Consider the following 144,179-nt stretch of genomic DNA (forward strand, 5'->3'; position numbering starts at 1 on the left):
TTCCACTGAGATTTTAGGATTCTCCGTGAAAATTTCTGGAGCTCATGGCGTGATTCTGGAGGCACTTTAAAAACAATTATTGCAAGTGATTCCAATGCTTATTTTCCTTGTCTATTCACATACATGAGTTTTCTTTGGGAAGATTAAGGTTTAGCTACCATATCCAAGCATGTAGATCTAACTCTGCTCTGATCATCCTCTCCTGCTGTCTGTGAACCACCATCGACAGCAACGATTAGAGAGGCTCTTTTTTTCTGAACCTCACAGACACTTTTGGATGTTACTGCTTTACACCTTTTCACCTTTAATTTTATAAGGCTAGGGCAGCCGATGGCAATCGTCACAAGACCTTCATCAGATATTGGGCTATTTTTAATGCATGGCTTCCTCAATGCTATGAACTTACCTTATTTAGCTGTGACATTAATAAGATACTTTGTCCTTTTAATATCATGATAATATATAATTTTCAAAAGGACATGTCATCTCCCACAAACCAAACTGGTTATGACATTAATAGGATACTTTATCCTTTTAATATCATGATAATAATTCTCTTTTGTGTTAGATTTTATTTTCCAGATGTTGATATGTTTCTGCAAAGGCCCTCTATCTTGGGCTCACAAAGGCATATTGTGTTTTGATTTTATTTTTCCCTATCTTGATATGTTTCTGCAAAGGGCCTTTATCTCCTATCTTGTGCTCTCAGAAAGTATCCTATTAATGTCAAGATAATAATTTTCTTTTTTGTGTTAGATTTTATTTTTCCTGATCTTGATGTGTTTCTGCAAAGGGCCTTTATCTCGAGCTCTCAGAGGCATATTGTATTTTGATTTGATTTTTCCTGATCTTGATATTTTTCTGCAAAAGGCCTTTATCTTGATCATTGATCTACTTTTATGCTTTTGTAAAAGACTAGTGTTCGGACTCTCCTCAATGGTGAATCCAATTGGTGATCGAAGGGTTATATCATATATGAATGATGTCCAGGACGATTTTGTTTACATTTATTCTGATCTATGTGCCGTAATGTTAGAAGCTCTTGCATAAAACCCTTCAATAACACCATCTGTGGATTTGAACATTTTGGAAACCCGGAGCAGTATCAAGTTTCAATTATCACTCTCATTAACAAGATTGTATTTTCTTCTCTGCTTCCTATTTTTCTAATTTATATGGTCTTATGTTTCAGGCACCTGCAGGAAGTAATGAAATTGTTGGAGTCTTTTATAAAGCCAATGAATATGCTTCGCTGAATCCAAACTTTCTTGGGTGTGTTGAGAATGCTTTGGGCATACGAGAATGGCTGGAATCTAATGGTCACCAGTACATTGTGACAAATGACAAGGAAGGTCCTGACTGTGGTAAGTTGGGTCATGCAATGATTTCCTTTGTTATGTAGTTAGTAATCCTGCAAAATAAAATTATTGTGTCTTTTTGAAGTTCTTAATTTAACATGATCATATGCATAGAAGTTGCGCAGGGGATAACTTAAAATTATCTGTAGTTTCAGAACATAGAAGGGAAAGTTTCCAGTGTTGCCAGGATTGTGGCTTGAACCCGCCATTAGCCAAGTTTGAAATGAGTTGTCAGGCAAATGTGTTTTTCCAACTTGTCCGAGTCAAACTTGGTTGTTGACAGAGTTTGATTTTTCAACTTGTCCAAGTCAAACTTGTTTGTTGACAGAGTTTGACAGAGTTTGTTGTGAGTTTGACCTCTGAGTATGAGTATGACTTAGTTGACTGAATCAAACTTGTCTAATAAGGCCTATAAAAACCCTCATGCAACCCAATTTAGGTTATTTTTACCTCTGCTAGGTTCATTGCTTCTATCACCTAAATGCATGTTTTGAATTTGCAATTCCATCAGCTGTTGCAAGTTTCTAGTGCTACCCGTTATAAAGATCTTTAAGGCACAATCACTGTAGGTTACTTTGCCCCGGCCCTATAATCTTCTTCCACATAGTCATTTGTTTGTAGGTGGTAACCTTAATCATATTAATTTCATAAAACCTGAAAGGATGAGCCAGACCAAACAGTTCCTTCTTTTATATGCATTATGGATATTAGATCCCCTGCCCAACTAAGAAGTTCTTGCATTTCCTTCTTTTCTATGCATTATTTGTTGTCTTAGTAGTAGCCTTTCCAATCTCAATAGGTTTTAAATAGGCATTAAATGGGACAAGAAAAAAAAATTCTTAACAGTTGTAGGGTGTACAGAAATTCCCACATATCCTAGAATGTATTCATGGATTCCCTTGGACGGAATAAGGATTGTTTATTCATCAATTCCATGAAAATACAACCTACTGACAAGACATCAATGGCTATAGTATGATCTGATAAATTGAGCAGCAATTATGGAGCTCTAAACCATATGGTAACCACATATTCGGTCATGAAATTGGTTTCAACGATTTTCTTCAGGGCTATAGGGTGTACAAAAATTTTATTTTTCACTGGAATTTCCATCAGAAAAAATATTCCAAACTTTATTTAAATTTCCTTGCTCTCTTGAACTCTACGTTGCATCATGCTGATTGTATTTACTCTGTACTCTGTATTTTTTAATACTTTTTGGGTCATGAAATCGGTTTCAGCAATAATCTGAGCCAGACCAAACAGTTCCTTCTTTTATATGCATTATGGATATTAGATCCCCTGCCCAACTAAGAAGTTCTTGCATTTCCTTCTTTTCTATGCATTATTTGTTGTCTTAGTAGTAGCCTTTCCAATCTCAATAGGTATTAAATAGGCATTAAATGGGACAAGAAAAAAAATTCTTAACAGTTGTAGGGTGTACAGAAATTCCCACATATCCTAGAATGTATCCATGGATTCCCTTGGACGGAATAAGGATTGTTTGTTCATCAATTCCATGAAAATACAACCTACTGACAACACATCAATGGCTACAGTATGATCTGATAAATTGAGCAGCAATTATGGAGCTCTATACCATATGGTAACCACATGCCATTTCCAAGCCAATTATCCCACCACCCAAACTTTTGTGTGTGAGAATTTGTGCCAGATTTGGGATTCCTCTTTTCTCATTTTATTAAGTTATTAGTCTTGCGAACCTAATATGGTAAATTCCTCTCTGATTTTATACAGCAATTTTAGCATTTTAATGTGATATTTGGGACTGCTTGACACCGATGCATTGTATTTGTAGTTTTTTCATATTGTTCATGATTTTATTTTACAAACTTATTATGAAGAGCCCAATCGACTTTTGTATGTATTGTTGATTGAGAAACAATGCCTTACCAGACCTCCAATACTCAGAATTACAAAGACAACAAAAACACCCAAACATTAATAAAATAGTATTGTATGCTTTGATGATAATTTCTCTCATTCATCACTGGATGAGTTTCTGAATTTCTCATTTGTATCCATTGAGTATGCAATGCCACCATTTAAGGAATCATCCAAGCCGCTTTCCAAGTCTTTCAAGAGCATCTTGAAATTTAATAATCAATTTTTTGCAACTCGATAGGGCATAACTTTTTGTCAGTAGTTGCAATTTATATTCCTCCAAATGCTTCTAGGAATTCCAATTGAATATTGAATAAAAAACCAACAGAAAGGATTATATTAGGTTTTTTTCCCGCAGAGACTATTAATTTCCATAGCACTGTACAGATTATGTTGGTTACTCACACAACAATGTTAAATACAGATACTTTGCATCACTTCCTAAAAAAAGCCTTGGCCTACTCTGTTTTGTCTCTGGGTGATTCAACTTTCAGGGACATTTCTGGACGTTTCTGAACTACTTCATCTCCGGTAACAGCCTTAATCTCCTTTCTGAGTTTTTGTTTAATTTCTATTTCATCCATGGACCATGATAGAAAATGCTCTGCCATCAATTGTACATTAGCCACAGAGCAGATACAAAGTCTTATAAATTTGATTCAAAATTATTTCCCAATTGAATTAATTCAGTTATGTATATGCTTTCTTGATAATTTAAACTTTATTCCTATGTGTTAAACTAATGCAGAGTGGTGCCATCGTGACTGTCTTGTTTCTAGTGAACAGACTCTAGAATCTGACTTGTAGTTGTTATATATGTGATGGCAAGCTATCTTATTATAGTGGAATACCTGATATGATTGATATGATCTAAGTCAAACAGTTGACTTTGCTCATGTCCATCAAAAATCAGTTGATAGTTTTCATTTAAAAATATTTCTGCATTGTTCACTCTTTGTATACCTTTATTTGGAAATAGTCAACTATGCACATCATATAAACATTCACTCCATTACCTTGAGATTAACAAAATCCATTATAAGAAACACTTAACTATAATAAATTGAGCAACAATTATGGAGCTCTATACCATATGGTAACCACATGCCATTTCCAAGCCAATTATCCCACCACCCAAACTTTTGTGTGTGAGAATGAGAATGAAAAAACATAGCAATAGACTCCATAGAGTATTTGTCTTTGTTGTAGCGGTACTAACTATGATGACTATAGCAGGCACTGTATGAAAGAAGACAATTTCTTATCGACTGTTGATTTGGGATAATCTTCCTCATTTTGAGCAGTTATCAATGTTTGCTGGAATTCGATGAAACTCCTAAAATGATTTTACTTTAAATATATTGTGCTTTTAGATAGGGAATTTGTGCCAGATTGGGGATTCCTCTTTTCTCATTTTATTAAGTTATTAGTCTTGCGAACCTAATATGGTAAATTCCTCTCGGATTTTATACAGCAATTTTAGCATTTTAATGTGAGATTTGGGACTGCTTGACACCGATGCATTGTATTTGTAGTTTTTTCATATTGTTCATGATTTTATTTTACAAACCTATTATGAAGAGCCCAATCAACTTTTGTATGTATTGTTGATTGAGAAACAATGCCTTATGAGACCTCCAATACTCAGAATTACAAAGACAACAAAAACACCCAAACATTAATAAAATAGTATTGTATGCTTTGATGATAATTGCTCTCATTCATCACTGGATGAGTTTCTGAATTTCTCATTTGTACCCATTGAGTATGCAATGCCACCATTTAAGGAATCATCCAAGCCGCTTTCCAAGTCTTTCAAGAGCATCTTGAAATTTAATAATCAATTGTTTGCAACTCGATAGGGCATAACTTTTTGTCAGTAGTTGAAATTTGTATTCCTCCAAATGCTTCTAGGAATTCCAATTGAATATTGAATTAAAAACCAGCAGAAAAGTACTCGTAGCAAGACCAAAAGTATTGGAGTATGCCATTTCCAAGCCAATTATCCCACCACCCAAACTTTGTGTGTGAGAATGAGAATGAAAAAAAAAAGCAATAGCCTCCATAGAGTATTTGTCTTTGTTGTAGCAGTACTAACTATGATGACTATAACAGGCACTGTATGAAAGAAGACAATTTATTATCGACTGTTGATTTGGGATAATCTTCCTCATTTTGAGCAGTTATCAATGTTTGCTGGAGATCAGGACAATCAGACCTCTATCACCTAAATGCATGTTTTCAATTTGCAATTCCATCAGCTGTTGCAAGTTTCTAGTGCTGCCCGTTATAAAGATCTTTAAGGCACAATCTCTGTAGGTTACCTTGCCCTGGCCCTATAATCTTCTTCCACATAGTCATTTGTTTGTAGGTGGTAACCTTAATCATATTAATTTCATAAAACCTGAAAGGATGAGCCAGACCAAACAATTCCTTCTTTTATATGCATTATGGATATTAGATCCCCTGCCCAACTAAGTAGTTCTTGCATTTCCTTCTTTTCTATGCATTATTTGTTGTCTTAGTAGTAGCCTTTCCAATATCAATAGGTTTTAAATAGGCATTAAATGGGGCAGAAAAAAATTTCTTAATAGTTGTAGGGTGTACAGAAATTCCCACATATCCTAGAATGTATTCATGGATTCCCTTGGATGGAATAAGGATTGTTTATTCATCAATTCCATGAAAATACAACCTACTGACACGACATCAATGGCTACAGTATGATCTGATAAATTGAGCAGCAATTATGGAGCTCTAAACCATATGGTAACCACATATTCGATCATGAAATTGGTTTCAACGGTTTTCTTCAGGACTATAGGGTGTACAAAAAAATTATTTTTCACTAGAATTTCCATCAGAAAAAATATTCCAAACTTTATTTAAATTTCCTTGCTCTCTTGAACTCTACGTTGCATCATGTTGATTGTATTTACTCTGTACTCTGTATTTTTTAATACTTTTTGGGTCATGAAATCGGTTTCAGCAATAATCTGAGCCAGACCAAACAGTTCCTTATTTTATATGCATTATGGATATTAGATCCCCTGCCCAACTAAGAAGTTCTTGCATTTCCTTCTTTTCTATGCATTATTTGTTGTCTTAGTACCAGCCTTTCCAATCTCAATAGGTATTAAATAGGCATTAAATGGGACAAGAAAAAAAAATTCTTAACAGTTGTAGGGTGTACAAAAATTCCCACATATCCTAGAATGTATCCATGGATTCCCTTGGATGGAATAAGGACTGTTTGTTCATCAATTCCATGAAAATACAACCTACTGACAACACATAAATGGCTACAGTATGATCTGATAAATTGAGCAGCAACTATGGAGCTCTATACCATATGGTAACCCTCAAGCCAATTATCCCACCACCCAAACTTTTGTGTGTGAGAATTTGTGCCAGATTTGGGATTCCTCTTTTCTCATTTTATTAAGTTATTAGTCTTGCGAACCTAATATGGTAAATTCCTCTCGGTTTTTATACAGCAATTCTAGCATTTTAATGTGAGATTTGGGACTGCTTGACACCGATGCATTATATTTGTAGTTTTTCCATATTGTTCATGATTTTATTTTACAAACTTATTATGAAGAGCCCAATTGACTTTTGTATGTATTGTTGATTGAGAAACAATGCCTTACTAGACCTCCAATACTAAGAATTACAAATACAACAAAAACACCCAAACATTAATAAAATAGTATTGTATGCTTTGATGATAATTGCTCTCATTCATCACTGGATGAGTTTCTAAATTTCTCATTTGTATCCATTGAGTATGCAATGCCACCATTTAAGGAATCATCCAAGCCGCTTTCCAAGTCTTTCAAGAGCATCTTGAAATTTAATAATCAATTTTTTGCAACTCGATAGGGCATAAATTTTTGTCAGTAGTTGCAATTTGTATTCCTCCAAATGCTTCTAGGAATTCCAATTGAATATTGAATAAAAAACCAACATAAAGGATTATATTAGGTTTTTTTTCTTGCAGAGACCATTAATTTCCATAGCACTGTACAGATTATGTTGGTTACTCACACAACAATGTTAAATACAGATACTTTGCATCACTTCCTAAAAAAAGCCTTGGCCTACTCTGTTTTGTCTCTGGGCGATTCAATTTTCACGGACATTTCTAGACGTTTCTGGACTACTTCATCTCTAGTAACAGCCTTAATCTCCTTTCTGAGTTTTTGTTTAATTTCTATTTCATCCATGGACCATGATAGAAAATGCTCTACCATCAATTGTACATTAGCCACAGAGCAGATATAGAGTCTTATAAATTTGATTCAAAATTATTTCCCAATTGAATTAATTCAGTTATGTATATGCTTTCTTGATAATTTAAACTTTATTCCTGTGTGTTAAACTAATGCAGAGTGGTGCCATCGTGACTGTCTTGTTTCTGGTGAAGAGACTCTATAATCTGACTTGTAGTTGTTATATATGTGATGGCAAGATATCTTATTATAGTGGAATACCTGATATGATTGATATGATCAAAGTCAAACAATTAACTTTTCTCATGTCCATCAAAAATCAGTTGATAGTTTTCATTTAAAAATATTTCTGCATTGTTCACTCTTTGTATACCTTTATTTGGAAATAGTCAACTATGCACATCATATAAACATTCACTCCATTACCTTGAGATTAACAAAATCCATTACAAGAAACACTTAACTATAACAAGCTATACATTTTTATTTGCTAGGACACCCACATTAGCTTACTTTATTCCAACCATTGGGAGCTTTAAAGCCTGACAGATACTGATATCTGAACTCTTCCATAAGAACTACTCTTTTACATTACCCCATAAAGAAAGGAGAACCCTTACCAGATTACAATGCTTTCTGCTATAGTAAGCATTCTTACTCACAAGATTATGTTTCTCATTAGTTGATATCCGTACCCACTTCTAGAGCTAGCTTCGGATTACCTAGCTATACCGGGTGCATTTACGTCATTTTTCTCTTGCTCTGATACAAACAACATCAGCTAGCTTCGGATTACCTAGCTATACCGGGTGCTAGAGCTAGCTTCGGATTACCTAGCTATACCGGGTGCATTTACGTCATTTTTCTCTTGCTCTAATACAAACAACATCAGCTAGCTTCGGATTACCTAGCTATACCAGGTGCATTTACGTCATTTTTCTCTTGCTCTGATACAAACAACATCAGTGGTTTCAGTGTCCTGCCTTGTGTACCAGATCTGACTTGTAGTTGTTATATATGTGATGGCAAGCTATCTTATTATAGTGGAATACCTGATATGATTGATATGATCAAAGTCAAATAGTTGACTTTGCATGCACAAATTGATTTAGGATAGTGCATCTTAGTGTGTGCTCTCTGCTCTATGTTGAAACAATTTCACTTCTCTTTCCTTAGTAGCTAGGATTTTCATTGCAAAAAGAAAGTAAACGACTGTTTATCATATTAGATTGCATATTTAGGAATTGTATATCTACATCACGTGATCAACCTTAAAGGCAAACTTCTCAAGAAAGATCAACTGTAAAATAAATTTCAATAAACATAAAAACGCATTGGAACCCAACACACAACATTTAGAAGTCTAGGCTAGAGACGTATTCCGGCGTCGTAAAGCCTGGTAACTATCGCTTTCATCGTAGGTTGGGTGATTCCTCCTCTTTGAGACGAAAAGTGCCAGTACGGACTTGTGCTCCCACGTACCGTCGAGTATATATTGGGAGACCACAGTAAGCTATATCCTTTATCCTTAGGAAGACGTGTCTGCCACCCTATCGATCATAATGCACTGAACACAGCATTTGGGAAGATTGATTGTCGTACCATAAAAAGTATTCTGTAGTTTTGCGATTGGTTTGGTAATCCCCCTGTCTGGATTTGCAGAGTAGTCACTTTCGTTCCTTTTCAGACTCCTTAAAAGAAAAGGTCCATCTAAGCACTTGTCACTTCAGGCTCATTAAAAATTGAAGGCGACTAGAGTCATCTTTAGCTTTTTCTCGACTCTTAAAAATTGAAAAAGCAAGTTGTGTCAAAGCGTCATAAAATTTATTTAAATCGGAATAACATCGTTGTTCCCTCATTGGTCTTAGGTTGAGAAAATGGAGTCCACCAATCAAGGATTTCCCCTTGGGGGAATCCTACTCCCTTTTCCTCTAGGGGAGATGTTGGTGCACCTCATATGGCTACATTGTCCCTTCCAGGGCTTGCAATTGGCCCGCCAGTATGGCTTTTCTCGACCTCTGTCGTTCAAAACACCGTGATTCTTGAGCAATCAAATCAGCAACCAGATGATACTAGAGTTACCCAAATCGAAGGCGACTAGAGTCATCTTTAGCTTTTTCTCGACTCTTAAAAATTGAAAAAGCAAGTTGTGTCAAAGCGTCATAAAATTTATTTAAATCGGAATAACATCACTGTTCCCTCATTGGTCTTAGGTTGAGAAAATGGAGTCCACCAATCAAGGATTTCCCCTTGGGGGAATCCTACTCCCTTTTCCTCTAGGGGAGATGTTGGTGCACCTCATATGGCTACATTGTCCCTACCAGGGCTTGCAATTGGCCCGCCAGTATGGCTTTTCTCAACCTCTGTTGTTCAAAACACCATGATTCTTGAGAAATCGCAACCAGATGATACTAGAGATACCCCCAACCTTCTACTTCGTTTGTTTCTCCCTCTCCTTCTTCCTGTTTGCTTGGTGAAACTAGTCAAACTAAAAACCAAGTAATTGAGAAGAAGAAGAAAAGGAAGGAGAAGAAGAAGAAGAAGCCAACGACGAAAGGGGGCAACCATGCATCATCTGACAAAAATCCACACACTGCACCATCCAAACCTAAATCTCCATGTGTCATTTGCAAAGGAAATCACAATCTTCGAGATTGTCCTTGCATCCCACGGATCTTAAGGGACTGGTCTCCCCGCTTGTCGTTCCTTTCTAGCACTACTTTTGGCTATTGCATATTCCTTTACTCTTTTGAATGACATACTTCATTTTATCCTCTCATCTAGCTTTCACAAGAGCTGTCCTTTCTTTGTTTGTGAATATGTCAACTAAACAAATGCCAACTGATCCTGAGGATTAAAAACATCTAATTCCAGGCCCGTACAACATACTAAGTACCAAGCAGGTAAGCTGTTCAGAGCTTTTAGATGTTCTAGAATGGTGCCAAAGGTGAAGTTGTTTGGCTTAAAAACACTCTCCTCATTTGACCTAAAACATTTCGGGCCTCATGGCATTACCCAACGCAGGCCTTGACAATGGTGCCAAAGCTGAAGTTGTTTGGCTTAGAAACAATCTGCTTAATTGAGCAAAAACATTTAGGGCCTCATGGCATTACCCGTTCTGTGCATATCATCAAATTACAAATCCTGGAATTACATAATTTTATGTAACCTCATCTAGCATAGGCATTGCATTAAATAGTTTCAGTGCTTGGTCATTGGACCTATGTTGAGCTTAGCCACCTATCATTGCATTCTATGTAATTGCACAACTTCTCTCCACCATTATGTACAACATTCGTTTTCTCTGGAAACAAAAATACTCATGCAAAACCCAAATTCCACAATACAAATTTGCCCAATACAAAACCCACAACATAGCTCCAACGTAGCTCTGGTGTTACTACTGCCAAATTCCCTAAAAAATGTATACATTATTTGGCACGGGAAACTCAATCATCATGCCCTATCTGATTGTTTCTATCTGATTGTTTCTAACATGTGTAGGTTTTTGAAATTGTTAATTTGCAATTTTAACTATGTTTCAAAAAAAATGATCATATAAAAGTTGTTGTAATAAATATCTTTCTTCATTATGTTTACAAGCTTAGATACCCACTCATTTAGAAACAAATTGAACATGCTTCTTTCCCTTTGCCCTTTAATTCATATATTTTCAAGTAATGTTATAGGAATGTAATGAATATTAAACATCTTACACGAAGAAAACAACATTTTTGTGTTTTGTTTTGTACCAGAAAATGACAACAAACCTTACTCAAAATGCAATTTCCTCAATGTTATCTAGATCAACTCATATTCAACCATACCTACAAATTGTTGAACTTGAACCAATACAATCAATGCAAAATTCAACTCCATGATATCGTACTGCAATTTCAGACGGAACACATAAGAAACACATCATGCTTCCAAAAGATTTCAATGATCTCGTAGCAACAGGCTTGCTACAAAAGGGTTCTATTATAAATGTTAAAAGTTGGACTACCTCAGCTATCGGTCCATCAACATAAGTTTGTTATAAATTTCTTATTTCAAATTTAACATTTTTATTTATAACACATCCACTTCTAACAGTTATTCCTATGACTCTCATTTGTCGTGTAGGTCTATAAAGCTAATAGACTTTGAAATATCTACTTCATTTGCACCCTTAATTGGCAATCCAAAAACTATGAGTATCCCGATCACATCTGATGAAAACACTCCATCCTCATCGAACCCAAATCCTTTATCAAAAAGACACTGCCCTCTTCCAACTACTCCAACTCCATCCGTTCTTCCAGTTCAAATTCCCATCAAATCGTTAAACCCTTACCACTCAAATTGGTGCATAAAAGGATACGTCCAAAGGAAAATAGCTCTTCGACAATTTCAGAATCAATACGGGCCCGGTAAAGTGTTTGGTTTTGACCTGTTCGATAGATAGGGTGGAGAAATACATATTACATGTTTCAACAATGTCGCAGATTACTTTTTCGACAAAATCCAAAATGGAAATGTCTACATTGTCTCTAAAGGGAATGTAAAAATGGCTAACAAGCAATACAACCACTTGAACAATGACTGGGAAATTTTGTTGAATGCAACATCTACCATAGAACATGTTGCCAGTGAAAAAAAACATAATCCAACAGTGCAATTCAATATAAAATCAATTAATGATATCAGAACAACAAACGTCAACTCCATTGTTGATATTCTTGGTATTGTCACAGACATTTCCAGTGTATGCACTATACGTAGAAAAGACGGCTCTGAAGTTAATAAAAAAACAGTACAACTTCAAGACATGTCAGGGTATAACATAGATGCAATCTTTTGGGGAGATAATTTTAATGCCGTGTCACAAGAAATCTCCTCCCTATGTGCTACAGGAAATAACCCCATCATTGCAATCAAATCTGCGCATGTTGGAGAATTTAATGGAAAAAATATCGGCACTACAACGAGATCCATTATTCTTGTAGATCCTAACATTAAAGAGGCCCTGTTGTGGCCACCAACAACCCCCCTCTTTGTTTGGTATTAGCAATAACACCAAGCAAATGGGGACCCTTAATAAAAAATCCAAAAAACTTTTATCAAAATTTTTGTATTTTAACTCCCTAAAACTGTATCGCATCGCGAGAAGAGAGTGAAACGTTTTCCTATGCGCATAACAAGCTGCGAAGAAGCGACGCGAAATTCATCGCATCGCATATATTATGAAGCACTCTTAAATGAAAAAACTTAAGGAATCTTCGACGGCCGATATGCGATGTCGCATATCGCAACATCGCATAAGCAGCACACAATGATTGGATGACTAAGCACGATCTGCGATGTTGCGATCTGCGATAAATGCGATCATCAATTTCTGTGATGACACATCTTGATGACGCGATCCTCGATGCTGCGATGCAAGTCGCAAAAATCACCCATCGCAAAATTTCCTCGGCACAGTATTCAAGGAAAGCTGTCTGTAGACCAAAATTGGGCGCGCGCCTTAAAAGAAATTAATGATTGTATGCCAAAGTATCCAAGAAAGATTGTGTTGTGTTTTTCGAAGAGTCATTTCGTTATGGGTGTCATGATTATGCATTCATTAGAACTTAAAGCTTTCATGTCAATCTTTATCATCATTACTCTTTTCCTTTGCATAAATTGTAAGACAGAAAATAACATAAAGCAATGTGCAGGAAACATCTAAGGAAAAGGGGAAAGCGTCAATACTCGGAGAACAGAGAAGAGATGCCTTCACAAATGGATGCCGCATGCAATAGGACCACAGATTCCAGAGTATCAGTCAACAGATATTGATGTCAATAGGCCATCCAAAACTCAGAATCAAAGGCGCACAAAAGCAGCATGTTTGCAAAAGATCCTGAAGCTTATGCCCGGTAAAGCAAAAAGAAAAAAGGCGCTAAAGAAGGAAAACGCACCAGAAAAGCCCGGAACAAAGAACGGAGGCAATTTTCAATATAGAAAATTGTTCAGAGAGAAAAGTCCCTAACTTATTCAGTCATTCGCGAGGCCGGAAACCGAAATAGCAAAAGCAGAATCAGTTTGAGAGGAATTTGGGTTATTACCAAGTATACACACAGTGAATACACCCAGCCAGAGGAAGATTCTCGAAAATATCTTCTAGTTTACCAGAAAGTGGTGCCAGCGCTTGTTATTTCTATTTTCGTAGCTCAAACGAAAGGAGAAGACGACCAGCCGACTCTTCCCAGGCGAATGTTACATGCTTGCAGCACTAAGGAGCAAATACAGAAATGGTTAGGAATTAGATTTAATTTTTAGAAATAATTTTGCTTTAGTAGAAGGGCGGTCATTTAAAACCGTATCCTAAATTTATGTAATTAAGTTAATTAGTTAGCAGTATTTAAACCCTTCTCAGGAATTTGGAGAAGGGTCCAGAAATTTGTCAAAAAACTTGTCCTTAGAACATGCACTTTTGCACCCTCGGAGGGGGTTTTTGATGAATGGTTGGATCGAGATTTATCAATGTTTGCATTTGATATCTGCTACTGATGTTGCACTTTTGTACTCTTAGTAGATGTTAGAGCAAGTAGAGATAAATCGTTTTTGCTTGAAGCTTATGAGTAGGATTAGTCATAAATGGTACTTTTATCTCTTGACCATTTCTGCTTATATTCTTAAAGAGATATACAGTTTTCAGTTGTTTATATGTTACTGCATGAATGTATGAGTTACCATTTGGCACTTCTGTATGGTGGAGTCATTTATTTGTGTTTGATATATGAATAACTTATTATGCGATATGTTGTTCACAACTATTTTGCTTAACTTTTTATGCAAAGTGGTTTATCTTAATTGATTTCTATTCTTATGATAGCTAAATGATCTTTATTACCAGTTATTGTTTGAAATCTCTTTAGATCGCATAATAGAAGAAATGCATCCCGGGTTAGCATAGATTAGATGTGTTGTTTCTCATTAGATTACAATAGCATAGATATAGTTCAGAAGTTTGAATTAAATTAGCTCTAAGTACTCTTAGATCAGCATCATCCAACTCTACACACACACACACCCCTTAGATTGGGAAACTGGTCCCATTATCCCCAGTCGGACCCGCTATACCAAACGGATAAGGAGCTGCCAACCAAGGTCCGGACCGGGCGGGTATCCCCCTTGTTGTCGACCCGATTTTCGAGGCTTCAACATATTTGGCGCTAGAAGGAGGGCCCGAACTATGAATGGCACCTAAATCAAAATCTAAATACCATTCTGAGAGTAAATCGCCCTCATCAACTCCCCCGACTTCCCCAGTACGTTTAAATCCAGAGTCAGAAGTCGCTCGAGTATTAACCGCTGCTACATACCCTAATATTTCAGACCAATCTACCATTGAACCCCCTGAAGTTCAAACTCTAATTCGCAAACTCCAGGGATTTTCTATTTTTACACAGAAGTCTGATAAATCTCAAAGCAGCGTGACTTCGCAGTACAATCCTGCTCACCCCCTGACCAGATTAAAGAGTGAAAAATTTGGCATCCAGCCAACTGAATTCCCTCTCCCCACCAGGAAAAGAGCAAGGAAAACACCACCAGAGTCTGACAGTGAGACTCTTTCATCTACATCGTCCATTTCAACTCCCTCACCGTGAAGTCAGTCACCCACATCTTCATTCCAAACCACTCATCCATCTTCCACAACCCCTCCTCTTCAATCATCTAAGATCATAATATCTTCATCTTCCCAGCCTCAGGGATCATCCTCTGCACTTTCATTTACTAGCAGTTCAACGATGGCCCAGTCTCCATGGAACAATCCTGGGGCAGTTTTAATGCCTCCACCCCTGAGCCAAATACCGGCCCATCCTGAGAAATGGCTACCCAAATTCAATCCAGAAGCAGGCATGCTAGCCGAAGAGCACATTAATAATTTCATGCTTTCTGTCAATCTCAACAGAGTTACCAACGAGGATGCTGTTGTCCGGCTTTTTCCCTATAGAATGCAAGGAATAGCCGGGTCATGGTACTTTTCATTACCTTCCAGGTCTATCACAAGTTGGGACATTTTTCAAAGTCAATTCCTTACCAAGTTTGGTGATGACAGATCAACGGCAACGTTAATCAATGACCTATCCAATCTTAAAGCCGAGGCTAGAGAACCCATCAAAGATTTCAATTTACGGTTCAATAAAATCCTCAACAAAATTCCCACTGCTTCCCAACCCAGCGAAGAAGTCCGATGTGAATGGTACATTACGGCCTTACCATCAAACTTAGCAATCTTCGTGGATAGGGCAAATAAGACAACCTTAGTTGAAAACCTGACAGAGGCGATAGCAGTAGAGAAACACGTAGTAGCCTTGGAAAAAAGATCTACGATAGAGGAACGCAAATCTAAGAAAGTCTCCTTCAAGGAAGACCCCAAGAAGAAACAAAGGAAAGACCCTTTCGATTTAGAAGGATTACAAAAAGTATTAAAAACCATGTCCAATGAGACGATTGACATAAAAAAACAAGTAGCAGAAACTTCTTCAAAAAAGCCCTACAGAGCTTTTAAAAGAGGCCCTTCAATGGATGTGAAACCACCCAACGCTATCTCAAACGTCGAATCCGAAGAAGAGGAAGAAGAAGAGAGTACCACTGAAGGGCAGACCGATGACGAAGAAGTTGTGGAACTACAAGGAATGTGGGATTTCATTCTCCCGCAAGAAGAAGATCAAGAAGCATTTCCGGTTAGCACACGAAGCAAAAATCAACTTGATCCTCCCCAAACTACCCCTAAGCAGAAGGGTGCAAGCCCTGCAGCAAAAGATAAAGTCACAACAAAGAAAACGACCGCTAAAGCGACTCAATCTAGCCCAGTCCAATCAGATCAAACACCTCCATCAAGAACACTGATTGTGTCGGATGAAATGGAGTACAATATTATTGATGACATGAAAAAGACTAGGGCTAATATCACTCTTTATGAATTGAGCAAATTGAAACATCAACAGAAGATAATGATGAAAGAATTACATGCCGTGCCTACTACATCTTTGCCTACAGCTGTAGCTTCCCACAACATGGGAAAACCTCCAACCAACACGATCAATAAGGTTGATCCAAATGACATCGCCTTGATTGGAGGAAGATCAAGGTCTCACACTCCCCCTTTTCTTCTCACTTATGAAATATTCAATAAAAATGTGCACAATTGTTTGGTAGATTCTGGTGCTTCAACGAATATTTTGTCCAGATCAATATGTGCCAAGTTGAATGTTCAACCACAAAAATCCACAGTGCGCATAGTTCAGCTTGATCGATCTCAAGTCGAAGTGATTGGTGAACTTAATCAAGTGACCATAAGATTGTCATCTAACCCGAAGGTATGTCAGGTTATCGACATTCTAGTAGCTGATATCCCAGAATTCTATGGCTTGATTCTTAGCAGGGATTGGTCCGAAAAACTCCATGGATACTTCTCAACCGACTCGTCGCACATGTGGTTACCCTACAATGGTAAACCGAATCAAATAAAGGTTGAACAAGAGTTACACCAGAAGTACATAGTAACGGAATTGGAGGGAGAAAATGAAGCAATAGCATACAACAGCAGTATCATAGGCAATTACTCGGTAGATTCTTTCCTCGGCAATTTCAATGCTCATACATCACCTTACTTAGAAAATTCAGTTTTGTCCCAAGTCGAAAATTTTTCCCAAACTGATAATTCAAAGTGTGTTAATTTTTTAGATAAACCTGTAAATACATCTTTGTTTTGGAAATTATATTTTGATGGCTCTAAATCTAACGAAGGAGCAGGAGCAGGATGTGTTCTGATTAGCCCAGAAGGAAATAAGACCATGCTTACGTGCAGACTTGAATTCGATTGCACAAACAATACAGCGGAATATGAGGCCTTGGTGCAAGGCCTATACAAAGAAATCGGGTTGAACGTCAAGTACCTTCAAGTCTTCGGAGACTCTGAGATTGTCGTCAAACAGGTACGTAACACCATACATTGCCTATCAGGTCATTTGAAACACTATCAATCTTTAGTACAAGATCTGACTGAGCATTTCATAGCATTCAATATTTCGTCAATCCCAAGACTCCAAAATGCGAGCGCAGACCTTTTAGCTAACGTAGCCTCTAGACTGATTCCCTCCGAAGATTTTAGTCCAGATAGATTCTCAATAGAATTAATCTTTAGACCATCCATCCCTGACAACATTACAAATTGGAGAGTATTCAATGACGATCCTAATATTGTAAATTTCCTTACTTCTGAAGGATCCTACTCCAATCAAATAATTGACGAAGACCATCATGATCGACAAATACAACAAGATAGCACTGATAATGCTATACCTAAATCGGTGGTTAAGTTAGAAGACTTATATGATTTGAAAAGTCGGTTTAAAAGGTCTACCAATTCTAAGCTCTACAGTTCAACTCTGAACTACGAATTAGTAAACCTGGGAACTGATGATAAACCACAGAACGTTAATCTAGGCCACGGCCTAGCCCCTGAAGAAAAACTAGCGTATATCCGTCTTTTGAGACAATACAAAAATGTTTTTGCCTGGAATTACGATGAGCTGAAGACATACGACACTTCTATCATTCAACATACTATCCCTATGATTGACAATGAAAAACCTGTCCAACAGAAACTCAGAAAAATCCACCCCAATTTAGAAAATCAGATAAAAACTGAGCTAAATAAGTTATTAAGAGCCAGAATAATTTTCCCCGTCAGACATTCCAAATGGGTCTCCAATATGGTACCCGTTAGAAAGAAAAACGGAGATATTAGAATCTGTATCAATTTTCGGAATCTCAACAAAGCCTGTCAAAAAGACAATTTTCCCCTCCCACCTATGGAACAAATATTACAGGCAGTAGCAGGCTCAGAATTAATGTCTTTTTTGGATGGATTTTCAGGATACAATCAAGTGCTAGTACATCCCGATGATCAGTTAAAAACCACATTCCGAACTAAATGGGGCACATACGCATATCGAAAGATGCCATTTGGTTTGATCAATGCCGGCGCTACATTTCAGAGAGCCATGGACATCGCATTCAAGGGTTTAGTCAATAAATCTGTAGTGATTTATCTGGATGATATAACAGTGTACTCCAAGAAGCGAAGCGATCATCTCAAAGACTTGAAACAGATCTTTCAATGATGTTTAAGGTATGGGATTTCACTTAACCCAAAGAAATCTTTTTTCGCATTAAGTGAAGGAAAACTTCTAGGATTCATAGTGTCAAAATCTGGTATTCACATTGAGCCTGACAGAATCAAAGAAATTTCTGAAATATCCCTACCTCATAACAAAAAAGCCATGCAATCTTTCCTTGGTCAAATCAATTTTGTGAAGAGATTTGTCCCAGATTTTTCAAGGATTGTTTCTCCTTTGCAAACCATGATTAAAAAGAATTCAAATTTTAAATGGGGTCAAGATGAGCATGAAGCATTCAACCTGATCAAACAAGCTATCATTAACGCTCCATCTTTAGCAACCCCGAATTTTTCAGAATCTTTTATCTTATACACATTTGCCTCAGAGAAATCATATGTTGCGATTCTAACTCAAGCAAATCAAGAGAAAGCGGAAGCTCCAATCACATTTTTTAGCTCGAATTTACAAGGTGCTAAACTCAACTATTCAGATGTGGAGAAACAGGCATATGCTGTTTTCAAAGCGATCAAATATTTCAGACCTTTCTTACTTAAAGCCCATACTAAGGTCATAGTACCGTTTCCAGCGGTAAGAAATCTTTTAATACAGAAGGATGTGGGTGAAAAAAGAGCAAATTGGATCACCGCTTGACAAGAATACGACCTTGAGATCAAACCAGCAAGCATTGTAAGAGGTCAAGGCTTCTGCAAAATGTTGGCTGGAGCATCGCAAATTCCTGAGAATTCATCTGAAGAGGTACAAACGTATGAGGTAAGCCTAAACGATGCAAAATCATTATATGCTGACACCATTTATTATCTTAAGAACGGGTATGCTCCATCACACCTGGATCACACCAAGAAAAGAGCTCTGAGATTGAAAGCTAAACAATATCAGCTCATAAATGATGTTCTGTTTAAAAGGAATTATGATTCTGTGCTTCTTAGGTGTCTTGAGAAAACTGAAGCCGAAAAGGTTTTGCAGGAACTCCACGATGGACCAGCAGGCGGACACTATGCTGGAGATGCTACTGCACATAAAATCTTACGTGCAGGATATTATTGGCCCACGCTGTTCAAAGACTCACACAGTTACGTGAGGAAATGCCAAGTCTGCCAAACTGCTGCAGGGAGACAAAAGAAACCTTCCATGCCACTACAGTCGGTAAACATCGAGCAACCATTCGGTCAGTGGGGCTTGGACATAATAGGTGAGATCGTTCCTCACTCTTCTAAGCAGCATAGATACATCCTCACGGCAACAGATTATTTTACTAAATGGGTAGAAGCAGTTCCTCTCAAGACAGCTAATTCTGAAAACATCATTGAATTCATAGATCAATTTATAATCACTAGGTTTGGATTGCCAACAGCTTTAATGTTTGATAATGCCTCATACTTTTCTGGGAATGCAATGACCGAGTTTGCACTTAAAAGAGGGTTCAAACTGAAATATTCGGCCAACTACTATCCGCAAGGTAATGGATTGGCTGAATCGACTAATAAAAACCTGATCAGGATTATTAAAAGAACAGTTGACCAGAACCAAAAGAATTGGCACAAAGCTTTGGTAAATGCTTTATGGGCAGATAGAATAACGAAGAAAGCTTCAATTGGCACTTCTCCCTTTAATTTAGTTTATGGGAAAGAAGTGGTTCTTCCAACTCACTTAGTCATCCCCTCTTTGTCTTTAGTACAATACATCGATGAGGTATCTACTTCCTCCATACAACTAAGACAAATGGAAATAATTAAATTAGAAGAACGACGAGAACAAGCTAAGAAAACCCATGCTCATCACCAAGCGCTAATAAAATCCTCTTTTGACTCGAACATAATGACCAGAAAAAATTTTCAGATGGGAGATTTAGTTTTGAAATGGGATAAGGCTCATGAAGAAAAGGGCAAACATACAAAATTTCAGAAGATGTGGCTTGGTCCTTTTCAGATTGTAGAAGTCATAGGCCCATCAACGTTTGTGTTGCAGGACTTAGCAGGTAGAAGGGATTCTTTGCCTGTTAATGGACAAATCCTTAAAATATATTTTCCATAGAAGATCACTCTTCTATTTTGTAGGATAGTTTTAGTTTTTCTTAGTTTTTTTTTTTTTCTCTTTCTTATAAATAAAACCAGTTGTAGATGGTTACTAAAGGGGTTCACGAAAAAGACACCAATTCTCTATCAGATTTTGAGCTTTTTCGCTTGTACAAGTAGCAAAATTTTTCGAGAAATCTGATCTTTATTATTGACAGGAAGAGTTAACTTTAGCCTAGATATGATACTAGTTTCAACTTCAAAAAATTTGAGGAAAGCAACCTTTGGTAAAAAATTGTTTTATATCAGCACGATGAAAGGTATCAATAATAAAATAAATATTCTCTGTAAAACTACTGTTTTCAAACTCTATTATTATCGTCCAGAGCTTTCTTAAGGAAAAACAATGACTTCCTCCCTGCTAAAGGAAATCGCAGCATTCAGAGGAACAATCCGAGAAAACACTATATCTCAAAGAATAAGAGGTCTCATCACGAGCCGGCTTATCATGATCACAGATATTATAACTTGCTGACTTTGCCAATATTGTCCACCAAAACAGGGCAACGACTCAAGATTGTTGCAATCAAAAGACGAGGGGTCTCATCACGAGCCAGCTTGTTCAGCAAAAGTGTAAATCAAGTGAATGACTGTGTCATAATTTGGCCACCAAACCAAGACATTGTTCTTTAGAGAATAAAAAAGGAAAAAGTGTCAAAAGGGGTTTTTCTCTGAAAAGTTGTAAATAGCCTTAAGCAGGATAAAGGATCATTGCTGGGTAACAGGTAACCCTGTCGAGGCTATGGACGCCTGCTGGCAGCAGAGGCTCTACCTACGATAAATGAGCATATTTTAAAAGCCAGCACGCAGAGAAGACCTTATTTTATCTTTAAAAGACCAAGTAATGTCTGATGTAAATACAAGGACTAAGCCTGAGGAAGCAAACAATTGGAATAGGAAAAGGTTGAGACAAAATATCATTGATAGGATAAGGCATAATGTACTCTATCTGTCCATAACAAAATTTAGACGTATGAGATTTTTTCTGCTTCGGAAGTTAAATTTCAATAGAAAAGCAGAGATAACTGGTTCTTCACAGTGAATCGCCACTGTTGTGGCCACCAACAACCCCCCTCTTTGTTTGGTATTAGAAATAACACCAAGCAAATGGGGACCCTTAATAAAAAATCCAAAAAACTTTTATCAAAATTTTTGTATTTTAACTCCCTAAAACTGTATCGCATCGCGAGAACAGAGTGAAATGTTTTCCTATGTGCATAACAAGCTGCGAAGAAGCGACGCGAAATTCATCGCATCGCATATATTATGAAGCACTCTTAAATGAAAAAACTTAAGGAATCTCCGACGGCCGATATGCGACGTCGCATATCGCAACATCGCATAAGCAGCACACAATGATTGGATGACTAAGCGCGATCTGCGATGAATGCGATCATCAATTTCTGCGATGACACATCTTGACGACGCGATCCTCGATACTGCGATGCGAGTCGCAGAAATCACCCATCGCAAAATTTCCTCGGCACAGTATTCAAGGAAAGTTGTCTGTAGACCAAAATTGGGCGTGCGCCTTAAAAGAAATTAATGATTGTACGCCAAAGTATCCAAGAAAGATTGTGTTGTGTTTTTCGAAGAGTCAGTTCGTTATGGGTGTCATGATTATGCATTCATTAGAACTTAAAGCTTTCATGTCAATCTTTATCATCATTACTCTTTTCCTTTGCGTAAACTGTAAGACAGAAAATAACATAAAGCAATGTGCAGGAAACATCTAAGGAAAAGGGGAAAGCGTCAATACTCGGAGAACAGAGAAGAGATGCCTTCACAAACGGATGTCGCATGCAACAGGACCACAGATTCCAGAGTATCACTCAACAGATACTGATATCAATAGGTCATCCAAAACTCAGAATCAAAGGCGCACAAAAGCAGCATGTTTGCAAAAGATCCTGAAGCTTATGCCCGGTAAAGAAAAAACAAAAAAGGCGCTAAAGAAGGAAAACGCACCAGAAAAGCCCGGAACAAAGAACGGAGGTAGTTTTCAATACAGAAAATTGTTCAGAGAGCAAAGTCCCTAACTTATTCAGTCATTCGTGAGGCTGGAAACCGAAATAGCAAAAGCAGAATCAGTTTGAGAGGAATTTGGTTTATTACCAAGTATACACACAGTGAATACACCCAGCCAGAGGAAGATTCTCGAAAATATCTTCTAGTTTACCAGAAAGTGGTGCCAGCGCTTGTTATTTCTATTTTCGTAGCTCAAACGAAAGGAGAAGACGACCAGCCAACTCTTCCCAGGCGAATGTTACATGCTTGTAGCACTAAGGAGCAAATACAGAAACGGTTAGGAATTAGATTTAATTTTTAGAAATAATTTTGCTTTAGTAGAAGGGCGGTCATTTAAAACCATATCCTAAATTTATGTAATTAAGTTAATTAGTTAGCAGTATTTAAACCCTTCTCAGGCATTTGGAGAAGGGTCCAGAAATTTGTCAAAAAACTTGTCCTCAGAACATGCACTTTTGCACCCTCGGAGGGGGTTTTTGATGAATGGTTGGATCGAGATTTATCAATGTTTGCATTTGATATCTGCTACTGATGTTGCACTTTTGTACTCTTAGTAGATGTTAGAACAAGTAGAGATAAATCGTTTTTGCTTGAAGCTTATGAGTAGGATTAGTCATAAATGGTACTTTTATCTCTTGACCATTTCTGCTTATATTCTTAAAGTGATATACAGTTTTCAGTTGTTTATATGTTACTACATGAATGTATGAGTTACCATTTGGCACTTCTGTACGGTGGAGTCATTTATTTGTGTTTGATATATGAATAACTTATTATGCGATATGCTGTTCACAACTATTTTGCTTAACTTTTTATGCAAAGTGGTTTATCTTAATTGATTTATATTCTTATGATAGCTGAATGATCTTTATTACCAGTTATTGTTTGAAATCTCTTTAGATCGCATAATAGAAGAAATGCATCCCGGGTTAGCGTAGATTAGATGTGTTGTTTCTCATTAGATTACAATAGCATAGAGATAGTTCAGAAGTTTGAATTAAATTAGCTCTAAGTACTCTTAGATCAACATCATCCAACTCTGTACACACACACACCCCTTAGATTGGGAAACTGGTCCCATTATCCCCAGTCGGACCCGCTATACCAAACGGATAAGGAGCTACCAACCAAGGTCCGGACCGGGCGGGTATCCCCCTTGTTGTCGAACCGATTTTCGGGGCTTCAACAGGCCCATACGCTAAAGTCATGGTTTAAAAAAGAAGGTTCAACTACAGCTTCTACATCTTTGACAACAAGATCTCCTTTTGGCCATCAACAAAAAAAAATAACAATTGCTGATATTTACAATATGGATTCCTTAGAGAAACCAACATTTTTCCAATTAAAGGGCACAATAACAAAAATTGGGATGGATAGTTTTTACTACATTTCTTGCCCATCGATCATTGGTGGGAAAAAATGCATGAAAAAACTTATTCCACAAAATAAAGGGATGTGGTTCTGCCCAAAATGCAACGCTGAAGTAAGTGACTGTGATTATAGATACTTATTGAAAATCGACATACAAGATCACACTGGTGAATTAGCTTCAACTGTTGCTTTCGAAGACACGGGATCTACAATTCTTGGAAATAATGCCAAAGACTTCTATTTATTATCTTCAGATCCAGAACTGATCAAGGAAATTGTCTCTAAAGCTCTATGGACAGATCATATCTTCACACTATCAGTGAAGACAGAAACTTTTAAAGGAGTGCCACGATTGAAATGCGTTATCATAAAAGAAGAAAAGTTGCATTTCATGACAGAATGCAACAACATCCTTCGAGAAATTCAGAACATCTCGATATTGTAGATAAATATCGCAAAATGTATTCCTTGCTTTTTGACAATTCCTATTGTCCAATTTTATAAATACAACTTTACACGATATACTGTTGCATGCCTTCTTACGAAATTTTCTTATATACCATTGAAATAAGTATTTGTCCTCCATTGTATCTAGCATTATGTGAGTAGACAAATTCACATTCTTTTTTTCTTTTATCATCTTCTTCCTTTTAAAAAATGACGTAACTTGCTACATTACACATGAAACTATCTACATGTATAAAGAAAAAATACTAATATGTTCTTTCAAACACATTATTCAAATAAAAAAATTCACATAAAACTATTCAAAACTTAAATTTTTTTCCCTTCTTTCACTTTCACTTAAATTTTTTTCCCTTCTTTCGCTTTCATACAATAACATGGTTGTTGTCTCCAAATAACATTCTTCTTTTCCCCTCTCTTGCTTGTAGGTACCATAAATTTTGCGAATGGCTTCTTCGTCTAATGATGAACGTGCTCGAAGATACTATGCAACAAATAAAGAACGAATAAATGCACGTCACCATGAGCTTTATCAAGCAAAAAAAGACATCAGAGAATGTCAAAAACACAAAAAACAAAAGGAAAACCAACATTCCTCATCTGAAATGGCCCACCCCGAAAACAATCCTCCCTTGCAATTATCAAACTCTTTATCTTCTCAGCAAACCTCTCAAACAAATACATCCATACCTCATTGCCCTAACCCCTCCTTCGCACATGCTTTCAGCAACGTTTATACTAATCAAGCACATCGAGATTTCCGTGCAAAGATTGATAAACTTCCACCTAAATGCCCATGCTCCATTTGTCTTGAATCATATCCTGGAATACATATCCGCAATTCCAACCACATGTATTGCTGCTCTAGATGCGTCTTTGAAACAAAGGGTCATCACTTCTCATTATCAAACAACATGGACCCTGGTCCTCAACCAGCTATCCTTACATCTCTTTCACAAATAGAAGAAATGCTCATTGCTAGGGTTAACCCTATACTGCAAGTAACACATGCACGTGGTGGCCAATATAAATACAGTGGCCACACAATTTGTTTTCCTCAAGACATTACAAAAATCGCAAACATGTTGCCACGACGTGTTGAAAACTTGGACATCCTAATTGTCACTCGTCATAGTAATGACCATAAGGCTTATGATTTCGTTGTCAGTAGACATCGCATTCTCGCTACATTAGAATACAAATTGGCAAATGACCCATACTATAAGAATGTTCGTATTGATAACAACGCACTGGCATCCTTACCAGCAATCCCCACCGATGTCTCCTCCTCCCTTCACCATTCCAATACTACAGAAACCACTGTCCACCTTTCACTTGAACCACCACATGAGCTCACCGAAGATTCCGCAGACCCATCCGTAAACCAAACATCATCATTTGTACCCATCATACCTAATACAAATACAGAAATCCAAGAAATCCGCCATTATTTACATGCTTACAACCACCAATCTGATACTACAATTGAGTGGCCAACAATTGGTTTATCGCCAATCAATGAATACAACACAAAAGGTCTACTCTCTATGGCTTTCCCCACCCTTTTTCCGACAGGAGCTGCAATGCCAAATCAGCCAAGAATGAAAGCAGTGCAGTTACATGAATATGCACTTCACCTCATACGTTACTACAATAACAGATTTGGAAAGCACCCACGCTTTCATTATTACATATATAATCTCATGATGCGACATCGCAGTCAAGCAACAATGTCGATTTTTGTGAAAAAGAACATCACAGATAACTTCCCAATATCTATTCATGATCTGAACATCCAATCAAAACAATTTCCAGATGAGCAATTGGCAGAGCAAGTCATGCAATTCGGTAGCTCTTTACGTGGAACAAGATCATTTTGGCACAAAGCTAAAAATGAACTAATGGACATGATATCTCAACTCGGTTGCCCAATGTTCTTCTTCACATTAAGTGCAGCTGATACAAAATGGCCTGATCTTCATGCAATCATGCCCGGATGTCTACCTTCTGATATTGCAAAAGAACAAAAGTGGAGAAATGATAACATTATCTCTAACCCACATTTAACATCACTATATATGCACCATAGATTCACAGCATTTCATGAGATTATCTTAGAGAAACACTTGAAGACAAAATATTACTGGTACAGGTACGCATTCTACCGTATTTTTTTTCCAAAAACTCGAAACAACATTCCTCACCTATTACAAAATTATCTTACAAAAACGCATACTTGACAGGTATGAATGGAAACATTGGGGATCTGCACACATCCATGGTTTCCTTTGGATAGAAAATGCACCTGATATGGAAAACCTCAACTGGGAAGACACAGAAGCAGTTGATATTACAAGGTAGTTCTTCGACAAATATATTTCCGCTTGGAACCCTCATACTCCTTCGACTTCAAACCAACCAATTGCTTGGACAAATCCCGAAGACCCTTGTATATTGTCCACACCGCAAATCTTTAGAACCAATCCTTTCAATGACTATGAACAACTCATCAATTGTGTTGAACATCACACAAAATGCTCAGAAAGCACATGCCTGCGAAAAAATGGATCCTCATTCCAATGTCGTTATAAAGCACCATGGGAATTACATCCAAAATCGGCCTTATTCATTGATTCCAATGGCCAAAAAACATACACCCCTGCTCACAATGACAATCGACTCAATAGCCATAACCCTACCATCCTATCTATTTGGCGTGCAAATGTTGACTGCCAACCAGTACTCTCCAAACACGTTGTACAAAAATATATCACCAAATATGCATCCAAAGCAGAAAAAAATCTAAAAGCTTCCACCACATGCTACGTAGAATTGTCCTATCTTTACCCATTGCTGACCCAGCAACAACCTCATTTCGAAAATTTCTTGCAAAAACCCTTGTTGATCGTGACATTGGAGCACAAGAAACCTACCATATGCTGCAAAAATTACCATTAACATTATGTAGTCGACCATTCATTTCTTTAAATGTAAACCAAAAAATTCTTATGCGCCTTCCGCAAACGAACACCGCCTCCACTACATCCCCACACATCATAGATACATATATCCAGCGCCCTTCTACCCTAGAATCCACATCACTTATAGAATTAGCAAGATCCTGGTCATATGATCCTCGTCGCAAAACAAACAAATGGAAACAAAGACCTACAAAAGCAATTGTTCAAGTCATACCACGTTACTCCTCCATACCATCCACAACTGAACCTTGCTACGCTGACTTTTTCAGAGTTGAACTTATGCTATACAAACCTTTTTTCCATATCGTACAAGATATAGGAGATTCTGCTGCAGAATTCATCACAAATTGGCAAACATTTTGTCCATTCTACAAACCTTGGCATCAACACCGCACACTATCTAATATTGAATATGTCGCAAATGATACCTCAACTATTCATGAAACCAATCCTCCAGACACCATGGAAATAAATGAATGGGAATTACTTTCCCAATTACACCCTACAAATGAGCTTCTCATAAATGACCTTGACATGCTTGGTCTTCATGGCTTTGATGAAACCTATAACTGGAATCATACCACTATCCCATTAGATCTACAAAATAATGCCATACAATTCATTGAGAATAGCCGCTCCATCCACCGCATTCTTCAAACACATCAACATATCCTGGCAACCCTTACTACATTATCTCCAATGCAAAGAAAAGCTCTAAATATTATTTCCAATCATTTTGCTAAGAAGGATTATTTAACCGCTCTCATAATGATAATACAAGGCACTGCTGGTACAGGAAAATCCCTCCTTATAAATTGCATCAAAGATATGCTCATAAGCCTTGCAAGCCCAGAACCTTCACCGATCATGCTCCTCGCCCCTACAGGGGTTGCTGCCTTCAACATACAAGCATCGACAATCCATTCTGCTCTGCACCTTCCTATAAAGGATCTTATGCCCTTAGAAGGTAATGCTCTTGCAAAATTCCAAGAAGAACTCAGGCATATAAGATACATACTAATCGATGAAATGAGCTTCATTGGGCCAAAGCTTCTCAGCCATATTGATGAACGTCTTCGAGAGGCATTTCCACAGCAAAGAAACACTCCTTTTGGTGGCTGTTCCATTATATTGGTTGGTGATCTCGGTCAGCTACCACCCGTCAAAGACATACCTCTATATGCAGGGATGAGCCACGGAAGCGCACTGTGGAACACCTTCAACACAGTCATCACATTAGACACAATATTTTGTCAACAAGGTGACAACATCGCACAGGTTACTTTCAGGAACATTCTCCAGAACATTAGAGATGCAAATCCAACAATTGACGACTACAACGTACTCATGTCGCGCACAAATTCCTTTTTATCAGAAGAAGAAATATGTTCATTCCATGATTCCATGCATCTATTTCCAACAAATGCTCAAACAATGGTCCATAATAAGCAAATGATGAAATCTCTAAACACTCCAATCGCAAGATCCATTACTGAAGATGGCAACACATATTCCAACATTTCCTTAGAAGACGAGCAACTTGAGCGAATTGTATTACTATGCAATGGCAAAAAAGCTATGTTGACTTCCAACCTTTGGGTTTCAGCCGGACTTGTTAATGGTTCCCTCGGAGAAATTGTAACCATATTTTACAAAGAATCAACTGCACCACCACAAATTCCAACATTTGTTGTTGTAGATTTTCCCAAATACATCGGGCCTCCTTGGGATGAAAGAAACCCCACTCACTTGCCTATTCCAGCAGTAAAAAGAAATGGACGTGCACAAATTCCACTGAATATGGCTTGGGCTTAACCATACATAAATCTCAAGGTATGACACTTCCAAAAGCAACAATTGACATTGGAAAAACAGAACGTCAAGGTCTCACATTCACAGCAATTTCAAGAGTACCTTCTCTACAAGATCTCCGGATTAGCCCCACATTCAATTTCAATCGTTACAGTAAAATGAAGGACAACAAAAACATTGCTCGCAGAAAACACAAAGAAGAAATTCTCCGTTCAATGCCGCCTCCAGATAATCTGCTCCAACCCATACTTTAACATCACCAAAAGGTTTCCTCCATTTATTTACCCCATTCTATTTCATAACATACTTTTCATATCTTTCAACAACAACCAACTTTAATCAATATTAATAATTAAGCAAATATTAGAATGTCTTTATCATCTATACATCTCATTCTAACATTTTCTTTCTTTTGCAACAGGACACATGGACTCAGAAATAGCATACCTAAGCAACTACAAGTAGAATGGCAAGCAAAAAATATGCATCTCCAACTACGCATAAACCTCCAATGGTGTTCAATATGCCATTATTCACCATGCATCTTCCACTAACAATATATAAATCCCCATGGCAAAGGTAACTTCATTTCCATTTATTCCAAATTCATTTTAACACAACTCACCTGCAAAGTATTACTAATAAATTTCCACAACTTATTTACATATTACTAATTCTAACAAAATATACATTTTGCAAGTCCATTACTGCTTCTTCAGGTCTTCGATGCCTCCAACATGTTTTGATACAACTTCAAATATGGAATGACAAGCACAATGTTCTTTAGAATATTATATTCCTTCTCGAACCTCTTTTGTTACAATTCACTATTTGTATTTTCCATTTCAAACTTAAAAAATGATGTTTCAAGATCAAATACCATTTTGATGGTTTATGTCCTCACAACTATTTGTATTTTCCATTTCAAACTTAAAAAAAGGATGTTACAATTCACTATTTGTATTTTCCATTTCAAACTTAAAAAAGGATGTTTCAAGATCAAATACCATTTTGATGGTTTATGTCCTCACAACTATTTGTATTTTCCATTTCAAACTTAAAAAAGGATGTTTCAAGATCAAATACCATTTTGATAGTTTATGTCCTCACAACCAATTCATTGTCAATGGGTTTTAACATATTTTGTTAACAAAATCAATTGATTTTAATGAATATAATACATGTTTTCAATATATCTTCGTATTAATTTAATTTCCCGTTTGAATAATGATTTCTTAAATAACCCTATCCAAATCAATATGGATACCCGGTTGTTTTTCTCGTGGATTCATTCGTTTACCTTCACCTTTAACTACACAATTTTTATCAACTGCAAACAAAGGTATCTAAACAAGTTCAATGAATATTTATGGCTACTTGCATTCCATTTCAACGGTTTTCGGCATGGCTTCCTCAAATTAAAACTCGGAATCATCGACCCTTGCTTTCAAAAAAGCCCACAAAATCCCATTCACATTTCAATATTCTTCCACACACTATGCCTTACGGCGTTTCCTTTGCAACATTAGGTGCAAATGCTAGTTTATGGTTTTAATTCTCAGGGTTCAAATTTTATGAGGGATTGAGAGTGGAGTCATGTTATATTAAAAAATTATTCTACAGGGTATTTATAAGTAAATTCTTTTCAATCAATTTGATTATTTATAAAATGTTTTAGTTGATCTATAAAGGAGAAATAGTGAAAACTGCAGGCATATTATAACCTTTCTCTATTTCATTAATTATCTGGAGATATATATTATGGAATTAATAGTTGGATTACCCAAATTTGATTGTCATCGTAATAGTGGTTAATAGACTTTCCAAATATGCTCATTTATGTGACATTCAACAAACTATTAAATTAAATTCTCCATAGTAACTCAAGTTTTTATGGAAAATATATTCAAACTACATTGTATGCCTTAATTCTTTGTCTCTCACCATGATCCAACTTTCACTAGTAACTTCTAGCAAGACTTTTTAGGATCCAAGGCACTCAATTGCACCTTAGCACTTCCTATCATCCCCAAAATGATGGTCAAATAGAAATTGTTAATAAGTGACTAGAAGCATATTTGAGGTACTTTGCATTTGAACTATTGTCTCAATGGGTTTAGTGGTTACCTATAACAAAACGTTGGTCCAATACAACTTATCATGGTGTTATTTGCATGACTCAATTTGAGGTCATCTATAATCAAAAGCCTCCATTAGTATTATCTTACTTGCAAGGTGTCTCTAAGATATAGGACGTTGACAAAACCTTTACAATTGAAGTTCACATTTATGCACTCTCAAAGGTAATTTGATCATGGCTTAGAATCGAATGAAGCCACAAGTTGATCAACATCAAGTGCTTATTTATCTACAACCATATAAGAAAACTTCTCTCAAAGTATACCACTACTAGAAATGTGCTACAAAGTTTTATGTCCCCTCCAAGATCAATCTAGTTTTTCATGTCTCCTACTTAAAGAAAGTGATTGGATCCAAGTGACAGGTTCAAACTAGTCTACTTGAATTGGATGAAGAAGGTTCAATTTGATTGCAACCACAAGATTTCCTTGATCAAGGTGAACATCATCTCCACTAGTGCATAATTAAAAATTTTCTAATATAGTGGAAGGATACACAACTTGAGAATGTCACACAAAAGCCAACTGCCATTTTGCAACAATTTCCACATTTGAAGCCTTGAGGAAAAGGTTGTTCTTTAAGGGGAAGCACGTTAAGATCCTATCATGAGCACCAATCCCTAAGGTATATAGAAAACTATTTATTGTTATGTAATAAAGACCATCATTAGTAAATAATTCTTATGTTGTAAGGTGAACACAACTATTGTATGAAGGCTTACTAGAAGGTTCCACCTACTAGAAAGTTTCTTCTATCAAATGTTATTAAGCGATATGAGTAGTATATATAGAGGTAGAAGCATTGTAAAATATGCCTTGTGGAATCATTTTCAATCAAGCTCTACTTTGTTGGGGGTTTCCACTTCAAAGAGGCAAATGAATAGTGCTTCCATATTAATAAAGTTATTTCATTTTGGCTCACATTGTTATTGTGTTCAGCTTTCTCTTTCATTGACATTGTTATTGTGTTCAATTTTCTCTTTCATTGACATTGTTATTGTGTTCACTTTCCTCTTTCTTTCTACAATATATTTGGATAATAATTATGCTCTTACTATGAATAATTATATTTGGTATCTTACAACTTCCAATTAGTACACCATATGAAACCAAATTGGAGAATGCACAATTAGATGTGACAATATTGGAAATATTCTCAAGATTAACCTTTTTGATTTCAACCCCAAGACTAATGGTTTGATGCTACACCATATTGGAGGTCTCAAGGAAAATAACAATAAGCTTTGTTGCCACCTCTTGTGCCTCTTATGTCTCATATGTAAGGTACTATTCAATGAGCTCCTAAGCAACCCCAAATACCTACTCAACATGCACCAAACTTGACTAATAGATAGGTCCAAAAGACTTACAATAATGATGTCTAAATTATCAAGCTATCTCATTGAACTTGATGGAGTTGAATGAGCTAAACTACATTTAGCAAGAGTGCTCAACTCCTTCACCTTCACTTATTGCTAAATATATAAAACATATGAACTATGAAGAATAAGAAAATAAAGAAAACAAGCAATCAATATCTTAATTGGACCCACCTTATCTTGAGAGGATGAGTAAGATAAAGCCTACATTAATTAAAAAATTTAAATTTTGGGAGAATTCAATAATCAATGCAAAACTACCTCTCCATCAAACTATTAATGATGCCCCCATCTACAATGAGTTCATATAAGAAGTCTGCATTAAGGGACAATTAATATTATAAGGTAACTTGCTAATCCCATGTTAGAAAAGGTTTTTCCACCCAAGTATATTGATCTATGATGTCCTATAGAAAATGTCTACATTAATAAGAGCTTGATCCATGTTATCTTAATAAACATGGAAGCAATAATTATTCTACTATCTCTCTTGGAAACGCATCGAAAAATAAGGAGCACCAATATAAAGTATGTTTATATCTGATTAAGCAATCTAATTTTAAATCCATGGCACTCTCAGAACCCCATGCCTCACTAATAAAACTTACGAACAAATCAAATGTTCCTTTTTTTAAGGCATGAAGAATTATATATGTACTTTTTTGGCTAAATGTGATATTTTCCAAGGTCGTAATGGAGAAATAGTCAAAAAACTCTAGGAACAATACAAACTCCCCCTATTCCACTGACTATCTTGATAGATATATCTATGGAATTTATAGTTAGATTACCCAAATCTAGAAATAAATATGTCATCATGGTGTTGGTTAATAGACTTTCCAAATGTGCTCATGTAGGTACCCTCCAAAACTCCTTTAAATCTTCCATAATAAGTCAAGTTTTTTATGGACAATATCTTGAAACTACATTCTATGCTATAATTTATTGTCTCTAACCATGATCCAACTTTCACTGGTAACCTTTGGAAATACGTGTTTAGGCTTCTAACAACCCTAGTGAAAATTTCATGTAATAAGAGTTAATAAAGGAAAAATAAAACCACAATTAAGGGAAACTTTTTCCAAGATGAATCTTGGGTAAGGATATCCTAGTGGGCATCACTGGATGTGTGTTTTGGCTAAGGAAAATTGGCAAAGGCTATTGCAAAAAGGAATTTTTTTTCATTTATTTATGAAAATAAAGGAAATTAGGAGAAAAGTAAGGTGAAATGTCACAGGTTGCATGTGAGGAGGAAATTGAAGGAAAATAATGGAAAATGAATACAATAGAGGCCTCATTAATAGAAAGGCTTCTTAGCATCAGCGAGAAAGATTTTCTAACCTTTTTTCAATTCAAGTTTGGAGCTCTCTTGTTATTCTCTCTCTCTCTCGCTCTTGGTCACTTAGAGTTTTCTTGGAGCACTCTAGCTTTGGATCAAGGAAAGAAAAGAAAGCAGAGCAAGGATCAAGGAAGAAGAGAAAGATTAGGCAGCTTCAATAGGAATACTTGCAAGTAACCTTTTGCATGTGCGATTTCCTAGCTGATTTGGATGCATAGCTTTGCATGTTGGTGTATGGTTCTCTTGTTGTCGGTGGCATGGTTTTTCCTAGTTATGACAGTGGTTTTCAGACTAGCCTTGCCTTTTTACAGATGCCATGGTATGTTGGGATGTTCATCTCAATTTTGAGCTTTGGTTTTCCAGATGGATTTCAGAATCCAGGGCAGAGGTGGTCTCAAGGTTCATTCCCAAAGGCCTAGGAATCCCTAGACCAATTTTGGCGGGATACACAGTAAAGCCCGAGGAAGAAGTCTCAGTTTAGGGCCTAGTGATATAGGTTTGGATTGTGGTAAAGCCTAAGAGACTGGTCTTGGTTTAGGGCTTAGTGATCTAGGATTGGATTGCTATAAAGCATGAGAGACAAGGAGATGGAAAATTCCTCAATTATAGTGATAGATTTTAGATGGCATTCCAAGTTCGGTTCGTGTGTGATCGAAGCACCAGTTTTGGTGTGATCACGGTTTGTTGAGGGTGGAGGTGGTTTAACCTTTGGATTCCCTTGGTTGTTCTTGGATTGGTTGTTCTATGAGATCCCACATTCATGCTTGGAATATGGCATGGGGGTGACTGGCTAAAAGATAGATTTGGTTCAGCCATGTCTATGGTCCGATGGTACATGGAAGTCTTGAACCTGGTCGGATTTGCCTACAATTAATAAAATCCAAGTTCTCTTACTTTTGCACTAGTTTATATGTGGATTTAATGGTTGTCATGTCTCTAATATTTATATTGTTTTATGTTGGTTATAAGCATAGTTAAATGATTGGTTCATGTCATGGTCATTTCATGCATTTACTTGTAATTGTTAATGGATGGATGCAAGACCTAATTGATGATATAATAGTTCAATGGAGAAGGAGGTGATCCTTCTGGTTATGTTTCATAAGTTCTTTAAGTCATTTATACTCTATCTTGAATCCTAGACCTGTAGATTGCATTGATGCCAAGTATTTGACAAAATGTCAGTCCCAGTTAGGGATGCTCAAGGCTAGTCCTGAGGTTGAATTTTGATTTATCAACATTTTTATCATGTCTTTAATGGATTCTTAAGGTTGTAGCAGTTTTTGGGCATAGGTAAAGATTCTGGGCTAGAAAAGTGACTTAAATCTCGAGGTCGTTGGCACAAGTCTGCTGAGAAAAGTCCACAGTTGCTGGCACATAGGCCTATGAGAGCGACTTTGGGTTGCTAGATGCTTCCATGCCTATAGCATGAGAGTGACCAGGGTTAAAAGGATTAAATCATTAGCGGAACTCAAGGACAGGATGCCTGACTAGCTGACATGTATCTCGAGGTTGTTTTTGCTGATGTGGATAAGTTTGGTTGATATGTTCCCTCGGTTTTATTTCCTTAAGGTCATGAAGGAAGTTGAATCCCTAATAGTAGCCTCTCTCGTCACGTGTTTACCCCGGCTAGCAGGTTTCTTAGGTGGACCTGGGAGGAGGGGGTGTTACAAGGCTCCAAGGCATCCAATTTCACCTTAACATGACCTACTCTTCATAAAATGATGATCTAATAGAAGTTTTCAATAAGTGAATGGAATAATATTTGTACTTTTTATTTGGACTATTGTCTTAATTTGTTTGGTGGTTACCTCTCACTAAATGTTGGCACAATACAACTTATGATGGTGTAATTCACATGACTTCTTTTGCAATCAGTATTGTATGTTGATTACAAGAATTTATCGCTTATGCTCGACTACATGCATTCATATGTATGTGTAGTTGATTAGGCATTGTTTATGCGTGTTGATAGTTGCATGTGGCAATGTGTGCAATGGAGTAATGGTTGTTTTCATGCATGAGGTCATAGAATGCATTGTTGATATGGCCTTGCACTGATGACTGGACCCTAGCTAGAATGATGTTTATGCGTGTTGATAGTTGCATGTGGCAATGTGTGCAATGGAGTAATGGTTGTTTTCATGCATGAGGTCATAGAATGCATTGTTGATATGGCCTTGCACTGATGATTGGACCCTAGCTAGAATGATGTTTATGCGTTGATACACTTATTTGATATGATTATGTTATACATGTATCACGTTGATTTGATGATCTTGCAGACAATCTATCCTCCTCGAATTATGCTAAGGTATGTTGGTTATTGTGATTTGGTTTCGTTGACATAGTATGCCTTGCAGGAAAGAGATCAGATGGCTAGCAAGATGGTAGACTACATAGAATCTCCCTATGCATCAGATGGGCAACATGGTGTGGGGCACTCTTATGAATTGGAAGACACATTGAGAAGCCTGAAGGAAGAAATAAGGAGTTGCAAAGTAGACAATGACAAAATCATGCAGGCACAAGAGAAACAAGCAGGGTTGAATGCGATACTACTTTAGAGTTTGTCATATTTGCAGCGACATGGACCGCTTCGGATTAGCCATGGACACCAGGACAGAAGTAATGGGGCATATAACAGTAGGTCTCCAAGTAGACACTGGTCGGATAGATCTGACATGATCATAGATGGAAGATTGTTGGACACTCCGGATAGGAGAGGTGATCGACACAGGTGCTATTCTAGTTCTGGTTCTGATAAGCATCATGATTGTCATCATTATCATCCTTACAGGAGGAGTGACAGGGGTTGCTTTCCAGATGATTTTAAAAAAGAGAAGCCACCTAACTTTGATGGAGGGATGAAGAAATCATAAGATGCAGAAGCATGGTTGTTGGGTATGAAGAAATTCTTCTGATTGCATGATTATTCAAAAAACATGAAAGCAAAGATAGTCACTTTCAGTCTCAAAGGTAAAGCGGATATTTGGTGGGAAGACGTGAAGAATTTCAAAGGTATACATGAGGAGGATTTGACTTGGCATGCATTTGAAAGACTCTTCAGGGAGAAGTACTTGTCTGAGAGGTACTATGATGACAGGGCTAAGTAGTTTTATGAGTTGTGGATGGGTTCTATGACAGATAACGAGTATACCAGCAGATTTTTGGAGTTGTTGAGATATGTGCCTTACCTCAGGGAGGAGAAGACCAAGGTTTAGAGATTCATTAGTAGACTACCAGTTACATACAGAGACCAGATTGAGTTCGATGAGCTTAGATCATTGGAGGAGGCCATCCGAAATTTGAAGCATTGTTATGATCAATCGAAGCACAAAGTTGAGCCTATGCATGACTCAAAAAGAAATGAGAAATATAAAGGAAAATCTCCACCAAAGAGAGTAAGACCTCAAGATGCAAGTGAGAAAGAAAATGCAGTTCCTTATAAGAGATTCAATACAGTTGAGAAGGGACGTGGAGAGAAGCAAGCTAGAGGTTGTGGTAGGGAACCATTGCAGTGTTGGATATGTGGTAAGGATCGCCATAAGAGGTATTGTCCGCAGTATCAGAGTGGTGGTAGACCCCATATCTACAGTGCTCAGGAGGTGCATACAGTTGGTGATGTTGGTCATACCATTCCTTGGATCTATGCAACTATGGCCAACAAGCAGGCAGATAATCAGGCATCGATCATTGAGATGGATGGTAAGATTTGTGATCAAGTTATTTCTATTTTTTTGATCATGGATCTACCTATAGTTATATTAATCCTAACCTGGTGGATAAGTGTGGTTTGAGAAAAGAAGTGCATGCAGAATCTTGGTTGGTACAGTTGGATATAGGTAGGAAGAAGAGAGTTCACCATTGGGTGAGAGCTTGTGTATTTGAGTTAAATGGTATGCCTACAACAACACATTTGAATGTATTGCCATTGGGATCGTATAATATGATTTTGGGTATGGATTGGCTATACCTGCACAAAACAAAATTGGATTTCTTCAACAAGGCCATTGAGTGTGTGGATGACAGTGGGGAAAAGAGGACTTTGTAGGGGAAGAAGAAGCCTACATTAGTGAGGATGGTTACCACTATGCAAGCTAAGCGTAGTTGAAGAAAGGGTTGTGTGATGTTTGCAGTACACATTTCTAGTGACAAGGTTAAGGAGGTTGAGGATGTCGATGTGCTAAGCAGGTACCCAGTTTTGCAATAGTTTCAGGATGTATTTCCTGAGGACATTACAGAGTTTCCACCTCACAGGGAGGTATAATTTTCTATTGAGTTGGTGCCAGGGGAAGCTTCAACATCAAAATCACCTTACAGGATGAGCACGCATGAGTTGGTTGAGTTAAAGTTGCAACTAAAGGAAATGTTGGACAACGGGTACATTAAGCCAAGTGTATCGCCTTGGGGTGCGCCAGAGTTGTTCATGAAGAAGAAATATGGTACTCTTAGACTGTGCATTGACTATAGGAAGTTGAACAAGGTAACGATAAGGAACATGTACCCTTTGTCGATGATTGATGATTTGTTTGATCAGTTGAAGGTAGCAGTAGTGTTCTGTAAGATCGACTTCAGATCGGGATACCATCAGGTACGCATCAAGGAAGAGGATATATTCAAGACTGTGTTTAGGACTAGGTGTGGGAATTACAATTTTGTTGTTGTTCCATTTGGTTTGACTAATGCTCAAGCTACATTTATGTGTTTGATGAATAATGTGTTGTGCCCTTATCTGGACAAGTTTGTTATTGTATTCATTAATGACATACTGGTATATTTTAAGAATGAGGAAGAACATGCTGAGCATAGAATCAGTTGTATTCTAAACTTAACAAATGTAACTTCTTTAAAACTGAGGTACATTACTTGGGGCATGTTGTCTCCAAGGATGGCATAGTAGTCGATCCAGAAAAGATAAAGGCCATCATGGAGTGGATAGCTCCTAAGAATGTGGATGAGGTGAGATCATTTATGGGATTGGAAGGTTACTACAGGAGGTTCATCAAGAACTTCTCACACATTGCATACCCTATAACATCATTGCAGTGGGAAGGTAAGAAGTTCGAGTGGACAGAGGAGTGAGAGGCTAGTTTTGAGCAGCTTAAGCATTTTTTGACACATGCACCAGTGCTAAAGATTGTCAATCCAAACCAGGATTTTGTAGTGTGTACAGATGCTTGCAAGGTAGGACTTGGAGGATTTATCATGCAAGAAGGACATGTATTGTGCTATGAGTCACGAAAACTGAATGAGCACAAGAAGAACTACCCGACGCATGATCTTGAGCTAGCAGCGATTATACATGCTGAAGATGTGGAGACACTATCTTCTTGGCAAGAGATTCACATTGATGAGCGATCACAGTGGGTTGAGGTATTTGTTTGATCAACCAAATCTAAATTCCAAGCAAGCTAGATGGTTGGATACCCTTAGTGAATTTGACTTCAAGATCAGATACATCAAAGGGAAGGAGAATCGGGTTGCAGTTGTTCATAGCAGGAAGGTACTGGTAAATCATATAACAAATTTGAGCTCTTATAAGACAGAGTTATAGGATAGGATCTTTTAGGCAGGATATCAGGATGACAAATACATAGAGATTATGCACAGGTTACAACAGAGCATAGGTACAGGTGATCAGGATGCAAACTATCGACTCATGAAAAATGGTTTGGTGAGGTTTAGAAACAAGATATATGTGTTGAATTGCAGTGGGCTCAAGAAACTTATCTTGAGGAAGTTTCACGCCAAGCCATACTCGGGTCATCCAAGATATTAGAAGACGTTGATGACGGTAAATAAGTTCTATTATTGGTTGAATCTAAAGAAGGAAGTGGCAGAGTTCATGGCTAGATGTTTAGATTTTCAATGTGCCAAGGCAGAATGTAAGCATCCAGGTGGTTTACTATAGCCTATAGAAATTCTAGAATGGAAATGGGAGGTCGTTTCCATGTATTTCATCATAGGTCTTCTAAGGACAATAAAGCAACACAATTCTATTATGGTTGTGGTTGATAGGTTGAGAAAGGTAGCTCACTTCATTCTAGTAAATACTACATATTCATCCAATGAGGTATCACATGTGTTCATCAGAGAGATAATGAGACTGCATGGTATTCTAAACAAGATTGTGTCAGACAGGGATGCGAAGTTCACTTCAAAATTTTGGAAGGCAATATTTGCAGGTTTGAGTAAAAAGTTGGCCTTCAGAATAGCTTATCATCCGTAGATAGATGGACAAACAGAGAGAGTCAACATGATCTTGGAGGATATGTTAAGGATGTATGTGACACACCAATAGAAGAAATGGGAGGAGTATATTCCATTGGTTGAATTCACATACAACAATGATTATCAAGAGTCATTGAGGATGAGTCCTTTTGAGGCATTGTATGGGCGAAGTTGTAACAATCCCATCAACTAGAGTGATCCAATGAACAAGGTACTTATTGGACTGGATATGTTGGCAGACATGAAGCAGGAAATGCAGGTTATAAAGAAGAATCTAAAGGCAGTACAAGATAGACAGAAACGTTATGCAGCTCAGCACAAGGTATTCAAGGAGTTTCAGGTTGGGGAGCATGTGTTTTTGCACATCAAGTACAAGAAAATCTCCTTGAGGATTTAATGTGCCAAGTTGGCACCACGATATTGTGGGCCTTTTGAGATCCTTGAGAGGATTGGACCAGTGGCATATCGACTTGCACTACCTCCAACAATGAAATTCCATGATGTTTTCCATATTTCATTGCTTAAGAAGTATATAAAGGATGTTGATCATGTTATTGATTGGTTTGTATTGCAAGTGGATCAAGAAGGAGAGTTCCAATCGAAGCCTTAGTACATATTGTAGTGAAAAAATCTCATGCTCAGGAAAAGATCCATAGAGAAAGTTAAAGTGCAATGGAAGCACTTTGGGCTTGAAGAAGCCACATGGGAGATGGCGAATCAGATGCGGGCCCTATATCCTTCATTGTTTTTCGGTTGAGGAAAAGAAGTTTTGATTTGATGTTGGTATATGTTTGGCATATGTTTTGCTGATTTTTTGGTATATGTATGTATATGGATGTAAATACCGCCATAAGATAAGTTATACAACTCTAATAAGCAATACAGGTGTCATGTTATTATGGTTGTTATATTGTCATGTTGTCATGATGTTTTGCTTTTGAGCAGGCCTTTCATTGTAAATACTGCAATTAGCTAAGTTATAAAGCTACATGGGCAGTATGTTTTCTTTTCAACAGTTTTTCTGAGGTATTTGTGTGGTTTAACACCGAGGATGGTGTTCCCCAAGGGGGAGGGTTCTGTAACAACCTTGGTGAAAATTTCATGTAATAAAAGTTAATAAAGGAAAAATAAGACCACAGTTAAGGGACACTTATTCCAAGCTGAATGTTGGGCAAAGATATCCTAGTGGGCATCACTGGATGTGTGTTTTGGCCAAGGAAAATTGGAAAAGGCTAAGGCAAAGGCATTGAAAGGAAAAAGGGCATTTTTGGCACATTTATTTATGAAAATAAAGGAAATTAGGAGAAACGTAAGGTGAAAGGTCACAAGTTGCATGTGAGGAGGAAATTGAAGGAAAATAATGGAAAATGAAGAAAATAGAGGCCTTATTAATAAAAAGGTTTTTGAGGATCAGTGGGCAAGATTTTTGCTAACCTTTTGTCAGTTCAACTTTGGAGCTCTCTCATTATTCTCTCTCTTTCTCACTCTTGGTCACTTGGATTTTTCTTGGAGCACTCTAGCTTGGGATCAAGGAAGGAAAATAAAGCAAATGGAAAAGAAGGAAAGCAAGGATCAAGGAAGAAAAGCAGGATCAGGTAGCTTCAGTAGGAATACTTGCAGGTAACCTTTTACATGTGCGATTTTCTAGCTGGTTTGGACATGCATGGCTTTGCATGTTGGTGTATGGTTCTCTTGCAGGTAACCTTTTACATGTGCGATTTGCTAGCGGCAATGTATTCTGCCTCGGCGGTGCTTAGAACCACTGACTTCTGCTTCCTTCTCATCCAGGATATCGAGGCAGATCCCAAAGAGAAACAACACCTAGATGTGCTCTTCTGATCCTCCACATTGCCTACCCAATCAGCATCAGTATACCCAAGTAGTCTCACATTTCCAGCAATGTATCTTAATCCATGAGTGATTGTGCCACGAAGATATCTCAACAGATTCTTGGCACCAAACCAATGTGAGTGACGAGGCTCAATCATATGTTGGCTCAAAGTGTTGACTGCAAAGCATATATCCAGACGGGAGTTCACCAAGAACATCAATGCTCCGACAAGCTGTCGATACTCGGTAGCATTTTGTAAAACGGGTCCGGCAACACTACCGCTTAACTTCTTAAAGTCAAGCTCCATTGGGGTAGTTACAGTCTTGCAGTCCACCATGCCGAATCTTTCCAGTATCTTCACCACATACTTTCCATGAGATAGGAAATCTCCCCTGGTTTCTGCCAGACTTTGAGTCCTAGGAAATATTGCATGAGTCCTAGATCTTTCATCTCGAATTCAAAAGCCAGCTCCCTCTTACATTTGTGAATGAGAGGGTCTACACCTGTTAAGAAGAGGTTGTCAACATAAAGCACCAGTATGAGAGGCTTGTCATCTATAACCTTAAAGTAAAGGTTAGGGTCGGCTTCACTCCTAGTGAATCCCAGCTTCATCAAGTAGCTATCGATCCTCTCATACCATGCTCGGGGTGCTTGCTTTAGCCCATAGAGGGCCTTCTTCAACCTGCACACATGAGATTCTCGATCATAAATCTCAAATCCTTCAGGTTGCTCCACATAGACCTCCTCTTTGATCGAACCATGTAAGAATGCAGTCTTGACATCCATCTGATGTAGGTTCCATCCTTGCGAAGCAGCAAGGGCTATGATCGAGCGGATAGTGGTATATCAGGCAATAGGTGCAAATATCTCATCATAGTCTATACCTTCCTTTTGGGAGAAGCCTCGAGCGACAAAACGAGCCTTATAATTTTCCGTACTTCCATCAGCTGCATGCTTTATCTTATAAAGCCATTTAGAAGTGACAATTGTCTTGTCCTGGGGTCTGGGGACCACATCCCAGACATCGTTTTTCATAATAGACTCATATTCTTCGATCATAGCATCCTTCCATACTTGATGCTTAACGGCATCTGTGAATGATGAAGGCTCATTTTGGATGATCGTGCTCATGATAGTCAGGTATCCCTAATACCTATTTGGCTTCTTACTTTCACGGAAGGTTCCATGGGGAGTTGTGTGTCCTTCAGCATCATCAAGTGTCCCCCTAAGCCATGAAGAGGAAGGCTAAGGTGGTGGAGGATCAATAGGATCCATAGGTTCTTCCACATCGAGCATTGTCTCATCTTCCTTTTCCTTCGGTTCCCTGGTGTCAACTTCTTTAGATCCCCTTAAAGTAGGAAGATTGTCTACTTTGATAAGAGCCATATCTTCGTCAAAGGTGACATCATGACTAATCTCGACTTCCCTTTGACTAGCTACATAGATTGTATTGCCTTAGTATTTTCGCTATAGCCCACAAAGATTCCTTTCTTTCCAGATGCACCCAATTTATTCCTTTTCTCTTTCGGCACATGAAAATATACAGGGCTTCCAAAAATTCTAAAATGAGATACATTAGGTTTCTTACTGGTGAACATTTCTTCAAGAGTTTTGGAACCCAATGCTTGATGAGGGCATTGGTTTTGTACATATACAGTGGTGTTTGCAGCTTTAGCCCGTAGAAACTTCGGAAGTCTTTGATCATGGAGCATAGCATGGACAGCTTCCACAATCGTATGGTTCTTCCTTTCCGCCACACCATTCTGCTCAGGAGTATAGGGCGTAGTGGTCTCCCTCTTGATGCCAGCCTCTTTGCAAAAGTCATGAAACTCATTGGATTCATATTCAGTCCCATTGTCAGTGCTTAGGATCTTGATCTTCTTTTCAGTTTGATTCTCGATCAAGGCTTTGAAGTGTCGAAACAAGGAGAACACTTCATCCTTCTTTTTCAAGAAATATATCCAAGTCTTGCGAGAATAATCATCTGTAAAAGTGAGGTAATACAAATATCCTCCCAAGGAGTTCACAGGCATCATACCAGATATGTCTGAGTGAACTAACTGCAATATATTGGAGGTCTTGCTTTGGCTTGAGGGGAACGGTCCCCTTTTTAGCTTTCCTTTAGCACATCCTGGACATACACCTTCTTGCTTTACTCTGAACTCGGGCATCCCGGTCACCATTTTTCTTACATCAGGTAGAGCTTTATAATGAAGGTGAGCAAACCTACGATGCCATAGTTCGGACTGAAGAGATGTGTCACAAGTCATGACACCCAGTGGACTTCCTCCGACCTGATATAATGAATCAACTCCAAAACCCAAGAGTACAAGCATATTTATAGTCCTTTTTCCATACACGTACCTTGCCATCGCTGAAAGCCACCTTGAAGCCTTTGTCTTCCATTGCCGAAATGGACACCAGGTTCTTTTTGAGATCAGGTACATATAATAAATCTTGTAAGTGGTTGGTATTACCCTGATTCAATTGAAGAGTGACATTTCCTATGCCTTTCATGGGATACTTTGAATTGTCTCCAAGAATAATTTCTAGGTTGGTTTCTTTATCTACCAGATTATAGAGAGCTTCTCTGTAACCAGTGAAGTGCCTTGAGGCACCACTATCAATAAGCCAATTTCCAAGCGAGTCCGGGGAGCAGTGGTAGATAGAGCAGCTGGTAGATAATACTCATCTTGCTTATTGTCAATAGTGTTAGATTCATACCTGGAATTTCTTGCCTTTTTCAAATGGTTGTCCTCTTCCTTGATTTCCAGCACTCCTTTTACCTCGGCCATTTGGCCTGCCATTTCTTTGATTACCTTGAGAGGGATTTTGATCATCATCCCGGTGTGAGTTCCTTTTATCAGGACACTCCCTTGCATAATGACTTGGTTTATTGCAATGGTAACATCGTCCTTTTCCACCCTTTGGTCCAGCCTTCCTTTTGGATTTAGCCTCGAAATTGTTTCTTCTTTTAGCATGAGAAGAAAAGGCAACGGGATGACCTTTAAGTGTGGGCATTTCCTGTTCTTCCATTCTTGCTTCTTCTTGAATGCATCTAGCCATTAATTCCTCAAATCCAGGAATTACATTATTGTTGAGGAGAGTAGTCCTGAATATATACCATTCAGATGGTAGTCCTCCAAGAGTTGTGAGTGCCATTTCCCTATCAGGAATTACTTCCCCAATAGATAGGAGATCGTTCTTGATCTCGGTGATCCTTAAGAAATATGCTTGCATATTTTCATCTTTGCCCTTCTTAATTTCCTTCAACTTATTTCTAAGAAACAGAACTTGATTTGCATCATTAACTTTAAATAAACTCACCAGTCTATCGTAGATTTCCTTGGAGGTGTTCAGCTCAGAACATAGGCCAGCAAGCGCTTGTCGATAGAGTCCCGGATGATCTTCATTGCTTTGACTTCTCCCTTGGTCCATTTGTTCCTGGCAGCAACGAATGCATTTGATGGAGGCTCGACAACTCCACCTCTCACATGGTCCAGCACTTCTTGTTCTTCTAATGTTAGATCGAGAGACATCTTCCATCCGTGGTAGTCAGACTTCTCACGGAGTTTGTCTTCAGCAGGGAAGTGTGTTGAGGACCCCATAGTTCTTTTTAGATAGCCTTGTCTTCGGTGATTGCTCTTGCTCTTGCTTGGGCTTTGTCTTCACCTCAGCTCTGATACCATGTTAAATTATGGTATGTTCTATGCTTAGAGCAGTTTACTTATCTTTCTTTTTATTATCCACAGATTAGCAATCACATGTACATTAAGTAAAGTGTAGATAGAACATTTAAACGATCAACAAAAAACAAGCCAAGACAAGAGACACAAGATGTGGTGGCTAGCCAGGGACAAACCATAATATGGGGAAACCCTTTGATCAAATCTCCTTTTATCTTCAATAACTCAACAGAGAGAAATAGTACAAAAGTATGATTTATATCAGCAACATCAGCCCTAAACTAGGGTAGTCAATATCTGTCAAACCAGAGGTCGGATCACCTTGATTCCTGTGCCAAAAAATGCGGCCTTCCAAGGAGAGTTAGCTTCACCTACTGCATAGTCAGAGAGAGAGAGAATGCTGGTCAACACTAGTCAAAGTTTCAATCTGTAGCTTGTAAACCCTAGAAAACTGTGTCCTTCCTTCCCACGTGTGAGAGAGATACCTTTCTACGCAGGAGAGAGAAGGGACTATTTTTCTGCGCAAGAGAGAGAGATGTGTGATGAGAAGTGAAGTGTCCAAATGAGGAGAATGCTCCTTGTATTTATATGCAAAACTTTGACGATGAATAGATGCATCTATTGGGCTTCTGAACCTACATAAGTTGATGGCCGACTTTGAGAATTAGTCCATAATCTAAAGAAATTCATATCTCCATAAATACTTATCAGAATCAGATGATCTTTAGATCAATCCTACACCTCTTGATGAGAGGAATCCAAGAAAAATATAATCAGCCATGAATAAGGTGACCCACATGAAGTTTGGCCCTAGTTTCCAATTTTAACAGTGTGCTAACTAAAGGGATCTTTTGTGACTTCACCATGAAATCCACATTGTTGTACAATAGTGCATAAGATGATTGAATGTTGGTGTGAAAGTGTCGAGCTTATTATTGCTTTGGATGAGCATCCAAATTTCTGTCTTCTCCAACTCGGATTGCTGCCTTGTCTTCTTTAGAAACTCAAGAGGTGTGCCTCTATACTGCATTCCCCACTCATGCACAACAATGATGGTTGCGTGGACAACCTTGAGAGATTTAGCACTTTCTACATTTATACTGCATGTCGTGTAGGCAGAAAAATTCTTTTTGCATGATGACTAGCTCCCCATAGAGTCTCCTCATAGTGTCTCCTAATGCTGATACTTCACCAAGTATGACTACCTTGAGTTCTTCTAAGTACACCTGTGTGGGAGATGCTTTCTGAACCTCTGCCTGAAGTTGTTCAATTTGTTGCTTTGCAACCTGTAAGTTTTTTTCCATCTATTTGTTCTTGGCCATCAAATGCTCTATGTTTGACTTGGAGGCTCCTGCAAAGGCCAAGTTGGTTGCGGAAATAGCTTCTAGATTCTTCCTAGTATCCATCACCATCACCTTTTCTTTGATAAAAGCAGGATGTGTGAGGTCATCTAGGAAGTGCTTCTTCCTTGCTTGTACAATCTTCTTTTGCATATCATCATAAGTTAAATTGTTGATATCCGTCATCAGACCTTCATCAAGAGGATAAATTTCCTCTTCCTCACCTAGGGCTTTCCCTTCCATAGGAGGAGATGGAGGTTGAATGGTGATATGTTGCGTGGAAGGCATGAGATCAACATATTATTTTTGTTGCTCCGGCTCTACCTCCATGTCTTGGATCAATATTAAGTATTTGATTTCATGGGAAAGTTCTTTGTCCTGTAGCTTCTTTCTTTCTTCTTCAAGTAGTTGACTTTATTCTTCTTCTTTAGCTTATGTCAGTGTTGTTTCTTCCTCCTCTTTCTTCTGCCTTTCTTCTACCTTTCTTCTTCTTGTCTCTGCCTCTCTTCTTGTTGTTTTTTTCTTGCTCTTCCTTCTGCCTTAATTCTTCCTCCATATTCTTTTGCTTCCTCTTTCTTTTTGCTACTATGGTTGCTTTCAAGATGATTGGGTCTGCTTTCCATTTGCAGCTATGATCTTCTGTTGGATTGTGCATAACCTTCCACTTCCCCTTTCTACGCACTATGTTTTTCCTCTCTGATGCTTCTGCTTCCGGAGTTGCTTCTTGCCAAGGAGTGATTTATGAAGTACCTACAAAGATGAATGGTGCGCGGGGCTTAGATGCATTATAACTGTTCTTTATGTTTTCCTCCTCAGGCTTGGAATGAGTCTCGCTCAGCCAAGTGAAATGTATATTTGCATGGTGTTTCTTGCAAACACTCATGGGATTGTACGCATGGTATTCCATGCAACCAAATGTGAATTTCTCTATCTCTTTTCCCTTGGTCTCATCAGCCTTTAGATTCTTGATCTCGTACAATCCAATTTGCATAGGAAGAGTGGGCCAAGGTGCTTTCTTTTTCCTATGAAACTAATAAACCCATGGAAATATGATAAGCTACTTCTTGCATGATCAATTTTTCGGTTCCATACCTCGGTAATAGATGTGAAGACTTTTGACCACCAAACACCCTAAGGTAAGTGCCATCTAGTGAGGCAAACTAGTCAGTGAGTTCTGATACTGCTTCCATCGCCTTAGGGGACATTGTTATAGACATATTTGGGAACTGCAACCCCAATCACATATGTCCATAAACCGAGGGCTTCTAAACCCCTAAAAGTTTTGTTTCATACCCTAAAGGAACAAGGTCAGCTTATTACATCATTTCCCAGAAGTTCTCCCTGAAAAACTACTCAGAACTGGTCAAAACTGGACCATCTCACCTACTCCATGGTCAGGGTGTGATGCATCTCACCTATTGCACATGGGGGGTGCGATGCATACTGAAAATCCCTTCTGTAGGGTGTGATGGGCGAGAGTAGACAAATGGCAGAGGCAGTTTGCTAGGTGGAAACCCAGGGAATCTTCTAGAAACTGCTCATATGACACTTGCCTCTCTGAATTCGCCCAGGGATGAGTAAGAGATCATGAAATCTCCAAGTGGAACCAAGAACTATCAGAGAAATGACACTAATCAAAATCCCAGAAGCTAACTCACCCACCTGCAAATATCTATATATGGATCCCTCATCCCAGAGATCCAGAGGCTGGAATTTTGTAATTTGTAAGGAAGTGTTGTTGGTTTTCTCTTTGAAGACATTGTATTGTTGGGTGATCTTGCTTTGTATGAGGTGAAGAGGGCTTTCATGCTGGGAGGATGATGTTGGATCAGACAGTTTGGTTGTAATCCTCTCTTCTACTACTTCTATCAATAAAGCTATTTGAGTTTTCCTCCATATGTTTGTATATATCTGAATCTTGTATTTATATATGCATTTATATGGTTAATGTACATATGATCCTACATATTTTGCTGCTTTGACTCTACAGGTTTTCTTTGAAGCGGGACAAGTGAGAAAGGAGTGGCAAAATCTCTATCAAGGGAGAGAGGAAATAAGCAAGGAGACTAGCGAAAGACTGAGGTTGGTACTCTCTACTTCTCTCTCATCTATCTCTCATAAAGGAAAACACAAGTAACTTTAGTTTGATTGTTTCTAAGATAGCTACCCGTCTTAATGGGACTAGCAGCTCTGAATGGACACTAGTTTTCCCGATAACAAAATGGCGACTCCGCTGGGGAGCGAATAGTTTGTTTGTTTTGTTACTGTTGTTTGCTTTATAAACCATAGATGGAGCCTGAAGTTAAGCCAGCTAGCCTTCGAACTACTTTTGCTATGCAACTGCAAAGTAGATCAACGCTGCTTCAGTCAATCTCTGGGTTGGTTTATGAACTGAACATCTGACTTGCAAACATCCTAATTGCCCTGGTGGTAGCTCAAATAACCTCATTAGACCAGCCCCTATACTTTGTGTTTACTGACTATCATTAGCTCAGTCTAAATCCCTGAACTTAGCTGCAAACTGTGAGTGAAAACCAAGCTCAGTCTCGTCCCTGGAACATTGCACTATCTCTCATTGGAAATCTGGATGCATCACACCTCCCATGTGTTGCAAGTGAGATGCATCCCTGTTTCCCTGTGTTACAGGTGTGATGATTGAGTAAGACTGTTTCTGCCTCCAGATTTTGGTTTTTTCTTCATTGTCTTCAGCTTTATTCAGTAGTTTTGTTGTCTATGATCAGTATATCACTGTTGAAACCTTCTTCCTTTGCATTATTCAGCCTCCATTGATAAAGAATTGTGAATGTTTTTTATGTATTTTTCATCATTCACAGTTCTCCTTTGCAAATAGTACCTTAATCGAACTATTGTCTTTTGATTTGAAAGTGTCGCAAGTGTCATTTTCAGTCAAGAAAAAGAGTGTCGTAAAGTCTTCCTCTTTTAGATAGTCGGTTACACTTTTGCCATTGTATTTGATTTGAATTAATAGTATTTCAAGTGTCGAAAGCAATTTTGAATTCGAAATCGCAAAGTGTCGTCTTAGCCTTCCTTTCGTTTTTTGAAGAGAAAATTGTTGGTACTGTTGCTTTGAAAGAAGATAGTTCAGATCTATACTTAGTTTTCTTTTGTCATTTTTACATTAAGGAAACTGAAAAACAATGCATGCATGTGCATTTGCATTTAGACTGCATGCTGAAATTGATTTAGGAAAAGTGCATCTAGTGTGTGCTCTCTGCTCTATGTTGAAAGAATTTCATTTCTCTTTCCTTAGTAGCTAGGATTTTCATTGCAAAAAGAGAGTAAACGACTGTTTATCATCTTAGATTGCATATTTAGGAATTGTATATCTACATCACGCGGTGAAACTTAAAGGCAAACTTCTTAAGAAAGATCAACTGTAAAATAAACCTCAATGAACATAAAAACGCTTTGGAACCTAATGCACAACATTTAGAAGTCTAGGCTAGAGACGTATTCCGGTGTCGTAAAGCCTGGTAACTATCGCTTTCATCGTAGGTTGGGTGATTCCTCCTCTTTGAGACGACAAGTGCCCGTACAGACTTGTGCTCCCATGTACCGTCAAGTATATATTGGGAGACCACAATAGGCTACATCCTTTATCCTTAGGAAGCCGTGTCTGCCACCCTATCGATCACAATGCACTGAACACATCATTCGGGAAGATTGACTGTTGTACCGTAAAAATTATTCTGCAGTTTTGCGATTGGTTTGGTAATCCCTCTGTCTAGATTTCCATAGTAGTCACTTTCGTTCCTTTTCAGACTCCTTAAAAGTAAAGGTCCATCTGAGCACTTTTCACTTCAGGCTCATTAAAAATCGAAGGCGACTAGAGTCATCTTTAGCTTTTTCTCGACTCTTTAAAATTGAAAAAGCAAGTTGTGTCAAAGCGTCATAAAATTTATTTTAATCGGAATAACATCACTGTTCCCTCGTTGGTCTTAGGTTGAGAAAATGGAGTCCACCAATCAAGGATTTCCCCTTGGGGGAATCCTAGTCCTTTCTCTTCTTGGGGAGATGTTGGTGCTCCACATATGGCTACATTGTCCCTTCCAGGACTCACAATTGGCCTACCAGTATGGCTTTTCTTGACCTCTGTCATTCAAAACACTGTAATTCCTCAGCAATAAAATCAGAAACTAGATGATACTGAAGTCGCTCCCCCACCTTCTACTTTTTTGTTTCTCCCTCTCCTTCTTCCTCTTCACTTGGTGAAGCTAGTAATGCTAAAAACCAAGTAACTGAGAAGAAGAAGAAAGGGAAGGAGAAGAAGAAGAAGAAGCCAACAACAAAAGGGGGCAACCATGCATCGTCTGGCAAAAATCCACACACTGCACCATACAAACCTAAATCTCCATGTGTCATTTGCAAAGGAGACCACTATCATCGAGATTGTCCTTGCATCCCGCAGATCTTAAGGGACTGGTCTCCCCACTTGCACAATCCGGTGTCTTCAACCTCTGACGATCATGTTGAGAGCACACAATCAACTAGTGAAAATGAAATCAATGGACAGAAAGGAAGATCTAAATTTCCTTATAGACTGTGTGAAGGCGATCATGCCCTCCATCATTGTCCTTTCCTAGATGAAGCTAAAAGAGTCTTGGATAACTGTCCTACTTCACCGCAGCAACTTCCTCCTAGATACAAGAAACTCTTGCCGATTCCATCGCTAGTTGAAAATCCAACTGACACACCTTTGTTGTCGGTCGAAGCAACTATCATTGAAGATAAACCCTCTGAGTCCACACCGGACCAAAGTCAACAGGTCGAGATGGTAGTCGACCCAATCTTGTCTTCAGAAGGTCCACCTTTAGATGATATAGTCATCAAAGAGAATGAGAACGACACTGTTCAAATTATTTTTGTTAACAAAGAATCCGATGAACATGGGGGCAATCTACCCGTTCCTTTACCACAGGAAGGAAGTTCGTCAGGGATTCATCCGGCCATTTATTCGGTCCCTCCTCCAAGAAATCTAGTCGTTTCCTTTGATTGGAATCTACTAGGGGGCCCCGTCTACCATCTAATGTACCATTCTGAATCATAGTACAAGCTTACAGAATGATCATGGATGGTACTATCATAGATGAAGGGGCTTCCTTGAGTATCCTTTCCTCAACTGCTTGGAAAGCGCTTGGTTTGCCATCGCTTCTGCGTGAGATTCGAAATATGTCAGGCTTCAACAAAGGAACCAGTCGACCGTTAGGGATCCTTCCAAATTTTCCTATAACTTTGAGAAGGAAAACCGTTTATCTGAACGTGATGGTAGTCCAAGGGCCATTAGATTACAATCTACTCCTTGGACGTGACTACATTTATAGGATGGGAGCTATTGTTTCCTCACTCTTTAGGGTGATGTGTTTCCCATATGAAGGCAGAATGGTCTAGCTCATAGACCAGCTTTCATTCCCTGGTTCAAACATGGCTACTAGTCAAATACCATCCCTAACTGGTCTTTTTTAACAAGGAATGTCTCATTAACCTCCAGTCCGTCCACCTAATGAGCGTGAGTGATTCGGTGAATGTGACTAAACCGAGGGGGCATGCGCCCTGGTCTACTTCGGCAGGAAAACCCCAGATATAAGGTAGGTTTCCGCGTAGGATATATGACTAGTCTGACACACCCGTCCGTTTAGGAAAATGGGATTAGACTGGAAAAGGATTCCCTCGTCAAAGGTTATGTGAGTAGAAGCTCATACCATTCACCTTTGTCCATTTCGATGGATAGAGCCAAGGAAGTGTTTTGTCTGCAGATGCAGATGGAACAACCTTGCTTTAATGCAAGAACTTCCATATGGTAACCTAGAAACTCTACTTCTCTTTATACTTGGGGGCATGCAAACCTTTTGCATGCGAGTGAAAAATGACCTTTTATTTTCTTAGTTTGTAGGCTCTCAACCCTTTAACCTTGTAGGTTGGTCGTTCCTAGCTTGCATACAAAAGGTTTCGAAGAAAAGTTGCGCATGGGGCAAGCTCCCTAAAAAATGAACCTACTAATGAGAGACATCCTTATTATACGACTGGCATGAGCAATGTTTCCGCAAAGTTCAAGCTCGTTAAAAAATAAACCTAGTTATGAGCATATGTTCCCCCAGAGTTCAAGCTCATTAAAAAATGAACCCACTTTCGGTAAATAACCCTTGTGATCGCATTACTATCAGCTTTTGAGCCTTGGTCATGTTCTTACCATCACCTCCACTTTTTAGCCAATCATCCGCCTCCACTTGATTGTTTACCCTTTTGAGGAACAGCTGGGAAGAGTGATTCTGTTAGCCACCTTCTTTACACTTCCGTGATTGAAATGTTCCAAACCTTAGCTGGAACCAGTTGCTACCTGAAAATATGACTCCTTCCTCAAAGACGAGTCTCTTTTAAGCTCTTTTTAGACTCGTAAAATATAAAAATATTGCCAAGCAATTGGCCTCTCCAGCTCATTAAAGTGATTAGAAGTGCCATCCCTCCTCTATATTTTAATATTTTTGGACCTGAGGGATCATTACACAGAAAGATCTAGCGCTTGTCTTTTTCGGCTCGTTAAAGTGATCGGAAAAGTCATCCCTTTCTTATTATTTTATACTTTTTCGTACTTAAGGGATTATACCACGAAAAAGGATTACTGGAGTTTCCTTTTCTTCTCTTTTTAGGCTCTCTAAAACTGAAAAGGACTGAGTTATCTTTGTCATTAAACTCGTTAAAACAATAGCGACAAACTTGTCCATTACAAACAAGAGCGAGTTTCACTGTCTCTAGGCTCACTAAAACATAGCGACAGGTTTGCCCGAAGGGCAAATTATAGAACAAGCATATGTTATCCTCCTCAAGCTTGACAAAATAGAGAGGTATTGGTTAGAAATGACTGGGAAAAATTGGGAAGAAAACTTGAAGAACTTAATTGGTGGCAAGTCACTCTTGAACATGACACTTTCACTCCATCACCATGATTAAGTCGAGTTGGGTTATTCCGTTCACCGATCATATCACCATTGGTCCTCCGTACCATCCATTTTTTGGGTTAATGCTACCAATCCATTTCAGTGTCGCCGATATGTTCAAGAGAAGTTGCTCAGAGAATTCACCAACCCAGCTTACGCCTCACTGCAATACCTTCACACTCCATTCTTTCATGATCGTCACCCTGAACCTTGTATCATCAGATCGTTTTCACCTCCACAAAATCATTTGCTCCATTCCATGTCATAGATGTGGGATTCATTAAGGCTCTCCTATGATGGGTCACTTCTTGTCGACATCAGCTCATTACCCAAGAAGTCGACTTAGGAACAACCCTTTCAGTACTTTGAAGCTTGCATGCCTCAATGGCAAGTTTCTCACTTCTGGCAACAGGTTTACATCAATGACCTTCGACCGAAAGATTTTACGTGGACTAATGTATTCACACCACGTGAAATTGTACTGTAGTACCTTGAGGGTCATTATCATTATCAGTGATTCCTCTCGCGCCTGTTAACAGCTTACACCATTCGCTGGTAATCAGGCGATGTCTTTCCATGTTCAACATCAGAACATCTTTCACATGGATTGACTTGTACTTCGAGTGAAGATTGAACGAGTTTGAAGACCCCAGATCTAGTTTCATCCATCCGGGCTGCGATATATTCAGGAAAAATAAAGACATCAAATGTACACCATAGCTGCACAGATAATCATCCAAGCCAAGGGATGATGGCTCTACCAGAATCATCAATCTGCCACGCAGATGATTGTCTGTCCTATGTACATGAAAATGAGTTTATAAAGTTGAGCATGGGAATGCCCGCCTCAGCTAGATCGTGAAAATATTATGAAGATAATGTATTGTATTGTATCTTATTACAGGTCACCTTCTAGTTTCGAAAAACCTCGGATCCTCATGATAAAGCATTTCACCTGACATCAGAAGATTTACGATCTCATGCTTTAGGGGGCAACCGTTATAGACATATTTTGGCACTGCAACCCCAATCACATATGTCCATAAACCAAGGGCTTCTAAAACCCTAAAAGTTTTGTTTCATACCCTAAAGAAACAAGGTCAGCTGATTACATCATTTCCTAGAAGTTCTACCTAAAAAACTACTTAGAACTAGTCAAAATTGGACCATCTCACCTGCTCCATGGTCAGGGTGCGATGCATCTCACCTATTGCACATGAGGGGTGCAATGCATACTGAAAAGCCCTTCTGTAGGGTGCGATTTGCGAGAGTAGACAAATGGCAGGGGAATTTTGCTAGGTGGAAACCCAGGGAATCTTCTAGAAACTGCTCATATGACACTTTACTCTCTGAATTCGCCCAGGGATGACTAAGAGATCATGAAATCTCCCAGTGGAACTAAGAACTATCATAGAAATGACACTAATCAAAATCCCAGAAGCTAACTCACCCACCTGCAAATATCTATATATGGATCCCTCATCCCAGAGATCCAGAGGCTGGAATTTTGTAATTTGTAAGGAAGTGTTGTTTGTTTTCTCTTTGAAGATATTGTATTGTTGGGTGATCTTGCTTTGTATGAGGTGAAAAGGGATTTCATGTTGGGAGGATGATGCTGGATCAGACAGTTTGGTTGTAATCCTCTCTTCTACTACTTCTATCAATAAAGCTATTTGAGTTTTCCTCCATATGTTTTTATATCTCTGAATCTTGTATTTGTATATGCATTTATATGGTTAATGTACATCTAATCCTACATTGTTTATGGTTATAGATCTCTATGCTTTGATGGTATTTTTCTGCTTTGACTCTACATGTGTTCTTTGAAGCAAGACAAGTGAGAAAGGAGTGGCGAAAGCTCTATCAAGGGAGAGAGGAAACAAGCAAGGAGGCTAGCAAAAGACTGAGGTTGGTACTCTTTGCTTCTCTCTCATCTATCTCTTATAAAGGAAAACGCAAGTAACTTTAGTTTGCTTGTTTCTAAGATAGCTACCCGTCTTAGTGGGACTAGCAGCTCTGAATGGACACTAGTTTTCCTGATAACAAACATGAAAGGTGGATCTTCCTCAAAGATCATCTTGTACAGTGGTATGAGGAAGTGATCATTCAACTTCTCCATGAATCCTTTGTAGCTGCACTTCGAAAGCAACTTGCAATAAATGTGTACATCGGGCTCCTTTGGTGACCAATTCCAACTCATGCCAGGAAAAGAATACTGAGCACATATTGTATCTAGCAATTAAGAAGACATGTAGAACTTGGATTTCTTACCCTTGGAAGGGTTCTTGGAATTGATTACATGGATATTTAATTGTTGAGCCAACAAGTCCGACCAATTGAATGCTTTCCCTTCATTCACCACCTGATGCAGTTTGAATGCTCAGCCTTCGAGAAAAGTCTCGATACTCTTTTGATTGTAGATTCGACAACATAGAACTATCAAGTACTGGAATGCTATTCTGAGAGACTTAGTGTTGTAAGTGTTGTTGGGTGTCTATCGGAATTTGGATGGCTCTTTCACCCAACTTTTGATGACATGTTTAGTGCTCAAGTAGCTAATGACTACATAGAAGTGAGAATCCATGTAGGTTTCTGGAAATGGTAAGTGATACATAAGATGAAAATCATGTTCCATGAATGAGGCAAGCCTTTGTCTACTGCCACTGTTGAGGATGATGCTCTTTGAATCAATATGAGAAAGTTTCCATTTCATAATGTATGCTTAAGGGAAAGCCATATGCCTGCATGTAATCTTATCCAATCATGACTTTTGGACATTAATATAAACCTTTCTGTCTTCATGATCTCCTTTTTAATTAGTTTTCATGAATGCATCCTTCAATGTGTTCCATGTTATATATGAATCTTTCTTAATGAACAGCTGGGTGTCTGAGAAAACTGGCATGGTGACCGAGGTGCTTTCAACGACTTCGCCAGTGATGTTATCTATGGTGTCTTTGGAGGAATATCTCTTTTGTGCCATGATGACAACAACTGATAGAGAGAGACAACCTCAAAATCTGTAATACATGTTTCATAAGATGCAGTCATGGCAAACACAATTAGCTCAAGCAAACTAGTATATTATGTAAGATCAAGACAACAACTTAGAGACTGGAGGGAAGGATTATGCAATTTCTTGACTGAGGGTGATAGACTGGGTTCATGAACTATGAATTGGGAAATCTCAGTAGACAATGTGACAACTAGAGGCTTGAGACTGTGCAATGCGCAGTCCCAACCAGGTAGACTGAAGGAAGAGAATGTGCATTGCGTAGTCTCAGTGGCCAGAGCTGAGGGCTGAGGCTTGGCACTACGTAATGCATAATTTGGCAAGCTATTGATTATGCATTATGCAATCCTAGAGACCATGCATGAGGCTTGAGCCTAGAGAATGTGAATTGTGCAGTTGGAGAGGGAAACTCGTAGCCATGATTGCGCTGTTCTGCATGGGAAGGAGAGAGAAAGATATTAGATCTAAGTGTTGAGGTAGGAAGGAAGATATATTGGGCTAAGGGTGTTATCGGGAAAACTAGTGTCTATGCAGAGCTGCTAGTCCCACTAAGGCTGGTAGCTACCTTAGAAACAAACAAACTAAAACTACTTTCGTTTTCCTTTATGAGAAATAGATAAGAGCGGAGTAAGGAGACCAACCTCTGTCTTGCGCTTGCTTCCTTGCTCGATTCCTCTCCCTTCTGATAGATCTTTGCTACTCGCTTCCTTGTCTACCCAGCTTCATAGAGCACCTATAGAATCAAAGCAGCATAACACTATCCAAGAACATAGATCTATTATCATAAACAATATAGGACCAGATATATATTGACCACACAAATGCACATAACATCAATCATACAAGAATGTGGAGGAAAACTTGAATAGCTTTATTGATAATCAAGAAAGAGCAAAGAGGATTACAACCAATTGTTCTGACCCAGCATCATCCTCTCAGCAAGAAAGCCCTTCTTCACCTCATGAAAAGCTTAGATCACCCAACACTATGATATTGCACTAAGAAACCAACAACACTTCCTTACAAGATACAAAATTCCAGCCTCTGGATCTCTGGGATGAGGGATCCATATATAGATGTTTGCAAGGGGGGTGAGTCAGCTTTTGAGAGTTGATTAGTGTCCTCTCTCTGATAGTTCTTGATTCCACTTGGAGATTGATGATCTCTTACTCATCCCTGGGCGAATGCAGAGAGGCAAGTGTCACAGGAGAAGTTTCTAGAAGATTCCATGATCCTCCACCTTGCAGATTGACCCTGCCATTTTTCCACTCTCGCCCATCGCACCCCATACAAGGGATTTTCAAGATGCATCGCACCTCCCGTGAGTATTTAGGTGGGATGCAGCGCACTTTGACCATGTAGCAGGTGATATGGTCCAGTTTTGACCAGTTCTGAGTAGTTTTTCATGGAGAACTTCTGGGAGAAGATGTAATCAATTGACCTTGTTCTTTTAGAGGTTGGAACAACACTTTTAGGGACTTAAGAGCCCTTGGTTTATGGAAATTTATGATTGGGGTTGCAGTGCCCAAAAATGTCTATAACAAAGGGGAAGATGGATCAGTGAGAACTAAGTGCTAGAAACAAACATGCAAAAGGAAAAACGAAAATGCACTAAGTGACCCAACAACGACAACTACTGGTGGGCAAAAGAAAGAAGTTAATGTGACACTTAGAAAATGTCAATGACAGACTGAATCAACACTTATGCAAGCTAATACTAGTTAAAATGCTAGATACTACAAAAATAAATAGGCAAAATATCACTCATAGAACTAAAAGCGACAAAAGTGACAGAAAAATGACAAAAAGCAACACATGCAAAACTTACCCGAAAAATCACCGCAAACTTAGCCAAAATTTCCTTGATCTCGTTGGGAAGGCTAGAGCTCCAAGATCAAATGTGAAAATTCTCTCTAGAGGTGTCTATTATATAGATCTAGTCGGGTTAGTGTTTCTGATGCACGTGCCTAAAATCAAGGAAAAGGCGTCATTTGTCTAAAAGTCATAATTAACAGCTTAGTGGACTTAACCACACATTAATTGGGCAACTCCTTTATTTTAGGAATGCCAACTCTGATTTTTTGGGAAACTACCCATTCACACTGGTAGAAGGGACTATGCAATTCCCAGGCTCAAGGGATACGATGTTCCTTGCCTCAGTGAATTGCACAGTTTCACAGAGGAAGGGAATATCTTGCGTAATTTCTGAGCTCAAGACTAGCCTGCCTTCCATGATTGCGTAGTTGTGATCCTCAAGGCCCATCATAATATCTAGAGATAATGGATTGCACAGTTCCAAGAGGGAAGACCGACAATGTTGCAAGGTCAGGGCAGGTGATGGCTTGTGCTAGAAAAGGTTCAGATCAGTGTCAAAACAAGACATCACAAGCACTACATGCAAAGATAAGTCTCCAACATTGACATTAATACTTGAAGATAGTGGAAGCTAGGTCTTTGTGGATAGAAGGTAAGCTCCAAAATCAATGCATGAGCAAAATTTTGGAAGGATAGTTGTGGCAACTATAACATGTTTTTGTAATCAAGATAAATAATGTACAATGAAAACCTCTTTTATTAACCTAGGGGTTTTCTCTTTGACTTTCCCAAGGATTTTTCCTTGTTGTGTTTTGAATTGTTATGAGGATTTGCAGCATAAGATACCCGCACAATGAATGTCAAAGGGTGTGCAAAGAATGCAAATCCCACTCTTCATCCATCTTATTCTTAAGTAAAGAATGGTTCAAGGAACCTCTCAACAAGAACCTAGAGTTGACTATAGACCGATCCATGGCCTTCAATGCCTTATTTTACCTGTCGCTCGCAAGATATATCATATTCAGTTTTTAGTTGACCTGTTATTAGTTTACTTTTGACTAAAAAAAATTGAATATTTTCCAAAATTTAACATTATAAAATGAAATTTATTATTCTAAATAAAATTTAAATTCATTTATCTTAAATATTATTGGTTGAAATATTTCACCTCTTATTCTGCAATGATGACAAGAGCTACATCAATGTATTATGTCATTAATTTACTATACCGTCCAATTTTAATCTTAATATACATATTTCATCATTCAAATTTTTCTCAGAATTATGTTGATTTAGAATCCACGCATAAAGTTAAACAGCGCCATAAATTGGTGATTTGGTGGGTGAATTTTGTATTAAATGTAATAGAGATCTAGTCCATTTGTAATGAAACTATGCCTAAAATCAAGGCAACTTTATTTAATATTGTTACCTCGTAAACATCAGAAACTCTAATCATTTACCGAACCTCTCTTGACATGCCTATACTGAACCTCTCCTGACATGCCTATGCCATCAAGACTAAATCACTGACATGCCCATACCATCAAGAGTAAATTTCTTAATGGATATATCGATAAAGTACTAATTATTGATTATTACATTTACACCGGAATTTTTTTATAAAATAATGAAGAAAAGACTGAACGTTTAGAGCTGGAAGCAGAGCCTCTTCCTGTGCTCGTACCCATGCTTTTTCTAGTGCCACAACCAGTTGCAGCACCGTGTAAATAGCTGATGATTTTTTCACCAAGAAATAGGTGAGGATTATTATGACAATTCATACCTTACAATGGTAGTGAATCCTATGAGAATAAGTAGGCAATTCCAGCAGACTGATAATTTGAATTGGATATCTTCTACAATTGAACCCCTCTCCCTCTTATATTACATCTCATAAAATTATGGATAATTGCAGATAATTAAATCATGCTCAAAAAAATTTCTACATGAACTCAGTCTTCCACAATTACGAAAGCAGAAGGTATATCATATATCTCCTAACCTATGTTTGCCAAGGGCGCTAGTCAACAGGTGGCTGCTGCATAATAAAATTCAGAGGCAACCAAGTAAAATTAATAAGAAAATAAGTTGTGAGGGTGCAAAATCTAAGATTGTACGTAGGTACATAATTATTTTGTCAACATTCACACTTTACTCATATCCTATGTTTTGTCAACATTATTTTAGGGAAAGATTATTCAATGGAATAATCTTTTATATGAAATCATTTTAGAAAAACACATGGGGAGGTTTCAAGTAAGTTGTAAAATTTGACTATTGTAACCACAAACTAAATAAATAATAATGAATAATGGACTTTATCTTGCTTTTGTTTATTTCATTCAAAATATTAAATTGAATTTATAAAAAGTTCTAATAAATTAGAAAACTGACAAATGATGTCTCTTTCAAAGTCTAAAGCAAATTACATAATTGAGTCATATACTTCATAATACTTGATTCAACGCATATGGTACAAATTAGATAACTATTGATTTTGATTCTATAATGTAAATCAAAGGTAAACTAGAATGACATTTTTTTTAATTGACCATGATTTGTGAAGGGTGTTTTTTAAAGTTATAAAATAATATTCCTAAATATTTATTTCTAATTTAAAAAGAAATATAAGACATCATTGTAGATTTTCGTTGTTTAGCTCTTTTTTTCTTTTTTCTAATTTCTTGTTTTCCAATTTCGCGTCTTTTTCTTCTAGTTTTAGTTTTGAATTTTTGCATACACTTATATAGGTTTCCATTTTGCTAAACTATCATATATATTTTTTAATTTAACTATATTTAAACTAAACGACAAATACTCACTACTGTATAACTTGTTTGATTTAGACAAATACTTAACTACTATAAACTTACATTGTATTTAGGTGAGGGTTACTGTCATGTTGAATGCAAAAATATATACGTAATATTGATATGTCGCTATAAAAAATAATGAATACATATGTTATTTTTCTCTTAATGGGTTTTTGGAATCATCAATAGTGTGAACGATTCATCTCAATGTGTAAGTGTGTCCTCTGCTGATCATACACGTATATCACTTTCAAGTATAAATAGGAATTCCAAAATTCAAAGAACCGATTTCGACAGCTCTAGAGTCCATTTCAACAATTTCAACACAGAAACGTAGCAGGCCCATGAAATTCCATCCTCGCCTTAAATTAATTGGATTTAAATAGAGGCCAACAAACTCACTTTTCTGCGGCAAATCTGCTTTTAGGAAACGTAAAGTTGAAGTATCACACATATCAGTTTCAAGTGACGGGGATTAAGTAAAGGTGACGTAGTTTAGTTTTCTGCGACAAATCTGCTTTTAAGAAACTTAATTGTTATATATATACACATGTTGCATGCGTTCCGGTATGATGCTTCTCTTGTCTATGTTTTTTAGATGTGAAAGTAACATATGATTCTGTGGACGACTGGCCAAAGCGCACAAACCCAAAAGGCGAGGATTCTGGTGGAAGGAGAATCATTATCGGTTTATCAAATTTGATTGTGTTCGTAATAGTGGTTAATAGACTTTCCAAATATGCTCATTTATGTGACATCCAACAAACTATTAAATTTAAAATTTTCATAGTAACTCAAGTTTTTATGGAAAGTTCTTATGGAAAATATATTCATACTACATTGTATGCTTTAATTTGTTGTCTCTCACCAGGATTCAACTTTCACTAGTAACTTCTAGCAAGGCTTTTTAGGATCCAAGGCACTCAATTGCACCTTAGCACTTCCTATCATCCACAATTTGATGGTCAAATAGAAATTGCTAATAAGTGAGTGGAAGCATATTTGAGGTACTTCACATTTGAGCTATTGTCTCAATGGGTTTAGTAGTTACCTATAACTAAATGTTGGTCCAATACAACTTATCATGGTGGTATTTGCATGACTCAATTTGAGGTCATCTACAGTCAAAAGCCTCCATTAGTATTATCTTACTTACAAGGTGTCTCTAAGATATAGGAGGTTGACAAAACCTTTACAATTGAAGTTCACGTTTATGCACTCTCAAAGGTAATTTGATCATGGCTTAGAATCGAATGAAGCTACAAGTTGATCAACATCGCTTTGAACAACATTTTGCTATGGGATCAGGTGCTTCTTTATCTACGACCATATAAGAAAGCTTCTCTCAAAGTATACCACTACTAGAAATGTGCTACAAAGTTTTATGTCCCCTATAACAACAGTCCAGTTTTTCATGTCTCCTACTTAAAGAAAGTGATTGGATCCAAGTGACAGGTTCAAACTAGTCTACTTCAATTAGATGAAGAAGGTTCCATTTGGTTGCAGCCATAAGATATCCTTGATCAATGTGAACATCATATCCACCAATGCATAATTCAAAATTTTCTAATATAGTGGAAGAATACACAACTTGAGAATGCCACACAGAAGCCAATTGCAATTTTGCAACAATTTCCACATTTGAAGCCTTGAGGAAAAGGTTTTTCTTTAAGGGGAAGCATGTTAACATCCTCACCTGAGTACTAACCCCTAAGGTAGATAGACAACTATTTATTGTTATGTAATAAAGACCATAATTAGTAAATAAGTCTTATGTTGTAATACAAACACAACTATTGTATGAAGACTTACTAGAAGGTTCCACCTACTAGAAAGTTCATTCTATCAAATGTTCTTAAGCGATATGAGTAGTATATATAGAGGTAGAAGCATTGTAAAATATGACTTGTTGAATCATTTGCAATCAACCTCTACTTTGTTGGAGGTTTCCCCTTCAAAGAGGAAAACGAATAGCGCTTCCATATTAATAAAGTTATTTCATTTTGGCTCACATTGTTATTGTGTTAAGTTTTCTTTTTCAATGACATTGTTATTATGTTCACGTTTCTCTTTCTTTCTACAATATATTTGGATAATAATTATGATCTTACTATGAATAATTATATTTGGTATCTTACAAGTTCCAATTAGTACACCATATGAAACCAAATTGGAGAATTCACAATTAGATGTGACAATATTGGAAATATTTTCAAGATTAACCTTTTCCATTTCAACCCCAAGACTAATGGTTTGATGCTACACTATATTGGAGATCTCAAGGACAATAACAATAAGCTTTGTTGCCACCTCTTGTGCCTCTTATGTCTCTTATGTAAGGTACTACTCAATGAGCTCCTAAGCAACTCCAAATGCCTACTCAACATGCACCAAACTTTGAATAATAGATAGGTCCAAACGACTTACAATAATGATGTCAAAAATTATCAAGCTCTCTCATTAAACTTGATGGAATTGAATGAGCTAAACTACATTTAACAAGAGTGCTCAACTCCTTCACCTTCACTTATCACTAAATATATAAAACATATGAACTATGAAGAATAAGAAAAGAAAGAAAACAAGCAATCAATATCTTAATAGGACCCACCTTACCTTGAGAGGATGAGTAAGAGAAAGCCTACATTAATTCAAAAATTTAAATTTTGGGAGAATTCAATAATCAATGCAAAACTACCTCTCCATCAAACTATTAATGATGTCCTCATCTACAATGAGTTCATATAAGAAGTCTGGATCAAGGGACAGTTAATATTATAAGGTAATTTGCTAATCCCATGTTAGAAAAGGTTTTTCCACCCAAGTACCTATAGAAAATGTCTACACTAATAAGAGCTTGATCCATGTTATCTTAATAAACATGGAAGCAATAATTATTCTACTATCTCTCTTGGAAACACATGGAAAAATAAGGAACGCCACTATAAAGTATGTTTATATATGATTAAATAGTCTAATTTTAAATCCATGGCACTCTTGGAGCCCCATGCCTCACTAATAGTAGGACATTCCAGTTTTCATAAAACTTACAAACAAATCAAATGTTCCTTTTTTTTAGAAGGCATGAAGAATTATATATGTACTTTTGTGGCTAAATGTGATATTTTCCAAGGTAATAATGGGGAAATAGTCAGAAAACACTAGGAACACTACAAACTCCCCCTATTCCACTGACTATATTGACAGATATATCTATGGAATTTATAGCTAGATTACCCAAATCTAGAAATAAATATGTCATCATGGTGTTGGTTAATAGACTTTCCAAATGTGCTCATGTAGGTACCCTCCAAAACTCCTTTAAATCTTCCATAATAAGTCAAGTTTTTTATGGACAATATCTTGAAACTACATTCTATGCTATAATTGATTGTCTCTAACCATGATCAAACTTTCACTGGTAACCTTTGGAAATACTTGTTTAGGCCTCTAACAACCCTAGTGAAAATTTCATGTAATAAGAGTTAATAAAGGAAAAATAAGACCACAGTTAAGGGACACTTATTCGAAGATGAATGTTGGGCAAAGATATCCTAGTGGGCATCACTAGGTGTGTGTTTTGGCTAAGGAAAATTGGCAAAGGCTGGCTAAGGAAAATTGGCAAAGGCTAAGGCAAAAGGGCATTTTTGGCGCATTTACTTATGAAAATAAAGGAAATTAGGAGAAAAGTAAGGTGAAATGTCACAGGTTGCATGTGAGGAGGAAATTGAAGGAAAATAATGGAAAATGAAGAAAATAGAGGCCCCATTAATAGAAAGGCTTCTTAGGATCAGTGGGAAAGATTTTTCTAACCTTTTTTCAATTCAAATTTGGAGCTCTCTTGTAATTCTCTCTCTCTCACTCTTGGTCACTTAGAGTTTTCTTGGAGCACTCTAGCTTTGTATCAAGGAAGGAAAAGAAAGTAGAGAAAGGATCAAGGAAGAAGAGAAAGATTAGGCAGCTTCAGTAGGAATACTCGCAAGCAACATTTTGCATGTGTGATTTCCTAGCTGATTTGGACATGCATAGCTTTTCATGTTGGTGTATGGTTCTCTTGTTGTCGGTGGCATGGTTTTGCTTGGTTATGACAGTGGTTTTCAAACTAGCCTTACCTTTTTACGGATGCCATGGTATGTTGGGATGTTTATCTCAATTTTGAGCTTTGGTTTGCCAGATGGATTTCAGAATCTAGGGCAGAGGTGGTCTCAAGGTTCATTCCCAAAGGCCTAGGAATCCCTAGACCGATTTTGGCGGGATACACAATAAAGCTCGAGGAAGAAGTCTCAATTTAGGGCCTAATGATCTAGGTTTGGATTGCGGTAAACCCTGAGAGACTGGTCTTAGTTTAGGGCTTAGTGATTTGGGATTGGATTGCGGTAAAGCATGAGAGACAAGGAGATGGAAAATTCCTCAATGATAGTGATAGATTTTAGATGGCATTCCAAGTTCGGTTGGGGTGTGATCGGAGCATCGATTTTGGTGTGATCACGGTTTGGTGAGGGTGGAGGTGGTTTAACCTCTGGATTCCCTTGGTTGTTCTTGGATTGGTTGTTCTATGAGATCCCACATTCATGCTTGGAATATGGCATGGGGGTGACTGGCTAAAAGATAGATTTGGTTCAGCCATGTCTACGATCTGGTGGTACGTGGAAGTCTTGAACTTAGTCAGATTTGCCTATAATTAATAAAAGCCAAGTTCTCTTACTTTTGCACTGGTTTATATGTGGATTTAATGGTTTTCATGTCTCAGATATTTATATTGTTTTATGTTGGTTATAAGCATGGTTAAATGATTGGTTCATGTCATGGTCATTTCATGCATTTACTTGTAATTGTTAAATGGATGCATGAAAGACCTAATTGATGATATAATAGTTCAATGGAGAAGGAGGTGACCCTTCCGGTTATGTTTCATAAGTTATTTAAGTCATTTATGCTCTATCTTGTATCCTAGACCTGTAGGTTGCATTGATGCCAAGTCTTTGACAAAATGTCAATCCCGATTGGGGATGCTCAAGGCTAGTCCCGAGGTTTGATTTTGATTTATAAACATTTTTATCATGTCTTTGATGGATTCTTAAGGTTGTAGCAAGTTTTGGGCATAGGTTAGGATTCTGGGCTAGAAAAGTGGCTCAAATCTTGGGGTTGTTGGCACAGGTCTGCTGAGAAAAGTCCAAAGTTGTTGGCACATAGGCCTATGAGAGTGACTTTGGGTTGCTAGATTCTTCCATGCCTATAGCATGAGAGTGACCAGGAGTTAAAAGGATTAAATCATCAGTGGGACTCAAGGACGGGATGCCTGACTAGCTGACATGTATCCCGAGGTTGTTTTTGCTGATGTGGATGAGTTTGGTTGATATGTTCCCTCAGTTTTATTTCCTTAAGGTCTCCAAGGAAGTTGAATCCCTTATAGTAGCCTCTCTCGTCACATGTTTACCCCGGCTAGCAGGTTTCTTGGGTGGACCTGGGAGGAGGGGGTGTTACAAGGCTCCAAGGCATCCAATTTCACCTTAGCACGAGCTATTGTTCATAAAATGACAATCTGATAGAAGTTTTCAATAAGTGAATGGAATAATATTTGTACTTTTTATTTGGACTATTGTCTTAATTTGTTTAGTGGTTACCTCTAACTAAATGTTGGTACAATACAACTTATGATGGTGTAATTCACATGACTTCTTTTGCAATCAGTATTGTATGTTGATTACAAGAATTTATCGCTTATGCTCGACTACATGCATTCATACATATGTGTAGGTGATTAGGCATTGTTTATGCATGTTGATAGTTGCATGTGGAAATGTGTGCAATGGAGTAATGTTTGTTTTCATGCATGAGGTCATAGAATGCATTTTTTATATGACCTTGCATTAATGATTGGACCCTAGCTAGAATGATGCTTATGCGTTGATACACTTATTTGATATGATTATGTTATACATGTATCATGTTGATTTAATGATCTTGCAGACAATCTATCCTCCTCGAATTATGCTAAGGTACGTTGATTATTGTGATTGGTTTCCCTGACATAGTATGCCTTGTAGGAAAGAGATCATATGGCTAGCAAGATGGTAGACTACATAGAATCTCCCTATGCATCAAATGGGCAACATGGTGTGGGGCACCCTTACGAATTGGAAAACACATTGAGAAGCCTGAAGGAAGAAATAAGGAGTTGCAAAGTAGACAATGACAAAATCATGCAGGCACAAGAGAAACAAGCAGGGTTGAATGCGATACTACTTCAGAGTTTGTCATATTTGCAGCGACATGGACCGCTTCAGATCAGCCATGGACACCAGGACATAACTAATGGGGCATATGGCAGTAGGTCTCCTAGTAGACACAGGTCGGATAGATCTGACATGATTAGAGATGGCAGGTTGTTGGACACTCCGGATAGGAGAGGTGATGGACACATGTGTTATTCCAGTTCTGGTTCTGATAGGCATCATGATTGTCATTGTTATCATCCTTAGAGGAGGAGTTATAGGGGATACTTTCCAAAGGATTTTCAGAAAGAGAAGCCACCTAACTTTGATGGAGGGATGAAGAAATCATAGGATGCAGAAGCATGGTTGTTGGGTATGAAGAGATTCTTCTGATTGCATGATTATTCAAAAAACATGAAAGCAAAGATAGTCACTTTCAGATGTGAAGAATGTCAAAGGTATACACGAGGAGGATTTGACTTGGCATGCATTTGAAAGGCTCTTCAAGGAGAAGTACTTGTCTGAGAGGTACTATGATGACAGGGCTAAGTAGTTTTATGAGTTGTGGATGGGTTCTATGACAGATAACGAGTATACTAGCAGATTTTTGGAGTTGTTGAGATATGTACCTTACCTCAGGGAGGAGAAGGCCAAGGTTCAAAGATTCATTAGTAGACTACCAGTTACATACAGAGACCAGATTGAGTTCGATGAGCTTAGATCGTTGGAGGAGGCCATTTGAAAGTTGAAGCATTGTTATGAGCAATCGGAGCGCAAAGTTGAGCCTATGTGTGACTAAAAAGGAAATGAGAAATCTAAACCAAAGAGAGTAAGACCTCAAGATGCAAGTGAGAATGAAAATGCAGTTCCTTACAAGAGATTCAATATAGCTGAGAAGGGACGTGGAGAGAAGCAAGCTAGAGGTTGTGGTAGGGAACCATTGCATTGTTGGATATGTGGTAAGGATCGCCATAAGAGGTATTGTCCTCAGTATCAAAGTGGTGGTAGACACCAGATCTACAATGCTCAGGAGGTGCATACAGTTGGTGATGTTGGTCATACCATTCCTTGGATCTATGCAGCTATGGCCAACAAGCGGGCAGATAATCAGGCATCGATCATTGAGATGGATGGTAAGATTTGTGATCAAGTTATTTATATTTTATTGATCATGGATCTACCTATAGTTATATTAATACTAACCTAGTGGATAAGTGTGGTTTGAGAAAAGAAGTGCTTGCAGAATCTTGGTTGGTATAGTTGGCTACAGGTACGAAGAAGAGAGTTCACCATTGGGTGAAAGCTTTTGTATTTGAGTTAAATGGTATGCCTATAACAACACATTTGAATGTATTGCCATTGGGATCGTATAGTCTGATTTCGGGTATGGATTGGCTATACCTTCACAAAACAAAATTGGATTTCTTCGACAAGGCCATTGAGTATGTGGATGATAGTGGGGAAAAGAGGACTTTGTAGGGGAAGAAGAAGCCTACATTAGTGAGGATGGTTACCGCTATGCAAGCTAAGAGTAGTTGAAGAAAGGGTTGTGTGATGTTTGCAGTACACATTTCTAGTGACAAGGGTAAGGAGGTTGAGGATGTCGATGTGCTAAGCAGGTACCTAGTTTTGCAATAGTTTCAGGATGTATTTCCTGAGGACATTATAGAGTTTCCACCTCACATGGAGGTAGAATTTTCTATTGAGTTGGTGCTAGGGGAAGCTCCAACATCAAAAGCACCTTACAGGATGAGCATGCCTGAGTTGGTTGAGTTAAAGTTGCAACTAAAGGAAATGTTGGACAACAGGTACATTAGGCCAAGTGTATCGCCTTGGGGTGCACCAGAGTTATTCGTGAAGAACAAATATGGTACTCTTAGACTGTGCATTGACTATAGGAAGTTGAACAAGGTAACGATCAGGAACATGTACCCTTTGTCGATGATTGATGATTTGTTTGATCAGTTGAAGGTAGCAGTAGTGTTCTCTAAGATCGACTTGAGATTGGGATACCATCAGGTACGCATCAAGGAAGAGGATATATTCAAGACTGTGTTTAGGACTAGGTGTGGGCATTATGAGTTTGTTGTTGTTCCATTCGGTTTGACTAATGCTCAAACTACATTTATGTGTTTGATGAATAATTTATTGTGTCCTTATCTGGACAAGTTTGTTATTTTATTCATTAATGACAAACTGGTATATTACTTGGGGCATGTTGTCTCTAAGGATGGCATAGTAGTGGATCCAAAAAAGATAAGGGCCATCATGGAGTGGGCAACACTGAAGAATGTGGATGAGGTGAGATCATTTATGGAATTGGAAGGTTACTACAGGAGGTTCATCAAGAACTTCTCATGCATTGCATACCCTATAACATCATTGCATTGGGAAGGTAAGAAGTTTGAATGGACAAAGGAGTGAGAGGCTAGTTTTGAGTAGTTTAAGCATTTTTTGACACATGCACCAGTGCTAAAGATTGTCGATCCAGACAAGGATTTTGTAGTGTGTACAGATGCTTTCAAGGTAGGACTTGGAGGATTTATTATGCAAGAAGGACAGGTAGTGTGCTATGAGTCACGAAAACTGAATGAGCACAAGAAGAACTACCCGACGCATGATCTTGATCTAGCAACGATTATACATGCTGAAGATGTGGAGACACTATCTTCTTGGCAAGAGATTTACATTGATGAGCGATCATAGTGGGTTGAGGTATTTGTTTGATCAACCGAATCTAAATTCTAGGCAATCTAGATGGTTGGCTACCCTTAGTGAGTTTGACTTCAAGATCAGATACATCAAAGGGAAGGAGAACCGAGTTGTGGTTGTTCATAGCAGGAAGGTACTGGTAAATCATATAAAAAATATGAGCTCTTATAGGACAGAGTTATACGATAGGATCTTGTAGGTAGGACAACAGGATGACAAATACATAGAGATTATGCACAGGTTACAACAGAGTGTAGGTACAGGTGCAGGTACAGGTGATCAGTATGCAAAATATCAACTCATGACAAATGGTTTGGTGAGGTTTAGAAACAAGATATATGTGTTCAATTGTAGTGAGCTCAAGAGACTTATCTTGAGGGAGTTTCACGCCAAGCCATACTCGGGTCATCCGAGATATCAGAAGACATTGATGACGGTAAAGAAGTTCTATTATTGGTTGAATCTAAAGAAGGAAGTGGCAGAGTTCATGGCTATATGTTTAGATTGTCAATGTGCCAAGGTGGAATGTAAGCATCCAGGTGGTTTACTATAGCCTATAGAAATTCTAGAATGGAAATGGGAGGTCGTTTCCATGGATTTCATCGCAGGTCTTCTAAGGACAATAAAGCAGCATGATTCTATTATGGTCGTGGTTGACAGGTTGAGAAAGGTAGCTCACTTCCTTCTAGTAAAGACTACATATTCATCCAATGAGGTATCACAGGTGTTCATCAGAGAGATAATGAGACTGCATGGTATTCTAAACAAGATTGTGTCAGACAGGGATGCGAAGTTCACTTCCAAATTTTGGAAGGCGATATTTGCAAGTTTGGGTACAAAGTTGGCCTTTAGAATAGCTTATCATCCATAGATAGATGGATAGACAGAGAGAGTCAACATGATCTTGGAGGATGTGCTAAGTATGTGACGCACCAATAGAAGAAATGGGAGGAGTATATTCCATTGGTTGAGTTCAAATACAACAATGATTATCAGGAGTCATTGAGGATGAGTCCTTTCGAGGCATTGTATGGGCAGAGTTGTAACAATCCCATCAGCTAGAGTGATCCAGTGAACAGGGTACTTATTAGACCGGATATGTTGGCAGACGTGAAGCAAGAAATGTAGGTTATAAAGAAGAATCTAAAGGCAGTACAAAATAGACATAAACATTATGTGGATCAGCACAAGGTATTCAAGGAGTTTCAGGCAGGGGAGCATGTGTATTTGCACATCAAGTACAAGAAAATCTCTTTGAGGATTAGTAAATGTGCCAAGTTGGCACCACGATATTGCGGGCCTTTTGAGATCCTTGAGAGGATTGGACCAGTGGCATATCGACTTGCACTGCCTCCAACAATGAAATTCCATGATGTTTTCCATATTTCATTGCTTAAGAAGTATATAAAGGATGTTGATCATGTTATTGATTAGTTTGTATTGCAGGTGGATCAAGAAGGAGAGTTCCAGCCGAAGCTTCAGTGCATATTGTAGCGAAAACATCTCATGCTCGAGAAAAGAACCATAGAGAAAGTTAAAGTTCAATGGAAGCACTTTGGGCCTGAAGAAGCTACATGGGAGATGGTGAATCAGATGCGGGCCCTGTATCCTTCGTTGTTTTTTTATTGAGGAAAATAAGTTTTGGTTTGATGTTGGTATATGTTTGGCATATGTTTTGCTGATGTTTTGGTATATGTATGTATATGGATGTAAATACCGCCATGAGCTAAGTTATACAACTCCAATAAAAAATACAGGTGTCATGTTATTATGGTTGTTATATTGTCATGTTGTCATGATGCTTTTCTTTTGAGCAGGCATTTCATTGTAAATACTGCAATTAGCTAAGTTATAAAGCTCCATGGGCAGTATGTTTTCTTTTCAGCGGTTTTTCTGAGGTCTTTCTGTGGTTTAACACTGAGGATGGTGTTCCCCAAGGGGGAGGGTTCTATAACAACCCTAGTGAAAATTTCATGTAATAAAAGTTAATAAAGGAAAAATAAGACCACAGTTAAGGGACACTTATTCCAAACTGAATGTTGGGCAAAGATATCCTAGTGGACATCACTGGATGTGTGTTTTGGCTAAGGAAAATTGAAAAAGGCTAAGGCAAAGGCATTGAAAGGAAAAAGGGCGTCTTTAGCACATTTATTTATGATAATAAAGGAAATTAGGAGAAACGTAAGGTGAAAGGTTAGAGGTTGCATGTGAGGAGGAATTTGAAGGAAAATAATGGAAAATGAAGAAAATAGAGGCCTTATTAATAAAAAGGTTTTTGAGGATCAGTGGGCAAGTTTTTTGCTAACCTTTTGTCAGTTCAATTTTGGAGCTCTCTCATTATTCTCTCTCTCTCTCTCACTCTTGGTCACTTAGATTTTTCTTGGAGCACTCTAGCTTGGGATCAAGGAAGGATAATAAAGAAAAGGGAAAAGAAGGAAAGCAAGGATCAAGGAAGAAGAGGAGGATTAGGTAGCTTTAGTAGGAATACTTGCAGATAACCTTTTACATGTGCGTTTTTCTAGCTAGTTTGGAGATGCATGGCTTTGCATGTTGGTGTATGGTTCTCTCACTATCGGTGGCATGGTTTTTTTGGGTTATGACAGTGGTTTTCAGCCTAGCCTTGTCTTTTTCCGGATGCCATGATATGTTGGGATGTTTATCTCTGCTTTGAGCTTTGGTTTTCTGGATGGATTTCAGAATCTGGGGTAGAGGTGGTCTCAAGGTTCATTCCCAAAGGCCTAGGAATCCCTTGGGTTGCGGTAAAGCCTGAGAGATTGGTCTAAGTTTAGAGCTTAGTGATCCGGGATTGGATTGTGGTAAAGCCTGAGAGACAAGGAGATGGAAAATTCCTCAATGATAGTGATGGATTTTGGATGGCATTCCAAGTTCGGTTCGGTTGTGATCGGAGCACTGGTATTGGTGTGATCACGGTTTGGTGAAGGTGGAGGTCGTTTAAACTGTGGATTCCCTTGGTTGTTGTTGGATTGGTTGTTCTATGAGATCCCATATTCATGCTTGGAATATGGCACGGGGGTGACTAGCTAAAATAGAGATTTGGTTCAACCATGTCTACGGTTAGGTGGTACGTGGAAGTCCCGGTCGGATTTTCCTATGATAAATAAAAGCTAAGTTCTCTTATTTTTGAATTGGTTTATATGTGGATTTAATGGTTGTCATATCTTTGTTATGTATATGTTTTCATGCTTGTTATAAGCATGGTTAAATGACTAGTTCATGTCATGGTTATTTCATGCATTTACTTGTCATTGTTAAATGAATGGATGCAAGACCTAATTGATGATATAATAGTTCAATGGAGAAGGAGGTGATCCTTCTGGTTATGTTTCATAAGTTCTTTACTCTGTCTTGTATCCTAGACCTGTAGGTTGCATTGATGACAAGTGTTTGACAGAATGTCAGTCCTGGTTGGGGATGCTCAGGCCTAGTCCCGAGGTTGATTTTTGATTTATCAACATTTTTATCATGTCTTTGATGGATTTTGAAGGTTGTAACAAGTTCTGGGCAAAGGCCAGGATTCTGGGCTAGAAACGTGGTTCAAATCTCGGGGTCATTGACATAGGTCTGCTAAGAAAAATCCATAGTCACTGGCACATAGGCCTATGAGAGTGACTTTGGGTTGCTGGATGATGTCATGCCTATAGCATGAGAGCGACCAGGGGTTAAAAGGCTTAAATCATCAGTGGGACTCAGGGACAGGATGTCTAAGTGGCTGACATGTCTCCTGAGGGTGTTGTTGCTGATGTGGATGGGTTTGTTTGATATGTTTCATCGGTTCCATTTCCTTAAGGTCACCAAGGAAGTTGAATCCCTTATAGTAGCCTCTCTCGTCGCATGTTTACCTCGGCTGGCAGGTTGCTTGGGTGGACTTGGGCATGTTAGGGTCCTAACCTCCCTAACCCTTAAAGCCTATATGGAATACTATTTATTTTTATGTAATGAAGGCCTACATTAGTAATAAGACCTATTTTATAGTGTGAACACAACTAAATTGTAAGAACACTTACTAGAAGGTTCCACCTATAAAAAAGTTCCTTCCATAGAATTTTCTTAAGGGATATAAGTAGTATACATAATGTATAAGAATTGTAATATATTTATTATGGAATGATTTACAATGGAGGTCTACTTTGTTAGAGGTTTCCCCTCCAAAGAGACAAGTGAGCAATGATAAATCTATTTCGGTTTGGATCACATTTTCACTATGCTCACTAGTCTATTTATTTCCGCAATATATTTGGATTAATAATTATGCTCTTGATTTGAATAATTATATTTCGTATCCTAAAACTTCCAATTAGTACCCTCTAGCAATCAAATTGGAAAATGCACAAGTAAAAGTGACAATATTGGGAATATTCTCAAGATCAACCTCTTCCATTTCAACCCCAAGACCAATGGTTTGATGCTACAACCTATTGGAGCTATCAACGACAATGACAATAAGCTTTGTTGCAACTTGCCACCTCTTGTACTTTCTATACCTCCTATATAAGGTACTACTCAATGAGCTCCCAAGCAATCCCAAATACCTTGCACTAAATTTGAACAATAAATAGGTCCAAACCATTTACAATTATGAGGTGAAAAACTATAAATATTATTCATTAAACTCAATGGAAATGAATGATTTAAACTTACATTTAGCAAGAGTGTTCACAACTCCTTCACCTTCACCTATCATTAAACATATAAAACATATGAACCCTAAAGAGTAGGAAAATCAAGAAATAAGCTATCAACCTCTCAATAAACCCACTTTATCTCGAGAGGTTTCAGTAAAGGAAAACCCACATTAACTCAAAAATTGAAAATTTGGGAGAAATCAAGAATTTATGTCCTATACTAAATGGCTACATTAATAAAAGTTTGATCAATTATACCTTAATAAACTTAGGAGCAACGATTAATGTGATGGCTAATGGCCTAATGTTTAGGTTTAATCTAATAAAATTGTTATTAAACACACACCTAGCATAGTTATCTAATTTGTAAACCAATCATAGAACTTTTATAACAAGTTATCATTGAATCTATTATGTATTAATACCAATCAAATTCTTTATTACAACTTTCTTTAAATGAACTATAGAATATATTTTTCTAATATATAAAGTTTTTTTATAAAATAAATAAATAATAATAATATATTTTATTTAAAGGCACATAAGATCATTTAATTATATTTTCATTGAATAAATGGATTTTGATTGAAAATATTCTTAAACATTTTGTTGTGATATATATTTTTTAAATAAACATAAAATAATAAAATAGAAATGTTATTTGTTAATACTTTACCATTAATAACCACATAACCACACTATCTTGAAAGACATTCTCAATCTTTTATTGGTATTGTATTAAAGAAAAACTATTTAACAATGACTAAACTCCAAAATAAATGGAAATATTTAATTATGGTTTCTGCAATCGAGATAAATAATGTACAATGTAAACCTCTTTATTTGACTTTGGGGTTTTCTCTTTGATTTTCTCAAGGATTTTTCTTTATTATGTTGTGAATGGTTAGGAAGATTGACAGTAGAAGATAATCACAAAATGCATGTTAAAGGGTGTGTAAACAATTATTATTATTATCCAATTTTATGGTAGATAATGTATAATGTAAATTTTTTTATTGATTTTGTGGTTTTTTTTTTCAAAGATTTTTTTTTACTATGTTGTAAATTGTTATGAGGATTTGCAGTAGAAGATACTTGCACAACGAATGTCAAAGGGCGTGCAAACAATTATTATTATTATACAATTTTAAGGTGACGCTCAAGCCATACAACAAATTGGTGTATGAGACCCTCTTGTTTGTGGGACAAATGACCCACCTCCGCGTAGCAATTTGACTGCTAAGTCTATGAAGGCATGCATACTTTACCCTCTCTGGTTTTGAATGTGTGACTTCTTAAAAAGAAACACATACTCTTAACTATTAAACTCACTCAAATTATATATAAGTCTCACTCTTCATCCATCTTATTCTTAAACAAAAAATTATTCAAAACACCTCTCAAGAATCTGGAATTGACTATATGACGGATCCATGGCCTTCAATATTCTGGAATTGACTATGTGACCGATCCATGGCCTTCAATAGCTTATTTGGTTTAGTGAACAACATATTAATTTTCACAAAGATCATGGAATAAGTGAATCTTGAGCATATGCTTCATAATCTTCTCATTGCTCACAGTATAAAGTAAAAAGTATTCCTCTTTCAAAAACGGGTTATTAAAACTATATATTTTAAACTTACATTGTATTTAGGTGAGGGTTACTGTCATGTTGAATGCAAAAATATATACGTAATATTGATATGTCGCTATAAAAAATAATGAATACATATGTTATTTTTCTCTTAGTGGGTTTTTGGAATCATCAATAGTGTGAACGATTCATCTCAATGTGTAAGTGTGTCCTCTGCTGATCATACACGTATATCACTTTCAAGTATAAATAGGAATTCCAAAATTCAAAGTACCGATTTCGACAGCTCTAGAGTCCATTTCAACAATTTCAACACAGAAACGTAGCGGGCCCATCAAATTCCATCCTCGCCTTAAATTAATTGGATTTAAATAGAGGCCAACAAACTCACTTTTCTGCGGCAAATCTGCTTTTAGGAAACGTAAAGTTGAAGTATCACACATATCACTTTCAAGTGACGGGGATTAAGTAAAGGTGACGTACTTAATTGTTATATATACACGTGTTGCATGCGTTCCGGTATGATGCTTCTCTTGTCTATGTTTTTTAAATGTGAAAATAACGTATGGCCAGAGCGCACAAACCCAAAAGGCGAGGATTCTGGTGGAAGGAGAATCATTATCGGTTTATCAAATTTGATTGTCATCGTAATAGTGGTTAATAGACTTTCCAAATATGCTCATTTATGTGACATCCAACAAACTATTAAATTTAAAATTTTCATAGTAACTCAAGTTTTTATGGAAAATATATTTAAACTATATTGTATGCTTTTATTTGTTGTCTCTCACAATGATTCAACTTTCACTAGTAACTTCTAGCAAGGCTTCTTAGGATCCAAGGCACTCAATTGCACCTTAGCACTTCTTATCATCCATAGTTTGATGGTCAAATAGAAATTGCTAGTGAGTGGAAGCATATTTGAGGTACTTCGCATTTGAGCTATTGTCTCAATGGGTTTAGTAGTTACCTATAACTAAATATTGGTCCAATACAACTTATCATGGTGGTATTTGCATGACTCAATTTGAGGTCATCTATAGTCAAAAGCATCCATTAGTATTATCTTACTTACAAGGTGTCTCTAAGATATAGGAGGTTGACAAAACCTTTACAATTGAAGTTCACGTTTATGCACTCTCAAAGGTAATTTGATCATGGCTTAAAATCGAATGAAGCTACAAGTTGATCAACATCGCTTTGAACAACATTTTGCTATGGGATCAAGTGCTTCTTTATCTACGACCATATAAGAAAGCTTCTCTCAAAGTATACCACTACTAGAAATGTGCTACAAAGTTTTATGTCCGCTATAACAACAGTCCAGTTTTTCATGTCTCCTACTTAAAGAAAGTGATTGGATCCAAGAGACAGGTTCAAACTAGTCTACTTGACTTACATGAAGAAGGTTCCATTTGGTTGCAGCCATAAGATATCCTTGATCAATGTGAACATCATCTCCGCCAATGCATAATTAAAAAAATTCTAATATAGTGGAAGAATACACAACTTGAGAATGTCACACATAAGCCAATTGCCATTTTGCAACAATTTCCACATTTGAAGCCTTGAGGAAAAGGTTGTTCTTTAAGGGGAATCATGTTAACATCCTCACCTGAGTACTAACCCCTAAGGTAGATAGAAAACTATTTATTGCTATGTAATAAAGACCATCATTAGTAAATAAGTCCTATGTTGTAAGGTGAACACAACTATTGTATGAAGGCTTATTAGAAGGTTCCACCTACTAGAAAGTTCCTTTTATCAAATGTTCTTAAGCAATATGAGTAGTATATATAGAGGTAGAAACATTGTAAAATATGCCTTGTGGAATCATTTGCAATCAAGCTCTACTTTGTTGGAGGTTTCCCCTTCAAAGAGGAAAACGAATAGCACTTCCATATTAATAAAGTTATTTCATTTTGGCTCACATTGTTATTGTGTTCAATTTTCTCTTTCAATGACATTGCTATTATGTTCACGTTTCTCTTTCTTTCTACAATATATTTGGAAATAATTATGCTCTTACTGTGAATAATTATATTTGGTATCTTACAACTTCCAATTAATACACCATAGCAAACCAAATTGGAAAATGCACAATTAGATGTGACAATATTGGAAATATCCTCAAGAATAACCTTTTCCATTTCAACCCCAAGACTAATGGTTTGATACTACACCATATTGGAGGTCTCAAGGAAAATAACAATAAGCTTTGTTGCCACCTCTTGTGCTTCTTATGCCTCCTTTGTAAGGTAAGCAACCCCAAATGCCTACTCAATATGCACTAAACTTGAATAATAAATAGGTCCAACAAACTTACAATAATGATGTGAAAAACTATCAAGCTCTCTCATTGAATTTGATAGAATTAAATGAGCTAAACTACATTTAGCAAGAGTGCTCACAACTCCTTCACCTTCACTTATCACTAAATATATAGAACATATGACATGTGAATAATAAGAAAATAAAGAAAACAAGCAATCAATATCTTAACAGAACCCACCATATCTTGAGAAGATTGAGTAAGAAAAATCCTACATTAATTGAAAATTTTAAATTTTGGGACAATTCAATAATCTATGCAAAAATACCTCTCCATCAAACTATTAATGATGTTCCCATCTACAATGAGTTCGTCAAAGAAGTCTGCATTAAGGAACAATTAATATTATAAGGTAACTTGCTAATTCCAGCTTAGGAAAAGTTTTTCCACCCAAGTATATTGTTCTATGATATCCTATAAAAAATGTCTACATTAATAAGAGCTTGATCCATGTTATCTTAATAAACATGAAACAATGATTATAATGATAGCCAAACAACAATGCTTAAGTTAAATCTAAGATAATTATTAAAACACATTCCCAAGTTCCTCTAATCTGTAGATAAATCAATTATCAACCTAAAAGAAATTTTAGAGAATGTTAATATTGAATTTACCATATGTTCCTATGCACCAAATCCTTCTATTTTCATTGGCTAAATAAGTTATCTAACGTAACAATGGCACTTAGAGTGGCTAGAAAATGGATGTCTAAAGTATATGGAAATATGTGATTATGGTTTTGGCAAGAAAGATAATGTAGAATGCTTGGCCTCTTTTCTTTGGCCAGGGGCCCTCTCTTTGATTTGCAAGGTGGGAATTTCAAAACTCAATTACCGTTTTCAATAATTTCAACAAAGAAACGTATCGTTCCAGAGGAATTTCCCTCAAATTCTATCCCTACCTTCAAGTCATTGGGTTCAAACAAAAGCAGACATGCTCATTTTTCTGCGACAAATCTGCTTTCATGAAACGTAAAAGTGAAGTATTACACATCACTTTCAAGTCACGCGGATTTAAAAAAAAAAGAAAACGAGTACATTTTTTTGGACAAATCTGCTTTTGAGAAACGCAAAAGTGAAGTGACGTGTAAAATGACATAATGTTGGTGGTTATCGGTATATATCATTGGTATATCTTCGGGTGTTGCATGCGTACGGGAATCACGCTTCTCCGGTTTACGTTTTTTTAAATGTAAAAGTAACATGAGATTCCAAGGAATTCTGGCTAGAGCGCACAAATTTTTTTGGCTTAAAAGAGGTAGGAAAATTATTATTATTATTTAATTTTAAAGTTTTGTTCAAGTTTGATACTAAATTAGTGTATGAGATTTTGTTTGTTTGTTTGTGAGATATGGGATCCACTTCCATACAATGATTTCACTATTAATGAAAGCAAGCATACTTTATCTTTTTTGGTTTTGACCCAGTGATTTTTTAGGAGGAACCACATGCTCTTAACATCAGGCCCACTCAACCTGTATTAATAATCATCATCGAGTTGCTTTTACATCAATTGAGCCCGAACAATATTTGGTTTATGTGGGTTTCAAAGTTTATATTAAGAGGTTGAAGGTGGAAGTTAATTGTAAAGTATAAAAAGTACCTTATAATGTTTAAGATTGGTTGAACAACACAATTTTAATGAGAGATTGAGCATGGGAGCCACGTGTAGGGGATAATATTGTTTTACGTGGTATTTAGAATCATTCAAGCTTCACACAATCTAATTAAGAGTTTCTCACAATATTGGTAGCAACATCTTCAAAATTATCCATTATTCTTCCAAATTAACAATTATTTTTCCATTCAACATTAAGACTAACCTCAACTTAAACTAAATCAAAAACATAATCTTTATAATAATATTATATAAATACATAAATCATTATTCCATTTAACACTAAAACTAACTTTAATAAAATAATTAAAACAAAAATTATAAATAATCAATAACAAATAATATAATTAACCAAAATAACATTAATATTGTTTTCATATATTTATAAGCATATAAATGTATATGAGTATATTATATATGTCATTAATATATAAAAAACAATTTAAAATATTATTTAAAAATATAAAGTTGTATATTATATAATTATATTATTTTAAAAAATTAATAATAACTTTAATCTGGGAAAACAAATCATAAAATTAATTATTAAAAAATAATTCAGAAATATATACTTAATGAGATGTATATCAATAATATATTTATAAATTTATAATAAATATATTTAAAAAAATTATTAAAAATAAAAATACACGTTACTGAATAAGAATATAGAATTTGAAGAATATGTTTTATGAGTTTTATTCAGAATGATTATTTTCAAACGAAGTTTGAAATCCATATCAAGAATATAGCAAGAATATAGCATTAGAAGAATATGTTTCATGAGTTTTACTCACTTCGATTATTTTCAATCGAAGTTTGAAATCCATATCAAGATGTAAAAATTGTTATAAAATTAACTAGCTCATGAATATATTATTTATATTAATGATTAAATAATATAAACCATATTTTGATATAATTTAATAGAGTATAGGAAAACTTCAAACTTTTAATAGAGAATGATCATATAGAGGTATAAAGTTTTAAGTTAGGTATTGTTTCTATTGCAATTTTATGTTGTAGACTCGCTAAATTTTTTATTTAGTAGCCATATTGTATTCCTCTCTGGTCTTCATTGAAGAAGAATAGGCTAATTTTTTAGAGGACTTATTGGAGGGTCAAAAAAATTTCAGCCCCACAAAACCCTATTTTGCTGGATTGAGAGGAAACACATTCTAAACCCTCACCTATGACATCACCGAGATCACACTACGATGACAAACTCATCATTCGTCTCTTGTATGTTTCCGCATTTGCCACAAAGGAATGCCACGTAATCTTTGTATGATCCTTTTCTCAAGGGAATGCCATGTAACCTAAACATGTCCCTTTTTATATGTCATCCTTATGATGTATTTCTACTTGTAATTTGGCGTGAGAACTACTTCTTTAGGCTATTTTTATTCTAAAACTGACAAATGGGTTGTTTTAGAGTATGTGGTCTATTGAGATATTGTTATAGGATTACACTTTCTAGCTTTTCCTTGCCTAGGACGATACAAGGACTCGTTGGACATTGCTGATACACACAAGACTCATTTTGGACGCGCTAATCTCCTTTAATTAGTAATGAAGACCGATTTGGAAAAGTATTTGGTCAAAGTCAGTTCAACGATATTTATGGACAACACAACTGAAGTAGTTAGGATTTTCCATAGATAAATTGTTGTAATTTGGAAAAGCTTTTACAACTTTGTCCCAAACATGGAAATTGTTACCAAACTATTAATATGTATTATCGATTTAGATTACATGAGAATCGAGAGATTCTCGTGATGACCTTATCTTTGTAATCTATAATTATAAAAAGGTGTGCTCCCTACCTGTGAGCAGATATATAGATAGATAGAGAGAGAAAAAAAAGGAGCACTAACATTATAGTCATGTATGTTTCATTAATGAAAATCTCAATCATTCATGGCACCATACGTTTTTGTTGACTAACTTGTGTGTTGTGTAGTGTACCAACCCATATTAGGAAGGAATGACACTCCTTCTTAGAAAGGATCGTTGGTTAAGAAGGTACTGTAGCATATCGATTTATTTTCTCTTAGTTGTGATTCATGTATGATTGTTGTTATTGTCACTATAATCTTATTCATGCTTTAATAATTATAGAATTTCAACCTTTGTAGCATGCAACAACATAGGTCCTAGACCGGTCCCTTAGTGTGATAATTATTTAATTTGAATGTGTGTTTCAACATTTGCTTGAGTGAATGATTTCTGGGAGTGTTGTCTCTTTCTAAATAAGAGTGATTGTGTGACATAGTGGTTTGTTCTACACTATGTGTTTATTTCTTGAAAGTGTGAGAAATGTTTAATTGTGTAACAACCAGAGTGTTGGATTGCTAAGAGTGCTACTACAATGATTGGGTTTGAGATTCATTAGCACTAGTCACCATTTGTTGCTACATATACTTTGTTTGATAGCCTTGAAATAAAAAGGCCTACCAAGATTGACAATTAATGTCAAAGTTAGATTTGTTGCTCTAAATTAAAAGAACAATTGTTATGCCTAACATTTTGGCATTGATATTGGGGAAGGTTATTAGAGGTGCATATATGTGACTAGTTTATCTGCATGCATTCATTGAAAGTGTGGTAGATGTGTTCTCAACTTTGAGGTTTTTGGGCGGTAAGATGAGAGGTAAGAACCTGCACATAGTTTCAACATAATGAAATGGGCTTAGCCTCATAGGAGTCAAGACACATATGATTGCATTGCATGAGTAATGAATAAGAAAAATATGATTCCCCCAAATAGACTAACTATGTAGGTGGAAGAAGACGAGGTAGGAAGAAGAAGAATCGAGACTTAGGAAGAGTAACTTACATATAAGAGATCATTTCTAAAGTTGAAGTGGAATCATCTATTCAGGGAAAGGTGACTAAGATGAAGGAATCAAGCAGAGCTTCTCCACAGAGGCCAACATCCCTTGAGACATCTATGCTGGGTGTACATGTTAAAGAAACAGAGTTTGGTGTACCTTCAATTTCAAAAACAAGTCCCAAAATTTCTAGCCACTATGTATCAACATATTTGAAAGAAGGATAAAGGAATATAGATGAACATGATTGGGAATTGAACTTTGAAGAATGATTTCTTCATTAGTATACCTTAGACTTTGGCAGTGCAGTGAAATATTTTGTTGTTACAGAGGGTATTGAAAATTCATTAGGACCACCTAAACCATTTGAGCAACTTAACCATCTAAAACAACCTAAGCAATCCCCATCATAAAAAAGAGAGAAATCTCCATCACCAAGGAAGCCAAATGTAATAGTAGTACAAAACTTGCAACAAAATCAAATGGCAGGAAGCTCAGTCACTACTGTTGATTTCCCTATTGGGAATCTCCAAGGACAAGACCCAATGAAAAACATTCCTTTGTATGTGCTCCCTACTTTTCAAGGCATGATTACAAAATATCTAGATAGATTCCTTTTCAAATTTGATTGTCCTATATAGAATTTATGACTACATCACCGACGAACAAAAATTAAAATTGTTCCCAGCTACATTAAAGGGAGCAACATTGAGATGGTTTATGGGACTCGGTAAGGCATCCATTAACTCTTGGGATGAGATGAAGCAAACCTTTAAAAAATTATAAGTATTATTATCGTTCTAGGGATCAAAAGGATTAATTATTTGGAATCACCCAGACACCATATGAAAATTTGGAAGAATATGTTGAATGTCTTCAATATAACTTACAGAGATATCTGCATTGCAATATATATAAGGAAATATTCAAAACAATGTTAATTAAAGGAATAAGGGATTGTTGCCATGATATGTCAAATCTTCTTGGAAAAGTAGATATATCTAAGGAACTTTATGATAAGATTGTTCAAATTTTCCGAAGGAGTTCATTAGATCAACAAGAAATTGAACCTTGAGACATATGTCCCTACCAAGATTCTAAAGTCAATTAATAGTGTAGCATCACAAGAAGAGATTGGGAATCTTCTGGATGATTTTAAAACTGATGCTATGAGCTTGATGTCCTCTCAATTCAATGTATTGCAAGCAAAGCAAAAGGAGATGGAGGTAGAGCAAGATCTGGCCATTTTCTGCTCCCGATGTAGGAAGAAACACCCTTTGAGGGAATGCCCACTCAATAGTTGCACCATATGTGAGAGGGACCACTCCACAAAACAATGCCCCTCATTACTAGGACTCAAGAAAGTTTACAAGCAAGCAGGGGAGGATGTTGAAGCAACATATTTCATTGGTGCTAAAAAGCCTTGGAAACCTAGGCCATTAGGTATGTTGCAGGAACCCTTCTCTTCTTTTAATTCTTGGTCTAGTATGAACAATTCTCAACAAAAACCCCAACAATTACAATATTCAGTAGCTCCATTACAACCTCTCAAACCTCCTTTGGTTCAATACTCTATGCCTTGGCCATAGTGTATTGTCCCTTGATAGCCTCAACTATGGCAAGGGAATGTTCCCCTTAAACAAATTCCTGTACAAATCCCAATGCAGCAACAACAACAACAACTACAAATTCCTTCTAATGTACCTATGAGTAGTTCTCTGTTGCATCCTTAGCTACCTATACAACCCAAACCTAACCCTACTAATAAGGCAGTACAATAGGTTGAAACTCCATTTCTCCCTACCTACTGTATTTCACTTGTGGAATATAATGAGATTCACTTACAATCAGGAAGGGTAGTGACCCCCATTGTTTCCCCTACCATAATAGAAAATAAGGAAGAAAACCTATCAGGGGAAGAAAACTTAGTTCAAGGATATTTAGAAAAGCAGCAGGTTATAACAACCATTGTTACCACTGGTTCTAAAATAGTTGATGAAGTTGTAACAATTGGCACTATTTCCAATACTATTGTAACAACCAATACTGTTATAACAACAAATATTACTTCGACTTCAAAACCTATAATAGCTATTAGAAATAAGACTTCTTTGTGCCCTCCTCACCCTGAGAGATTAATTGAGATCAAAGAAACCCCTCAGTTCGAGCCTGGCTTTCTAAAGGAGTTAAATAACTTACATGTTCAAATCCCTTTACTTCAAGCAATATGAGATGTCTCAATCTATGCCAAAGAAATTAAGGATTTGTGGGTTAAAAAGCTAGGTAGGAAACCTTGAGATCCCCCTATTCCACAGGTTATTGGGAAATTATTAGTACTAATGCCAGGTAACAATGTACCTATGAAATATGAATATCTCGGGAACCCAACCTAGTTTTTCACATTGATGGAACAACTCTCCCGAATACCCTAGTTGATCTAGGCGCAAAAATCAACATAATAACTAGGGAGACTATAGAACTACTTGGGATTACCAATTTGAGACCAACCTCTATTGTTTTAGAACTGGAAGATAGGTCGAGGATCCAACATGAAGGAATATTGGAGGATGTTATCATTTCAGTATAATCTTGGCAATACCTAGTAGATTTTATGGTGCTTCAGCACAAGACATGCCTAGAAGGAAATACTTTAATTCTAGGAAGACCATGGCTACCTACTGCATATGCCTTTATCAGATGAAATTCTGGTTGTATGACTATCTCTGATGGTAACACTACCAAGGACTTTGTTCTTTATCCTCTAGCTAAATCAAGTTCTAAATTTGAGAATCCTTCATGACCTAAGTCTAACTTGGAAGAAGCTAATGCACACCTAGTACTCCCTATAGGAAAGGCTTGTGTTTCAAAAATGAGACTAAATATGATGTCATTAACAGTTTTATCAAAGAACCTTCTATTGTTACACCACCTACATCTCAATTGTTGATTTCTATCATAGAAAAATCCAATGAGAAAGAAACTCTTAATGATATTGTTACACAAGAAATACCTACTACCCTTAGTCTTAAAAGTGTACTAGTTGAAATTGAGCCTGGGAAAACCCTAAATATCAACCCTAATTTTTCCCCTAAGAAAAAAGAGAAATTAGTGTTATTACTTAGAAAGAAGAAAGAAACCTTCACGCGCGATTAGAAAGACATGAAGGGTATCCATCCTACTCTGTGTAGTCATCACATCTACTTAAAGGAAGGATCCTCACATGTCTAAAAACCTCAACGAAGAATGAACCCAACATTAAAAGGTGTTGTCAAGGGAGAGCTTCAGAAACTCTTAGATGCAAATTTCATCTATCCTATTTCTGGCAGTCAATGGGTCTCTCCACTTGTTATTATTCCCAAGAAAAATGGAAAGTGGAGAGTCGATGCGGATTATAGAGAGATAAACAAAGCTACTCAAAATGACCATTTTCCATTACCATTTATTGATCAAGTCCTAGACACTCTGTTTGGGAAATTATTTTCTTTCTTGAACGGATTTAGTGGGTATAGTAAGATACAGATTACCCTTGAATACCAAGACAAAAGTAATATTACTTACCCCTAGCATAAATTTTCTTATAGTGTCCTACCTCCTGGACTTTGTAATGCACCTACAACATTCCAGCGAGCAGTGTTAGGAATTTTTGTTGAAATTGTCAATCACTGTCTAGAATTTTTTATGGATGATTTTACGCCCTATGGGAATGAGCTAGATGAAGCCTTGCAAAACCTTGAAAAAGTACTTGAGTGTTGCAAACAAACCCACCTCTATCTCAACGCTGCAAAATGTCATATGACGATGACTGAAGGCATTTCTTTAGGTCACTATTTCTCTGTTGTAGGTATTCAGATTGATCCAACAAAGGTAGAGGTAATTTTGAAAATTCCTACTCCTAAAACGTAGAAAGAGGTACATAGTTTTGTAGGGTAGGTATATTATTATAGACAGTTTATAGAAAATTTTGCCAAAATTGCATTTCCATTGTTTTCCCTACTAACAAAAGATAATGAATTTGAATGGGCTAACAAGTGTAACAATGCTTTTGTAAAGTTAAAAAGATGTGTAACAATAACACCTATTTCTAGAAGACAGAATTGGAGTTTGTTGTTCGAAATATCCACTTATGCTTCTAATACAACTATTGGAGTTGTGCTTGGATAAAAAGAAGTAACAAATACATACACCATCTATTACATTAACAAGAATTTGGCTCTTGTTATACAGTAATAGAAAAGGAATTTCTTATTGTTATTCACGCAATCAATAAATTTAGGCACTAAAATCACCGTTTATTAGAAATTCATGCATATTGATCATTTTTCTATCCAATTCTTAATGAATAAGCTAGTTATAAATTCTAGGGTTACTAGGTGGTTGTTGTTACTTTAAGAATTTGATATCAATATTATAGATAAAACTGGGAAGGATAATGTTGTTGTAGATTTTCTTTCTAGATTGATTCATGTTACTAATGATCTGTCTGTTGAAGATTTTTTCCCAGATGAGTATTTGTTTGTAGTATCCATTTATTCACTTTGGTATGCAGACATTTCCAACTACATTGCTTCAGGAAATCTTATGCATCACGTTTCTCCTAGCGAAAACAGAAAAATTGTCCAGCAAGGTGCTTGGTATTTTCAGATTAGAAGATGTGTGAAGGAGGATGAGGTTCATGAAATTCTTAAATCTTTCATCATGGACCATGTGGAGGACATTTTGAAAACAATAGAACATGTTAGAAGGTGTCATAAATGGGTTATTTTTGGCCCACTATGTTCCAAGATACAATGAAATATGTGCAAGGATGTGATAGCTATCAGAGGATGGGTTAGCCTACTCAATCAAATGAGATGTCGTTACAACCTCAGCTAGTGGTGGAACCTTTTGAGAGATGGGATTTAGTTTTTTTGGGATCAATCAATCCCCCATCTCAATAGAAGACCAATATTCTAGTATCCAAAAACTATGTCACCAAGTGGGTAGAAGCCAGAGCACCCACCATGGAAACTGAACGTGTTGTTTCATCATTTTTGTTTCAATCATTTTTTTCTTAGTATGGAGTGCCAAAAGAGATAGGTATAGATGCATTAGTACAAAATGGATAAGTTACTAAAAAAAAATAATTTGCATATAAATAACCATTTTTCATTCGGTGACCAATAGTGGCTAATTTACAATATCTTATAACACGACCAAATTTTAGTTGTATTTATCTTAGTTATTAATTAGTTGTCTCAATTTTATTGTCTAGTAGTATATTTAGTCATAAATTTGGTCATTAATTGCCACAATTAATGACCAAATACACAACTAAATATTCTACTACATGATCACCAGAGAAAACCAATTAATGACTAAAGAAATATGACCAAAATATTGGTCACATTATAAGATACTATAAATTGGCTACTGATAGTCATATATATGAAAATTTTACTCATCGTTTGAAACCAATTAATGACCAAAGAAATATGACTAAATTTCAGTTGTGTTATAAGATATTGAAATTTAACTACTAATAGTTGTATATATGCAAAATTTAGTCATCATTTGTGATCAACAATTTATCATTTATGATGGTTATTTATATTTTTTTGGTAGTTTTATATTCATTATATAAACGACTAATTTAGTAGTTTATATTCATTTCATTTACATTCATTAATAATCATTATAAACGATTAATTTAATTGTTGTATGCTTATTTTAATTTTTTTCATTATTAATAAATATAAACTACTAATTTAGTAGTTTTAGATTTCTTTTGTGTCTTCATTATTAATCAAACTAAATTAATTAGTATGATTTTGCGATACATTAAGAAAATGTCACATAATGTGCATGCTCATCTAATATGAAAAAACAAAGCTAGATATGTTAATTACAATACTAAATAATATCAACTACAACTATAAATAATTTCAAACACATAAATTATATTAAAGGAAATGTTAAGTATTACAATTTGAGTTTCCAACTTAATATTGTTTGGACTACAATTTACACATGAAATATTGTTTCATCACTTCAAAACGCTATCATTGTGTTGTTAGGGCATTGCAGGTGAATTCACCAACTCTAAATACTTGACCATCAATTTGTATGTGTGTGTCTCATGCGATATATGGGTTTTAAGGGTATCATTAGACCAATTCTCTTTTCTCTCTCTTTCTACATTTCTCTCTCTAGTTGTCATCACAGTCTATGAATGTTGGTGTCGATCCCACCATCATGATTGACAAGACCCTCCTCCCACATTTCGAGTAAACCTACAAAAATAAAGTGATTAAAAAAAAATAATACTTAGTTGAAGAAAATTATGCAACACAAAGTTGTCAATAATAAATATGTCTTCCAGTGATCAGCTACTAAAGAAAGTCTAGATGACAACTTCAAAAGAAATAAAATAAAAAAAACTTATTCTCTTTTTCAAACAAAAAGAAAAAAACAAAAAAACAAAAAACTTATTTCTCCCAAATCTCTTCTATCAATTGGCTATAGCTTCAGTTGGTTTGATTTGAAAAATTGTTTTCCATAACTTAGGAAACTCATTTGAGACTGTTAGTAAAGCTTTTTATTACACCCCTGAAAATCCCTTTCAATCCATTAATGAAGCTTCCTAAATGTGTGAGTGCATTGGAATAGTTATCTCATGAATGCTCTGACCATGATCATGTGTCTTTTAGTCATGCAAGGTACCAATAGAAATAATTTCACCAAAATAGAGATGGATTACTAAAAAATAATTTATTATTGAGATACATGTAGATCCATATACAATAAAAAGGATTTTAGCACATATTATTTAACTACTTTTTGATTATCATATGGGGCACTTTTGCTAAGATTGGTTTAGCTCTTACAAGGTCTACATAAAAAGGGAGATCTCTTATATCATAGATATATGATATGTATGAGGCAGGCAATACATATACTTCTTAATTTGTTATAGATTCAATTGTTGCAAAGTAGCTCTGTAGATAACAAACTCAAAAAAAATACAGTGATGTATAATAAGGAAGAAATATGCTGAAACATGCAATTAATTAGATCATGCATAGACTAGGATAAGAGGTTTCATACTTAACTGAATCATGCCACCGTGTGAGAAATACTATGACCAAAGAAAAGTAAAATATATAGCATGCACCAACTAAGCACAATAAAACTTTTACCATGAAAAAAAGTGACAAGTACAACGAAAATGATTAAAACCAAAAAGAACTTAATAAATCACTGAGAATCATAGAATAAAAGGGGGAAAAGAAGCACAAACTACAAGTTCTAGTCAAGAAACGAGAATGTTGTGATAAAAATTACAAAAATGACAACAAATATCTCACTACTTGCTGATGTATTAAGGGAGCTATTCACTGAGAGACTTGTACCCTTGTGACCAAAAAATGCTTGACTATTTCCTTACTTGAAATGTTTTATCTCCACAAAATAGAGCTAGTTTTCTTTAGGAATAATAACTTGCACATAATACAATTCATATCATTCATAATCCATATCTTCAGATGAAAATGTTTATATCATCTTAGATCTATAACTCATCTTCTTCAAAGAATTCAATCCTAGTGTATATGCATCTAGTGTAAATACAATGTGGAAGTGTGAGTTCAACTCCTAAGACGACATTGAAAGAGAGAAGTCAAAGTGAGTTACAAAAGGTAACTTGGTATCTATCCTAGAGCTATATACTGTAGTCAAAACATAAGGATATGATAATGTAGGATATGTCAAAGCCTGCAAGATTAGGGATCTCACAACTCTACAAAAGTGGGAGAGATGGTGCACTGTCAAACCTAGTTGGTCCTGATGTTAGAGTAATGCATGACTCAATATTGAATGGTTGGACAAAACAATTTGTATGATTTCAAGTTTTTTCTTACACTCACCTACGTTGTGTACACTTGAAAGTAAATATTTCAGTTTTCAAGCACTCAACTGAACTAAGACTGTAGTTCAAGTGACAATATTCAACACTAAAATATGTGTACATGAAATTTCAAAAAGAAAATAAACATTAAAAGGTAGTAGCAATACGTTCTTATAGCTACCTTCCTTCGAATGAAATGTATAGAACCCAATTGATTTTCATTTCCCTCAATGGTACTACAGTCTCACCTTACATTTGAACAAAATTAATTCCAATTTTATCAGAGGGTGGAAATGGGGATGTAACTTGTTGAGAGACATGGCATGCCTCCTTTGAAAACAAATTCTAACTCCAAATTTAAGACAAAATACTAGATTTCCCAATATGTAAAAGATTCTATAGTAAAAACAAATATTAATACATTGAAAAACTAAAAACTACTACACTCCTAGAAAACAACAAAGAAATAAGGGCACACATTTCAATCTACAATATTCAATCAAAAAATCCTAGATGCCAATCAACATAAAAGAAAAAACGTTACTAAACTAAACTATTTGCATTAAACTACGACCATGAACTAAAGGATGATATAAATGATTGAAATGACAAGATAAGAATAAAAAGGAGTTACCCCACAACTACTGGAATGTAGATAACTTTGCCTTGCCCTTCAAAAAACACTAGTATAGTTGCATGTCATTTAAACAAAGATTATTAAGAACAATAAGTATACTTGAAAAGACTTCGCAGATATAACAAAGAATATTTATTGCTGCAAGCTGCCATGCATGGCCAAATCTCAACAATGCACACACTTAATTCAACCATATGCTACTTAATAAAAAAAACAATTTGTAGGAGACTTAGTTGACAGAGGGAAATGGTAACCAAAACACACAAGGCCGGGCAAATGAATATCCTTACATTTTATGCAGCCAAAAAGATAGGCCTTCCCATAAAGTTCTCCACCTTCTTCAAATGCTTTCTAGATATCAAGCATGATGAAATAAAGACAAAAATCACCACAAATATAACTTAGCTTACATAAAATGGTGCAATGTTCCTTCAGTAGGTTTGGAATTTTGTAGACAAAGCTAGAAAATTAATTTACTTTTCCATCTATTTCTTTGAGTTTAAGTTGCAGAAATGAAAACAATGTCCTGAGTGATAAGAGAAAAATATAAGTAAAATAGATAATATGAAATCATATAGCTCCAAGTTAGATAAATCCCACCTACACGTGTAGACAATCACAATAATCCCATTGTCCTTTGAAAAAATTAACATTATTAATTGAACACCAAGGTAAGAGAGCACTTCATCTGCCTATGCATAAACATCCCAACACCATTTTTTAAAACACCAATATCAGAAACATAATATATTCATGAGTGAAATTTCACTTATTTACAAAGGCCATCAATTGCCAAATTTTCTTCTACATTTGTATCCACCTAGATTTTATGCAACATGTCTAGCTGTGGGAGAATGGACTCAATGATCTTGTGGGTGCAAAAAATAATCTTTACTATTAAGTCAAATTTTATTTTTCAATATAGACACACACACACACACACACAACTTATATTTTCTAGATGTAATTATGTCCAGTAAGAAAATAGACCATTTATACAAACCTTGGTGCCAACTGGAAATGAAGCTAGCCATAAATCTCCCTGCTAAAGAAAATCACATGCCAAGTTTGAAAAGTCATTTAAGAAAACAAAGCTATCCATTTTTTTGATCTAGGATGCAATATATTCTAATATTACATTTCATTTATTCATTTCTAATAATAATAAATAGCCATGTTAGGGAAGGAATCCAACCAAAGGAGAAAAACACCAAAACGTAATACAACAAAAAAATATTCGAGGAAAAAATGAAAATAGTATACAATATTGTACACATTATAATTAAAATATGTCACAAGTTACTGCAATAGGGTAAAATGCAATAAGGGATGCTTCTGTAGAACCACCCTTCTAATAAATAAATGCTCATATGCTCAAGGTCATTTTTCCATAAGCACATGGCTAACATGCTTGCCATTGAAGCCTAAAAGGTTTAAATTTTTGAATAAAAAAAACACCATATTTATTGGTCAAATAAATGTAGCAAGCAGAAGTGGACTCCACAAAGTTGGGTTGTTAGGTAATAAAAGAGTGGCAGAGGAAGAATATTTTTGCAGAAACCACAAGGATATGTTACAATTACAGGTAGTCCACAAAGACGGTCCACTTATTTTATTTTTTTGGGTTTAAAAAGACAAATCAAAAGAACAAGAGGGTTGAAATAGAAGACAATGTTCAAAAGAATGTCTCACACATGTCTTTGTGTTTCTTAAGAAATCGCTGAAGGGAATGTTTTCTTGCAATCAAAAGGTCTACATCCATACAAAACCACAATCCATTTCTTAAATTACAAAAACTAAAATTATAAAGAATAATATTCACACACGATGATAAAACTTACAAGAAACCCTATCTTAATCCACAAAATACATTAACAGATAATGAATGTCAATCAATCAAACAATCAACCAAATAGAAAATGCCAAGATGGTCAGAGACTAAAATGTTCATATTCTTTAACAGAAGCACCAAAGACTAAAATAATTATGTTCTTTAACATAAGAAATAGACTTAATTCATACTAATTAATGGTAGATACGTTGGTAAAATATGAAAATATATCATAAAAAGTTTGATTTTTTAATTTGTTTGGTTAAAGCATCATTGATCTTGCAATTGCTAAAGACAACCCTTTCATTGCAGGAAGATACACACTGACTAGTTTTGAAGTCTCCCTCCAAATATCGTTGGGATTGTCTATCACCTCGTCACAAGATGTAAACATCTATCTAGTGCTTTCTAACATCCCAATCCACATTACATGTTAGAGGCATTGAATTTGTTTCTCAAACTGGTACATCTATTTTCTCTGGCACATTCAATTTATCCTTCTAAATACATTGTGAGCATGTTTTCTCTATTACTGATAAGAATTCATGGAGCAACACATCATAAAAATCATGGAGGCCAGGAAGATTAACAAGTCTCCACTGCCAAAATGAATCCTAAGGAAAAATAAGCTCTATTTGAAGTACTGGAATCTATGTCTACATATGCAAATGGAGAAAAACCTATACACGTCCTTCTTTACAAGGAACATGGAATGGCTTGGAGTGCAAACAAGGGAATGATAAATTCTTCCATGTTTCTAAGATTAATTTTCGGTACAAACCTAATCCTTCATGCAATAAAAATGCTCTATTTCCAATTTAAAATTTCAATCTCTCATATTTGCAAGCACTCTTTATGCTCCAATGTTTCATGCATGAGAACATCATAATTCCTTTGGGTTTTCTTAAGTTGGCCCCCAATTTGGAGCAGTTGATCTTGTGTGCTAACAAGGGTCTGATTGGTGAAATTCCTAGGGATTTTGGCAGCTAGAGGGGATTACAGGCATTGACACTCTTAGACCAATCTTCATGGGAGCATCCTACCATAATTGGGGAGGTTAAATAGTCTCATTCATTTAGATTTGAGTTATAATTCTTTCAAGGGAAAAATCCCTAAGGGAATGGGGAGTTTAAGAAACTTTTTGAGCCTTGATTTAAGTTACAACAATATTAGAGAACCCATTCCACAATCCCTTAGAAATATGAGGACACTGAAAAAACTGGATTTGTACTCTAATTCCCTCACAAGCCACATTCTTGCAACTCTTGTGAACCTGAAAAACTTGGAGTTCATAGCTCTCAACAACAATAAGATTACAGGAAGATTCCCTCCTTCACTGGGAAGTTTACAGAGCCTCCAATACTTCATAATAGATAAGAATCGAATGTTTTCTCCATTTCTTGTTGAACTTGGAATGCTCAGAAAGCTTAGGAGCTTAGGCTTGGTAGTTCTGGGTACTTGGCTTCAATACCTATGGATTATGGCAAAGTTTTGAATCTAAGCTCTTTGAATTTGGAGAACAACAGGTTGTCAGACATGATTCCTTCTAGTATAGGTAACGTTTCTCACATGTACCACCTTAATTTGAGTGGTAACATGTTGTCAGGGGAACTCCCTTTCTCCTCAGAGTTTTTTCACAGGTTAGGTAAGAATATAGACTTGAAGGGGAGCTCAGGTTTGTGCATCAATGCATCCTAGATTATGCAAAGATCTTAGTACTTGGGTGTAGATGTATGTGGAGCTTTGCCCATCAAAGAAAAGGGAAAATCGCCCAAAAAATCCACGACAATCTCGCTGCATGGGGTGCACTGGAGAATAAATATGTGCCTTGTAGTAAGTTGGATAGTGCTTTACTAGATTGATAAATATATCTTTCTCCCATTAAGATTCAATTTTCTTTGAGCATGAAGATCAAGAAGTTGAAGGGCTAAATGCATAGATTGATAAAAACATCTCCAAAGGTTAATATCTTAGTTTGTTATTGAAATTATTTTCTATGCTTCATTTATGGACCATAAGTGTCGAGCGTTTAAGAGAATGCTTTACAAAAAAAAATAGTTTACTTAGATTTCAGTGTTTTGAATAAGAATAGTGTAAATAACCTAGGTCATGAAATGTATGAGGCAATAATATGTTCTGTAGAAAATATTACATTATGGATATTGGTGGATCAGATGCAAGCTCAATGTTGATTGGTAAAGTGGGTGTTCTTTGGGCTGAGTAAGTTGTAGCAAAGGGGTCAATGTGCTACTGAAGGTTGGTAATTAGGGGCATAGTAACATTGAATATAAGAAATAAAATTATAAATGTTTTCTTCTCACACGTCCTTAGCAAGCCAATGGAACATAAATACAACCATAATTGGCAGAACAAGGATGCCTTATCAGTTTGAAACTTACAGATCAGTTGGTGTTGGTTTGGACTGCCTGCCAAGTGTATGGGAGGAGTAGCCACCTCAGAAGTCTCGCCAGAAGTCTGAAGAGATAAATAAGTCCTTGGTATGGAGCTTAGCGAGAGCTTATAAGTGAAACACATGGGGTCTTTTGAGCAAAACTGGCAGGTTTTATAAAGCTAGCATTTAAGGGATTTCCACTCTCAGCGAGCAACATTATATCTTGGGCCTCATTTAACATACAATATTTACAGAAAATGGTTTTAGTGACACTTGTAACATAAATAGACCACATCTAGAATGTTGAATGTCAAATTGGACTGCAACTTTTTAACGCCAAGCAATCTGAACAGACATAAGCACATACAGAAAGTGTGAATCGAAGAATCATGAAAAAGAAACAAAGAAATGGAATCATTAATAGAATTAGGCTCAAAGTATAAGTAAAAAATCCCATGGCATTGAAACTTAGAAGTTTAGAGAGAGGTAGATTAACTATAAATTTAACAAGAAAAGTTTTGACCATTTCCATGAAGCATCACAATGAAGTTTCCTCTGTCAAATTAATGTTATATAGAATTAAATAACAATTTAACAATCAAAAGTTGGAGTTTTCTTAGGATATTTTATAGGGATACCAGTTATGGTGTTTGAAACAACATATGGTACAAAAACTCTCCCAAATTTCCACAAATTGGTCAGATGCACATTTTGCCATGAATATAACTTCTCTAGTTCATTTTACTTTGCATCACTTAAGGAAGAGAATATTTAAAAGATCAACAATTATCTTCAGTTAAAATTCCCGAATTTAATTTTCCAACAAAAAACACAGTACAATTATGTACTCTATGTTTCAAAGAAATATACCCTACAACAAAAAATCTAGAAACAATTAAAAATAAATTTTAATACATGGGTTTTCGTGAAATTAGAAAAGATATATGATCACATTTTCTAGGATTTGTACTTTTCCAAACAACTATGAAAAACATATTGGTCAAAAGTTCTATGGTCTCCTTGAGAGGCCCATCCATTATAGAGTTGCAATGTTTGATGACCCAACTTTCTGTTAGAAAATGGGAGATGATTTTGGTTTTTTCTTTTATTGCCATATTTCTTTGGTCTGCAAGAGATAATGTCCCATTCGAAGGATACAAAAACATTTCTATAAGATGTGTTGCCAATAGTTTTTGTATGAACTAGCAACTCAATTAGTATCAAGTGCCTTTTCTTTCGGGAGTATATTGTGACCACAGATTGCAGTTAAAACTACTCTTCTAGCCTTCATGAGAAGGGGAAGTGTAGAATGTAATGATGTATAGAGATACCATCATGATTGATGTTTCCTTCAAATTTAAGAATTCGTTTTCTTGAATAAGGAGCAGAAAACAATACATTTCCAAGGATGTAGAAATAATTCTATAAAATGATTTTCCAATTGTTTTTAGATGAACTAGCAACTCATATTGGTACCAAGTGCCTTCTCTTTGGGGAGTATATTGTGACCACATATTGCAGTCAAAACTACCCTTTTAGCCTTCATGGGAAGGGGAAGTGTAAGTTGTAACAATGTATAGATATCCCATCATGATTGATGTTTCCTCCTAATTTAAGATTCAATTTTATTGCATAAGAGCAGAAAACAAAGGAAAAAATTGAGTGCCATTTTTGGGAAAAGTTCAAAAATATTAGAGCAGACGAAATACCTTAACATGGTTCCAATCTAGATTAACTGTTACAAACCCAAATTTAGATTTGATTATTTTAATTGACAGAAACTCACACAAAAATCTGGAACTTCGAAACTAATGCAGGACATGAAACTAATAGGGCGAGGCTAACAGAAAAGATAGTAACGACAGTGAATTGATCAATAGAGTAGAAACTCACTAATCATAGTGGAACTACAACATCATTAAAAATTATTTGACAACCAATTCTAGAAAACTACTAGCAGAAATGTCCACTAGTAGTTACCAGTGTTAACAACATTTCATCCCACACATTTCCCATGTTTCCATGAAAAGGAAACTCAATGGGAGACATTTCCTCACATCCCCCTTTGGGGAAACACAAGAAGGAATGTTTCCCTTTTGTGGGAAACTCCCAGGCATCCCCCTCCTAAAACAAGGACTAAGACATTTGTCAGCAGGTTCCTTTAGCTTAACAAATTTTACTCAAAAATTGTGTTAATTTTCAACCACATTTCTTGGTTGATGAATAAATTGATAAAGGGAGATAGATAGATGGAAAAAAACACCAAAAAAATATTTTGAATGGATGAAGAACAATCTTCATACAACTCCAGTTCTAACTCTTCATGATTTACACCTTGAGGGGTGGGAAACTCGAGACAGTGTAAATCCTTGACATGTTTTATGTTTTTTGAATATTATGTATCTTGGGTCTTTTTGTTAAACAAGATACCTCTAAGAAAACCTGCAATTGTAGTGATAATGGGAATGAAGAACATGTAGAGGATATAGTAGAAGTCTGCAAATTTTTTCAAATTGCAAAACCTTTTATAATCAAATATGTATGTGTTTTTGTCTGCTTCAGCACAACCTTTTGATACAATACAAATCTTGTTTCATTTAAAAAAAAACTTTTCATAATTTACATCATTGATTTGAAATAGAGAGTAATGCTTCAGAAAATGTTATGAGAGCCATGACCACTCAAGCTAGAAACTCGCTTTCTATTCAGTAACTTTTGCTTGCATTCCTCTTTTGGGGAAACACGAAAGGGGACATTTCCTTTTTGTGGAAAATTCCTGTGTATCTCCCCTCTAATAGGGGGCATAGGCTTAGGTGTGCCACCATAACTAAACTCCATGTATTACTGTTGAACCTGTATATCGTTATATTCTACCAAATATATTACACTATTCATGGAGGACATTAAATTGTTTGGTAGATTGTTCTAAAATTTTATTTCTACAACTGGAAATGAAGGATTGTTGCTATAGTAAAACCCTAGGGCATAATTTCCCTAGCATATTACAAAAAGTTTGACATTAATGTTAATATGTTGAGCATATATGCCCATTGATTACTAAATGCATTGAAAAGCATCACTATATATCATCCCTATGCATGCTTGACATATACATGCCAAAATCCAAGAGATAAGAATGCAATTTCCCCATTAATGAAATGATTTCCTTTGTCAACATTAGGGTTATGCATCCTTCAAGCCTGAATGATGTAACTTCCATTTATCAAATAAATAAATACTGGCACTACTCATACACTAGGAATCAAATATCAGATGTCACTTGAATGTCAGAGAATCTAGAAACAAAAATAAATGGAACACCTTCATTGAAGGGAAGAAAGAGAGAGAAATTAATATCCTTTAATGATAAAGGTAAGTCAATGGATAAAGAACAGGGTAAAAATACCTAGTGACTAAAAAAGTAGCTAAATGATAAATCAATGTGTACAAAGAAAACATTATAAGCACAACAAAATCTCTAAGATCCAAATACACAACCAAATTGCCCAAGGGTAGATAATGACTAAAGTTGGAAACCTAGACAAGATATCGACCTTACAAAGAAAAAATTGTAAGCATGATGAAAGCTATAAGACTTATGTATACCAATTTCCTAAGGGTAGATAAAGACTAAAGAAGGAAACCTAGACAAGAGATCAACATTGTCACACATCTGCATCAATGCTTCAAGATGAACTAGAGGGGCCAACTATGTCATCATCCACCACTCTGAAAGCACCAAAAGATGATCCGATAATATCCATTAGAGACTATCTAGGACTAAAAAGGACAGGCCAACCATCTCTTGTAGGAGGAAGAATGACTTCCCTTGAAACTCTCCTAACATCCAAGACTAATCAAACTCTGTAGAGCAGCAAGGAAACAAATGATGCCCTTGTGGTCCCCTATCCCAAAATGCATGCAACAGGAACTAGATGGATTGAGAAAAAGCACAAACAATGTATTAGTATGAAATCATTATTTTCAAGGCGATACTACTAATAGATACAAGTCACACACAACTGATTCATTCTCGAGAAGCATATCAACAGTTTAATGTTCACATTCCAAGGTTATTCTCGGTTTATGTTTCCCTCCATATGTTTGAAAATATTTATGGTTCAAATATATTTCTTTCTAGCACAATTCATAGGTTGGGAGTGGAAATGAGCATAGGCTTAGAGTAAAATACTATAGAACAATCACATTACCACAGGTGGCAGATAAAATTATGACAATAATTTGGATTTGGCATAAGAAGTGTCTATTAGATAGAGTTGAACTGTAAGTGTAGAGGATTATGCTACTTGGGACAAATATATAGAAAATATCAAGTCTATCCCTGTTTGATTAAAAGATGAAGACGACACTCTAGTTTTGTCTTTGAATCCCCATTCTAGATTACACGTTAAATAAAATCTATAATGCTTTGGTTGCTTAGGGAGACTTGGATCCTCAAAAAATGGTGGTGTTCCAAGGTTTGGAGGTTCGACTGTCTCCAAAACCCCATTTTTCCATGTGATTACTCCTAAATAATGAGGTAATAGCATCGAACATCCTGGAAAATATAAATACTCATGGTCTAGGGTAGTGTAGTCTTTGCAAAGAAAATGGTGAATCTAACTTTCATATCATCATGTCATTTCCTTTCTCTCAACAGGTGTGGAAATAAATGGATGGAATCAAAAGATTGAGATCTATTTGGTCAAGAGATTCAATTGAAGAAGGCCTCAAAAAATGGTACAAGAATGAAAATACAAAGGGTTTTCAAGCTTTCCCTTTTAATTGTGCCATGGGGCATTTGGTTAGAAATAAAATTTTTGATTTTAGATTATAGGGTAATCCCCTTTATATGCTCATTTATACAAGCATGGAATTTAAGGTTTTCATAACCTTTGCCGCTTTCAGGAGAAGAGTTATCCATGGATGTGTTTATGGTTTCAAGCATGTCAGTTCTAGTATGGACATTATCAAGTTGATGATCTTTTTTATCATCCTCCTCACCTGCTTCACCTAACATATTGCAATTTTTTTTTTGGGAAATGCATTGTTCCTTTGCATGTTGTATTTTCTCGAAACTAGTTGTAAACCCTTGACCATTTCTCATGAACTCACTATCGTTCAAGTATTCCATGAGATCAATTTCATCAATAATCTTATTTTGATTAGTAAGAGGAAATTTCTTTCTATCATTACCAAGGGTTTGCCTTGCTCTCTTCAACCTTTTCATATTTCTATGTGGTATTAGAGAAGCCTCTTTGGAGACAAGAAGAAGATATTCATAATCAATATTTAATTGGGTCACTCAACTTTGACTCATTTCCACTTCCGTGCTAAAAATTTCAGTTATTAAGGGACCTACACTTCACAAACACCATTCAATTTATCCAATCATTGTTCCCATTAAACTTCACACATGTTTTTACTTCTTATAAAGAGTGCAGATCAAACCTTTTGTAGAGGTAGATATATCAATACCTAAATGTGTACGGATCAAAGCCAGAGTTGGAACTGTGGAAATACATTCAAAAGTTTAACATGCTTCTCTTTAGTCTCACACAGATCTACTTCAACTCAAGAGTGAAAAATAAATCTCTCATAGACACATTGTTGTAGAAGCAATATTATTCAGAAACTTATGAAATAAGAATGGCCAAGCCCTCTTTTTTGATAGTGCACATGATAACTCATTGCTATAAATAAATAAAAAACCAGAGACAATTAGGCACATTATATGAAACTATAGGGTTTCCAAAGGTTTTGCAGAATTGGTTGCTACTAAGTATAGGACTCATCCTGTTATCGTTATTTATAGAAAACGGGCCCCATTTTAGGATAGTGGTTGGTCCAATAAGCATGAAAGAGTGTTAGATCAGGATGCAACCAAAATCATACGTATCTCCTTATGTAAGAGATTGTGTGAAGCAACCTTTTATAATCTAACTGCTGCATTTTTTTTTTAGATCTTGTAATTTTTAGATCAGAGTTGGCTATGAATATCTCAGGAAGGATGTACATTTTCAGGAAATATGTATATGATTGTGAGATCTAATACAAAGCATACTAGAAAACTGGCCAACATGATAATTGTAATTGAAAATATATATTGGAGAAGATAATAGAAATCCACTAGGAAAAAGAAAATTAAGATATCATGTAGAAAAAGCTAAATTCAAATCTACGGTTACTAGAACATATGGAGAACATGTTGAGATTTGAAGAGGATAATGAACATAAGAAAAGCAAGAACCAACTGATATTATTTCCATTGTAAGCCATAGAAGAAGGGATATTCTAGTAACACTAGTAAGAACCCATATGCAATATTTGTAACCGAGACATTAAAGACAAGCAACATATACCAGTTAATGGTCATGTTTGTAGTAACACTCAGTTCAAATTTGAGTTAGATAATACTAACACTATGCTAATTATTTATAGCACAATATGAATCAATAATATGAGAAAATTTTAAAATAGAAACCCCACATTAAAAAATATTAGCAGGTTTATATTACAAACCCTAGACGAGAAACCCTAAACCAAACAAAGAGGAGAGCTCGGGCAAGGATGAAACCAGATACTTCAATATCATATGATTATTTTCAGTAATAGATGATTTGAAAAAATGTATTAAATAGCAAGGGGAACAAATCTAATAGCTTTGTGCCTATCATCTATACCATTATGGTACAAAAATATCAAAGATATAATTAAAATAAAGCACCATTCTTTACAAGTTATTGGTGGATTCTACGTCTACAGATATGAATGAGCATGATATGGGAGTGTTGAAGAAAAAGAAGGATGGGATTTGGTGATCCATATATGGAATTTGAGGATTGAAAGCCTTGAATGTGTTACAGGGTTGAGCAGTAGCATCCCAAGCTGACGAATGCCATGGGCATCCAAATATGCCTCTAGGTACCCCATATTGCGAGATGAAAAAACAATTAGGGTGGAACAAATTGTGGCGCCAAATTTTTTTCCAAAGACTTTGATTTGGTTATGCAAAGAATTTACCATAACAAGGGGCAACTTTGATTTGGTTTAAATCAAAATAATTTTCCATAACATGGGCCAAGCGGTATGCAACTAGAGGTCCTATGCAATGATATTTATGTGTGTCAAAGAGTATAACCTTCTTAAGTTCTAGTTTTTATGTGGCCATTGTTTCTCATGTATTGAGACAAATTAAAAGACTCAACGTTAAAATTATGTCAAGGTTTCTTCTTGTTTCAACTTAGACATAGAAAAGTATGATAACATGCCCCCTCCTAAAGGTTTGAAAATTATTATTTTTTTGAACTAATTCATATACTTTTTGTACTTGTTAGTTGGTCATATGTTTATTCTTGGACTATAGTAGTTGTTTACGTTAATCATTTTTAATTTTTTCACTTATTATCTAGTCATATATTTTAGTCCTGGACTAAATTAGTCATTTTAGTCGCTTTTAGTTGGGTTACTTATTATTTAGTAATATACTTTATCCCTAGACTAAATTATTCGTTTAAGTTAGTTGTTTTTAGTTGGGTCACTTAAAATTGCTCAAACTTAGTAGTAATTCACTTGAAATAATTGTGGTGACTAATGTTTTTAGTTGTGTAGTTGTTAATCTCTCATTTTGTACTAGTGATGGAGGAGCACAATTCACCTCTTGTATGATATAGGACCTTATCAGAAAGTGTAAGATTCATCATAGTCACTTCGGCTTACCATCCATAGGAAAATGGGCAAGTGGAGAGCACCACTAAGGTACTTGAAGTTATTCTCACGAAGACTATGGCAGGCCATCGAAGAGATTGGGTGGAGAGACTCCCTAAGGTATTATGGGCTTATAAAACTACTTGGAGAAATACTACAAGATTCTTTCCTTATGAACTGGTCTTTGGTAAGAATCTTATCTTTCCTATTGAATTTGAAATTAAAACACTCAGAACTACCTTGGAAGTAGATTTAGACTTGACTATAGCTCAGATACATCAGTTGGAACAACTAAATGAATTGGATGAGAAGCACTTGGTTGTCGTAAAATGAAAATATATCATTCAAAAATGGTGTGCCAAGTGGCATGATAAGTTTATTAAGAATAAATTGTTTCAAAAATGTAATTGGGCATTCTATATGATTCCATATTTAAAGATTTCAAGGGAAAGTTGTGCACTAGGTGGCTAGGTCCTTATGAGGTAGAAGCAGTCTTTGACAATGGGATTGTAAAATTGACAACCATTGATGGTTCCCAAACATCTTTTCTTGTCAATGGACACCGTATTAGGTTGTATGATAAACCTACCTCTAGGGATTCTTTTGTTAACATTGTTTCAATTGCAAATTCAGAGATTGAAGTTGTTGGGGAATGGGAAACTTTTCCCATCCATTTCGCTTAATCAATAAAATAAAACAAAATAGAAAGAAAATAATAATAATAAAATATTCAATGGTGAAAACCCTTCTATGGCTCCATTGGATGAAAAAATAGAAAAGAAAATAAAAATGTCTAATGATGAAAACACCTTTGGGGCACTATTAGATCCGACTAAAAACTAGCTTGTTAGTGGTCAACACATCCTCTCCTTTCCTTTATAACAACACTATGATATCTCTTTTTTTTTTTTTTCTTCTTCTGTAATTGATTTATTGTTTGAACCTTTTTCTATTAAAAACTTCATTTTTGAAACTCATCATAAGATTTCATGTATCATCTTTGACTAATATGGTTTCTCAACATTTCACTAATACAACTAAATAAATGAGCAAGTAATCTCCATAGTTTCATATTGTTGTTGCTGATATAGATTAAGGATGTATTTACTTGGTTTCCATCATAAGCTTACAGATATGCTTCTACACCTTCATATTTGATAACATAGTTTTGAACGTAATACCCCAGATCCTGCTGTAATAGAAGTTACCTTTTCCATCATATCATTTCAATTTCATCAGTTGGCATGTGCCATGCATGAGATATTGTACAACATTGATCAAATCACTTCCTTTATACAACCTTATGTCATCACTATGGTAAGCCAATGAAAGGTATGTTTGATTGTCATTTACTTGTAAGATTTTGATTTAAAGGATGATACAACTTTTCTATTACAGATGCTGAAGACAACTGTTATATTCAAGTTCGGGGGAGGAGTGTACCGTATCTATCATATGATACACTATGAATGCACCCCAATTTTTTAATTACCACTCAATTAACATACAATATACACCATATTAATTTAGTAATTACTCATTTCCAACATTACTCTTGATGCCATTTCTAAAATTGATGTGACTATGTGAAATCATTCCTAGTAGTTGTCATTTATAACGAAAATCCTAAATTCAATAAGAAGGTTAACTATAACTATTTCCAAATTATATATGACCAATATTCTCTACCCTGGTAATTATTTGTGTGCACCAAGTTTGTCCCCTGTAACAATTTCTGAGAAGTCATAGTTCCTGAGCAGCCATGGGAGGAGTACTACTGCATCATGACCCTGATTCCATTGATGTGATGTTAGACCATCTAGAAACCTTAGATATATTTTATAGTGAAAATTGGTTAGCTTACTTTGAGACGTTTTAGGGTTTTAGTGAACTAATTTCCTTAGAATTTGTACAGGCTCTAAATGAGAAGAATTCAAAGGTCAAAGGCTTTAGAATTGTTGTTACAAAGGACACAATCGCTAGGGTGACAAACTTACCTCAGACAGGGACCCACTAGTTTTCATGGAAAATAGCAGTCCCAACAACTACAGAAACATTTCTACAACTAGGAGAGGGAGTAAAGAATAAGGGGAGAGGTATTGATAGAAAATACCTTCCTTGGGATGATGTGGCTTTCTTCATCCAAAATTTTATTACCTATGAGGGATGCTTTGGGACAATATTTAATTATCATTTTTAGTTATTGGCACATCTTCATAATGGATAACTAATAAATTTTCCCTATTATCTACTGAAGGCTTTAGAGCATATGGCAAAAGTGGTGTGTGTGGCAAAGAATCCAAACATTTTCTTAACCAACCATGCACTAATTAAGTTTATTATAATTCATTCACTACAAGAATAGGCCGGCACATGGACTAGTTTGCTAGTAGGGTAGCATGTACAAGTTTTTGAAATAGAGGAAAGTGAAGGTGAATAACAGGAGGAAAGTGTTGATACAACAGTAGGAAATAGAGAAATTACACCTCTTAGACAAAATAAAGTAGTTACACCTCCTAGACAAAGTATAACAACTACATCTCCTAGACCCCTTCAAAAAACCCTAAAAGATGGTCTTCCATAAGAACGTTTGTTGTACATCTACTGAAGGAAAAAGGGCACACATTGAAGAACCAGTGGATATATTCAGTGGGAAGTTTGAAAGTAGTTATTTTTTATTCCTTATTGAAGAAGAAGGGATTGAAGAAGAGACTTATGAAACAAGGGAACCTGGAACAACTTCAAATGAAGTAGGGGTTCCTGAAATAGAAATTCCCAAGAAATTCAAGGAAAGATCTAAAAAATCAACTACCTTGCAAGCAAGGGTGAAAAAGAGGTCATTAAAGAAGATGCTAGGTGGAAATAATCCTAAAACGAGAGTATGGGTAACTATTACACCATCAAATATCCCAATATCTAAGGAATGTACTGATCGAGTAGAACTAAAAGGGTCTGAGGGACAACAAGATGAAGAGAGAGGAAGAATTTGTAAAAGAATGTACCTTGACGTTAGAGGTTCATGCTTCTTCAACAAAATCAAAGGGACCTGAGGAACAATAGAAAAAGGAAGAGCTCACGAAGGAACAAGAAGGTGTCTCTTTACTAGTTAAGCTTGAAACTAACCATATTATTCAACAAATTAATAAATTGAAAAAGGAAAATGAAAATTCAAGGAAGCAACTTACCATGGTTGAGGGACAACTTCAATTTAGGAAACAAAATGGAAGGGAAACCCAAGCAGAGGTGGTAGAAACAATGTCACTTGATAATACAATAGTAATATTACATGAAGGGTAGAAGTAAGTGCTTCAGGAAGTAGATTGTGAAAGGCCAACCAATGGTTTAGTTGGATTCCAAGTTGAAGAGAAATATGAAGAATTCCAAACCGCCATTCCACAAGAACCCACTAAAGATATTGTTGTTACACAAGAACCAGTAGTTGAGATAGAGTGGGATGAAAAAAACTATATGCTATTCCAGAAGAGCTTGTTTATGATGTTATTGTTACACATGAAGTAGTAGTTGAAAGGAGAAAACTAAAATAAAATTTGTCATTTGTTCACAAGAACCTATCAATGATGTTGTCGTCACACAAAACAAAACAGGTGAGATAATGTAGAAGGAGGAGACATGGAATGAAGAGATGTTCCAGGAAGCTATTGAATCCATTACTATAACAGTAATAGAAACAACTCAGTTAAAATTTGAAGAGTCGTTGAACTCAAGGTTTTCGCTTGTATATTTAGAGAAATGGAAGGAATTAGCAATTTTATTGAAGGATGAAGTCATTCCTATTAAATAATATTACATAATTGTTGATGATCTTAAGAGGATGTGGGATGAAAAGCATAAGGTTCAGGATTTGGTGAAAATTTAGAAAGAGAGGAAGAAAGCATTGTTGCAAGTAGAGGAATTGCAAGGGGAATTAAAACTGTTACAATAGGAAAAGGATTCAATGTATGAATTTGTTGACTTCATATTGAGTTGTCTACCTTGTTCTTCTATATGTTATAAAAATGCCTCATTTTTAAATTAATATCCCTTAAGGAGAAATTACTGTATGAAATGAGGGAGGCTCAAGAATTTTTGGAAACTTTCCACAAGGACACTTTTCTGGAATAACATTTACTGTGTGACTTGTATTTTCATGATTATGTCTATTTTGTATTTTCATGATTATTTTTGTTTTTTATTTTCATAATTATGTTTGTTTTGGATAAATAACCCTTAACCTTACACCATATGTTGGAGATGTTCAGTTGAGAGCCTTTGTGTCTTTCATGCAAAATCAATTCAATTGTAAGTCTACCTATGATATTGTAACAACTAATGAAGAAAAGGTGAAATTTTCTATCTGAAATGAACCTGGGTCAACTAAAAAAGTCTCCGTGGTGTATAACAAGATATGGTGATATTCAGACACCAAGAATATGTTATTGGAATTCAAGAATAGATTTCTGGATTGTTGTCTCAAAAATATCAAGGAGATGAAACATGATGCATTAGAGGGGAGTAGGCTCAGATGGGATGCTTGCATGTAGGAATTAAGGGATGAGGACAAATGGGTTGTTTTAGGGTATGTGGTCTATTGAGATGTTGTTAGAGGATTACAATTTATAGTTTTTCCTATCCAAGGATGGGAAAAGGACTTGTTGAATGTTTTTGATATACATGAGACTCATTTTGGACACATTGATCTCCTTTAATCAGTAATGAAGATCGATCTAGAAAAACATTTGGTCAAAGTCAGTTCAATGATATTTATGGATAGTGCAGATGAAGTAGTTACAATTTTCTATAGATGAAGAAAATCTATTACAACTTTGTCCTAACCATGGAAATTATTATCAAATTGTTAATATGTAATCTTGATTTAGATCACATGAGAATTGAGATGTTCTCCTGATGATCTTATCTTTGTAATATGATATTATAAAAAGGTGTGCTCTCTTCCTACAATTAGATATATAGATAGATAGAAAAAAAGAACAAAGGAGGAGCACCAACATTATAATCATGCATGTTTCATTAATGCAAATCTCAATCATTCATGGAGCCATACCTTTCTGCTGACTAGCTTATGTGTTTTGTGGTGTACTAGCCTCTACTAGGAAGGAAGAGCCCTCCTTCATAGTAGTGATCACTAGTTAGTAAGGTATTGTACAATATTGATTTATTTTCTCTAAGTTATGATTCATGTATGACTACTATTATTGTTACTATTAATCTTGTTCATGCTTTAATAATTGCAAAATTATAGCCTTTGTATTATGCAACAACATAGGTCCTAGATCATTCACTTTGTTAGTGTGACATTTATTTAATTCATGTTATATTTTGGTGGGGCGTTTATTTCATTTGAACATTTGCTTGAGTGAATGGTTTCCAGTAGTGTTGTTTTTTTCTAACTAAGAGTGACTGTGTGAAAGAGTGGTTTATTATGAATTGTGTGTTTATTTATTGAAAGTGTGAGGAAGGTTTGAGAGGTAACAACTAGATTTTTGTATTGATGATAGTGTTATTACAACAACTGTGTTTGAGATACATTAGCACTAGCCACCATTTTTCCTTGCATATACTTTTCATGGAAACTTTGAAATAAAAAGGCCTACTCAGATTAGCAATTAATATTAGAATTAGTCAGTTGCTCTAAATTAAAAGAACAGTTGCTCCACCCAACACACTCTAACCACTATTCAAACCAATTTCGTAAGCATACTCCTAACCCTATACATGCATTGTGGAGATAGTACCTTGTCTAAACCATCTTTTTCCTATCCTCTTCCTGCTAAAGAACTCTAGGCTTAATAGGAAGTGCATTAAGTGTAAGCTAGAGGAGCCTGATATTATACTAGGCAAGGACATAAAGCCTAATGATATCACAAAAATGGAAGAGTCTGCAATAGTAGGATGATTCAAAAGGAAATGGATATCTATGGAAACAATAAGAGCATGGACTGAGGTGAATTTTTATCCATTTATAGGGTACTCCCCAAGTTATATGATATTGGAAAATGGTTGGATGGGGTGGATAGCTTCCTCAGGAGAGGATGCACAAAAAATACTCAAGCATGTTATAGCTCAAAATGAAACCCCCTAGAATTCACTAGGGAACCACCTCAAAATGAGGGTTGGAATGTATGGAAAACTCATTGGAAAAACTCTTAAAAACTAACTTATGTTGGGAAAAATACTAGGGGGAGGGTGAATTAGCATGTTAAACTCTCTTTAAAATTTTCATTTCATATTTCGATTTCCATACGCTACTGTCTAACTCATAAATCACATATGTATGTGAATTTATTAAAGGAAAACAACTTATATCCAGTTAACTACCTTTTCATATATTTCATCATCTGTTCATCTTTAACTAGTGCATCATAACTTCATTATTCATTAATAAAATAGTAACCATGAGAATTAAGAAGTAGATAGATCATCAACACATAAGAAACATATCAACACACATGAACACCAAGATTTTAGGTGGAAACTCAATGTGGGAGAAAACTATCGATGTCATCGTCTTTGTCTTATTTCTCATTAAATAAAGAAATATTCTTACAATCTTTTACTGGAGTAGACTCTTAAAAGTATGTAGGAACCCACCTGCAGAAGGATACAATCTTATCTCATTCTCTAGCACCCACTGGAAGGGAAATCCAACTCCCTGATCTTGTTTATGGATCCTACCGGAAAGGAGCACCTACCCCCTGCACAAATTTACCAGCTACTATTGGAAGGAAGCTTCGATTCCCTCACTGAAGGCTCCAACCCTTAACTCCTTTTGTGGACCATATCTCACAATATTTCATACTAGATCCACCTGAATCAAAAAATTAAACCTGTAGGCCACCTTTCATCAAATTTTCAGACTGGAACCACTTCCATCATTAAGCCCAAACCAAGTAACAATTCTAAAACCAAACACTGAACCAACTTATTCAATATTTGAACCAATTGAAACATCAACAAGTCAATCACCGAATCTAAACCAATGCGACTAGATCAAATCAAACCATAATATATCATATCAATGCACAACCACTAATCAAAACATTGTTACCAATTACAAAAACCAATTGCTGTCATTGTAAACCCTAATCAAACATACATCAGAATGTATACGCTATTGTTCTGAATCATACTTGTAGAAATTTTGAATAATAAACACCTATTCAACAGAGATTATCCCGATTATACACTATTGCGGAATACATGCACAGTACATAACCTCCTCTATGTTGATCATCAATTTAGCAGCATCAAAAACAATGAAACATCAATCGCATGCACACATTAACACAGTATGTAACCCGGGGAAAGCTTACAGCTGAAAACCCCACACTATCTGTATATTAATGATTGAGAACATGTAACATTACATAGTACAATACTCCTCACAAGTATCCAGCACTATCTCCACCTGTTACACACAAAACTAGCTCAGATCTGATCAATCACTGCTCAAATCTCCTCCACTGCTTTGCCTGCCTCCACTGCACAACCCTGCAAGAGAATGAATGATGAATGGCTGATCCAAACTCCTATTTACCTTGTGAAAATCACTCACACTGGAAATCACGTGAGCACAGGCTATTCTACTAGGCATATGTTGTGCAATGCTCATGGGCATACTTAATACATTGCTTGTGCAAGATCTCATGCACAACTATAGTCACAATTGATAGCAATCTCAACCTCTAACACCTGTCTCCACTGAACTGTACATGCACTAAGTTAACTGATGTATTCTTCAGTTGCATTATGAGCTAATAATTAGTGAATTAATATAATCAATTAATTCACATCACTCATCACTAGTCTATTTGCAGTTAGACTAATTACAACTAGTTTAACAAAGTCAAACTAAACACAACTCCATCAACTCCACAAAACTCACCTGCATGAGTTCTAACTGATGTCCTGCATGCAATAGCTCAACTGACTCACAAGAAACCATGTGATTCCTTCTGTCAGCTGCATGTGCCACATCCGTAGCTCAAACTGAAGTGCTCCAAGATGATAAGATAATGTTTATAGTCCAAATATTATTATGAGACAATAATATTTGACTTTTCTATTTTTGACTAGCAGTCTAAAAATAGACTCTGATCACTCCGCTGTGAACCAAAAATAGAAGTCCATCTATTTTTCCCAACATGACCAATCATCCATAAACAACATCCAGCAACTCATAGACCATGATCCATATGTCTAAAAATAGACATAGTCTAAAAATAGACTTTGCACCATAATTTGCATGCGGGCCCACTTAGTGAAGGCGACTCCTTTCCACTAAGCTCCATCATCTTGTTGCATTCTCAACACTCCCTCTCAACAAGATTATGGATTATTTGCAACCCCTATCTCGTAACTCTGAAATGTTCTGCATGCAACATGATTCTCCGCTCCACTTGCTCCAACAACACTTGGAACAAAAAAACACTCCCAACTGACCACTCTGTTGGGCTAGGAACATACTCTAATTCTGAAGCTCTACCTGCTACTGACAAGTGCTCCCTCTTTGACATCTGCGCTACTGCAACATCTCCATGCATCTCACGCCATTGCACACCTCTCTATGCCACCTAGCACTGTGCAAAACACTTGTGCCTCTCGCATTGCTGTAGCCTGCTAGCTATGTGCTATCCTGGGATTCCCTACACTGTCACTCTCTCTGATGCTCCATTCGCATCTGTCTCTACCCAATCAATCAGTTCCTGCTACCCCACATCGGGGCTCCCGTAGCAAGGTCTCATCCAAGAGGTTGGGTACCTCAAGGATCCTGCCCCTCCTCCTTGGGACGATCAATCCACATCACCCCACCTCCTACCTAGAGGTATGGTTGCATGCGATCCCTCAGCCCACCTGGCTTGAATTTTCCCCCTACTAGAGGTCTCTGCATGAGTAGATGTCTCTACTCGATCTCCTCTCAGCTTCCCTTGTTGTGGCTGCTCCACAACCTCCTGAAACTGCTGCACCAATCGTGGCTCCTCCACAATCGTCTAAGACTTCTTCTAGCTCTGCATGTTGAGAGGTAATATACCCTCCCTCTCAACCACCAAGTCTCCATCAGTTGCCTTGCTGCTCAAGGCTTTGCATGCATCTTGAACCTCAAGTGCATACAAGTTCTTGACCCGTGAACCAATCTGCTTCACCTGTCTAGTGATGATGTGTCTAAGGAAAACCTTTCCCTTACTGAAAACTACACCATAGCCTCTATCTTCTAGCATCGTGATCGACACCAAGTTTCTCTTCAGTCCTGGTACATACTTGACATCGGTCAAGGTAAGACGAGCTCCATGCTCCCTCTGAAAAATAATCATGCCTACACCTGAGACACTATACTTCTCATCATTACCCCCGCTATGAGTATCTGGAGATCTTTCTCCTCCAAAGTACTGAACAAACTATTTTCACCGGTCATGTGGAAAGAAGCTCCACTGTCAAGAAACTAACCATTTCCCACCATGGATGAAACCATGCATGTGAAGAGTGTGAAGTCCAACTCAAACTGTGAAGCAAGTGAGGCTGCCTCACCTTCAGATCCTTCCCCGGATCCCTTCTTGGACTTCTTCTTTGGGCAATTAGTAGCATAATGGCCCAACTCATGACAACGAAAGCATCTCACCTTCGACTTGTCAACCTTCTTCCCATCATTGGAAGAACTAGATTTGGAAAGAGAACCCTTCACCTTCCCCTTCTTCACCTTACTCGCTAAGGCACAGTTCTCCTCATCATGCATGGATGAAGAACTGTCTCTGGTGCTCCGTCTGATCTCCTCTTGCACAAGATCCGACCAAAGTCTCTCCCATCCTGGCAATTTCTCCCGACCATTGACAGAGTCCTGATAGGAATGCCAACTCTTTGGAAGACCAAGGAGATCCAAGCTCACCAAGTCCTCATCATCGACAGTCACCCCCACACTTCCTAGCTCATCTCTACACTGAGTGAACTTCGTGAGATACTTGGGAATATTGTCTCCCTTCTCGCATTTGATGTTTCTGAGTTTATCTTTGAGCACTAGCTTCCTATGATTGCTCTTGCTTTGGAATAGATCTGTTAACGCTTTCCACATCAAGTATGGAGAAGCCTTTCCATGCAGGTTGGACACAATGTGATCCTTCACGCCCTCCAACATAATCCTTCGACACTTTGCTGTCTTCTTTTGCTAAGCATCAACCTACGCAGTATCAGTAGGCTTTGGGACCTCAGCCTCTATGAAATCCTTCAACCCATTATCATCTAACACTGCCTCCATCCTGTCTTTCCATGCAATATAGTTTGAGCTGCCTTCAAGAGCAAACTCCAATCGCAATCCATTGAAAGACATTTCAACTTGGACACCAAGAAAACACTGCTGCAAATTCAAATTCCACCAGCTCCAAACTCAACCACTTCTGATCTAAAATTCGTGAGAACAAAGTATTTCTTGTACAGAGATCGACTGTATGGGCTTTTACCGGATATCTCACCTTCCAAAAGAAGGATGAATCCAGAGGCTACCTGGCCCGATTACAGACTCTACCTGAAGAAATAAAATGTAAACACTTTCTGAATAGTAGATCTGATGATCAAAAGCTCTGATACCATGTACAATTTTTGAATAATTAAGTACTTATTCAACAAAGATTATCCTGATTATACACTATTGCGGAATAAATGCACAATTCATAACCTCCTCTACGTTGATCATCAATTTAGCAGCATAAAAAACAATGAAACATTAATCGCATGCACACATTAACACAGTATGTAACCTGGGGAAAGCTTACAGTTGAAAACCCCACACCATCTGTATATTAATGATTGAGAACATGTAACATTACATAGTACAATACTCCTCACAAGTATCCAGCACTATCTCCACCTGTTACACACAAAACTAGCTCAGATATGATCAATCACTGCTCAAATCTCCTCCACTGCTTTGCCTGCCTCCACTGCACAACCCTGCAAGAGAATGAATGATGAATGGCTGATCCAAACTCCTATTTACCTTGTGAAAATCACTCACATTGGAAATCACGTGAGCATAGGCTATTCTACTGGGCATATGTTGTGCAAAGCTCATGGGCATACTTAATACATTACTTGTGCAAGATCTCATGCACAACTATATTCACAACTGATAGCAATCTCAACCTCTAACACATGTCTCCACTGAACTGTACATGCACTGAGTTAACTGATGTATCCTTCAGTTTCATTATGAGTTAATAATTAGTGAATTAATTTAATCAATTAATTCACATCACTCATCGCTAGTCTATTTGCAGTTAGACTAATTACAACTAGTTTAACAAAGTCAAACTGAACACAACTCCATCAACTCCACATCCAACTCCACAGAACTCACATGCATGAGTTCTAACTGATGTCCTGCATGCAATAGCTCAACTGACTCACAAGAAACCACGTGATTCCTTTTGTCAGCTGCATGTGCCACATCCATAGCTCAAACTGAAGTGCTCCAAGAGGATAAGATAATGTTTATAATCCAAATATTATTATGAGACAATAATATTTGACTTTGCTATTTTTGACTAGCAGTCTAAAAATAGACTCTGATCACTCCGCTGTGAACCAAAAATAGAAGTCCATCTATTTTTCCCAACATGACCAATCATCCATAAACAACATCCTACAACTCATAGACCATGATCCATATGTCTAAAAATAGACATAGTCTAAAAATAGACATAGTCTAAAAATAGACTTTGCGCCATAATTTGCCTGCGGGCCCACTTAGTGAAGGCGACTCCTTTCCACTAAGCTCCATCATCTTGTTGCATTCTCAACAATACTCATGTATGTATGTGATTTTCTTGAAGAAGGTCTATGTACAAATATTAAATCACTCATTGTCAAACTGAATCATTGGGTTAGTTACTAAATACTAAATCATAACAGATACATCAATACCAAGTTACTAAAAATCCAATCATAATGAAGCAACACCACTGATCAATATACCAAGTCTTATTCAACCCAATCAACACTATCAAACACATATTATCATGATAGAGACATCACTAACAAAGAACATCAAACATAACAGATCTGATCAAATATCATCAAAAGTCCATAGTGAAAAACCCTAGAATATATACGCGACTTTCCTAAAGTTGTTCCTCGTATGTATGCACTTATTATGCATAACACCCATGTACAAATCTACACATACTGAAAACTATTTTCACGCAGTATATATGCGACTACCCAGAAGCAGATCCACATATGTACGTGACTAACCTGAGACAAACCTGCATATAGATATGAAAACTTTCACTGCAAACACAATTTTATTCTCCGCAACCCTTACTGTCAGAATTACATACTTTATAATACTTCATTCAGATCACAACATCATTACAACCACAAATCTATCATTATTTTACATTTTCAATAAGTGAATCAAACAAGCACATATTTCACCATACTTAAACTATTTCATAGTCGAGTATTCTCCTTGCTCCTTGGTGCACCCCTATTTCAGATCAAATCATTCATAAACATTCCATCACTTGCACACTTAACACGTTGATCTCCATTTCCTTATATAGATTTAGCCTTAGCCAATACCTGAGGCCAATCCTTTAGTAATGTTTTTAGTATCCTTGGACGAGATCAAATAACCGTTATTGCTTTCATTACTATGGGCCAATACCATGGTAATGACCCCTGGTATCCAAAATCCATGGTGTAGATTCTATACACAACTTTGACTCATAGGATCTGCGTATGTACATGACCTTACTTCTCAAGACCCATGCATACTTTCTCAACCATCACCTTTATCATTCATCTGTCTCTAATCTGTCATTTCTCTGTTCATCGCATCTATAGAATCTGTTCCAATTTTCATGACCATCATGATATCATAATATTGACATCTTTATTAAGTAGGTTTCCATCAAGGACAACACATTAGCCATAATGACAACAATCTCCCCCCTTGGACTTGATGGAAACCACTTTTGGTGTTTTGTCACTACCTGCAATCACCTGCAAACACCAAGACTTCTCACTAAGAATTATTCTCCAAACACCAAGCTTCTCTCCCCCTTTTGACATTAAGGGAAAAGGGCTGACCAATTCTGAATGAAGCCTTCTCTCACCCTTTGTAGAGAGAATCAATGTAGGTATGAAAATTGTATGCTGACCATGCTCTCCATGAGCATATGCTCAATTGTATGAAGCACAAGACTTTATGACTCAACCAAATAATACCTTTCCTATCACCAATGACTTATGATTACATCAATCATCGAACAAAATGGGGTTACATATTTGACTCAATATTACATCAATGCCCCAACATAATGGGATTACATACAAAGCATGACTCAATAGCTCATACATGACCGAATATTACAATCATTTACAACATGGGTCTTTACATGAACTTTACATCAAGAGACATATATGACACTCATAACCAAAGGCAAGAACGTCAACCATGAGGTAGAAATATCATAACAACCATCATTCTCCATACACCTTAGATAACAACAAAATGGAAAACAACATGAACATGTAAGATAAGACAATGTAGCTTCAATATAATCACCCTATGACTAAGTATGTAATGTCTCCAATCAACTGTATTAGAAGCATAAGATAGTGAAATAAGTCTCTATCAGCAAATCATCCTCTAGATCTCATATCACCAAGATCAACACGCTCTCTTCCAACATAAGAAGAGCCATAATCATCAACCAACATATCATCATATGTAGCTATTGTCGATGATGGAAATATGTTAACAGAGGGGGTATCCTTAATGTGAAGTCCCAATTAGACCTCACACCATTTCGTGCAGGAGCCCCATCCAGAATATCGGCCTAGTTTCCATATATATCAAAGATATGGCTTGGCTCTAACTATTAGCACGAGAGAGGGATGGAATGGTGTCTTAAAAAAGAAAGGGATGTGTGCCTAGTGAGTGTGCAGTTGCGACTATGTCAAGGTTCTTCTAATGCAAAGAAGGGAGAAAAGTGAGCCTCTAAGTGAGAGGTAATAGTACCACCCAGGGAGAGACACACATGAACTAGAAGGATCCGTCTAACATCTAGCATAGTAGTCCACAATGGATGCAACCGTTGTTACAACAAAAAAAAAGGAAGATTTGTCTAGTATACTGTGGAATAGTCCACAAGTATGGGAAAACAATAACAACCATTATAACACATTCTCAATAAGATAAGCAGTAAAATAACCGAAATAGTTCAACTATCTTAGTACATGTGAAAGAACACATGAAATAAAAACGTCCACAGAATAGTCTTAGAAACATTAATAGTCCATGCATGAAGAAATCATTAAGAAAAAGTTCTAAGACACATGTTTACAATGTACATCACTAGCCCCAATAGTGGGACATTGGAGCCACTCCTTTGTCCTCAAAGAATTAGTTGATCTCTCAAATACCTTGCGGGAGGAGCCAAGGTGAAAAAACGTTTTCTCATACAATGAGGGAGTATATATAACCAAGGGGCGATGCTTCCCCTCCTTGTGACTCTTTGACTACCATCATGACTATCTGATTTCCTATGAATTTTTAGCTTACATGGCTCTCCATATTACATATGTGTCATTTAGACTTCCACTTTACAATAAATACAATATACATGGTCCAAAATGATGATGTGGCATGTGACAACTCATTAAAAGAGATGACATGGCACTGCTGATATGATTTGGTTGAGTGATATGGAAATTTTAAGCCACTGCTGCTATTGTGAATGTTGTCTACTTTAGAATACTCTTGTCTTCCACCTCCTCATGGCTTGGTGACATGAATCTTCAATGATCTCAAGTCTTGGGTAGTGGTCACGAGTTGGTGGTCCTTTGCTTTTCCTTGATAGATCAACTTGCATGCTCAACTGCAAGAATGTCATTTGCATTTCTTCCTCCTTCAACTCCTTCTTCATTATCCCACTAAGTTCCTATATCTACAATTCACTCATGACGAGATGACATCAACCCGAAAACCTCCTAGCCTAAGATGGTGCATTCATTTTCAAGGACTGGTTTAGAATTGAGTTGCAGGTCAGAGAGGGAGGCTAAGTTATTGCACATTGTGCAGTCCCAACAACTAAGGCTAAGGCTTGAGGCCTTTAACTGTGAAATGTGTAGTCGAGACTAGGCTCAGAGGTTGTCTTCTATGCATTTTTGGGGATGAGTGAGTGTGGATGGAGGAGGTGTCACTGTGGAAGATCTATGCGTGGTTATGTTAGGAATTCGGTCAGGATGAGGGGAGGGCCACTAAAGGCGTCTTCTGCGCAGTTCTGGAAGGGAAGGTGGACCATTTCTGCACAAATTTGGGAGATAGTGGGTCGGGCTAAGGGAGTGACCACTATAAGAAGCCTCTATGTAGTTCTAAGACTAAAGGTAGACTGGTCACCTGCGAGATTGCGCAATTTAGGGGCATAGGGAGGCAACTTGTTTCTTATGCTTGTGCAATGCATAGTTTGGGCTAGGTTGACTTAAAACATTGCACAATTCTAGAAGGGAAGGTTGGATCTTGGGCTCATGAATTGCACAATGCAACAATACTGGGGGAAAGGAACTGTGCATTGCACATATCCACGGGTCAAGGTCACAACCTGATGACTAGAATTGCGCAATGGGTAGTCTAGGAAGTCTGGGTGAAGACAAGTTGAAGGGTCAGGGAAATTCTTCAGAAAAGGCTAAGTGTTAGACCAGTGAAACTGACAGATGAAGTGTTGGAGCTTAGAATGTGTCTTAAAACTTAGAATACTCAATGACTCAAAAAGGAAAATTTTAGGGGCTAATATTCACAAGTGGGCTAATTTTGCATGCTTTTTCCAAAAAAAACATTTGCTAATTTTCCATTTTTTCTAAAAATGATTCACCCAAACTTTACAGTACAAAATTATTTTACCTCAAAAATCACCAAATGTTTTTATAGACTAATATATAATCATTATATATCTAAATATTTTTACAAAAATATTACTAAACATTTTATAATTTTCATATTATGGACTAGGAATATTCACCAAGGTTTCTAAACTTTAATATAAAATTCCATCCTTAAAATTTTCCTTGCGACTCAACAACATTGACCACCAATGACTCATGAACAACACTTTCACTTATGCATGCCCACTTCCTGACCAGTTATGACAAGTGCGACACCTAAGATGGAATTTATGATGACCGTGGTGAAACTTGTGCTACAACTCTCAAAACTTTGTGAATGAGTGTGACGCGTGTTTACATGGTTAGGAAAACTCATAAACACAAACATGAGCCCCTGAAACTCCCAGAATGAGCTTATGTATAAAGTGCGACAACCAACATGAAAAAAATATGACATCTTGCCTATATTGCGAAAGGGAGAGAAACACGTAGCGAAAACACATGGAATGACTTTCAGTGTTTGCGACCATACGAGTCACTGAAGAGGTGCATTTCACCTTCATGAAATATGTGTTTTGTTTTGCGTACCTACACTCTAAAGGGTTGTGAATAAGATGGAGTCTTTATGTGGTCCTAATCTCCAATCTTCTATCATACCTCAGTGTTTCTTGGTCTTATTATCCAATGATTATATTTTCTCCTCATCCCGTTAAGTGTCATCTAGCATGTCCTCTTTCTTCATCATCTTGCCATAGCATGGTAGAATTCTTGTATCCAAAATCCATTCATGACAAGATGACATCAGTATGATAAATCCCTAGGCTAAGATGTAGCATGATAATCCATTTATTGAGCCGGAACTGGTATTAGGTAAGAGGGGGCGGCTCAATGACTGGGTTGGACTGAGGGATAAGATTGCATAGTGCCCACTGAGGGAAAAATTTGCGCAGTACCCACTGAGGAAAATATTTACAAAGTTCCCACTGAGGGACATAATTTTACAGTTCAAGCAGGTAGTGGCTACTGTGGGATGGGGCCCTGGGAGGACAAACTATGCAGTTTCAGGAGGAAAGGGGGACTAGGCATCTGAGAGGCTTGAGGGACAGAATTGCGCAGTTTCTGGTGGTAGTGATCTTTGGTTGAGGGAAGGAAACTAGAGGAACCATCTGCAAAGTTTTGGAGGCCAAGGGAGGTTAGAATTTCTACGTATTGCACAGTTCTAGTAGAAAAAGGAAAATGTTGAAGGTTGAAGATGCGAAGTGCGTAGTTTGGGAAGGCCGGATGAGGCTAGGTTGCTAAGAATTTTATGGAATTTGGCTAAGTGTGGGATTAGTGGAACCGATGTGAGCAGTGATAAAAATTGACTGTGACCACACACTTGGAAACAAAGTGATACAACATAGATATTCCATAACATGTGAAAATATACTTCCCTTAATGCAACAACCTTTGTGATAACTTACGACAAGTGCGGCTCTGACGATAGACTTTGTGAAAATAATGAAAACACTTGTGGAATAGTGCATGAAAATTTTGGAAATGAGTGCAAAGCATGTATATACGATGAGAACAACTCATTTTCAGAAATATTTCCCCTTGAAGCAAGCCAAAACTCCCCTTTGCATGATAATAGATAATTCTCATGCTTGAAGACGATGCTTTCTATATAAAGATGAAAGTGCGAATGAAACTTTAGATTCGAGAAGGGAGGTTGAAATCATCCATTGACCAATAAGTGACTGAGCAACGACTGATCACATGATCCATAGTAGGCTCCAAAATTTGAATGTAGGCCAAAATTTCAGAGGGTGTTGCAACCGCTACAACACTTGGTGACACACTGGTAGAATCCGGCTTCTCTATTTTGGTTAACTCTTTCGTGGAGGGCCTTACCCCATGACTGGACATGGTCCCCTTTCTACCTTATCTATTGAACACATGTGGTTTGGATATATCACAGTGTTTCAAGTTGGGAAAGGTAGTGTAACTCGCGAGCTTAATATTTTCTGAGTATAATTTTTCATCTCTAGTGTTGCTTTTCTACCAGCAGGCCTAGAAAGTACCCTGATGGAGTCACGCAAGAACACAAACATTGCTCTGCTACCAACGAGCTTGGAAAGTACCACGATAACGTTTCTTTCTTCACCTCTCTGTGTAGGGAACCCTTCTCTTCTTTCACCTTTATTTATTTATTTAAAGAGGATTGTGCATTGACACTTATTTATTTTGTGGTGAAAGAGGGATCCCAACTTATTGAGAGCAGAAGAGGTTGTTCATTAAGAGAAGCATATAGATACCTCTGATTTAGGTTTTCTTGGTTAGATTTCCCCTTCTCCATTTTTGCTAGTTGGATAAGCTTTAGAACACCAAAGTAGAAAATTCTGAGTATAGGTATGAGGTTTCCAGACTAGACGTGGGTTCATGGTTGGACCAAAAATCTCCTTAGGGATGGATCATATTTTCCGTCGGAACTTCGTCGGCCAAAAGATGTAACCAACACAAGGAATATGGAAATAAGGCTATCCAAATGATGAAGTGTCACAAGACTCTTTATAGTTCAACCATACACATACTAAAAGCCAAAACAGGTCCAGGCACAACCCTTATTTGCATGTTGAAAACGAAAGGACAAACTCAAGAAGAAAGAAAACAAGATGAAAAGAATAAAACACAAAACAAGGAAACAAAACCAGAAGATAAGAAAAAAAATTGCTAAAGCAGAGAAAAATGGAGGAGAAAGTATGAAGAGACAAGATATATTGAAGAGAACAACACGAGATGGGTGCGAGATAAGGAAACTAAGGTGGAACTAATCCTACTCCTAAACTAACAACTAAGAGGTCGGGGTCATGTATAATGGAACTTCCAGAGAAGCCATCATAGTTGTTCCCAACGTACATCCACAAAGATACGAACAATTAAAACATATATAAAGTGATGTGCAACAAAAAAGATAAGAACTTGAATAACTTACACAAGAAAAGGAAGGTCTTTCTTGTGGGTGGAAAGGTGTGTCACAACCACTACTTTCATCCAATTCACATGCTTACCTTTTCGATGAATACCATTTTTCAACAAACCTCGAAAGCGTCTTGCGGATTTTTCTTCATCCACACCGGGCTCCTTAGAAAGTGTGAGAAAATATCAAAACTTGTTGTTTGCTATAGAGCTTTCTAGGTAATATTGTTCCAACCATTCAATGATTAGATCGTAGGGTTCACGATGGCCCTCTTGAAAACCCCAAAATCTTGGAAAAGGTGAATTTTCAATTAGAGGAGTGGGATCACAATGGGAATCTTGTAAGGAAAAATAGATTTGATCATATTTAGCAGTCATGTTAAGACAATGAGGACCTTCCATAAACATCAATGAAGGTTGAAGTGGCTCGTGTGCTTGGCAAAAATTTGAATAGAGAGATGTTGAACAATGAAGATCAAGGGGTGTGATAAAATTTTCATTGGATGTGCTAATGGGAAAATGATAAGTTGAATGAGTCACCAAAGACAAAAAAATGATCAGGTGATCTAATTAAAGTGTTAGATTCCCAGCTTGCAATATACAAATAAAAATCAATTTGAACAATCTCGCGAATGCTCTAAACAATCGAACCAAGTTCCTTACGAGCCAAATATGACAAATCATTTTCCTGTAACTCGTGACAAATTGTACAAGCATCGTAGTCATCAAGAGAGTTTAAAAAATATGTCAGAACCATAAATACATGAGACTAGTTGGGACATGGTGAATGGAGAAGAACTTGATTCGTAAGACAACTTGTGCATTCATTATCACTCAAGAGTATTTCTGGTGCGATGAGAGGACAATTTTGCAACATCAAATTCGCAAGAAGATCGAGGAGTTGAACATTAAGGGATAAATTTGATAAGCATGATTCCTTCGAGAAAATATAGTCCTTCGAATGATCAACTTCACAATTCCATGACTCTAGGAGAGATGCACATTCCCAACACAAGTTTGATGCGAGAGATTTGCATGAAGATGAATGCACTGAAAAAGATTCTTGAGTCCGGTTAAAAGTAAAATATAGAGATTTTGAAATATTACATCCAAAATACCAAACATCTTCGAGAAAGAGATTTAGGTCCACATCTAACTTAGTTCAGGGAGCTTACTAGAGTTGTGAGGTCCTGACATTACCATCAACGGAAGTTGAAGTGCCTCGAGTCCCTAGAAGGTCCTGAAACTTCCCAAGATTTTGGAATCACATTTTAAAGATTCAACCAGATCATGGATGGTTGGAGGATAACTATTGTTGTTGGTTTCAATACTTCTCACCAGATGGCAACCATCTCTATCATAGGTTGCACCAAAATTTTCAAGTTCAAAAATCATATTACTCAAGTGGAGATGATATTCTGATAGTATATTCAAAGATAAATGAATTGGGGAAATCTCGTGAGAAAGATGATTTGAGGACTTGTCTTCATTCAAGAAAAGAGATGATGAGGGATGAGAAGGGTACTCTATGTTTTGATTTGTTTTCAATCTCATCATGGACAACCTCACTACCTTGTGTCAATCGAGGGGATAACTCATCAGATGAATAAATTGAAGTGCATGGAGTATCTCCATCACAAGTAGATGCATTGCAAATAGTAGGACACAAGGGATAGTGAGGTGAAGAGGAAGTTTCGATGATAACATGTTCTTTGACCAAACCATATTCTAGATCTAAATTAAAATCTTCATGAGAAACTAAAAGATAATATGATGTGCTTGGGCATTCATCGCGGAATGTGGCAATAGATTCATTATCATTGGAATGATCATTGCCCAAGGGGGGGTTGATTGAAAGAATTGATTGCATTGGATTCTCTACTAATATTCGTAGATTAAGAATCATCCAAGAATGAAAACGCAATATCTTGACATGGGACATTCTGAAAAAGAGAGGAAATATTGAAAGCGTCTTCAACTTCCTGCTTCTCTACCTGCATAATGTGATTGCTTTGTACTTGATCGCAATTTGAGACAACAACTTGAGAATCAAGAGATTAGAAAGAACCAACTAGTGGAGAATATTGATCAAGTTGGTCATGGTACAAAGAGTCAAGATATGTAGAGGATAGAGGATAACATAAATCCATATTAGCTTTGAGAATAGAGTTGTGAACGGTGACAACATCTTGTGAAACAAAGGAGTCAGTCATCACCGTAGGCTTCATGAGAAATTTTGCACTTTTCTCCATTGAATCTAAATCATGAAAAGAAAAATAACAATGAGAAGATGGATTGGATATTTGGTTCACAGATTTCCCAAATTTACAACCACCACAAGGAGGCACCCATATCAGGATTGGAAATGGAGGAGGACAAAGAAAAAAAGCGACAGTAAGCTCCTCCTATGAAATTTTAGGTGCCTCATGATTCACAAGAGTTGGGGAAGCAGAAATATCAAGAGGTTTAGGTTCACCGTATGAAGAGATAAGAATCAGGCGCTCAAACTCTTGTTTCAAGAAATCCAAGTTCATATTTTTTTTAGGAATTTCATAACATAGGTGAAGGAATTGATTAGAAAAATCCTCAACTGATTCATTAGGCTTCATTCTCAAAAGATTTGTTCTTCCACAAACATCTCGATAGTTATACTTATCGAAGGATTTATAAAGCTTCTTGGCAAGCTGATCGAATGAATGGATAGAAGCAATGGGTAATGTATGAAACCATCGATTAACACGACCTTGAATGTGAGGGTGAGTAATATAGTCATGACATATTTGGAATGTATTATGTTATAAAGACAAATATGAACATATTGAAACAAATTTTCACGAAAATATGATTCACCATCACCATCGAACTTAAATTTGGACAGGTTATGAATAACTTTCGCAGGGATGGTACAATTAATCTCTTTAGAAAAACATCCCAGGATTATGATTTGGGGCAGAGCCATTTTAAATAAGAGACTCAAACTAGACTCAATGGGAAAAACCTTTCATCTATCCCTCCTTCTAGTACCATTTTGTTGACGGTGCTAGAAATATGTCAACCAAGGTGGTCTCCTCGATGTGAAGTCCCAATTAGATGTCACATTGTTTCATGTAGGAACCCATCTAGAATATTGACCCTGTTTCCATATATCTCAAAGATATTCCATGTCTCTAACTATCAACATGAGAGAGGGATGGAATGGTGTCTTCAAAAATCAAGGGAGGTGTGCGTGGTGAGTGTGCAGTTGTGACTGTCACAAAGTTCTTCTACTGCAAAGTGGGGAGAAAAGTGAACCTCTAAGTGAGAGGTAATAGTACCACCCAGGGAGAGACACACATGAACCAAAAGGATCCATCTAACATCCAGAGGTATAGTCCACAACGGATGTGATGGTTGTTACAATCAAAAAACAAGGAATATCTGTCTAGTATCCCACAGAATAGTCCACAAGGATGGGACAAAAAAAAAAACCATTACAACACATTCTCAATAAGATAAGCACTAAAAAAACCAAAATAGTTCAACTATCTTAGTACAAGTGAAAGAAATCATGAAATACAAACGTCCACAGAATAGTCTCACAAAAATTTATAGTCCATGCATGAAGAATGTGTTGGCCTTAAAAGGATTTTGTCATTAAGAAAAACTTCCAAGACACATGTTTACAATGTACATCATTGGACCCAATAGTGGGACATTGGAGCCACTCCTTACTCCTCAAAAAACTAGGTGATCCCTCTAATGCCTTGCGAGAGGAGCCAAGGTGAAAATTCCTTTGCTCATAAAATGAGAGAGTATATATAACCAAGGGCTGATGCTTTCCCTCCTTGTGACTCTTTGACTACCCTCATGACTGTTTGACTTCCTATGAATTTTCAGCTTACATGAATAAAATATACATGGTCCACAATGATGATGTGGCATGTGACAACTCATGACAAGAGATGACATGGCATTGCTGATATGAATTGGTTGAGTGATATGGCAATGTCAAGCCATTGCCGCTACTGTTAATGATGTCTTCTTTATAATACTCTTTTCTGTAATAGCCCTAGTGAAAATTCCATGTAATTAAATGAAAAATAATAACCATGATGATGAGAAACTTATTCCAAGTTGAATGCTGTGCAAGGCGTCTTAAGGGGTGTTCATTTGATTGTTTATGGCTAAGGAAATTGGAAAAGGCAATGGTTAAGGCTTTAGAAAGGAAAAATGGCATTTTGGCACATTTATTATGAAAATAATGGAAATTAGGAGAAAAGGGAGGTGAAAGGTCATAGGTTGCATGTGAGGAGGAAAATGAAGGAAAATAATGGAAAATGAAGAAAATAGAGGCCTCATTCATAAAAAGGTTTCAAAGGATCAGTTGGTAACCTTTTGTCAGTTCAGTTTTCGAGCTCTCTCATTACTCTCTATCTCTCTCATACTCTTGGAGACTTAAAGTTTTCTTGGAGCACTCTTAGAGGGTGTGGTATACTTGGATTCTTGGAGTAGGAAAGACAAGGAAGAGCAAGAAAGTGCAAGAAGGGATTAGGATCAACAACTACATTAGATTTTCTTGCAGGTACCGAGTTGCATGTATGTCTCCTTAACTAGTTTTGGCATGCATGGCATATGCATGTGGATTTTTAGTTGTGATCTGTCATTGGCATGGAGGATGGTCAAGATTGATAGTGGATGACCTAGCCTTGCCATTTCCTGGATAGCCATGGTGATTGTGGGTTTATTTTCATTGTTGCATTTTTGGTTGGTTCTCATGTTTCCTTAGCTTGGGTTGAGTTACTAGTCCTAGAGCCTTGGTTGGACAAACGCTCTGGAGCCCTGAAACAACTTGGGATGAGTTATTAGTCTTGGAGCCTTGGTTGGACAAAATCTCTACAGCCCTTGGTGGGTTAAGTTACTAGTTCTGGAGCCTTGGTTGGACAAATTCTCTGGAGCCCTTGATGGGTTGAGTTACTAGTCCTGGAGCCTTGGTTGGAAAAACACTCTGGAGCCCTAGAAGGCTTGGATAGAGACCAATCTTATGATGGTTTTGTGATTCCTAACTGTGAGGTGGAATCATTGTTTGATGGGTTGAGGTGGATGGCCTCTTGCAGCCCTGGATGGTTTTTTTAATTGATGTGTTCTATGAGAACCCACATTCATGCTTGGAATATGACACGGGGGTGAATGGATGAAGGGAGATTTGGCTCAGCCATTCTATGGTCAATTGGAATGTGGAATTCCCATCCCGGGTTTGGATTTTGAATCATTAATTAAACGGTATTTCGCCTTGTATTTCTATGAGGATTTTGATGGATTATATGTGGTCTATATGGCTATACTTTTTTGAGTATTTTTGCTACTATTATGCTGGTTATGTATGTATTTGATGGCAGTAACCATGTGTAGCTCTCATCATGTTCCTACTTATAATTGAATGGTCAATGTATCTATGACCTAATGGATGGAATGGCAATTGTGTATTGAGGCATCAATGGTTCTTAGTGATTCTCAGCTAAGTATGAGACCCCTATGATCAAAAATGTTACCTGTAGATTACACATTTGGAATATGTTTGACGAAATTCCTGTCATGGCTAGTAGGGGTCTCGTCAAGGTCTTGAACAAGTATTTTCTTTAGTACTGACATTTCCATGTTATTTTACCGATCTAAAGAGATGGTTCAATTTTGGGCAATGACCTGGGCTATGGGCCTAAAAAAGTGGCTCAGATCCTAGAGTCCCTGGCATAACACTGATAGTTTTAGTCTCTAGTTGTTGGCAGGCAAGCCTGTGAGAGTGACTTTGGGTTGTTGGTCGCACTCATGCCTATAGCATGGGAGCGACTAAGCCTTAAATTGTCCAAAATCTTGGTGGGACCCAAAGGGAAGTTGTATAAAGTATTGGATTGGTTCTTAAATTGTCCAAAATCTTGGTGGGACCCAAAGGCAAGCTACATAAAGTATTGGATTGGTGTGTTTCCATCGATTCCACTTCCTTAATGTGACTTAGAAGGTTGAATCATACCATAGTGGCCTCTCGTCGCACGTTTACCTCCACTGGCTAGTTGCTTGGGTAGATGTGGGAGGAGGGTGTTATAGAGTGGTATCAAAGCATGGTTTACCCCTCGTACTAGATGGGCCTTGTGTTGGTCATGCATGCATGTCAGTTGCAAGTGTGTCTCTCATCCATGCATTCCATGTGCTTGTTGCATTTGCATGATGTTGTTAATGGTTGTAGTGATGTCGTCATGTGAAATTTGAGGTATTATTGTGGAATGCATCATTGTGAATGTATGACTGGTTACAAGTCAATTTATGTCACCTACATGTATCATTGTAGTATGCTTGGTTACAATCTTGCATGTTTGGTTACATTCTTGTATGCTTGGTTGCATGTATCATTATTGCAGGTTTGATTTCAAGTATTGTTCATTCATGCTTGATCATATGTGTTTACGCATATGTGTGCATGGTTATGCATTGCTTATGCATGTTCATGTTTGCATGTGGTAAAGTGTATAGTGACGTAATGATGGTGGTTGTCATGCATGAGGCCGTGATGTGTTGTTGTTGAGGTCATGCATTGAGGACTGGACCCTAGCTAGAATTATGTTGCATGTTCATATGCTTATGTTTCATGTTTCTATATGTTGTCATGATTATGTTATACATGTATCACATTTATTTGTTGATCTTGTAGAAAGGTATCCTCCCCGAACTATACTAAGGTACGTTGGTTTATTGTGATTTGGTTTAGCTGACATGATATACTTGGCAGGAGGAAATATCAAATGGATAGTAATATGGTTGACTACAAAGACTCTCCCTATGAATCAGAAGAGCAGTATGTTTTTGGGAACTCTTTCAACTTGACAGTGACACTGAGAAGTTTAAAGGAAGAAATAAGGAGTTGTAAGGCAGATAATGACTGAGTCATACAGGAAGAGGAAAAGTTAATAGAGGTAAATGTGGTCATACTTCAGAGCTTGTCAGATTTTCTGCGACAAGAACTGCTTCAGATCAACCATGAGTAGGAGGATATAACTAATGGGGCATATGGCAGTAGATCACATGGTAGTCACTGATCATATAGAGATGACACAATCAGAGATGGCAGATTGTTGGACACTCCAGATAGGAGAGGGGATAGACACATGTATGATTCTAGTTTTGATTTAGATAAGCATTATGATCGTCATTGGTATCATCCTTACAAGAGGAGTGATAAGGGGTATTTTACAAACGATTTTAAGAAAGAAAAGCCACCTGCTTTTGATGGAGAGGTAAAGAAATTGCAAGATGCAGAGGCATGGTTGATAGGCATGAAAAAGTTATTCAGATTGCATGACTATTTAGAGAACATGAAAGGTAGAGTGGCTACATTCAGTCTCAAAGGAAAAGCAAACAGTTTATGGGAAGGCATGAAGAATGTCAGAGGTATAAATGAGGAAGATTTGACTTGGAGTGAGTTTGAGTGGCTATTCAAGAAGAAGTATTTTTTGGAAAGATACTTTGATGACAAGGCGAAAGAATTCTATGAGTGAAAAATGGGATCCATGATAGATGATGAGTACACTAGAAAATTCTTAGAGTTGCTGAGGTATGTGCCTTACCTCAAGAAGGACAAGGCTAAGATTCAAAGATTTGTTAGTGGGTTACCGATTACAGTCAATGATAGGATTGAGCTCGATGAGCCCAGATCATTGGAGGAGGCCATCCTAAAACTGAATCATTGCTATGAACAATTGAAGCGCAGAATTTAGAATAATCCAAACTGGATATGTAATGAAAAGAACAAAGGAAAATTGGAAAAGAAATGAGTAATAACATATGACACATGTAATAATGAGAATGTTGCACCGCCTAAGAGGTTTAATGCATCAGATAGAGGACATGGACATAGATCTGAGGAGTAGAATAAGGAGTCTGTGTGGTGTTGGACTTGTGGAGGAGATCATCACAGGAAGGATTTTCCATAGTACTACAGTGGTAGGCCTAAGATATACAGTCCATAGGAGGCACAGAATGTTGGAGATTTTGGTGAGAGTATTCCACTTATCTATGATGCATTGGATAACAAACAGGAAAAGCATCAAGCATCTATCAGTGAAATTGACAGTAATATTTGTGATAAAGTTATTTCTATTTTGATTAACCCTGGATCTAATTATAGCTATGTTAGTCCTAAATTGGTGGATAAGTGTGGTTTGAGTAAGGAATTGCATGCAGAGTCTTAGTTAGTGTAGTTGGATACATGTATAAAGAAGCAAGTTCATCATTGGGTAAGAGCTTGTGAAATTGATTTGAATGGTATGCCTACTGCAACACATTTGAATGTATTACTGTTGGGTTCATACAATATGTTGTTGGGCATGGTCTGGTTGTATCTTCATACAACCAAGGTAGATTGTTATGACAAAAAGAAGAAAGCTACATCAATTAGGATTGTGAAAACTATGCAAGCAAAGTGTAGTTGCAAGAAAGGGCGTAATCTATTCGTAGTGCACATCTCTAGTGATAAGGGTAAGGTAGTTGAGGATATAGATGTGTTGACCAGGTACCCATTTTAAAATAGTTCAAGGATGTATTTCCTGAGGAAATTATAGAGTTTCCACCTTACAAGGAGGTAGACTTTTCTATTGAGTTAATGCCAGGGGCAGCTCTAGATCAAAAGCACCTTACATGATGAGCACACCTGAGTTGGTTGAGTTAAATTTGCAGCTGAAGGAAATGTTGGACAAGGGAGACATCAGTCGAGTGTGTCACCTTGGGGTGCATCAGTATTGTTCATAAAGAAGAAGTATGGAACACTCATATTATGCATTGACTATAGGCAGTTGAACAAAGTGACTATCAAGAAAGGTACCCTTTGCCGAGGATTGTTGACTTGTTCGATCAGTTGAAGGGAGCAATAGTGTTTTTGAAGATTGATCTGAGATCTAGATACCATCAGGTACACATCAAATAGTAAGACATTTAGAAGATTGCGCTCCGGACTAGGTATGGGAATTATGAGCTCATTATTGTTCCATTTGTCTTAACTGATGCTCCAACTACATTTATGTGTTTGATGAATAGTGTGTTGCATCCATATTTGGATAAGTTTTTTATTGTGTTCATTGATGATATACTGGTATATTCTAAAAATGAGGAAGAGCATGTTGATCATTTAGCAATAGTGTTGAGGTTGTTGAGAGAGCATCAGTTGTATGCTAAGCTCAGCAAGTGTAGTTTCCTTCATAATGAGGTACACTACTTGGGACATGTTGTCTCTAAGGAAGGCATTGCAGTTGATCCAGAGAATATAAGGGCCATCATGGAGTGGGTAGCTCCTAAGAGTGTGGATGAGGTGAGATCTTTCATGGGTTTGGCAAGCTATTACAGGAGGTTCATCAAGAAATTCTCATAGATTTATTATCCTATTAAATCATTGCAAAGGAAAAGTAAGAAGTTTGAATGGACAGAGGAGTGTGAGGCTAGCTTTGAACAACTTAAGCGATTGTTCATGCATGCACCGATACTACATATTGTAGACTCAAACAAAGAGTTTGTGGTATGCACAAATGCTTGCAAGAGAGGGCTTGCTAGAGTCCTTGTGTAGGATGGACAAGTGGTATGCTATGAGTCATGGAAACTAAACGAGCATGAGCAGAACTACCCGACACATGATTTGGAGTTAGCAATGATCATACATGCATTGAATATGTGGAGACACTATCTTCTTGGCAGGAAATTTTTACTTATGAGTGATCCCATTGGATTGAGGTATTTGTTTGACCAGTCAAATCTGAATGCCAGGTAGGCTAGATGGTTGGCCATGATCAATGAGTTTTATTTCGATATCAGGTACATAGGTAAATCGAACAGAGTGGTAGATGCTCTCAGCAGACGGGTACAGGTAGATCACTTGGCATCTATGAGGTCCTATGGGATGGACTTACATGATAGGATCTTGCAGGAAGGTCAGTAGGATGTCAGGTATATGGAGATTGTGCACAGGTTGTAGCAAGATATTGGTACAAGTATAGGTGTAGGTACAAGTACAGGTAGTGGTATAGGTACATGTGGAAGTATAGGTACAAGTACAGGTGCAGGTGCACAGGTTATATATTATTTTCTTACAGCAGATGGGTTGGTCATGTTCCGAGATAGGATATATGTATCGGATAACAATGAGCTCAAGAAGGCGATCTTAAGGGAGTTTCATGCGAAACCTTATTCAGGTCACCCAGATTACCAGAAGACACTAACAATAGTGAAGATATTTTACTATTGGCCAAATTTAAAGAGATATGTAGTGGAGTTCATGGCTAGATGTTTTGATTGTCATCAAGTGAAAGTAACATGCAAACATCCATGTGGATTTCTACAGTTGATCACAATCATAGAGTGGATATGGGAGGTCATTTCCATGGACTTCATTACAGGTTTTCCGAATACAGTGAAGCAGCATGATTCCATCATGGTCATTGTGGATAGGTTAACAAAGGTTACACACTTCATTCCAGTGAAGTCTACATTTTCAACTAGCGATGTAGCACAGGTATTGATTAAAGACGTGGTTAGATTGCATGGTGTTCCAAAGAAGATAGTGTAAGATAGGGATGCAAAGTTAACTTCCAAGTTAAGGAGTTATTTGCAAGTTTAGGCACATATTTGGCCTTCAAAGTAGCTTATCATCCATAGACAGATGGAAAGACAGAGAGGGTCAACAGGATATTGAAGGACATGTTGAGGATGTATGTGATGCATCAGCAGTGGAAGTGGGAAGAGTACATTCCATTGGTTGAGTTCACGTGTAAAAAATATTATCAAGAGTCATTGAGGATGAGTCATTTTGAGACATTGTATGGGTGGAGTTGTAACACTCCCATCAGTTGGAGTGATCTGGTTAATAGAGTGTTGATTGGACTAGATATGTTGGCAGACATTGAACATGAAATGCAGGTAATCAAGAAGAATCTAAAAGAAACATAGGATATGAAGAAGAGTTATGTAGATAGGAACAGGTTGTTCAAGGAGTTCCAGGTTAGGGAATAGGTGTACTTGCACATCAAATCGAAGAAGAGCTTCTTGCGGATTTGATCTTGTGCCAAGATGGCACCATGGTTTTGTTGACCCTTCAACATTGTTGAGAGGATTAGGCTAGTATCCTATCGACTTGCACTGCCTTCGATAGTGAAAGTCCATGCTTTTTTCCACGTATCATTGCTTAAGAAGTATGTTAAGGATGTTGATCATGTGATTGACTGGTCTATATTGCAAGTGGAATCAGATGGAGAATTCCAGTCGGAGCCTTAGTTAATATCGCAGAAAAATGTGCTCATGCTTCAGAACCAAGAAATCGAGCAAGTTAAGGTGTAATGGAAGCACTTTGGGCCTGACGAAGCTACATGGGAGATGGCGGATCAATGCGGGCTATGTATCATTCCTTGTTTGTCAGTTGAGGAAAAGTAGTTTTGGCTTGGTATATATTTTTCTTACAACAATTTTGTGGTTATAGGTGTTATTCAACACTGAGGATGGTGTTCCCCCAAGGGGGAGGGTTTTGTAACAACCCTGGTGAAAATTTTATGTAAACAAGTTAAAAATCATAACCACAAATGATGGGACACTTATTCCAGGCTTTATGTTGGGCAAGACATCCTAGGGGGTGTTCATTTGATTTTTTATGGCTAAGGAAATTGGCAAAGGCAATGGCTAAGGATTTGGAAAGGAAAAATGGAATTTTGGCACATTTATTTATGAAAATAATGGAAATTAGGAGAAAAGGGAGGTGAAAGGTCATAGGTTGCATGTGAGGAGGAAAATGAAGGAAAATAATGGAAAATGAAGAAAATAGAGGCCTCATTCATAAAAAGGCTTTAGAGGATCAGTTGGTAACCTTTTGTCAGTTCATTTTTGGAGCTCTCTCATTACTCTCTCTCTCTCTCTCATACTCTTGGAGACTTAGAGTTTTCTTGGAACACTCTTGGAGTGTGTGGCATACTTGGATTTTTGGAGAAAGAAGGCAAAGGAACAACAGGAAAATGCAAGAAGGCATCGTGATCAACAGGTATATCAGATTTGCTTGCAGGTACCGAGTTGCATGTATGTATCCTTCACTATTTTTGGCATGCATGATATATGCATGTGGATTTTTTTTTGTGATCTGTCATTAGCATGGAGGATGGCCAGGGTTGACAGTGGAGTTCCTCGCCTTTCCATTTCCTGGAAAACCATGGTGATTGTGGGTTTATTTTCATTGTTGTCTTTTTGGTTGGTTCTCATGTTTCCTTAGCTTGGGTTGAGTTACTAGTCCTGGAGCCTTAGTGGTGAGCACCAGTATTGCAACAATAATGCTACAACTCCTGGGTTGCCTACTTTACTCTTATCAACCCGGTAGTTCTTAACAAACTTGGAAGCGTCGGTACTGTATGCACAAGTACTAGTTCTCACTGCAGGTTGTCACTTGGTCAGCCGACGCAAGATCACTAGGAGCTCAAGCCAACTTCTATGGATTCCATAAGAATCTCTATATGTGATGAAAGGAAAGAAAGATTACTCTACAGATGCTATTCTAATTGCAGAAAGGAGAAAGACTGAAATGTAAAGCAAACCTAGTAAACCCTAATTAACCAACTAATTCTACTTTTTCAGAAAGCACTATGAAAACCATGAAAGGAATGCCATTACCTACTCAAGGAAGTAAACAACATATAACTATGCTATTTCTAGAAGTAAATGAGCAAAAAACATATTTTTGGATTTTTATGTATTTTTATGTGAATTTGACATGCATGTAATTTATTGTGTGTGAGTGTGGTAGCGAATAGGTGGCATTGAAGGGTGGTTTTGGGACTTGAAAGGATGTAGGATGGGTCCTAGGAGGTCTCAGGTGGTCTTCTGGAGGCTTTTCCCACACTTGGCCTTCAAAAGAAAGACTACAGGAAAATCTACAGGAGGACATAGGAAATCTACAGGAGGAAAACAAGGAAACTACAAGAGGCCTACAGGAGGAGGTCGAGAGTAGTTTTCACTATTTTGAGGGTGTGAGAGTGGGTGAAAAAGGTGGATGAAGGTTGGAATGAGGTGTTAAGGTACCTAATGTCTACCATGAATCACTAGGATAGAGAAATATGATTGGGTTTGCTCAAGGAGAGAGGAAGAAGTTCTATGGAAAAATGCAGGAAACTAGGGCAGAATTGAGATGAGATTTTGGAGACTTGTAGGGCATGGATCAGATGGAGGGTGTGATTGATGATAATCTAGCCTACTGCTGGAAGAGATCTGCTACATATAAAATGACAATCATCCAAGGAAATCAAGCGACAAGTGAAATGAATGCATTTAGGAAAAACAGAGTTTTGCATAAAAATGGTCTAAACTATGATCTATGAAAGGAAATGCTAAGAAATGTTGCAGGAAAGGAAAGCATGAAAGAAGACTATTGAAATTTAGGAAGTGAGCATGATGAAGAATATCTAACGCAAAACAAAGTTGGACTATTAAGCTACTAAAAAGCTGCAAACACTAGAAGTCCTATGAAGGAGGAAAATCTTGTTTTTGGGGCAGCAAGAGAGTCTTTGCCTCAAATCATGGTCCCAGAGGGAGAAAGAGAGGCCAAGGCACTATTTATAGCCTTTTAAAACTTTTCTGGTCACTGCTTAACCTGCTACAGAAAGCACAAATGGAAGCAAACTACTAAATCATCAAAAACAACCTATTCTTAACCATAAGAGAAATACATCTAACAACAAACTAATCCACAAACTGAAACAAAGCATAAAAATACAAGTAAAGAGGAGCTTGGTTGCTTGGATTGGGCCCTAACCCAAGAGCTTCAACCCTCTGAGGTAACTCAATGCTAGCTCAAAAAGGATTCCATCTTTATTTTCAAAACAATAGCAAGATTACATGAAATTGTCACAAAATAATAAGCTTGAAATTTGAGCAGAGTTTACATAAGCAAAAAAATTGACCCTAGTGATGCCCTAGGCCTCTCTACTTATAAAAATGAAGCTACCAATAGCTTCCTTAAAATCAGGGAGGCTTGGCTCCCAAAAATCGAGATAATCATCAGTCATCCTCCACTTGCTCTGCTGCCTTCTAGTGCATGATTTGGCTGCTTGTACTCCGAGCTGAATGAAGGGGAATTCGAAGTGAGGAGTAATAAATGAGGGGGATCCCCTCCTATTAGTCCTCTCCTCTGTCCATTTTGAGTTACTGGTGCCTTTTATCCACTGGATCCTTGACTTTGACCTCAAAATCCATCAATAATCTGCACTAAATACATGTTAGACCACATGGCACAATAGCTAACTCAACTCCCTCTATAAGCATAAATATAATCAGAAAATCATATAATAATCTAAGAGAATGGTTTGTTTGACTAGGTTAGGAGGTAAAATGAGCCCATATAATTACCCATTTATGAGGCCCATCATCATCCCCCTATTGAAGGTGTTGCTCATCCTCTGAGCAACCTAGTCAATCTCCTCATCTTTTATGGCCCTGGTGGCCTCCCTAGCATCCCAGGATTCTGATGTGGTCTGCTTTTATTTGCCATAGAATCCTGCCTTCCTGTCTATGTCCTTCCACTGTTCCTCCTCTTCTTCTTCTCTTCTTCCTTCCAGCATGCCTAACAGCAGTGGGGGACTCAGTTTGAGGCCAATCCAGTTGACCTTCATCCTCTGCATGGAGGGCTTGTACATTGGTACTCTTTTCAATGCCTCCTTCAGCCTCATGGGGGAATGATATTCCTTGATCTGCAAACTGTGTGGTAAGGTGTTCCATCTACTCTTGCATGCATGCACCCAGTCATCCCCAAGTAGCCTTTGTGTATCCTCAAAGTGTGCAATGGCTTGTGCCTGATTGGTGAGATATCTAGGGGCAATCTGAGGGTCATTGACAAGCAGTTTTTGTGTGCTGATGAGTGCCATAGGATCTAATGGATCAACTCTTATAATTAATGGTTCATTCTGCTCTTTTATCATCAATCTTTTCATTTCTGTTGCCCTCAATTCTTCATGGTTCATCCATGAGGCCATGGCCATTAATTGTAGGTCCCCTAGCTTGGCATTGGGATACCACACATTCATGTCTGTGAGGGCCATGTTGTGTAAGTAGAATCCTACCATCTTTGCCTTATCCTTTGAGGTGCTTTGGTCACACAGGTCCATGAACTGCCTATAGTCTTGGAAAGGCATTGTGCTTCTTTGTGCCAAAGTCTTTATTTGGAATTGAAGCCACTGGTCCTTTAGATAGAGGCCATAAGATTTAGTGGGTGTTCTACATTGTAATGCCTCCATGGATAAGCTGGCCATGTATGCCAGTTGAGTCTCTTTCTCTTGCAGCTACCTCCTTAGCAATTCATTTTCAGTTTCAAGGTGGCTTCTTGTAATTGCTTCCCTGTCTTTGAGAGACTCAACTCTTTGCCCATTTCCCAGAGTTTGTTTTCCATATGGCCAACATCCTCAACTCCTTTGGATTTGGCTATCTGCATCCACCTATGTGTTCTCACTCTTTCTTCTCCAATTCAAAAAATAGTGGAATTGTAAATTTTTGTGGGATTATCCTTCCTCCCTCAAGTAGATTGTAATAGGAGGCAAGACTAGATTGGGGATCAAGTTCTTGTATCTCTTGTGGTTCCTCCTTCACCTGTGGCTGTCCTTCTATCCTGTTCTTAAGCTTTTGGGTCTCCTGTAGTTTTGACAGTGTCTCATGTAGAACTGTCTAAGCCTCCTATAGGACTGTTTTTGGGTCTTGTAGTACTGCCTTTTCCTTCCATGTGGAAGATCTAGGAGTCCCCCTTTCATATGTTATAGGTGTCATGGAAGGAGATTCTTTCCCCTTTGCAGATGGTGAATCTTCAATGGTAATTGGCACTTTTGAAGAGGGTTGAGGTTTGCATGTTTTAATTCTTGTGCTCTCTCTAGCCCTGAAATACATGGAGGTCTGTCTTTTCCGCTTTTGCTTTGGCTTAATTGGTGTACTGATGGCAGTGAGGGTAGCTTTTGCCTCCCTTTCCAAAGTCTCAGGGGACTCTTCTCCTTGTTCCTCCTTCTCTGCGTTTTTTTCTCCTTCTTCTGTATCTTTTTCTGTCTCTCTTTCTATCTCTTCATGCTCTATTTCTTCAACTCTCTCCTCTATTTCAGTTCCTTCCTCCTTCCTTTCTTGTTCTTCTATATCACCCATGGTTCCACCTTCTCCCCCTTTGCTATTCTTCCTCCTCACTACTAGTAGGGTTGACATCATAGGTTAAGGCCTTTATGTCATCCTCAGCTGTCATGTTTTGGAAAACTTCCCATGCTATAGGGAGTATAAAGGTATGGAGGGCTTCCTCTACTAGGATTTTACTTAAGCCATGGTGAGCTAGATGCTCTGAATTTCCTGCTTGTACCTTGGTGCTGGAGTCAATGAGGAACTGCAGGAGGAAGTAAGGGACACTGAGCTTCTGAGGTGCTGGAGTGTCCATGCCATACCTTAATTCTTGGAGGATTCTAAAGTGATAACCATAAACAATGTTGTACCTCCCCTCATAGGAAATGTATTTGATTATTTGATAGCTAACCTCATCCCAGGGATATGGTATGCTAGCCCTTATAATGCCATTTTTATCTTCAACAAGGGTTTCATTATTTTGGAAAAAGTTCTTCTTGGCAGCTTGGCCAATTGGTTTCTCATCTTTACTCCAAGGCAGCCCAAGAGGAAGGGTAGTGACCCTACTGATAAATTCAGGGGTTATCTCCATGGAAAGACCTCTAATGGTGACAGTGGCATGAGTTCTTGTGTGAGGGACCAGAGAGAGAGCAAACTCTTGGGCAATTTCCTCATCAAACCCTTGAAATTTCTCAAATAAATTCATCCAGTTTGCCCTTGTGAAGATGTCCACCACTTGAGGATGTGCATGGAGCCTAGTGGAGTTAGTGGGCTCCTTTCTCATAAACCCTCCTATCATATTGTCTATACTCTTTTGGAAAACAAAATATGGAGGTGGAGACAAAGAATTTTGAGAAAAACAGAGAAACAAAGGAGATTGTGTGTGTTTTTTTTTTTTTAAATAAGCAATTTTTTTTTTGTGTGTATTTTATCCTCTCCTAAAGACTTATTTACTCCTCAAATTATGACCACTTATTTCATATATTTATATTCAACAGGGGGCATGCATGAACCTTACCTCTTCAGACCAAAAATCGTGCTAAAAATCATGTTTTCTTCCCTTCAAAATGACTCATTGCCCCTCCTGTAGAAGCCTGTTGTCCCTCCTGTAGATTTCCTATAGGTGCTCCCGTAGAAAATGCTGAGAGCAGGAATATGGGAGAGATCGATGGAGGATGGTGGTTACGAGGCTGTGGGGGCACAAGGAGACTACTGTAGCTGAGTTACGAGGAGAGAATGAAGGAAAATGTGGTGAGAATCAGCTGCTACAGGAATTCCTATAGGAGCTCCTGTAGCTGCTTCTCCCCTTGAAACTTCAACTTCTTCCTGTGCTTGGAGCTCGAGGATGATGCCAGAGGTGTAGATAAAGATGGAGAGGTAGAAGGTAGGCTTCAGGTGAGGTTGATGGTGCTTTTTTCGCTCATTTTTTTTTCTCTCTATAAACTGAAAAATTGTTTTCTGTGTTTTTCTTGGACAAGAAGAAAAATGATGCTTGGGGTGTGATTCAGGTTTCGAAATGATGGCGAGGAGGTTTGAATGTTGTAGGAGGGATTATAGGTTCTTCATGAAGCTTTTTTGTCCCTCAAACTGCCTTTTGTAGCCACTTTTGGTTCTCTGTAATTCGTACAGGAGCCTCCTGTAGAAAACACCATTTTTGAAAAAGAGGTACAATGGGGTGAAATAAATGCCAAAAATGATGGAAGAAGGTGTGGAGAAGATGGGATGGGTGCTGGTATGAATGTCAGGGTCCCCTTGGCACCTTCTTCTACTCCCTGTTGTCCTCCTGTAAGCCTGCAATGCAACAAAAAATTCATTTTCTTTCTCCTTTTTTTTTTTGAAAACAACTAGGGCGCCTCAGAGAGGTTTTCACCCTAATTGCCTACCCTGGGTGCCTCCAAGGGAGGTTTTCACCCAAGGATCTTATTCCTTTTTCCTCTTTTTTTTTTAATTAATTATTTTTTATTTTTTATTTTTTGACATCACTGGGCCGCTTCAGAAGAGGTTTTCAACCCAATGATGGGATTCAGGCACCTCATGGAGGTTTTCACTTGAGTCCTTACTTTTTTCTCTCTTTTCTTTAGTGAGTGGATGAAGTGGAAGCTAAGACATGCTCCACTACCATCACTGTTTTATTCAAATCTTCGATGAACTCTCGCTTGGAGAGGGGTTTCTTGTAGACCTTCAACTGATGTCCATTGAAAAGCATGGGGATGGCTTCATCATCAATGGTTCTAATCAGAACTGAACCATTTTCATTACATTTCTCCACAGTGTAGGGTCCCAGCCATCTTGTCCTCAGCTTGCCTTTGAAATCCTTGTATCTTGAATCATAGAGTAGTGCCCAATCTCCCTCTTGGAATTGCTTCGCCTCGATATTTTTGTCATGCCATATCTTTCTCTGAAGTTGAACTACCTCTGTATGGAGAAGGGCTTGCAATCTATATTTATCCAATCCATTGAGCTGAAGTAATCTCTCCTTCTATGCATGGCTAAGGTTTAGGTTCAGCTGAGCTACCATCCTTAGTGTATTGAACTCAAATTATATTGACAGCAAAGCCTTCTTCCCATAGACCAGTTCATAGGGTGTGAACCTGGTGGTGATCTTCCAAGTGGTGCTGTAGGACCAAGTGGCCTCAACTAATCTATCTACCCAGTATTTTTTTCTGCCACTCACTACCTTGGTTAGGATCCCATCCAATGCTCTGTTAGTGACCTCCACTTGCCCATTGGCTTGTGGATGGTAAGGGGTGGAAGTCCTGTGCTTGATCTTATGATGTGTGAGCAGGTCTTCAATCAGGTTGGAAGTGAACTAACTGCCTTGATTTGTGACCAACTCTCTTGGATACCCGAACTTGTAGAATATGTTTTCTCTCAAAAGCTTAGCTACTTTTTCCTTTGTCGCTGCTTTGATTTCTTTTGTCTCTGCCCACTTTGTCAGGTAGTCGGTGCACACAATGACGTATTGTTTCTGCTTTGAAGGAGGGCTGATAGGCCCCACAAAGTCCATGCGCCACTTCTCAAATGGCTCAAAGGTCACTTGAGGTTTCATGGGCATCTCATCCTTTGGAGTATATTTCCCCATCCTCTGACACCGATCACACTAGCTTGTATATCTCCTCACATCCTGATGAAGAGTGGGCCAGTAGTAGCCTGCTTGCAACATCTTGAAGGCAGTTATTTTTGCTGCAAAATGACCTCCATAAGGCCTGTCATGATAGGTCAGGAGGATGTCAAAGACTTCCTACTCCCTGACATCTTCTCAAGATCTGATTTGGGCCAAGTTTGAAGAGATTCCTCCAATCCAGGTGAAAGGGGTGCTTTTCCTTACTATCTTGCTCTTATCTTTTGAGGATAGGTGTGGTGGGAATTGTGTTGAAACCAAGTAGTTTGCTATATCAGCGAACCATGGAGAGAGTACTGATATGGCAAACAGATGTTCATCTGGAATTTGGTCATCTACCATTCCTTCTTCACCTACAGGCAAATTTACTCTAGACAAAAAGTCAGCAACAACATTTTCTTTACCAGGCTTATTAATAATGGTAAGATCAAACTGCTGTAGTAAAAGCAACATCTAATAATGTGAGCATTTACATTTGGTTTGTTCATTAAATATCTAATTGCAGCATGATCAGTGTGCACAAAGGTTTGATACCCTGTGATATAATGTCTGAATTTGTTTAATGAATGCATGACAACTAGGAGCTCCTTCTCGGTCACTGTATAGTTTAACTCTGCCTTTGACAAGTTTTTGCTTATAAAGTATATGGCATAAGGTAACTTTTTATCAATTTGTCCTAAGGCTACTCCTGTTGCTTTGTTTGAGGCATTTGTGTGAATGTGGAAAGGTAGGGCCCAGTTTGGGCCTCTGAGAATTGGGGCAGTTACTAACTTGCTCTTCAAGGTATCTAGGGCTTCTTGACAATTTTCTGGCCATATGAACTCAAAATCTTTGCCTAAGAGGCCAAACAAAGGAGAGGTTAGCTTGTTGAAATCTTTAATGAATCTCCTGTAATATCTAGCTAAGCCTAGGAAACTTCTGACATCTCTCACCTTTTGAGGAGGTGGGACCCTTTGGATGATGGAAATTTTGTTGGGGTCCACTTGCAGTCCTTGCTGAGATATTGCATGACCTAACAAGATCCCTTCAGTCATAAAAAATTCAAATTTTTCCACACTGAGGGATAGCTTCATCTCAATACACTTGTCTAGAACTTTTCCTAGGTTAGATAAAGCTTCTAGAAAGTTTGAACCATAAGGAGTAAAATCATCCATGTATATTTCTATTGCATCATGAACTAGTTCAGAAAATATACTCAATACCGCTCTTTGGAAAGTGGCTGGAGCATTCCACAAACCAAAAGGAAGGACCCAGTATGCAAAATTACCCCAAGGACAAGTGAAAGTGGTCTTATCTTGGTCTTCCAGGCTGATTTGAATCTGATTGTACCCACTAAACCCATCTAGGAAGGAGAAATTTTTTTCCCTGCCAGACCGTCTAACACTTGATCTATGAAAGGTAAAGGAAAATGGTCCTTTTTAGTGGCTTTGTTCAATTCCTGATAGTCGACATAGATTCTCCACTTACCATTTTTCTTTGGCACTAGCACCAAAGGAGAGACCCATTCACTATCAGAGATGGGATAGATGAATCCTGCATCAAGAAATTTTTGTAGTTCTTCCTTAACAATATCTTTAAGTGTTGGATTCATCCTCCTTTGAGGCTGCCTGACTGGTTTGCAATCTTCCTTGATGTATATATGATGAGTACATACTGAAGGGTGCACTCCCTTCATCTCCTTATAACTCCAGGCGAAGGCATCTAGATGTTTTCTCAGTAGGTTGCACAGTTCCTTCT

The 144,179-nt window shown here is 37.1% G+C and overlaps 1 pseudogene; it reads left to right on the plus strand.

Moving 5' to 3' along the window:
• The first annotated feature begins 936 nt into the window (after positions 1-936).
• On the plus strand, positions 937-96,108 carry LOC149253762 (uncharacterized; annotated as a pseudogene).
• Positions 96,109-144,179: the final 48,071 nt, after the last annotated feature.

The sequence above is a fragment of the Pinus tabuliformis genome, chromosome 7, assembly GCF_031772625.1.
Source record: "Pinus tabuliformis cultivar Carrire ecotype Pingquan chromosome 7, CPIR1, whole genome shotgun sequence".
Lineage (NCBI taxonomy): Eukaryota > Viridiplantae > Streptophyta > Pinopsida > Pinales > Pinaceae > Pinus > Pinus tabuliformis.